This window comes from Vespula vulgaris, chromosome 2 (assembly GCF_905475345.1).
Source record: "Vespula vulgaris chromosome 2, iyVesVulg1.1, whole genome shotgun sequence".
NCBI lineage: Eukaryota > Metazoa > Arthropoda > Insecta > Hymenoptera > Vespidae > Vespula > Vespula vulgaris.
This window is the reverse complement of record NC_066587.1, coordinates 8,083,065-8,203,703: the sequence shown is the minus strand read 5'-3', so window position 1 is coordinate 8,203,703 and position 120,639 is coordinate 8,083,065. Positions and strand designations below refer to the sequence as shown.

Below are 120,639 nucleotides of genomic sequence, written 5' to 3'. Positions count from 1 at the left end.
TAAATCGATTTCACTCCCGCTCTTTAACGAAGAGCTCTTTTCTATTTTTCTGTACGATGTGAGATTTTTCTGCGGATGCGAGAGTGGCGTGGAAAAAGAATAGAAATGATTCCTCCTTTTCTCTTTCTCTTTTTCCTTTTTATTCATTCACATTCGATGAAAGCCTTTAGATGGGCGATTCGCTTGTTTCGAGAATCACAAGCATTGTGTTAGGAAGAAGCATTGATGTAACAATGCATTATGTGTATTGTTCGAATATTTTCACGCATTTATATGCGTATGTGTGTATTTTTATTTATATTTGTTTTCCTAGACGTGCGTATGTACACTTGGAGAAGAGAATGTTATTTTCGGGATTAAATCAAAAAGTTACAACTGTGAAGGCTGCGTCTGCGTTTGAAATCACGTTGGAAAGCTTTGACCAGTGAGAGCTTTCGAGCTTTTCGCGATGCCTGCTTATTGTGGCTTCAACTCTTACTCTTTCACCGATGTATGTACGATTCAAGAGCTTCCTTTGTCATTTTAATACCTTTCAATGTTATTCGTTACGACAATGAAAAGTCAATGGTTTATTTTCCGAGGAATTCATGATTTCAAATTTACGCGAGAATATTTTATCGATTGTAGATAAAAAATGTAGATTATTCCGCGTTTGATTTTAAACTTGTGAATATTAAATTCCAAAGATTGTTAGGAACTTTTGAAAAGAAAATCAGATTTGCTTTTGTTAATTGTTGCAATGAAAGCGTAATTTATCTGTTACGTTTTGTTGAGATATTTCTCAAAAACAGGATAGGATCATATTCCCAGACTTACGTCTTTTTCGCCTACCGAAACAGCCTGGAAGAAGATTTTGAATTTCTCGGCACGCTCTCGGAATTAAGCGCCTTGTGGTCTCCTCGTTCCATGTCTTGTACACTATGTTCTCTCGTAAACTCAACCCTTCTTCCTTCTTTAGTCGTCGACCTTGCGTTTCCTTACAATTACCTTTCGCATCATCCTCTTATAGAGAGGTAGGAGAAAACCGCTTAATACTCTCTCTACATATTTCTTCTTTCCCCATTTTCTCTCTCTTTCTCACTCGTTGTTTCCTATCCTTTACTCACCTTCTTTACTACTTTGCGTTCGTATTCGACGATAGGGAGCATGGCAATGCATATTTCATAACCTACAGAGTTCATTGTTCCGCCAGTGGTAGCTCCTATTTCTTTGCTTCATCCTTTTCCACCCTTGATACTCCATCGACTTACCACCTCTATCGTCAATGTCGCCTTTTATACGAGCAACTCCTTCGACAAGAATATGATCGTCTAACTTGCCGGAAAGCGACAACCCAATCTTCATCCTTCGACCTCATTTCACTCTACACTTTGTGCCTAATATTTTCTTTTGAAAATACCACTCTCGATTTTCTCCAACGATTTGAATTCGATGAATTCTCGCGAGATCTCTCTTTCCCGATTTTCCTTAAAGCAGCAGCTGCTGGTTTTTTCATTTTTAAGAGATTTTCCTTTTATATTTGTTCATATTAACACTTTCCGTACCGGACCGATATTTGATATTTTTCCGTTCAGGTATTGTACTTTGCATGCATCCCATATTATCACAATTAAACTTTTTGCTACTGAGTATGATTTATGGTATTTATAACAGTGCAAAAAATGATCTTGCCGTTTGAGGCGAGATGTCTGAAGATATGATAAATATACTATAGATGTTATTCAGTTGTCGATATATGATTTTAAAAAAATTTTCATTCTCGACGAAAATATCAAACGACTTGAACGAAAGATTGTTAATCATGTTGTATAAAAGACGAGACAGAGCTTTTATGTAAAATCATACGCTATGGAATTAATCCGGAAAGATAAATTGCAAAGAGAAAGAAGAAAAGAGAGAGAGAGAGAGAGAGAGAGAGAGGGAGAGAGAGAGAGAGAGAGAGAGAGAGAGAGAATATTCAGTATCAATACAAGTATACAATTTAGAATTCGTCAAAGAATTACGACGGTTTTTGCGCGTTCAAGCTAATTATAATGTTCGTTTATGTAAAAGATTGTCAGCAGTTTGTTTTCTACCTTAATTAACCCGTAATAATTACCGTGATGGAAAGCAGCTAATGGGAACAAATTTCATGTTATTCAAATATGCTTGCTTTATACAAATCATAGTCGTTAACTTGCGATGCTCAGTTTCCCATTATTACAGAACACGAATCAGATTGTCGTGTATTTTAATAGCTAAATCTTCGATGGCTTCCGCTCATAGGTCGTTGCTCTTTACACTGTTCAAAGAATAATATCGAGACGAGTCTTTTTTCCTTCGTCGTATAAATATCGTCTATAACACAGCGGTGTTTAATTATTAACTTACCCAAGTGTCTAGAATTTTCAATAGTTTCTATAACAATTCTGTTGTAGATCTAAGTGAGATGAAATCGAGTAAAAATTTAATGTGAATTTTATCTAATATTTTGAAATATAAATTGAATATTTACCTGTAAGGTTTTCATTTAATTAAATATTATGTATGTGTAAATTTAAAAGAATCAAGTTTTTTTAATCATGTTAAATTATCGTCATGAAAAATACGGAACAAGGAAAATTGCTTGTTGTTTGTCGGATTCGACACGATGCTTTCGTGGATTTGGTTCGTACCACGACGGTAGGAGTTAATTGCAAGGAAATACGATAAAGCGGACGGAAAGCATTTCGTCGAGACGCTGGAAAATTTATGCGAAATTCAGCGATCCGTTCAAGAGTGGGTACCTAAAAGGTTACTCCGGGAACAGGGGAAGCTACGAGTGTTTCGAAATAAACGACAGCGTGCCGCATATTTTACGAATTCCGATTACCACTGCGCGCTGGCACGAACTGCTGCTATATCCTCTTATTCCTGGAATTCTTCTAAGGTTACTCAACTTGAAAAGAATATAAACGTAGCTATGTTCCATCCACTATTCTTTATGCTCAGGTACTACGATGTCATCACTTTCTTATTTCTTTTATCGATTTTGAGTAACTGATATACGTCTAAAAAAATCATTTTTTTTTTCTAATCATTCTACGTACTACGATGAAGAATTAGATTCTCAGAACTTTTTAATATTTGTAAAAGATCTATGAAAAATTATCCTTGTACGAAAATTAATATGTTTATCGTGATGACGAAAGTATAACAGACAGGTGGAATTCGGATTGTGGTAGGATTGAGGAATGATTAGAAAAAAAATTGCATTTTTATTACAGTCGCGTACGTATATGATACAACACAGGATGTGACGATGACAGGCTCGAATGTATAGATCCTTTAACGATTTGACCTAGTGACAATGTCGTAAGCCTCGTTGCTTTTTTTCTTTTTTTTTTGTTTACTTTTTACTTCTGTCTTTTTTTTCTCTCCTCGGTAAATGGTACAAAGGAGTTCCTCCCTCTTTCTCTCACTCTCTCTCTCTCTCCCTCTCTCTCTCTTTCTCTTTCTTTCTCTCGTTTTGCCAGACTATTCGCCAGCGGTAATAACAAATGTCGTTTGCACGACGTCCCTTCTCTTTTTCCGATCTCTCTTTATAACTTCGGACTTGCGCGCGTGCACACACGCGATAGGGCTACAGAGCGTTTCGCGTTCACTTCAATTTTGTAGCTCCATTTTTCGCGACGATACGCTCAGGCCTTGTCGATGTTACTGGTTTACGAAAAACGAGAACACAACGTTTTTATCTAATGGTATATCGAGCGTTTGTCCTGGCAAAATCGAGATTGTTACCGATAATCGCAATATGTTTCGGAAAAAGAAATGTTCGCATGCTCGAGCCTGTATTTTTGGACGTTTACAGAACTGCTCGGTACTCTTTCTATATATTTTTTTCTTTTTATCCACATACGACGAAAGCTTTGAAATTTCGTTTTAAACGATCGACTCACAAACGATTTCAACATGTAATAAAATGATCGTTTGTTTAATGATTTGTTCTATCCATTACATCATCGTACGCGATCGTTCTCCTCTCGAGTCTTTCGAATTGTTATTTACAGTAGATACATCGGTATAATAATATTCTAGAGATCCCTCAATGAAATTCGTAGCTTTTTCTTTTTTTTTTTTTTTAGAATTCTAACAACATCTTACAGTTCTCAATTTGCTCGACGATATCAAAGAACTTCCAACTAGCATGACGGAGTGGCTCAGAAGAGATTTACACGGAATAGAAGGACTGTAGTAATATCAGTCGAATGCGACTGTAAACGCGGTCTTAAATCTGCGGTTTGTCGAGCCATTAAGAAATTCAATGCGTCCCCATTCCATCCTTCGTTCTTTGCGCGTCCTCCAAATGGAGTCTGGAAATATAATGGCGGTCCTTAGTCGAGAATTACCGACGAATGCGTTCTAATAGAAACGATTAATTCCTTCCTTTTAAATCGGAGCTGCCGTTCTTTGAATTATTATCATTTTCATGGTATATAACTGATACAACTATTACGATATTTGCACTGCTTGGCACGCTTATATCTACGTAAGTCCGATAAGATTAAGACTCGTAGAAAATCACTTATAAAATGTCCGATCGTCCTTCGCACGCTGTTAACGCAGAGTGAAAAAAAAAAGAATAGTTTCGTTCGATTGTTTACACTCACGCACACATGCCTGAAGGATTTTTCGTTGCGACAAGTCGATTGGTAGGAGAACTTTATCGGTTTCTATCGAACGCTCGTACGTATGTAGCAACATGATCTCAAGTGCATATAATAGGCCCGAGTTTTTTCAAGAGTTCCTGAGCTATCGTATAGTTTTATTAAAGTACTCAAATGATCAGAGATGTACGCGAAACTTCCACGAGTCGAGAATGTTTCGATCGGTCGATACGATCCTCTCAGACGTTCGAAACTTCCACGAGTCGGGAGTTCCTTCGCTTTTCTCATACGTTCAACGTAGTGTTGCCGACATTGCTGATGAAACTCGGATGCTGCCCTTCTTGACTGGCCTGCCTGGCTGCATGGCCGGCCTCGCCACTTTGTATGCTGAAGTGTCTGTAAGATATATATTCGGGTGGTATCGGCTGTTGATCTCTTTTCACGGCCTCTCGTTGCTTTTTGACCTTGAGGTAGCCCAAGATCGAGACGAGCAGGAGAAAGACGACGAATCCCATACAGCAGCCTACTATGAGACCGAGTCTTCTCGTGAGAAAACTGCTGACACCACCCATGTCTCCCATCGAAGAACCATCGCTGCTTATCACTGCGTTCGGTGTCTCCAAAGTCTTTACTTCGGTGCAACGGCTCGTAGGTGAATCCGCCATTTGCGTTACTGGCGTTGATTCGATCAGCTCGTCCTTCGAAATATTCAAATGGCTCACGATCATCTCCTCGTTGAGATTCGTCAACCAGTTGCCTAGCCCAAACACGCAGATCAGATAGCGAGTGTTGGACATCAATTTGGAGAGTTTTATTGAACGGGCATTCGGCTCCAGAAATCTTGCGCGGACCTAAAAAGAAAAGAGATCATTTCGATGTCAGAAAAAACGATCGTCGAGAGGTCGTGTAAATTGGGTTCTATTATTTAATCAAAACACAGTGTCGTTATTTTCCATTATCGTCCTTTTCTAAATTTGATCTTTACGATTTATAAAGTTTCTATATATGTATACGCATACACAGGTGCGCGTGTGCACACACACATAGAGGGTTAATGGAGTAAATGGGACCGGACGTGTGATGTTACCGCGTCGTCGCGAAAATTCTAACGTTTTGTACGGCGATCGCGTCCAACTTTTATTAGTCATCCGCAGAAAGCGGCTATCTTTCGTGGGTTAAACACGCAGGGGACACTGTTTGGTCGGTGCTTCTTTTTACCGGTGGTAACACCAGTCAGTGTGGACCAAAGTAATATTGCGGTAGAGTAAAACTAGGGAGAAATACAGAAGAGGGAGAGAGAGAGAGAGAGAGAGAGAGAGAGAGAGAAAGGATAAAACGCAAGCTTTTACTACCTCGTCGACGTTGTCCAGAGCATGATAAGCAACCTGGTATCCTCGTAGCCCGGAGTGATTTCTACTCTGCCAGGACACCAATACTGAGAACGGCTGTATATCCTGGATCGCGAGTTTTAGGACCAATGGCGCGGAGCAGAAAGCATGCGGATCGAGGTCGAGGAAAACCAGGCCACGCAATTCTGGCGGTTGTTCGCACTTTAGCAATCCGCTTTCCACGTCGTTCATTCGCATACCACCACCGCCACGATTCCGACTCACGCCACCTCCTACCAGCTTTTGATGGTCCCGTAACCATTCCCAAAGCTCCTGGGATTCGCAGTCGCAGTGTAGAGGATTTTCTGTAGAAATTGCGATTGCCCACGATTAAAGTATCGATTGTACCAAAGGTTAATGAAAAATTCAACGTACGAATTAAACGTATTTACCTTCAGCCCTTAAGCTCCGTATCTGTGTTTCCAGTGGACGAAAGGCGTTTAGTGGTAAATTGGCTAAGGAATTTCTGCTGAGATCCAAGATCCGTAGTTTCTTTAAACGTTTGAACGCGTCCGGCGATATCGAGGATATCCAGTTACCGTAAAGATGTAGTTCCGCGAGATTCTCCAGATGTTGGAACGTGCTCTTTCCTACGTTGCTGATCTGATTGTAGGAGAGGTCGAGTATTTGTAGTGCCTTTAAATCCGGTGGGAAATCTTCGAGATCCTTTAAACGGTTGTGCGTCAGATTGAGTAGTCTCAGATGTTCTAAGCCCTTCAATCTCTCCTGAGGTAGGAGTTCCAGTTCGTTGATACTGAGATCCAAAGTGAGGAGATTTGGTAGACTGCGAAAAGCGCTTGGCGACACTCTAGAGATCATGTTACTGCCCATGAAGAGATGCATCAGAGCGGGAAAGGCCTCGAAATCTTGGCTGGTAACAATGGTAAGATTCGTCCCAGAAATGTGGATCTCTTGAAGGGCCGGGTATCTTGCCTCGGAACTTATTTCGTGTATTCTGACGAGAGGATTGGCAGTGACGTTGAGCCAGGCAAGATTCGGTATATTTTGAGCAGAGAGTGCGACCGCTGGTATCTGTCGAAACTTGTTCGCGGCTAATTCAACTTTACGTAAGAGATTCGATCGAGCGAAGAAGTTAGCCGGAAGGGCGGTCAAATGATTGTGACTAAGATCTACGGATATCAAACGGGACAAGTTTACTGCCGCGAAACCAGAGAGGGTCGTGATGTAATTACTACGTAGATCGAGTTCCCGTAAACTGGTCAATCCGTTTAAACGCGACATGTCCACGTGGTCTATCTCATTGTTTGCAAGCGAGAGAAACTCGATGGTACTGGCGTTTGCGAGAACTTCGTACGGAATCTCTATGAATCTATTTCCGTCTAGTTTGACCTCCTTCAGCGAATCCAATTCAAGGAAGAGGACCGGCGATAAAATTTTAAGGAAATTGTTACTTAGTAACAACTTGGCCAAATTTTTATTTTTCGAAAATAATTCGGCCGGCATTCGATGGATTTGCGCAGAGTCCATGGCAAGATGTTGAAGGGACGGTAAACCGTCCAACGAGTTTCCATTGATTTGACTAAAATTATTGTAGGATATCCTGAGGATTCTCAATCCCGGTATGTCCAGTCTGTCTAGAGCCGTGGCAGTGAGGTGATTATGTTCGAGATTAAGTTCGAAAAGATTATTTAATCCTCTGAAGGCACCGTTCTCGATTAAACTAACCGTACAATTCTTCAGATTCAAAGTTCTAATGGGTAGACCTTCCTGGAAAATCTTATCGTGCAATACGTTCAGATTATTGTTAGCAAGATCCAGTATACGCAGTCGTTTTAAAGCTGTCAACGCGTAGGGATCCAATCGTCGAAGACCGTTGTCCTGCAAATAGAGTTCTTCGAGTTCGTGCAATTCGGAAAAAGTTCTCACGGTGACGTGACTCAATCGATTCATGCTAAGCTCGAGGAATTTTAAAGCTTGCATTGGCTGAAAGGCGGTGTCTTCTATTCGTGAAATCGAGTTGTTTGTGAGATAAAGTCGTTCGACCAAAAGAAGATCTCTGAAGAGTGGAGCCTGGAGGCGCGTCAATCTATTGTGTCCCAACCACATGATTCTGACAGAGGCTTGGCCTCTTAAAGAATCATTATGCAATACACCGAGTCCGTTGTTGTCCAGTTGTATGGATACCAAAGAACTACCGGTATTTCCGTTTTGTCCGATTTCGTTCGACACTTGAAATACGTCTCCCAGGACTGCTAATAAATTTCCTTGGAGATTAACGTGCTGAAGGCTGTGTAAAGATCGTAAAGCACCGGTCTCCATGTCTGTTATCGCGTTATTTTGAAGATGAAGCTCTAGAAGGGACGGTAGAGGAGCAAAGACTCCTCTCTTAACTTCCGTAATTTGATTGTCTTGCAGCCGAAGTTCTCTCAATTGCTTCGCCTTCGCGAACGTTCCTACTTCTAATTCCCGTATGTTGTTACCGTCCAGAGAGAGAGTCGATAGATTCTCGCAATGCTCGAGAAAGTCCCTCGGTACTTTCTCGATGTAATTACCGCTTAGATGAAGTTGGGCCAACTGACCGAGGGTTACCAAGCCTCTAGCGTCGATCCTTCTGATAGCGTTCTGTTGAAGATACACGACCGAGAGACTCGTACTACCGGCGAATGTTTCCGCTGGTATCTCCAATATATTATTTTCCGCTAGAAAGAGTTCTTTTAATTCTGGCAATCTTGAGAATACACCGCGTATATAGTGTATGTGATTATGGCTGAGGTCAATGGACCTGAGCTTCTGATTGGCACGAAATGTAGCAACTTCTAAGAATACGATCTTGTTGTGACTAAGATCGATAGATTCGAGATCTATCAAGGATATAAAGGCGTCTTTGTCGACCGACTCAACGGCGTTGTAGTAGAGCGAAAGAGTCCTTAAAGAAGGACAACAACGGAAACAGTTCAGAGGTATGTTCTTGAAATTGTTGCTGCTGAGGTCGAGAAAATTTAATGCGTCAAGTCGCGAGTATCCGTCTTCGGGCAACTGCGCGACCTCGTTCCACGCGAGTTTCAATGATGTTAAGTGTTCCAACCTTCTAAGTGATGTCATAGGAAACATCCTGATCTTGTTTTCTGCCATATCAAGATCTTTCAACGTATACTCCAAGCCGGCGAACGCGTACTCAGAGATTTTGACTATTTGATTTCCCTTTAAATTCAGTTTTATCAATGGTAAGTTGTAAAAGCTGAAACTCGGTAGTTCATGAATAAGATTAGCTTCGAGGTCGAGGACTTTCAAGCGTTTCAACGTGGACATTGCTTTCTGAGGTACTCGCGGCAGTCGACCGGACACGAGAGCCAACGATTCCAAGCTCTTGTCTAATCGTACGAAAGCCTCCTCGCTGATTTCACGAATCGCCGAGTGTGAGATTTGTAAGTGTCTGATTTGCGAGCCCGATGGAAAAGCTTGGGGTCGGAGTTCCTCCACCTTCCGATCCAGCTCGTAGACATTTAACGATTGGACGAACATTCCTAAATCAGAGTAGTCGATGTGATATTAAAAATCATCAATTAAAAGTATTTCGATTAATCTCGACGATCCTCGATCCTTCCAAACCAAAGTTAGAGAAGCAAAAGTTCGACTTAAATTTGACGCTTGAAACACATAGAAAAGAAAGCAGACTTAGTTACCTTCTGGTCCAGCAGCTTGTATGACACTGGACAAGGCATTCCTAAGGGACTCTTCGGTGGCACCAGCACACTCGAGGAAGAGGCCGTCTTCGAAATTATAACACGGACATCTCGGTATTGTTTCCGGCGGTGGACACCTGGCGCTTCTCGCTTCCTGGGTCGCCATGCAGGCCGCCAGGACCACCGAATAAAGGATTCGGAAACCGTCTCTTCGACGATCACTTCGTTGTTGTTGTTGTTGTTTCTCGGACGATTCTTTGCCGATCGACGTACTCGTTTTAGTCGCTGGCGAATCCCAGCGCTTTCGTTTCGTACGCGGCCTCGTCGTCCACATATTATTATTATCGAGCCGCTTCGGTCCCTTCTCGTTCCGATTCGTTCATTGTTCCTCGATCCGCCCGCCTCTGGAACATACGGTTGAAATATTATAAATTAATAAGCTTCACGAAGAGCAGATAATAAATATACTTAGATTGTTCGCAATTTCGAAACGTTTTCGTATATTGACAATTAATAGGATTATCCGAGTGCTCTAACGACCATATTAAACATTGATTGTTTGCGCTGACTAAGATAGACGGATTCAGATGGAAAGTAGTTGGCTAATTAAAATTCTATCGATTGACTTTCTACTATTCTAATGTTCATTGAGTCGGACAGTGACGTTGAATTTAATTTAAGATGAATTTGTCAATTCGACTCGAACGAGCTAATATTGGAAAATATTCCACCTTGGGTTTTTTTATCTCACGACCAGTCTAGAGATACTATACCGCGACAAAGGTGAAAAGAGAAACATATGGCGAGTAAGTATTTTTTTCTAGCAGTATGTCACGTGCACGGCCATGGAGAGAATAAAAAGTAGCCCGATAGGTGCGTAGTTGCGCTTTAGATTACAAGCGACCGAACGTTTGCGGGGATAACTTACTTTGTTAGGGGTTGCACTTGATACGAGGTAATGGTAGGTCGTGCACCGTCCGTCGCGTAGAAAAATCAATATTCGCGTTACTTCTAGTTCCTCGTCCTCTCGTAATAAATTTCACTTCTTTACGGAAGTTCGTCGACGTCCCACGACTCGTACGGAAACGAAGAATCTTAAAAATAGTACACTGATCCATTTTTTTCCTTTATCGAAGAAAAGAATTAATTTAAAAGGAGCTCTTAAACGAATACGTCGATCGATCGAACGTAACGGAGAAAGAAAAAGGTTTCAACGGAAAAATTGTATCGATTAGAACGAGCCACACCTTCTTCATAGCTTTAATATTCCCATTGTCGGTCGTTCTTTGTTTGCGTTTGCATGTTGATTCGATAACTGTGTCCGCGTGGGAATTTTCAAATTGGATGAAATATAAAAATATTTCGAATAAGTCAATGTGATATCGATGGAATGCTCCCGAAGCATCTCGACATCATGGACGAACGTGCGATGCGAGAGGATTTCCCAAAGGGTACGCTGTCGAACACACTGCGAGAAAAATAAGTAAAAACGAATGACGAATGGAAAATCATTCGCTTTAGAAATTCAAAAACGATAGAGTGTAGGTGAGTGTGTTGTGTTTTCCGTTCGGCGCGATGTACAAAGTATGATGGCGGAGAATAAAATATCCAACGGAAAAGCTTTATCCGAGTGAACCCGTTTTGAAGATACGAGGAGAAGGAACTTAAAAGCTACGTCACATTTTATGCACAATGGCGAAGGAAGTCGAACGCATCGATGGATACTTGACGGGGTTCCCTTTTATCGAACTGAACCACCGAGGCTCGTAATTTGGCTTTCCTCTCGTAGACTGTAAACGAGATCGATAGATAAAGAAAGGAAATATCCTAGTGTGCGTTTATGTGAGAGCGCTAGAAGGAATTCTTGATAAGAAGGAATCATTGATAAGCAGTAGAATCTTTCAAAGGAAACTTTGCGTTCCAAGTCAAAAGTGAACAATTTCTTTTCTTCTTTCTTTTGGTTTTACTTTAAAACGAGAAACCTTCCTCTTGTAGAGATTATATACCAGAGTATTTTTCGGTTCGTGGCTTATACGAATAGGCATTTTCTCTCGTCATCGTCGTCGTCGTTGTCGGGAAATGGCCACTTATGTTCGTTCTAGATATCGCATGCGTGAGGCGTGCGAGTATTGTACACTTCTCAGTATGAATACCTTGTTACATCGAGGAACGCAATAACGACGATGCGGTTATGGCGATGGAGTCGTGCTTGCAAGCACTGCACACAATGCGTTGGAGCACTTCAAGTTTTCTGAACATCTCATAGGATAACGCCTGGCGAAAGCTGCGATGTGAAATGAGTGTGGAAACTATACGACGTGTATGCGGAAAATTTTCTGTTCGTCAATACGGTACATTACGAAAAGACCGAGAGATTTCCTTGCTCGAGCGATTTTCCATCTCTGTTGTGGGAGTTAATAGATCTTTTTAATTATTTTTAATTAACATCAGACTCGACAATTAAGGAACTTGGTACAAAGAAGTCTTTCATTTGATATTCTTCTAAAATCTGTGATTACTTAAAGTACGTATCTAATATTAAACAAGTAATATTATTCATTAAACTGGATTCTCAGCAGACGATATCAATGCTTCTCGCTAAACTGTACTCCCAATTCGATAGCCAATTTGGATCGAGTCAATTTAGAGACGAAATGTAGGAGACTCGCGAACGTACATACGTATGTAGAGACGTATCAATCGCGTCGCTTAAGCGGAATCGACGCGGATCCGTATGGATCGGTCGGATAACCATCGATAGGTATTTCCTGTGCGGCCGAGGACCGGCCTAACTCTCTCCGGCCAGAATGTTCTGCTCCATTACATAGTCGCAACGAAATTGAATTTCCTCGGCGTGGCGTGGCCGATGTCGTGCTGCTCGCGCAACACCGATTGGAGCCTCGAATCAAAACGATGGAAGTTCGTTCGCAAGAAAACGTAGTATTCGCAAGGTAGCTAGGTATGCAAAGAAAGGAAAAATAAAATGAAAAGGGAGAGAAGAAGAAAGGTATCGAGCGTATACTTTCGTAAAGAAAAAGCTGCACTTCGTCGATGTAGGAATATAATAGAACGAGTGAAATTAAACGAGAAAGATTTTATATGTTTTCCCCGTGGGTATTCTGGATTCATATGAAAGATAAAAAGAAATATATTTATCCACTTACATTGGATATGCAGAAATTAATTATCAGAGTGCGTGTTAAATAATTAATTCTCTATTGATCTTGTAAAAGGGGGAAGAACTATTTTGAAACAGGATAGAAAGAAAAAGAAATGAAATTCATGTATACATAGTTTTGCGCGTTACAGAGATAGAGAGAAAAAAACGAGCACAACAGCTCCGAGTGCCTCGCAGTCGTTCGCTTATTTAAATAAGAACGAGAAGATGGTAATGAGAATGCAAATGGTACGGCGTACGTTCACGCGAGCTTTGTTGCACATGCTACGAAACAATAAAAAGTCACCGTCCGTGAGGACCGCGGTTTAATATCGTGTAAAGTGAAGTTCGAATGATGCTTTTAAAGTGGCACGTGTCGATGAGGAGACGGTAAGAAACAAAGAAAAGCTCCCACGAGGTTTACTTTCGAGGTTTTTATTCTCTTTGAGAATAGTAGGTATATATTTATAGTACTCTTAACGAGTCTATAACAAAGCGATCGGTTATCCGAATGAGAGCTTAAAAAAATTTAAACATTACATTCATGGATATGTACCCACACAACGTCTACCTTTTACAAGAGAGACACGTAATGCCCGTATATCTATATACATACCTATATCCTCCCACGAATATTTCTAGACGATATCGAAAATCAATATGTCAATTATTTATCGTACGATTCGGTGTCGAATACCAATAGGAAGTGCTATAAATATTGTTTGGACATTTTCCTTACGAATATTGTGCCGGGTTTCTAGGTCGTTTGATATAATTATACTATCTTTCCTTTTTACAAGAATTAATGAATTCTTATAACATCCACAAAGACTACTTCTCGATGAGACATCAGGAGCGGCACCTTATAACTCCGTAATAGCCGTACGGTTATTAAAAAGCGCACTGTTATCAGGTCGCCTACTTAACCTACTTACATAAAATTCATGTTAATTTATTAACATCGTTGTACGCAACATTATGCATACGAACTCGCTCATTGAGATCCATCTTCTTATTTTCTCCCATTTTTCTTCTTGTTTCCTTTATTATTTTTAACTTGAGAATGGTAAAATACGATGATAATTTTGTTTGAATATGAAGAAATCGATTCTTCGTTTGAAATAAGAGTACGTGCATATATGCACATTCTTTAGAAATTTAAGTGGATCGATCTAAACGGATGTAGATAGAACGATAATATTTTTTCATTGGGTGTTTTATCTAATCAAATTACAGTGGATTAATTCCAACAAGACATTAATTAAATATTTATCGATTATTTATGTGTAAATTCTTTCTTATCTTTTTCTAGCATTTCTTTGGATTTTTATCAAATTGCGAAGTGTTGATAAATTTTTTAACGTATCCACTTGATGTATCTGATATCAAGAAAGAAATTCATTATCGCTGAGTATTATTTTTTTAAAGAAAACAATAGTTGTTTGATTCCCATAGGAAAATTGCATTGAAAATTCTAGTATCCGATAAACATGATATCTCTATCGATAATGCGAAATCGTTACTTTTGCTGTTAGTATTTACAAAGATGCTTATCGAGCGGCACTTTTTTAATCCAGTCCAAGGCCGTGGCACACGTTGGATCGATTGTTTCCTAGAGTCATCGCGTTTAACTGCGCCGTTCTGTGAACGTCTCGAATTCTTCTTTGAGCCGTAGTATACTATGGGACATGGAATTTTTATAGCGTATTACATAAAATATAATAGCGAATCTTTTTTATATCATTGCTATCCAGAAAATGATAAACGAGGTTACAGATCGATTTGTGCGAGATTGACTTGACGGTCGATCTTTTAAGGGGTATCAATTGGATATGTAAGACGCTTCAGAAAACTGATACTCTCATCCTTATTCGAGGATGTGGTTTCTTTCGAGCGTGAAGTTCTTCCAAGAGGATCCAATCTGCTTGTAAAAGCAGAAACGCTCAGTTTGATGCTTGACCGTCTCCCTTTCCCCATTTCCATCTTTTATCTCTGTCTTTTGCTCTTCTTCTCTCATGTAAATCCAAGAAGGTCCCGCAATCTCGCTGGATTACGCACGACCACGAACGATTTTATAGCGCAACACACGAAAAGACGTCTTTCTTGAGTATTCCCGGAAAAACCTTTCAAGTTCAAGTCAAGTCTTAAAACGATCGAGGAAACCTTCTTGCGTTGGTTTTTCTTCTTGGCGATAAATTTTCCTGCATCTTATAGCTTCCCAAGATGGTTCCTGTCCTTCGAGATTCGAAACAGAGCATGTCGATCCTTTTCATCGAATTTTCAAAGTAACTTCTTGCGTTATTTTTTTTCCCGTTGACGTATATTTCGGATATATTAACGTTTCTATCGTATGGTGTAAACGCATTTGGTGTATCACACAAGAAATTATTTTAACAGGCAAAATTAATCGAGTTATGAAAGAAAGAGAGAGAAAGAGAAAGAACTCTATTTCTTGGTGTGAAAGAAATGAAGAAAAATCTAATAAAAGAATCTAATAAATAAAGTTTTCAAGAGTAACGAAGGCGTTCGAAAGGCGTTATGAAATGATTACGCTATTGTTTATCAGCCACCTTTGAGTCACGTTGTTCACGGAACTTTCCAATGCAATAAAAAACTTTTCTGATAGCATCTCGTTTCATCGAGGGAGATGGGCTATAGATATTTCACCTTGGAGATTGAAATCGTTTCTTCGTACTCCGTGTATATCAAAATCGAATATCTTTTCTCGATTTGCTTGACACATTCACTTACAGTGTTCCTTTTAACGGATTCTTGTTTCAATATTTTTTCTGAAAGATCATGATAAGATTTTTTCATTTCTGTATTCATGGAAGAAAACAACTGTTGTATGTACGCACGAGTACAGCGTATCGTGAACAAACACTTTATTATACTTATGTCATCAAGTCCGATTTCAGAAAATTATATAGATTAGTGATGCTCGTATTTGAAATCGTACAAAATCGAACGAGTGCGATAACGAAAGAAGAAGCTTTTTGTCGCAACCTCGAGCCATGTCAAGTTCTTTTTAGGAATTAAATGTAGGTCAGCGTGTCAGTATGTCAATATAATATCTACGTAATGATCGTTCGAATTATTTTCTAATTGTTCTAAATTACAATATATTAATGCGTAATCTAGTTTAATGTACAATGTAATATATATGCAATAATTTATTGTTTCATTAAATTTTGTACAAATAATTAGGATAATGTAATTATTCTACTATTAACATTATTATTTCCAATATTATTATCTTTCCCATTTAATATTTATTAAATAGCTAGTATAATATTCTTTCCTTACAAATTTCTGAAAAAAGAAATTATGTATCATGATGACGTTATTTTATTGTCGTTAAAATTAATCAAAATATGCAATAACAATACAACTATTGTAATATTAACTCCTTAATTAATCGATTTATATGTTCTAACTAAACGTATTCTCATTTTGTATTCTTTAAAACTCATATACGTACGTTTTTTACGACGAAGTCTCGCATTTTCGCGGAGAATAGCGATTTACGTTTTCGTGAAGACGATGATAAGGATGAGTACAATAGCGATGGAGAATAGCGATGGAGAAGCTAGCAGCGCGACGAAACCCCTCGATGAAGACACGTTATCGCGAAGAAAATCGGACAGTTTCCGCGGATGAGCTTGCAGTTGACGGGCACAAAAGAGACGACCGGGTGTTTCTCCTTCGATGTTTTTGTGAAAAGTCTCGAGGTTAAAAAGATGACGGAGAGTCAAGATATGTGTGTATATATACGTAAGTATGAAAGAGAGAGAGAGAGAGAGAGAGAGAGAGAGAGAGAGAGAGAGAGAGAGAGAGAGAGAGAGAGAGAGAGAGAGAGAGAAAGAGAGAATGGACGAGTTGGGTTAGACGAGCAGAGCATCTAGAAGGGAGCGACGTGGGAACTTTTTTGAAAGAGCTTTCGCGGGGGGTCCTTTGGGGTAGTCGTTTGCTATGAAGATAACCACCACGATGTAACAACCGACGTACATTAGCTCCGAGAGGAAAGAGAGAGAGAGAGAGAGAGAGAGAAAATAGAGATAAAGAAAGAGAGAGAGAGAGAGAGAGAGAGAGAGAGAGAGAGAGAGAGAGAAAGAGAAAATAGAGATAAAGAGAGAGAGAGAGAAAATAGAGATAAAGAAAGACAGAGAGAAAGAGAGAGAGAGAGAGAGAGAGGAAAAGAGAAGGGAGAAGAGTACGGTCGCGCCCGTATTTATCGCAACCCAAATCTGAAATGGAACGAATTCTTCCCCCTTCACGCGGTCTACTAGTTCGTGCCATTTTTTTTCATCAATATCCTAATGCTCTCGAGAAAGGTAAAGGAGAATGTGTAGAAGAAAAGAAAAAAGAAGGGTTGCTTCGAAGCGATGCAATGAACAAGATGCTTTTTCTTCAGATTTAAGCCACTCGTCGCTCTTAGCAGTGTTAACTCATTAGCTGAAAAATACGCGAGCTAAAAATATAACAGACTTTATCTCCAATCGATTTAGGCTGCCTTTGAATTAGCCCAAGCTTTGCAAGAATCTGTGCGAGAGAGTGTGATATATAATATATGTATAGTAGTACTACTGTTTCTAGCACCATCTTTTGAATGATGATTTCTTTGGGATAAGTAAATCATTATTATACGGTACGATATCTTTTAGATAATTTTTTTTTAATTTTAATTTATACATATCAACTTTATTTTACAATATGTACGAATGAAAATGATTCTTACAAAAGCTTTTCGACGATTGAATCTTTTGTGTCCAAGCCCTTTATATCCATACACAGCAACCATACGCATGCATGTATGCACGCATGTATAGGATATCCTTTCCTCGTTTATTATACCAACAAAATTCTCAAATAGCCATGAAATTCTTCCTTGATCATCGAAGCAAGCATGTGGTTGTCTCCTTGTGCGACAATTTTAAGCTTCATTTGACGCGACGTATAGGGAAGTCATCGTCGTATGTGTATGCGTCACTCACTAGAATAAACTTGCTGTCAGCGACGATTTTAAATTATGTACTAGGAAATATATTCCTGTGCTGTTATCTCTGCTGTTCTTTTGTCTTTTTTTATTTTTCTCTGTGATCTTTGCTTTTGAAAATTGTTTCATTGCAGAGATGTCAGGATGAAGAAAAGAATGACGGAAGAAATGTGTATGCATATCGGAACGAGTCAGGATATCAGAAACGAATAAGAATTAAATTTATCAAATCAAAGTAATAAAATTTTTTTGTTATTATACTCGTATTATTAGTAATTATTATCTTTATATCTTTTTGTTAAAAGGTTAGTATAAAAACAATGAAAGAAACTTATGTATAATTTTTCTCGAGAAAATCTTAAGAAGATAGTCGATAAGTCTTGCAATAAGTCTTTCACTTTGTCAGCAATTAATGTTCTTTCAGATACCAAAACCGATAACTATTTGTCCTTTTTCCATTATTATCGCGAATCTCTCTTTTTCTCTCTTTTTCTTTCAACTTTCTGCATTGCAGATTAGAATCATTGTTTTAAGGAAATAGTAATGTGAAAAGTTTTGTTCGTTCTTGGAGCGTGCTTTCACAATAATGGTATTTTGAGGTTATAAAATCTGAAGTCCTCCGCGCAAAGAAATAAAGGGAAGAAGGAAAATGAAATGAAGAGTCAAAGGCTTGGTATCTTTGGCGTCTCTCGCGTTAATTAATTTGTATTCAAGCCTTTACCACCCGCTGGCTAACGACGATGCTCGAGTAGCTTCACGTACCTATATATGTACATATATATATATATATATGTATATATATATGTATATATATGTATATATATATGTATATAAATGTATCAGACGAAGTCGACGTGGTTCTATGTAAGGATTAATGTCGCTGATAACGACAGTATCGTTGATAACAAGAAGGGATATACATGTACTTTACAACGTTGTTCACTTACCGCTAGCTTATTCGTAATAATTAGCGTTAGCACTGTCGAGTTTAATCGTTAATTACTTGAATCGTAATAAAAAAAAAACTCAAATACATTTCAGAATGAAAAATAAATCTGCACGTAGTGGAAGATCTTCGCAAAAAGGAGAATATTCGTAATAACGAATAATCATTAGGTTTATCTACAATTAGAAAATAGAGATTGGTAGCGATCGTATTTCGGAATTCTTATCAGAAAGTGTCATGAGCAGGAAAACGAGGGATAATACGATGATATTTCAGCTTTGTTGGGAATTGGAATTTTGTGTATAGAACTTGACTTTCTTTCCCTTACATCTTCTTCTCCTTTATGCCTTCCTTCTCCTATGTTGTAATTCAGTTTAGAAATTCTCCTAATTCAGTAATCTCTACCGTGAGATCGGATTGTTCGGTTTCAGGCTACATCGCAATGGTCGTTCTATAGCGAGAAACTCTGTATTGCTCCCTCGTAACAGGATGACGTGCCAATTCGAGTAGGTAGGTACATACGCGAGTTCGTGTTTTGGGAGAAGTTTCTCTAGGAGAACTTTCGCCATCGTTTCTTCTTGCTTTTAAAAAAGTGGAACGAGATCTTATCAAACTTACTATACTACCATCGTATACGTGTATATCTACTTACATACGTTCTCGAAGAAAAAGTATAATGTTACGAAGAAGTAATAATTGTTCGTACTTTCCAATATTTATAAGATAAAGAAAGAAAATACTTTTGAAAAAAATCAACGGACAGATTAATAAATCGTAAATATTTTTTGCAATGTCCATCGATCAATACATAATATTTATCATCGTTCGGTAAAATTCCTGGTAACACTTGGCCAGTTTACTTTTTTTCTCTTTTTCTTCATATATATTAAATAAAAAATCAAATCTAACGCATTCTTTTCTTCGTAATAGCGTCACGTTGTCGGTATGAGTTCGTGGTAATCGAGGAGGAGATAAGAGAATAAGTTGCACTCTATGGCGAGATGTAAACAACGTGAATACTAGTAAAAGTAGAAAAATAAAAGTACTATCAGTGCAGAGGCACTCGTGTTTTTCCTCTCCTTCTCTCTCAGGGAAATGCAAATTTCGCGGAACCACAGTGTAGCCAACGCCTCATGGCAACCCTAACGCAAAGGTACGCGCGTAGAATCCGCGTCGAGACTGCGGTTCCGCGGCTAGCTTTTGATTTATATTCGAGTCACGCCAAAGGTGTGTGATTTATACGTACGAACAACGACAGAGGCATTGCTGCCTAAAGTGGCGGTTGCTCGACATGTAAAAAAAAAAGAAAATAGGAAAAGAAAATTTCCCCGTTGAACGTAACCACGATTAATTAAATATAATACTTTATCCGATGTTTGAGGTTGAGCTACGGTTTTTTACAGCGCACGTTTTTATCGAGAAAAATTCTCCATCTCGGAGATCCTGACTAGGATCGATCGATTCTCACGAAAGACAGGAGATCCCTCTTCTATACTTCATTACCGTGTAAATGGGACAATTACTTGAAGCTAAATCGAGCTCTTTACGTCTGACGATGGGCCCTCATCTCACTTCATTTTCTTGAACATTACCGTAGCCCGTTTTGCGGTACGCCAGGAAGTATCTACAGTTTATCGTTAACTTGATCGAACGCGATGAACGATAGTTCTCTTGTTAACGAGATTTTTCTCTATTAACTCCTACAGTATGAATCTGTCCTAATTTTATTAAAGAAGATCGCTCGAAGATATCAGAAAGGGAAAATACATTTTCCTGAAACTTGTTCGCAATATCTTTTTCTTTGATAAAAATAACTTACATAGTTGTTCGATCGTCAGAGAGTTAACTTCTGCTTCTCCCTTCACCGGAAATTAGGCCGATCTGATCGCAAAGGTAGGGAGATGAGTTTCGACTTTCAAATGGACCAGATGTCGCCTTCCATTACTAGCTTTTTCGAACGCTAACTAGATTTTCTGATATTGCTCTTATTATTCTTATCGATCTCGCGAAATTTGTTCGTTTCATTTACCTCGTAAATGAAAGCTTTTGTTGGGTAAAAAGGGCTTATGTTACAGGTAAATTTTAACGAAGCGATTTTCTTCAATTCAAGCCAGAACTCGAATTAGTGTCGTTCATTTAACGATCTACGTTTATTATTGCGGTTTGAAACGAATCGGATTATATAAAATGTCGTGATTGTAATATAAAATTCGAAAGACAAGATGAATGGTTATAGTATAACGTACAATCGGTGAACATGATTGCGATTCGGATTAATATTGGAGGCAATGGAAGTGAGAGAGAAGAATAGAGATAAAGTAGAATGTCTTCTCTTAATGTTTCGTTGGAATTAAAGCAAGCGTTGTAAACTACGTAATATAGTTTGCGTACGCTATTACCTTCCTCCTGGCCACTTTACAGCCTGCTTCTATACTATCCGGAATATTACAATTATATTTTACCTCTGTCTGTTTATCTGTTTGTCTGTTTGTCTGTTCGTCTCTCTCCCTCTCTCCCTTTCTCATTGTCTTCCATTAAATTAATAACAGTTCCTTTACTACTCCCAAGGTTTGTTTTCTGAAGGAAAACGGACTCAAAGGCGAGTAAGCAACGACGTTCCTTGGATACACTCGTGAAGCGTTAGATTCCATAAATTCTAACCTTTGGCATTCTGATTCACAGTAACGGTTGATAGAGCTCGACCCTTTGTACAAACATTGAGATTCGTTTGGTCAAGTTAATTTGTCGAGTAGGAGGTTGATTAGACGCTAAAGAATAAGTAAAGAAATGTTCTTGGCTTGACATCGATAACATATTGTAAAATACGAATAGTAAAAAAGTTCTAAACTAGCGAGAGAGAAATATAGGAAAATGTTAAAACGAGAGACAGATAAAAATTGATACGATGCGAACTAACTCCTACTGTTTTGTATTACGAGTGCACTCTGATATTGGTCGAACGAGAACGCTTAATTACACGGACTAATTAAAAAGAGGTAGTGAATTTCAATGGATGTGTGTATGTATGTACATGTATGTGCACGTATGCATGTATTACATTCGACAATGTTCGACCGAACAAAATTCGTTTCAATCGTCGCTAGAGAAAAGATTCTCGTTTGTATGCGTTTCAACAGTTGGAAAAGTGCGATGGAATTCGCAATAGCGATACAATGAGACGTGAAAAATTCAATCGAGTTTTCTTTTGTGTTAAAGAAAAAAGAAAGGAAGAGAGAAAGAAAGAAGAAGGGAGATATACGTACGATGGTGGTAATTTCGAAGGATACTTTGGAATTTTATTAATTTCGTTCAATGTCAAGACGATGTACAAGAACAGAGATTCTTGGTGAGAAGTCGTAAAGTCCTTTCCTATCTCTCTTTCTTCTTCTATTTCTCTTTCTTCCTTTACGTTTCTTATTATGAACGTCAGTTCTCGAAAAGTCCAAACCTTCAGTTCTCATTGTTTCTCGTTACTGGAATTACTCCGAGCTTTGAATATCGCGAGTACACTTTGACGCATCGTTTTCGTTTCTACGAGTCAGAAGGAAAAAAAGAGAAAGAAAAAGAGAAAAGAAGAAGAGTCATTACACCTGATGGTACTGTCTTTCTTTTACTATCATTTTCCATTGTTTCTTGTCTTGTATTACGTATCGAAATCCACGACCGTTTCACTCTTCAGGCATTGTAACATTTCAAGATTCTCTATTCCGTTATTTGTTACCTACATAAAATCTATCCTTCTCAAGTTTCTTCTTCATTTTTTCTTTTCTTCCTCCTTCGCGCTACGCTGTTATTCGACTTTATACGTCGTTCGCATTTTGATCAAAAGGGGAAAGGATTCCTTTCGGAATTTCACATCGATTTCTCTGATTCGTGCGATCTTCGTTGAAAAGCTTGCTGAGAGTCCTTGTTAGAAGAGTTGAACGCGCTCATTCTCCGAGACGAATGAAGTAGCAGGAAGAGGATGTGCTTTCGAACAGATAGTCGTCGTTCTCGAATGTGAGATTCAAATTAGGTAATTGCAGGATTTGAAAAAAGTTCGTCGTTAATTACGTTCTTCCATCGAGGATACTATTTTTATTCGCGTAATCCGAGAGAACGAGATCGATGTGATTCTGGTCTGTTAGTTTCCTTCAAAGACATTACTGAATATTCCTGTTCTTTTTTTTTATATCCTTTAAAACACGTTTATTTTTATTTGTAGTTAGTAAATCCTTGCAAGTGTTACGTGAGTAGTGGGAAGTAAATGGTAGCAGATAACTCTAATCTTGCTATTAATCCACCTTTTTATCTTTTTTATTATTGCCTTTATCTTAGCGCTGTTTATCGTGTAGGAAACAACGCCGACATCGTCTATCAAAGATAAGAGAGTTGAATCGGAAAAAATATAAAAATATTTATGTAATAAAAGTGTTCATTTTCGCAAACAAATTAGAATTCGTTCGTTATCTTATTCTTTGTTTATACAAGATCGAATGCATATTTCGATTTTAACTCGTAACGACAAACGCAAATATTCGGCCAATGTATATTATCCAGATATTCTTTGGTAGACTACCATCGGATGACAGAAGGTCGCTACGTGACGTACGCTATGCACTCAATATATTTGGTTTCGATCGTATCACGAGCCACATTTCGTTCTCGTCTTCCTATTGCAGAGAAATAGAAGTTGACGTTTTGTCGATATATCGATCGGTAATTTCTTAAAAAGAAAGAAAGGAAGAGACTTCAAGGTCCAGATGTCATCAGAAGCTTGTATGTGCGGCCCACATGAAAACGTCATGTCGAACGAACGTATCACTAATTGCTCGCTCCATTAAGGATTCTCCAATTTGTACAATGAATAGTCGTTACGATTACTACTACTACTATTATGAAACAAACGAATGCACACGGGCTCGCTTAAGAAGAAAGCGACGTTATTTAACGCCGGCAGCGTTATTTAAAGTGTGTCCTATATCACAGGAGAAGCCTGGCTTTCCTCTTTTATCGCGATTTAATTAATCAGTAAGTGCTCCCTGTTGAACTCAATGTGGCTTTCGAGATCGTCCGCGGAAGGAACCCTCGAAAATTAATGGTAACGAGTAACGAGTCTTCCACTGTGTGAGAGTATGGATGTGTGTCTGCACGTCCGTGTATCAATATACATAAAGAAATTCGAACTCGAGTATATAGAGTGAACGACGCAGAAGGTAGGGTTACAATTAACGTGAGTCAATCCGCGATCAAACTGAGGAACATTTAAATAAACTCGACCGATTCGTCAAGTGGACGAGCCTACTCGAAAGTGTGGTTTTTTCAAATTAATTAATACCTCGCGAACGTAGGTAAAATTTGTCGTCTCTAGGTGACCCACGTTGGAATGTGAGCACGGTAAAATAGAAAGAGCGAGAGTGGAAGAAAAAGAGAAGATGGAAAAATTTTGAAATATGTATTTAAAACGTTAAAGGAAGGAAACGTTTAGATGCTTTTTTGAACGATACCGAGTGCGTGGGTACGTCCTAGAAAGTTACTCTTGCGGATAGGATTAGAGTACCATTGGTATGTCGGCTCAGTTAACATTGGTGCATTTTAATTATGGTCACCCTTACCTTATCCACCTTGTACTCCCTAGCACTAGAACTCCTAACTTAATCCCAGTCGACTTCCTTCTTCCAGCGTACTCTTCCTCCAGTGTTACACGCTATTACGACCCTGAGATTATTCCTACTAATTATTTTAATTACGCGTGCCTACGAAATGTTCGTCGCAAGGTGGAGACTCGAAAGTGAAGAGGCAATGCCGCGAGCGTACGCGCCATCGTCGCTAAGAATCTTCCCTTTTGCTTGTTTCCGAGCAAATCGAAGTGAGAGATTACGTAATTTCCCGACTTTTCGACAAATTAGTCGACAAATTAGTATTTCGTTCTTTGATTCGTTCTTCTAAGATTCCTATGAAATAAATCCGTTAGAAGGTTAAAGGCCTTCGATAACGATGATAAGAAATATTTTCTATTACTTTTAGAGCTTAAAAATATTGTTCTTCGGATGTAAATGTTAGAAAAATGATCATTTCATAGCAGTCAACGATGCGTGATTTTGTTAACATGGTATTTCTTCGCTTTCATCTCATAAGAACGTTAGAGAACGGAAAGGTATTTTATACTATGAAAAGAAGGAGATACACCGAAAGAGAAAGAGAAAGATCACACGATGTTTCATAAAGTCATAATGCGTGAAAAATAAGTATGTATGTTCATTATCATTTTCTTTTTTAAAATTCATTTTGGCAAGTAGCAAGTTTTGCCACAAAAAATGGCAAAAAATGATGTAATAGTGATAGTAGATTGAAGTTTGAGAGAATCTCGAGAGTCTCATGAAACATTTTTCACCGGGTAGCTTATAAATAACGAATGTTGTCCTTTATTTTCCAAGAGCTCCCTTCGTTCTGCTCTGCTACTCGGGCTTGTATTTCCTCTCTGATTCTTCTTTTTGTTTCTACTTTCTCAGTTTTTTTTTTTTTTGATGGAGATATAGCTATCCTTAAGTTTTCCCTTGATTTACTTGCAAATGTTACGCAAGCGCGTGCTCGTGCCTCAGTAATATCAATGCATCGCTAATGTATTTCGTGTTTTCTGTGTATAAAGCGTGCGTAAAATGTGAAGATATAAACGAGAGAGTTATTTTTGGATTTATCGTGACATTTATCGCATCATTCATTTGGTTATCCGATATTTACGACATGTAACCCATACGTTTTATTTTGCGTGTATTGATTTATTTTAGTTTCTACACACGTATGTTTTTTATATTATTGCTTAAATGTAATTATATTTTACCTTTGATAAGTTCCCTTGAACCCGATAAAATACTTTGATCCTAGAGTATTGACATGCATTTTAAATAAATATTTAAAGGGCACTCTATATCGAAAGCCTATTGATCACAATAATTCACTCGAGAACGTTTATCGTTCGAGAATTAATTAGCGATCGAACCGTGGCGACTCGAATAAACTTGTTAGGCTAATTAATTTGCAGTATCAGGAGCACTTTGCATTTGACATCGCTGATGTCTCTCTCGTTTGTGGTGACTCCAAAATTTGCAGTCTCGAAATTGTTCTCTCTCTCTCTTTCTCTCTATATCTCTATCTCTATCTCCATCTATCTCCCTTTCCTGCGTTAATATCGTCAAACTATTTCCAATAATTTTCAAAGACTACATATAGTTTGCGAAATAATTGTTATTAAGGCGATGCGTACATACGATAGCTTCTTTGAAGGTCTTTTGGATAATTTACGTAAAATTTGTTGGTAAATGATCAAAGATAGAAACAGAGAAAGACAGAGGACGAGTAAGGGAATGAGGTAAAGAGAGAGAAGTAAAGAGAAACGTTGGATAGTAGCGCGTTACTTCCGTGAACGAGGGCTAATAACCTGGGAAGTTAATTACGGCCGTAAACTGCGAGGGGTTTGTTTGACTACCCCATCGCGCCAAGGGTGGCTGACATAAGGTGGCCTTGTTACATCGGCTATGCCGACACCCTGCTAGACACCCCTGTCGTCTCTAACTCCTCTTTCTCCCTCTTATTCTGCTGCTCTTTCGAAGCTATCACCCATCGTGAAAAGCTTTCTCATTCTCTTGAATATCAAGGGAACGCCGTGAATGTTGACTTAAAGCTTCGACTTTAGCTGTCGGTATCGTGCGAACAAATCGATATTCCTTTAGAAAATCAAGTTCGATAACAAAAAAAAAAAAGAAAAAAAGACAGAAAATAAGAGAATATCTTTTCTGTTCACTCTCTTCAATTTTTTATGTACATACCTATTAACAAATAAAATTGCTTGAAACGTTACACGGCTAGAACAAATCTAGATATGTTCTAAGAACAAGTTGAACAAATTTTTAATATTAAAAATAACACCTTAGTTCAAAAGAAGAACTTCAGTAAGATCTTAGTTTGATATTATTCGCGATAAGTTATGAGCGAGCGCAAAATAACTCTAAGATTTACTCTTTTGCCAACCGTCGGCTTCGTGAAAGAACAATGTTCATTTCCTTCCACGCACTTTCGAAAGTAAGTAAGGAAGTGAGCACTGCAGAGCAAGTCGAGGTCGATCCTACCCTACGTATAATTAGTTATAACCACGATAGCGGTTATGAGAGGCCAACGCTCGTAAACGCTTTGAACACGCGAGAAGTTGCGCAAGCTCGATGTTTACAGTCTTTCGAATGGCGTGGGAGGCCCAAGGTATTTTATCGTTCGTATGGAATATCGTACGTACCTACACAATCATTTTACGACTACATTGTATTTGTAAAGTTTTGTTTGTTCTCTTCACTTTCATGGACTTTTTTTTATTTTAACTGAAGAAAAAGAACTTTGCTGATGTTAGGTTTGCTTTATCGCTTTGCACGATCTCTTCTCGTAACGATCGTTGTAAAGACAATCTATAAACTAACGAGAAAATTTATAACTAGAGTATTCCCACGAATCGTAAAAAAATCAGAATAACGTACCGAACCTAAACTGCAATATTGATGGATTACAAAGTAAAACGGTAAAAGTAGATAAGAGAGACGTTGTTAGTGAAATGTTGATAGTCTTCGCTATGCATAGATTTATCACGATAGATAAGGAATCATAATTTTTTGTTTGTAATCCGCCAAGAACGTTCAATGAGGTTTCGCAAAGAATTTATCACGATCAAATATTTCACTTGATTTATCGATATCTATTTTTCATTATAAGTGATACCACTTCGATGTGCTTACCTACTTGATATATTTTTCTGGCGAGTCGTACACTATAAATGATCGATCAATCCTAGAGTTTAATCAGTAATCGACAATGTGGCGAGCAGTAACAAATATCGTGATATTGGGGCTTTGCCTCACCTCGTTAGCTTCGGCTGCGAACTCCTGGTACAAGAATAGTTTGATCTATCAGATCTATCCTAGAAGCTTTAAAGATAGCAATGGCGACGGTATTGGTGATTTGAATGGTATTACCAGCAAATTGGAGCATATCGCGGAGATTGGCGCGGATGCTCTTTGGTTATCGCCGATTTATACCAGCCCTCAAGCTGATTTCGGTTACGATATTGCCAATTTCACAGACGTCAATCCAGAATACGGTACTCTGGATGACTTTGACAAACTTGTGGCAAAAGCAAAGTCACTCGGTCTTAAGGTAATTCTTGATTACGTGCCAAATCACAGCTCACACGAGCACGAGTGGTTTAAGAAGAGCGTACAAAAAATCAAGCCTTACGATGACTATTATATTTGGCGGAATGCAACATACGTTAATGGTACGAGGCAACCACCCAACAATTGGCTCTCCGTTTTTGGAGGTTCAGCATGGGAATGGAATGACCAACGTGAACAATATTACTTCCATCAATTCGTTGCTGGTCAGCCAGATTTGAACTACCGTAACAAGGATTTGGATCAAGAGATGAAGGATGTTTACTCTTTCTGGATGGACCGTGGAGTCGAGGGATTCCGTATCGATGCGATTAACCATATGTTCGAGGATCCGAGATTCCTGGATGAACCATCAGCTAATCGTCCTGACTTGCCGCCAGATGACTACGATACTCTCGATCATATCTACACCAAAAATCTTAACGAGACCTATGACGTACTTGCAAGCTGGAGAAAGTTACTCGATCAACACTCTAATAAAACCAAAGGCGATTATAAGATGTTCCTTACCGAAGCTTACACAGACTTTGATCTTACAGTGAGATACTACAAATCTGGTTCTACTGTACCATTCAACTTTATGTTCTTAGGAGATCTTAATAATGCATCTTCAGCCCCTGATTTCAAGCGTTTTATCGATCGTTGGATGAATAATATTCCTTCAAAAGACTACGTTGCCAACTGGGTGGTCGGCAATCATGACAACCACCGAGCTGCTAGTAGATTCGGAAAGGAACGAGCCGATGAGTTGAATATCCTGTCCATAATTCTACCTGGTGTATCTGTCGTTTATAACGGCGACGAAATTGGTATGCTGGATAGAGATTTCACTTATGAAGAAACAGTCGATCCAGCTGGTTGTCAAGCAGGTCCAGATAGATACTATCTTAAATCGAGAGATCCAGAAAGGACACCGTTCCAATGGGACAACAGTACGAGTGCTGGTTTCTCTACGAGTAACAAAACATGGTTACCGGTTCATAGCAACTACAAGACCTTGAACTTGGCAGTACAAAAAAGTAGTCTTAGATCCCATTATAAGGTATTCAAGGCTTTGGCTGCTTTGAAGAAAAAGCCTATTATCGCGCATGGATCCCTCGAAGTTATCCTTGTTACCGAGAAAGTTTTGGGCATTGTACGCAGACTTCCAGGATCAACGGTAGTCGTATTAGTTAATTTCTCAAAGTCTGCTGTTCAGGTCGATGCCAGAACATGGTTGAACGTACCCGAACAACTGGTTGTTTATACTGCCAGTGTTGGATCTAACATCAATAGTGGTACCAGAATCAAAACATCTTCTTATGTTTTACCTGGAACTGCTTCCGTTGTTCTCGTATCTCCAAATTTATTGTAATATTAGTTAAAGAAAATTTAAATGTGAGAAGTAATTTTATCGATTGTTAAACAAGAATAAAAAGTATTGAATTATCTAATATTACTTTTTAATTTCATTGTATTGATGAATCTTTCTCATTTGTTTTAATTTATAAATAAATAAATACAATAATCTACGGTTTACATAATCGTTTTAATCTTCCAATGCCTATTCCTTGTCACAAAGTCGTCTTAGGAGAAACACTTTTCGATTCAACGAATTCGCATAATACAAGTGTTTCCAGCTTCCTACAGGAGATTCCGCGGTTCGTAAATATTTATAATGAAGGTATCCACGGAGAGTAGTAGTTTCTCTTATCAGAAGTAACTATAGCCCTGTTAACCGTATACCGCCGTCACTCTCGATTAACTCTACGATTCTGCAAAATCCGAGTACGCACACTTTCGTATCTTCAAGACATTTTCATATTTTAGTATAAAATTACCAGAGTTTTAATCTTCACTCGTAAATCCATGTACTCGTAGAAATCCATTTTCATTCATAGATCAGAAGCTGTGTAAGAGCAAAAATTCATCCAAATAATTCATCCAATTTCATGTGAGATTATTCAACATCTATTCTAGACATTTTCGCTCGTCGTCTTGTTTTAATTGTCCTTGAGAGTGTTGTGGGAAAAAACGCGAGTTGTGCGCGAGTTCGTCGACCTTAAATGGGGCATTTTTCTAAAGAAAAAGAGTCGAAATAAAAGGTAAGGTGAAGAAGTTGCGCTGTAAGTTATATATGAATTCAGCGGTGGGAAGGAAGAGAAAGAGAAAGAGAGAGAGAAAGAGAGAGAGAGAGAGAGAGAGAGAGAGAGAGAGAGAGAGAGAGAGAGAGAGAGAGAGGAAGAGGAAAAATGCATGCGTGTTGAAGAATATACGCGTGTGCGTTGGTGGAAAATTTCAAGTTTTCATACCGTCATCCATGACTATCCAGCGGACGCGCAGCACCAATCACGCTGAGTGCACATTCTTCAAGCTCTTTCTTTATGCCTGACTCCCTCTTCCTCTCGTTCTACAAGGAGACAGTCGAGAGAAGAGACCTCCTCTCTTCCATGCCATTCTCTTTCTTTCTTTTTCTCTCTACGACGATACAATGTGCATGCATTTGGACGAATGTCTTTACATATGTATACGCGAGAACACAGCCAAGATCGGTCTCTCGCATATTCAATTTTTCCATTTCTTTTCAGCTTTCTTTTTCGTTCTGTTTTTTGTTTTTGTTTTTGTTTTTTTTTACGAAAACGTAGACTGCTTCCTGTAACAACGTCGCATCTTGTTCGTCGCGAGATAACTCCGCGCGTCTTAATTAACACTCTGCTTCACCACCTCGCCAACCCGATTTCTCTCTCGCTATCTCTGGGCTTGTCCTTCCATGTTACCCTTTCCTCTAGCTACCTACATAGAGCCTGAGTTTTCGGGTATATTTGCCTACTCCGAACTGTGCTAGCACATATATCTATAGAGATACGAACGTATATACGTTTTATCGATTAAGGCTCGTGACGCCCGTGAGAACGTTTTCGATCTTAATCAACGGTGCGCTGTTGAGCGTGGGATTATATTAATTGAGTCTCTCTCTTTCTCTTTCTCTCTTTCTCTTTCTAACCGGATACTTTTAAAATATTTTCTTCCTTCCGCTTAGTCGTCCATTTCCGCACTATCTTTTTTTGCTGAAATATACATATAGTTTTTTACATATACTGTTTCTACATACAGAGTCTCGTATTTAAGGAAAAACTGATTTTCACAAGATGAACATGCAAGTATATCTATGTATATATGGATAATGTATATCTTCGTAAAATTAACAATTTCGCTTTGGTTTATAATCAGATTGTATAGACATCGCAATAGCATTTCGTTTTAATTATTCTCTATTGCCTGGTGATTTATTTATTTTATTGCAAGCTCGTTTTATTTCGCTCGAACGAGCTTTCTAGATGATATAACTCGTGACACTTGCTCGAAAGAGATTTCAAAACTTTGACTTCGTCACTTCGTATTCCGAGTAAAGTTTGACGGCATATTCTCTATTCGTCCTTCGCTCTTTCCATTTCTCCTTTTCTCTCTCTCTCTCTCTCTCTTTCTCTTTCTCTCTCTCTTTCTCTCTTTCTCTATTCTCATTCTATCTAGGAGTGACGTCGTGCGGAGTACACTTTAAGAAGAACTCGGACACTTTGAAATTCAGCGTGAAATTGTAGATTTTCTTTGTTATATCTGATAAACATGTTTCTCTTTCTATCTCTCTCTTTGTCTTTCTATTTCCATGCTTTAAAGATGAAAGCAAACGACGAAATCGAGCATACAAATTCCCCACCCACTATCCTATGACTTCGTCAAAAGCGTAGACTCGGTCATTCTTATTTCTCAGAGGTAAGCAATGTTCGGATTCTGACACCACCGGAAAACTCTTCCTCGTTTCTCGTGGTTTACTTATTCGAACTATGTATATGGGTGTGCAGGAGAGGAAGAGAGATAACTCGCAGCGTCTTAATTAACGCTGGGCCCATCTCATTCGCCTTTTCATCCTTTCCCTACTTCGACGCTATTTCTTTATCTTCTTTCCTCTTCTCACTTTGGAGACCGGCCACTAGGGAATATACTTTCAAAGGGAATACGGACTGCCTAACGGTCTTCGCTAGATTTCGTTTTTCCCTTTCTTCCGTCCTTTATTCCTTCTTCTTCTCTCGTGCATTACACTCGTTCCTTTTCAATACCACCCCGTCACCCATCGAAAACCTTAGTAAGGGTTGTAACCGCATCAAAGGGCTTTCTTAAATAGTACCGAGGACTTTGAATCAAACGTATGGTAATACATATACAGCAACTTCATTCGAGTCATTTTTAGCTTTTCTTTAATTGGCACGAAGAATCATCTTTGTCATTTAACTAGGTTGGTTTGATGACGTGCAAAGGCACGACGAAATTTCAGTGGACAGAAAGAAATACTTTTTGACTCGTTCGATGATCCTGTTCGCAGTATTTGTTTCGAAGTCATAAAAGTAAATAACGGAGATTTTGTTATCCTTATATCTTCACTATGCACAGATTTATCACGGTAGATAAACAATCATAATTTTTTGTTTGTAATCGCTCAATGAGGTATTCCCCTTTGCAAAGAATTTATCGTGATTAAACACTTCACTTGATTTATCGATATCTATTTTTTATTACAAGCGATAGCACTTCGATGTGCTTTGATGTATACTTGATGCTACTTGATGTATTTTTCTAGCGAGTCATTTACTATAAATGATCGATCGATCACCGAGTTTGATCAGTAATCGACAATGTGGCAAACAATAACGAAAATCGTGTTATTGGGGCTTTGCCTCTCCTCGTTAGCTTCGGCTGCGAACTCCGACTGGTACAAGAATAGTTTGATCTATCAGATCTATCCTAGAAGCTTTAAAGATAGCAATGGCGACGGTATCGGCGATTTGAACGGTATTACCAGCAAATTGGAGCATATTGCGGATATTGGCGTGGATGCTTTTTGGTTATCGCCGATTTATACCAGCCCTCAAGCTGATTTCGGTTACGATATTGCCAATTTCACAGACGTCAATCCAGAATACGGTACTCTGGATGACTTTGACAAACTTGTGGCAAAAGCAAAGTCACTCGGTCTTAAGGTAATTCTTGATTATGTGCCAAATCACAGTTCACCCGAGCACGAGTGGTTTAAAAAGAGCATACAAAAGATCAAGCCGTACGATGAATATTATATTTGGCGGAATGCAACATACGTTAACGGTACGAGACAACCACCCAACAATTGGCTCTCCGTTTTTGGAGGTTCAGCATGGGAATGGAATGAGCAACGTGAACAATATTACTTCCATCAATTCGTTGCTGGTCAGCCAGATTTGAACTACCGTAACAAGGATTTGGATCAAGAGATGAAGGATGTTTACTCTTTCTGGATGGATCGTGGAGTCGAGGGATTCCGTATCGATGCGATTAACTTTATGTTCGAGGATCCGAGATTCTTAGACGAGCCATCAGCTAATCGTCCTGACTTGCCATCGGATGACTATGACTCTCTTAAACATATTTACACCAAGGATCTGGATGAGACCTACGATGTACTTGCAAGCTGGAGAAAGTTACTCGATGACCACTCTAATAAAACTAAAGGCGATTATAAGATGTTCCTTACCGAAGCTTACGCAGAATTTAATTCTACAGTGAGATATTACGACGCCGGTTCTACTGTACCATTTAACTTCATGTTTATATCAGATCTTAATAACGCATCCTCAGCCCCTGATTTCAAGCGTTATATCGATCGTTGGATGAGTAATGTCCCTTCAAAAGACTACGTTGCCAACTGGGTGGTCGGCAATCATGACAATCACCGAGCTCCGAGTAGATTCGGAAAGGAACGAGCCGATCAGTTGAACATGTTGTCTATAATTCTACCTGGTGTATCCGTCGTTTATAACGGCGACGAAATTGGTATGCTGGATAGGGATTTCACTTATGAAGAAACAATCGATCCAGCTGGTTGTCAAGCGGGTCCAGATAGATACTATCTTAAATCAAGAGATCCAGAAAGGACACCGTTCCAATGGGACAACAGTACGAGTGCTGGTTTCTCTACGAGTAACAAAACATGGTTACCGGTTCATAGCAACTACAAGACTTTGAACTTGGCGGTACAAAAAAATAGTCCTATCTCCCATTATAAGGTATTCAAGGCTCTGGTTGCTTTGAAGAAAAAGCCTATTATCGCGGATGGATCCCTCGAAGTTATCCTTGTTACCGAGAAAGTTTTGGGCGTTGTACGCAGACTTTCAGGATCAACCGTAGTTTTGCTAGTCAATTTCTCAAACTCTGCTGTTCAAGTTGATGCCAGAACGTGGTTGAACATACCCGAACAACTGGTTGTTTATACTGCCAGTGTTGGATCTAACATCAACAATGGTAGCAAAATCAAAACATCTTCTTATGTTTTACCTGGAGCTGCTTCCGTTGTTCTCGTATCCCCAAATGTTTTTTAATAAAATTACTTTTTAATTTCATTATATTAATCAATTCTTGTCAATTGTCTTATTTTACAAATAAATAGAATAATCTACTGTTTATATAATCGTTTTAATCTTTGAATTCCTATCCTTTGTCACAAAGTCGTCCTAAGAGAAACACTTTTCGATTCAACGAATCCGCATAATATGCGCGTTTCCAGCTTCGAACAGGAGAATCCTCGGTTCGTAAATATTTATAATGAAGGTATCCACGGAGAGTGGTAGTTTCTCTCGTCAAAAGTAGCTATGGATACCCTTTTAACTGTATACCGCCGTCACTCTCGAATAACTCTACGATTTCACGAAATCCGACTACGCATACTTTCGTAACTCCATGGCGTTTCCATATCTTAGCACGAAATTACTAGAGTTTTAATCTTCGCTCGTATATCCATGCGAACAATCCGTAGATCCGAAGCCGTGTTAAAGCAAAAGATTCATGTCTACCGAATTTCTAATGGTCTTCGCTAGATTTCGTTTTCTTCTTACTTTCGTTTTTTATTCCTCTTCCTTCTCTCTTTACACTCGTTCCTTTTCAATACCATTTCGTCACCCTTCGAAAACCTTAGTAAGAGTTGTAATCGTATCAAAGTGCTTTCTTAAATCGTACCGAGAACTTTGAATAAAACATATGGTTAAATATAGCAACTTCATTCGAGTCATTTGTAGCTTTTCCTTTCATTAATTGACACGACAGTCATCTTTGTCATTTCATTAGTTTTGATGGCGAGCAAAGACGTGACGAAATTCGAAAAGAAACAATGTAATATTTTTTGTTTCGTTCGATGATCCTGTTTTTGTTCCTACCCTTTTATTAAATTTCAGTAGTACGCTGGACTAAAAAAATTTTTTTTCTTTATTCGACGCGTAAAACGTATAGCAACGAAACGTAGTCGAGGCGCACAATGCTGTAGAGTAAAATGCTGGCATCGTTTTGCTCGAAAGAACATACCGCTGCGAGTCAGGTTGTTCGTTGTTACGTTCACTAAAAAATATTTAACTGCAAAACTTATTCTTTCTTTTCTTTTTCTTTCTTTCTTTTTCTTTTTTTCTTTCTAACTTATCGATTTTAGGATATCCAAGAGATATACTTTTTCAACGAGTCAAATAATACACTTAATACATTTCTTCATTTATTTGGTTAATGTTATACGCTCTTTCCGAATAACCTACAATCGATTTTCATTTTCTAACGAACTAACTCTCACGAGTATATCTAATTCCTTCAGCTCCGTCGAGTTATAGTTTGGAACAGTAAGCTTCATTAAGACACGAATCATTGGAAATACTGCATTCAGAGAAGCAAGATTCGCTCAAGCGAGCAGATCGTGCGTTTGATTCGACTGGACAATCTCCGATTGTGCCGAACATACGACCGAGGATTGTTATCGCGTGTTACAGCAGCAATAGTAGAGGCAATAGTATGGCATTGCTAGCTTTGGTATGGAGAAGGAGTTGACGGAAGAGAAGAGGGTTAACGGGGACGCTAAGCTATCGCCATATTGGCAAATAGTAAATATTGCCGTACCTAATTGTGCAGCCAGTGGTAGTAGCGATTTACATTGTACTTCGACGCACGGCATAAGCCACACTTCCTGAGAGAAAGAGGGAGAAAAACGGGGAGACGGAGTGATAGATAGGGATGGAGAGAAAAACGATATAAGAGGGAGAGACGCATGAAGAAACAGAGACAAAAAGAGAATGAGAAAGAGAAAGATAGAGAAAACATGATCAATCCTCTTTGCTCTGGTCTCGCTTGCTGCGTATGCTCGTTCTCTTTCGCGTACTACGGAGAACATGAGGAAGAGAGGAAGCGAGAGATCGTTGTTCTCTGTCACGGATAGGAACGATATTGCCTGGTAGATTTTATGCGTAGCCCGAATCCAATTACCCTGAATAATTTATAGCTGAATCACGGACATTAATGACATCGGCTCGAATTAGGCAGGGCTTTTCAAAAGTGCTATCGGCACCGATCGAAATACTAGAGGGAAAATGGTCCGAGAGTTCGGCGTACCGATTGTCAACGGTTAATTGGTACGCTGCTCGTGGATATTGAGAGAGGTAGCGATAGATAAGAGGCGGAAGAAGATCTTGACTTTCTAATTGCAGATTTCATATCTACGATTAATCTTTTAAATGTGACAATCGCTTTTATTCAACCTTTTTTAAGTCAACGTATATAAATTCGTCTTTAAATGTAAAAACGAAGTAATACACAGAAATTATTTAATCGATAGTATGAATCGGAAATAGTATATGAATCGGAAAGTTACACACGGAAGTCAGATCTTTGATGAATCAGTATAAGTAAAGATCAAAGAAATTGGGGTTTATTCGACAATTAATAGAAAAACGCTATTTCTGCAAATAGGGAAAGTTGAAAGAGAGAGAAAGAGAAAGAGAAAATAGAGGAGAATAAATCGAGCGTTTTGCTTCTTCTCTTCTTCGTTTTTCGAAGAAAACATTCGTTTGCTAGAAAGTACAAACTATTTTGGCAAACTTCCAAAAATTCGTATTAATAGGTAACCAAACGGTTTATTCGTCCGATCCAGTTTACACGAAGAAATGGAAATCGCCTTGCTAATGAGAAGTAGACTCTAGCGTGTCGTCTCTTACAACAGTTTTCCATGTTAGATATACTTTTTTATGACGTTCATTACCTCAGATTAGCTTAATACCGACTTTTTGTATGCTTTACAAATAGGTGAGAATATAATGATCTTCCTCTAGGAATTTTCTATTTCTATATCCAGGATTAATTTTCGTTTCTAGTTTTTTATCTTTTTAACAAGGAAATCGTAAATCAACTTGGAATATTATTTGATTTCGTTCGTTTTGTACAACTTCATGGAACAACAAATGTCATTTCCCCTCTCTATTCTTCTTTTTCATATTTTAACACTCTTTATTCGTTAAATCGTTTTCTTTGTATCTCTCGCCCTCTCTCTACCTTTCTTCCTTTCTTTTCCTTCCAAGAATTTCGACTAGAACTGCCAGTAATATTGTCAAATTCTACGATAACTCTTCTCTCTCAAAGAATGGAATAAGTGGGTCTAAAATTGTTGCGAAGATAGGTATGCGAAAGGAATATCGCAATGGCGGTAGTAACGGAAGGAAAGACCGGTTCTTGTGAAGTATTAGCCACTATTTATCTGCTAACTTTCCATTCTCCGCCCAACTCTTACCAACGGAAATACTGCCTAGCGATGGTAGCTAGCCACGAAGGTAAAAGGAAGGAAGGAAAGAGCCGAGGGAAAATGCGGCAAAACGTGGAGGCTAAGGTATAAAGAAAGTCGTACTTCTCTTTCTCTCTTACTCTCCAACCTAACCCTCTATCCTCGGTCTCCTTGCCATCCTGAAAAGAAAGTCTCCGCGAACTTCCTCGTTGATGTAATTTATATGACGTCGCTTGTGGAATAAATCGACGATAGCACCCCGTACGACTATGTTTTCTAAATAATTACAGTTTATCCTATAGATTTCTCTATATCTGAAATTTAATAAGAAATATAATTCATTCTCCGTACATAAGGTAAATCGTTAATTAAACGTAAAGTAGATACTATGTATATCTACATACCAGCAGGCACACTGATTCAAATATGTGAACTTGCTCATTCAGAGCAAGTACGTGGAGCGAAGTACAAGAGCAGACGAAGGGAATGGTGGTTAGACCGTCAGGATCGTATAGAGTTCGCGATGCAGACATGGCTAACTGCATTAGCTCCCTTCGGCCTTGTTGAGCCTAGCCGCCATTGCGAGGGAGAGAGAGTAGGAGAAGGGAGACAGGCTGGTGGTCCTTTGAGGCTTGTGTGGGTGCCGAATACCAATCAGTTATGTCAATTGGCCCCAACAAAGTAATGAATGGTAATTGCAAGGCCACCGGCTAGCACGTCCGTCCATCGCACCCTCTAACACGCGATTTCCAGGTCCCTTCTCTTCGAATTCCCCGCCCTTTACTCCCGATATACGGACTATCTCCTACCCCTAACTCCCAACCCCCATACGGCTCCCCTTCCGACTATCTCCCGTGTCACGTTCCGAATTTGCAACGAACCTTTCCCATCGCTTTTAAATTCGCCTAATCGGATTCTCACGCGAGCCACGCGTTCAAATCACGCCACTTAATCATCGCCGTAGCCGAGCAAATCAATTTATAATACCCACTGGCAGGTTGGGAGTTTCAGTTGAGTTTCGAGCGTCGTACGAATGATTCGTCGTTTGAGAGATCGTTAGTTCGGGATCGTTAGTTCGAGATGGAAAATGTTCGGTCGCTATATAACCTTCAATTACATTGAATTTATTTATTAAGACTATTGTGACGAATATTCTGATTAAGATATTTTCACAATTATTTCGATGTTATCTGTAAGATTTGTAGTTATTGAAAAAAAATGATAAACGTGCTGAAGTCATAGAGGTTGCGCTGTTCATATAATTCTATCGAAATCCCGTTTCCGATTAATTTCGATAGGAACGATTGTTGGCTCGAATAATCATCGCATCGCATCGTTCGGAGGGAACCGGTTTTCCGTTTGACGCGTTTCGCGTTAAAATAATTAAATTCCCTGTTTGCTGACATTTTCTTTCAACACACACACATACACACACTCATATACATACAGGTATGCATATATAGGTATGTATATAGTTCGATTACTGTTTATGATCGAAATTGGTTTATGTGGACATTATCGTACATCCGTAGGCTAGCGGCAAACAGAGAAGAGAGTACTAATGAAATTCGTGATATCGATGTGAACCATGAGATACCGGTAAACATCGGAAGATCGCCGCGCGAAATTGAAATTTGTCACTTCGACGCTGTTTGCACGCATTGCCATTTCAGAATCATTGGAGAACTCTCTCTCTCTCTCTCTCTCTCTCTCTCTCTCTCTCTCTCTCTCTCTCTCTATATATATATATATATATATATATATATATATATATATATATGTTACTCTTCTGATTTTGATTTCTGACATATCTTCTCTCTCACTGCTCGATCAATAGTCTTTAAGAAGCTTTGATTGTCAATAATGTTATTCTATTTATTATCCTATATACTTCAATCGTTTTCTTAAGTAATAAACAATTGCAATAGCTCGAAATGGAGATCGTTTGCAATCAACGTTTTGATTTCACGAAGCTAGGAAAAAATTCGAATAAAATTCTTTGGTTTCTTTTTCATGATATATCACTAAATCACAATGCGAAATAAATTAAAATATTTTTTGAGAATGATAGAAGCGTTCGGTCAAGTAATTTTCTATATAACTTCCTTCTGGTTTTTTCTCTTTTTGTCGATATTTTAAAATATAAAAAGTCGTCGAGAATTTCGTATATTTTTTTATTTAAAATCTATGATTTTATGGTTTCTATCGAATGAGCGAATAAACGAACGGGCGAATCCAGATGGATAGAAACGATTTACAAAGCTGCACTCGAATGATTTTTACTGTATTAAATGATAAGCATTAACGAGTTTCCTACGTTCTTTGTACTCGAACGACAAGTTTTATACATTTTTTTCTTGTTACGAGTTCGGGGTAACGAGGACACGTATTACGAAGGCGAGTTGAAGGGGTGGGTTTATCGCGTGTCGCGATAACCATACGTTTGTTATCTCCCATCACCATCAGCAGTAAATATACATATCGTGGGCGATATTAATGGTCCGTACATTCTCCGGATTCGTTTGTAAAGATTTTAAGCTGAATCGATCGTTCCTATACGCGTAGCGAATAATTTTAATAACATAGCAATACTTTTTTCTTTTATTATTAATTTCGTCGGATTCATCGAAATTCACGAGGAAAAGAAAAAAAGAAGAGAAAAGGAAGGGAAAAGGATCTCTTTGTTTGGGGAGAAAAGTATCGTCTTCTAAGTGAGGCTTCGTGTAAATTGCTCGCAAATCAGACTCGATAAAATGGTAATCGCATCCTTTACAGGAGCCCACTCGAACAAGTACGGAAAGAAGGGAAAAGCTATATTGTCTCCTTTACCAGCTTCGTTTCTTACCGACGTTGTTTTCAGTTGGTTCTTTGTGCGAGAGGAAGGAAGAAAAAGGGAAAAGAAGGAAGTAATAATTCGGCGAACCGTGACGTAACGTGCTTGAAGAAATCAAAGATAACCGCGAAGATGATTAATGGAAATCGAAATCGTCTCTTCTTCTTTCTTTCTTTCTTTCTTATTTCTCTTGTCGTGATACCATTGTTAGAATTTACAAAAAGGATATCGATTCGAGAGAAAAAACTTTTATATTTTTTTTCGAACTGTGAATTTTATATTCCTTCTATTTTATGACAATGTGTAAAAAGTTTTATTGGATATATTAATACCGTTAGAATTAAATGAAATCTTCGATTAGAATCGGTTGATAGGTGAATGTAAATCGGAGTGTGAACTACGAGCAACGTCATTTAAGAGGATAACATAAATCTACTATCCTTCCCTTCGAATCCGAATGACCTAGAACAGTAGATAGCAATGCACGGTATTATCATTAAATTGAACGGAACGTTTAATAGCCGTAGTTTCGGCCAGCTATAATTGCTAATTCGTAGATAATTGGAAGCTCTGATCATGGGTAAAGCTCGGGAGACGTCGGCTGTGCGTTAATATGAGTTTTGAATTTACCTGCTAGCATTTGTGCTTGCTGTTACATGTGAAATACGCAACCTCGATACTCTATAATCTATATTATTTCGTGCGAACATAGGATACTCGATGAAATGGTTTATAAAATTTATGTTCTGTGGGATAATACGGGAAATATCGGTCTATCAAATCTTCCCTACGTAATAAAAATATATCTCTTACAACTTTCTAAGGTCTTAGAATATGTAGTAGTCTATGAACGCCTTGACCCACTTATTCGATTCGAACTTAACGCGATATCGACTAACACTATTCTAGAATTTATTGCCCGTTTCTCTTTTCCCTCTTTCTTGCTCCTTTAGAGTGGACATGTTAGATATCGCCGGAAAGTTCTCGCCGTTTTCGCAGGGATTTTCCGTAAATGCGGGTACGAAGAATGGTCGTTGCTTGTACCCTGAAAGCGAGGAAAAGTACAAAGTGCTATAGATTATGAACGTAAGAGTGATAAAAAGAGAGTACGGTTATCGAGATCTTTTTCAGAAGCGATGCTATCCTTTATGTTAGCGACGAATTCATGGCAAGTGTGGTCGACGGATAATATTTTGGACGAACGCTATTATCGTCGCCGTAAAGCAAAGGGGCGTTTCGTTTTGTGCATTAAGAACCACCCCAAGAGAATGTCCGCGTGCCACAGCTTGGAAGGGTTCCAATAATCGCGATAATTTATCGTGGCCAAGAGGGTTAATTCTCGATTAGAGAAAATGGAGAGCCTTTTGCGAGATCGAGCCAAGAAGCTTGTGCCAAAGTTGAATCGTTTTTTGAAAGGGAGCTGTCTCTCTTTCAGTGAAATCAAATGTTTTCTCCTTTCATTCTCTCTTTTTTCTTTCTTTACTTTGAAAGACGTTCGAAAACCCATTCGATTTCCTTTCTGTTGAAGAATCCTATTTCGTTGTTTGACGTACCTTAAAAAGTCTATTAAGAGATTACCGTTATCTTTTTCCAACTTCTTATAACGTTTCGTTGTTATTTTAAATTAATTACATAGAAAGCACGTTCTTACGAAAAAGAGATTTTAAGAAAAGCACATTTGATACTGTATTGTCAATGAATAAAAAATTTTCAAAAATTTCACTTTTATATTATTTTTTTCCCATGTTAACATATGTGTTACGTTCGAAAAAAGAAAGAAGAGACGAATCTATTTATTTCTTAATTCTTACTGAAGATTTTGTGTTTATTTCTTATACTCCTATTGTCGTTTATTGTTAAATCGCTCTACGCACTAAAGCAGAACTAATTTCGGGAGAGAGACCAGACGAGCGGACGGACGTGGATAGTTTAGCCGGATGTAACTCGTGGACTTGGTAACTCGTGGTAAGAGGAAGTGTCCATCGTTGAAACGAGGCTAATGCAATTGGCGCGTATTTACCAACGAATATTCATATATACATGTGTGTATATATATATATATATACATATATGTATATATATATGTACATATATATATATATATATATTCACACGTTCAATGCATATATGTATATACACGTTTATAAGTGTGACCTGCGAGCATTATGTGGATTTACGCACTTTGCTATACCATGAATGCGTATTGCAACGTGTTTCAAGGCGAACACTAATTAGTTATTAAGCCTGTTAATAAACATTTGATACCATTCATTGAATTTCCTATCAGTGAAAATGTTACGTATCTCATAAGATGTGCTATGCCAATTTGGAATTCTTTTTATCATCGTATCTTTGTTTTACAAAGGATTCTTTCTTTTTCATTACTTTTCTTATCGTATCTCTCTCCTTTTTAATAGACGGAATAATCACTAATGATAAACGAATACTCGACACTGTGAATTCTTTTTTACACGTTAGTTTCGCGATTTATTTACGGAATTAGGACATACACGTTGTATGAAAATAGAGGAAGGGAAAGAGAAAAAAATTACAGATGGTTAAAGAGTAGGAGAAAGGTCGCCTCAGTTCAAACAGTATAATTCAATCAAAAACTAATTTCACGGTCGCCGACTCGTTCATTATTGTTATTACTTCGTGAAACTTAAGCGACACCACGTAACTCCTCGATTACTTTATTCTACGAGCTTCCAGCTTTCTCTCTCTCTCTCTCTCTTCTTGTGTCTCTCTCCCTCTCTCTCTTGTTCTTTTTTTACTTCTCCAACCTCATTTCCAAGCGACGAAAAGCTTCCACGAAAACGAAGAAGAGGTTGAATCAAATTTTTAAGCGTTCAACGTGAATATATATATATATGCACATATATATATACATATACTTTTGTGTGTATAGAAAGAAACTATTTTTTTTTAGATTTACATATTCCAAATTTAAGAATATTTAAGTAGATCTTTAGAATAATCCACGCTGTTTGCAATTAGTCCGTAGAATTTTAAGGTTTCTCAGTCATTGCAATGTGAGAAAAGGAAAGAGATTGAAAGAAAGAGGATCTTTTTCGTTTTTTTCGAAACATTTTATATAGATAAAACGACGCCTTTACGTTGCCTCTTGACGAAAGGAGATTTTTCAGTTTGACGACAAAGTTCGTACAATGATTTTTGAGCTTGGTTCGTTGCTACGTCTTTTTTAATCGATAGTTCGCTTCTTTCTTTCAGTTTTCTTTTTAGAAACGGACTTTCGTCTTAATTAAGCTTTCATGGTCCTTTTTTGAGCAAAGAAAAAGAAATCGCTCAACGCATATATTTTCACAAGTAGTAGGTACAAGAAATATTTTTCTTTTAAATTTTTGGAAAGAGGCTCTAATAAATATGAGAACATACCTACGGGAGATATTAATTTATATAGAAATTTTCTTCTCGATGAAATTTATAAGAAAATACAATTAAAACGATCGTTTATTAGAAAAAAACTCACTTCGATCGCTTCATCGAAGCATCTTCATTAATCTTTCAGCCGTGCGATCGTCATTCGTAGCTAATAATGGCGCTCGATATCCGATGGGACGACGTTGCTTCTCTCGAGATCACGCCAATTTCTTCTTGAACACTGGAACAAAAGAGAGAAAACAGATATTTTCTTTTTCGTTCGACGCGTATACCAAACGAGCGATTAATTAACGAATGAAAGGTATCGGACCGAGGCGGAACGGTGAATTTCACGCTCGAACGTTGTAATACCGCTTGTAATTGATTTTCAACGGCGATTGTTACCGATCGTAATTCAGTATCGGCATGGATGGCCACGTGCGAACGCGATATTATCGCGTATATCGTCGCGTTACAAGTGTACTGCCGCGTCCTTGTTCTATCCTCTTCCTCTATTCCACTTCGTACCGTCAAGCCCGTAATTTGCGCGTATCGTAAAACATTATATCGCGTATAATTAGTGTTCGATCGTTAACGCGAAACACGATCGAAGCTTAGCTTTTATCCATCCTGATTTTCGTGTTATCCTCGAATCGACTATCGAAAGATCGCTGTAATTCAAAGCCGAATAGATATGTAAAGTTTAATCGTTCAGAATAAACAATAAATTTTACACGTATTTACTACAAATATTTGATTTAATGTATAAAATTTTAAAATATATTTCTAACGAACCGGTGCTTTTAACGCATGATTTTTTCGCTTTTTTCTTTTTTCGGACTTTAATTTTTTTTTTCGTTTAAATGCCTCCAATAAAAACGATCCATTTTATTTAAATAAACCATTCGACCGCGAAACTGGTAATTATCAACGGCAAGGTGAGGAAGTGCGAGCCGAAGAGAACATGACTACGGTCTGACATTGATTTAGGAAGCACCAAAACCAGTTTACCACAGCAAACGGTACGATTTGTGCCTTCGGTGACATGAATATGCAGAGTGTCTCTGTGGACAGCTCATGGTAGTTTTCGGAAGAGAGAGAAAGAGAGAGAGAGAGAGAGAGAGAGAGAGAGAGAGAGAGAGAGCCTAGAGAAACTACTTTGACATGAGAACAACCTCTCCCTTTGGCTACCTCTTTTCTCCACCTACTCTCGGAAACTCCGAGTGGAACTATGTTTAGACGAATCTCGACTACTGGAGAAGAGGAGGCTATTGAGAGAAAGAGATAGAGGGGAGAGAAAGAGAGAGAGAGAGAACGTTAGAAAGGATCAAATCTTCAAGACGCAACGACGGAAGTTTCTTAATTATCGGCCGAACCTTCCAGATGAGAGAACGAGTGGTACTACAGTGAACTTGATTTCCCAAAACGATGATTGCCTCGGAACCTCGAAAAGTTCGTTCTAATGTCAACTGGAAAACTGCTCCTACTTCGCGATTATAATCAGGGAATTAAGAATGGAACGAAGAGAAAAATGGAGTGGAGAAGGGTGACTCACGAAATGGTGTTCGATATTCTACTTCGACCTGATTTATGGTGATTATTCTCTGTAGCTGGATACCTGATCACGATTTTACGAATAATTGCCCTCGTTGTGGGCAAAATCATCCAAGCGGATATTTATAGATTTTTCAATTAACTGAGAAAGTTCAGCTAAGGGGTCGGAGTCGAAACTCGATTCATCATAATTATTCGACGATTCGATTAACCTTCTCTCGGTGTTCTTCGTAAACTCACGTGATCTCGATGGCACATTTTTTCTGTACCTGGGAAAAAAAGGAATGGTTAAAGAAAGGTCCGAAGGAAAAGAAAAGACGTGGAATCTCGAGCAAGTCAGCATCCCGTGGAAAGCGCGAATGAATCGGAGAGGAGGACAGCTCGGTATAATGAAATCGGTTTTCGCTTAGCACGCTTTCAAGGAGCCTTTATTAAATCTGCGATTCTTCCGTTCCCTTTTTTATTATTCGCCGTCTACCACTAGATACCTCTATCCCCCACTACTCCTGCCAAACTTTATTCCATCTTCAATCCCCGTAGATAACCGAGATATATGGAAGGGGTAGTTTTCTCTCTTTCTCTAACTTCCTTTCTCGTTCTACCTTGGATCTGTCTCTTCTTTTACCGACATCATCCTTTTCTACCTCTCGTCAACTTTTCTTTTTTTTTTCATCGTCTTTATTTCACACGTTTCCTTGAACCACCGAATTCCTTCTCTCCACGGATTTACAATGGGAGCTCGCATTATGCCACCACTCCGCCATTCGACCGTTTCTCCCTCTTCCATGGATTTTCTCGTCAAAATCGTTCACACAGGCGCAAACGACGATCGCTCCTTCTCCGAGAAACTTTCGTCATCGAGCTTTCAACTTTTTTTTTTTCTGAGAGGGTGTTTTCGTAGTCAGGAATTTACCTTTCGCATGCGATTGCTATTCGTGTGTTTTAGTCTGGATATCAACCGATTTCAGTAGTACATCGTACATTAATATTATCCCAGAGATGGATCGTCCCAGTGGAGGAGTATTAATCGTTTCCTTCACTCAATTAATTTCGTTTATTGGCTAATAGATTAAACGTTCGCACATTTCAACGACATTCCACCGGCGTTTACGGCGTTAATTAGTTTTGCCTATGCGTTAAGGCTTTATGCACCATTTTCCTCGTTTCTCGTTGCCAATAAATTACTATCCTATTTCCCATCCGATTATTAATGTAATTGAAAATTTTACTTGAAGGAATCGTATTTAACATTTGGATATATTTTTCTTGAAGCAATCAAAGTAAAGTGAGTATTCTTAATAACTCTCTACCAAAGAATTTTCCTATAACGTGTTGCTATTTCTCTCCTCCTCCTTTCTCTCTCTCTCTCTCTCTTTCTCGTAGTGAATCTCTATGAAATCATTTCAAAGAGAAAATTCCGTAAAAATTGCATAATTCATTTCAAACTTTTAAAGATTATGTCATAAGACTGTTCTTTCAGTGTTAATTACCTTCGTAACGCTCTTTTCCTTCTACGTAAGCAACATCGAGATATTTTTAGCATTTTGTTTTTTTCGCTTAGGAAGAAGATGAAAGAAAGAAAGAGAGCATAAAATGTAACGTAAAAAGTGGAGGAACGAAACATTATGCGTTCACGATTTACCCATCGCCGTTTCTCCATAAATATTCAAAAAGTCGCTGATCCTTGCAAGTGGCAGATAGCGTGGAGGATGTTGCGATTTTTGTGCCGGACAAAATAAAGATAAAAAAAAGAAGAGAAAGAAAATAACATGTTCAATCGATTTTATTTATTTTTAGCAAACTCTGTTTTCCCATTTTGCAACGTTCGCAATCGAGATTAATAAATTAAATGTGAATTAATGAAGTCATATTTTCGGAAAGAACATTATTGATCGTATATGATATGTATCCTAACAAAAAGTAAAATTCTGAACTGTATAATTGGAATGGAATATTCCAATGCAAAAACTGAATCAGGTACTATTATTTGGAAATCTCTTAGAAAGGAATGTTATAATCATCTAATATATTGAAGTGTCTCGAATCGATATTCGCCAATGCAAATACCTATTACGTTTCTTTTATTATTTTTGTTTCTTTTTTTTTCTCTCTCGCTTAATCTCGAATTATCCAATTATTTATACTTCCCCGACTTTGCATTTAATATCCTCTGATGAATCTCCTCGATAAATGTGAGTAATGACAAGCAAAAATAAAGTTTCAACGTGTTACTGATGCTGCTGCTGGCGTTCTTTCTATGCGAGTAATATCGAGAGTAAAAGAAAAAGAATGAGAAAAAGAGAGAGAGAGAGAGAGAGAGAGAGAGAGAGAGAGAGAGAGAGAGGGAGAAAGAGAAAAAGAGAGAAATAGAAAAAGAGGGAGAGAGAAAGAGAAATAAAAAGAGAGAGAGAAAGAGAAATAGGGAGAGAGAGAGAGAGAGAAAAAGAAATATGAAACCGTAGTTCGATATTAAACGTCGGCTTAACGAACTTTTATTGAAATCGAATGAAATCCAAACGTTCCAGACTCGGTCCAGCGATGAAGATAGAAGAAACGAGAAAAAAAGAAAAAGAGAGAATAATTCTCTTTATGTAGCTTGATACATATGTACGTATATACATTCGCCACTGTGTATTCAGCGTGACTGCGAAAACGTACGTGAACATGAAACCAAATTACTTCCAGTGAGAGCCCAAAGACTTCGTAGGAAAGAAGAACGGCGTCAAGGGTGACGGCGGTTCGGTTAAGTAAAAATCAACAAGACGCGGGCGTGAACGATCATTTGAAATTACATTTTATCGAGAAAGGGAGATTCGCGTTAAAAACTTGCTACTCTTTCGCTTCTTTTAATTTTTTTTTTTTTTTTGTTAATTTTTTCACCTATTACGTTTCTCTCGTGAGAGAACCTTTCTCGAAACGCGCAGATATAATTGTTTCACTGGCCAAAGTTTTGTAACACCTTCGACGAATTTTCTCTACTGGAAGAGGTGGATTCCGTTTCTTCTTGAATTTCCCTGAGGATTTCTTCCTCCTTTTTCATTTTTTTTTTTCTTTCAACGATTCCGTAGCAGTGGTAATATGGAAGCATTTTATACCGACTGCGCGTCGAGGTTAATCGAGCACGAAGGTTCTACCACGTTGAGTTAGCTCCAAGTGCGCGTACCAAGTTTCACGACTGTACACGCTTATAGTGTATCTGCTCTCTATGTATATATTATGTCACCCTTTCCTCCTCTGCTCACACCTACCGAAGATAGTAGCGTCGTCTTAGATGTTATTCTCATTTTGGATTTTAAATCAGTTAATAGCAAAAGGTTCTGCTATCTCTAAATGCATTTACGTTCATGAATATCCGGTGAAGCGAACCGGAAAGCAAAACTATAACAAAGATTATTTTGAAATAAACGATACAATTATCTTACTCTCCTGATGTTGCTTTCCACAAATTTAGGAAGGATGAATTTCCCGCGTGTTTTCATTCAACTTAAGCGCATCCAAACGTCATTCAGTATAAGTGGTAACACGTACATGTAGACAAATGCGTGTATGTTGACGCACAAGGATGATTTAATAGAAAGCGAAGCAATCTCAAATGTTTGTTGTAGTTATTATCATTAGAAAGCTTTGCTTCTCTGCTCTCGAGGGAGCGAACGAGTTGTAGTTTAGTATAGCTTTTATCAGGAATAAATAGTTGCGAGAAGGGTGTCGGCGTGATGACGATAGTAGTGGCGGTGGTGGGGATGGCGTGGAGAGTGACGAGGGTGAGGTATAGCACAGGGAAAGCCCAGACTTCGAATGCCTACGAGTTTGTTAGATTAGTTCCGAATATAGTTGGTCAACGTACGGCCCGTACTTTAGATTGGTTTGAATAATTGATACCGTGTGACGTACGTTACCTTGTCGTGTTATATATTTCCACTTGGAATTTATACTATAGTATTTGCACAGAGACTGCCGTAAAACAACATCAGCATCCATTCCTTTTCGTTCCTTTCTGCCTCATTTCGCTCAAAGTTTCCTCTGCCAATAATGTGGGACTATGTTTCCCTGATAAGCTCTTTGTATCAACGTTGGAAGCATATATGTAGCTAAAGTTTCTGGGACGGTACTTTTATGGACTTTCTAATAGCACCTATCATCCAGTGTAATTAACCGAACGCGACAAATTATGAAAGCGTGATAGCTTTCAGGCTATAGAAGGTTGATCGTCTTAGGAAATTTATTTGAGTTAACTTTGATATTATCAAGAGTTGAAATTGCAACGAACTTAAGCAAATCAATTCTACATAGAATAATTAAAATTGCAATTCGATATTTATAGCATGATCTAATCGATTTGTATCTACGCGACATTCATCTAAATCGAAGTTGGAATTTAATCTAAATTCGATACACAATCGTTTCATAAGCGATTCATGGTATTTTCGAGAAACGCCGTAAAATATAAAATCGTGATAGCTTTGATACATTTTAAAGTAAGATTTGCCAAAGGGAGATTTTTAATTACTAACGATCCAAATGGGTGCTTTCACGAGAGAGCGGGTATTCGTGCGAGGGCACGATAATGTTTCAAAGGCTAGGCCGAGGCCAAGAAAATATTTAGGCATGTTTCAAGTAAATTTCCGCGAGACTTATGAGCACGCTAATAGTCGGCTCGAGCTTGCTTTTTCGTTGGTTACCGAGGTCACCTCTACTATTCGAAGAGTATAAAGCAGCTTAAAGTGGAGCTTTCAAGGAGGAACGGTTTATGCATACGTACATAGGCAAGTGTAAAGGCGTACAAGCATCGTACCCAATTTTTATAAATAAAGCTATCACTTTAAAAGACGAATTACTTTTCCTCTATGATCCTTCATTTTATTTTAGTAAATTTACATAAATCTACGGAGAAACGCGCGATTCGTAACAAATCGCTTTTCGCAAACTGCGCCATAACAAAGTTACAAGCGGCTTCCCGTATCTGTAACAACTTTGTCGGGAAACCAGCTAGGTCTCCTCGAAAATTCGATGAACTTTCGAGGCTATGTGGACATTGAGATATTATCTAAAAGATTCAAGAACGATTCAATTACGATTTTCAAATAGATTAATATAACGATTGATGTTTCGTTCTTCTATTATCTCATCGAAATTTAATGTCGATCGTAATTAATTTTTATCTATATTCGTAACATGTACCACAATCCTTTCGTTCATTGTTTATTGCATCAGATTAAAAACTGCTGTACTTGCCGGAAATAAAAATTGATTGCCATGAAATTGATCGTTTGTGGAATTGATTATTTTCGAAATTAGAAAAATAAATCCTTTTACGCCGTATCTTAACTACTATTCAAGCCCTAGATTTCAAACTGAACAAATTGTCCTTTTACAGAATCGCGATATACGCACGATTAATTATTCTAAACGATTGTTCTTTTATCGTTCGATGTTCTTTTATATTTTTAGGAAAAAGAAAAATTTTCACGCGATAGTTTAGTTAATTACTCTATTATTTTTATACTCGAATGTTATTGATTTTTCAAAAGATAACCAACGATGAAAACAAACGTTTCATTTATTATCTAATATTCATCCATAATTTTGATTAAAAGGAGTTTACATAATGGTTAACCTAGTTCCTAGCCTAAGCGTTGATATTGACGATTAATATGATTGAAGAAGAGAGACCGAGAGAAACGTCTCACTTTGCTAGCCTCTTATTAGCTATAATTGCCTTTCGTGGTCAAGGACATATCCTACTTGAAACTTTCCTTTGACTGCTGACGGAGCAAGTAGTAGACATTCAGTCACTCTCTCGTATCTACGTTTTAACGTCTTTGCCAACTTATTACGACAGCGGATACGACTATTCCTTTCCCGATTTACATTATTTCCAAAAGTTCTAACTTCATCTTGGAACTCTTAATCCTAAAGAATTAATGGAAAGCATAAAGATGCACGTTAAAATTAATTGAAGGTTTCATTAGCTTTTTCCTTTGCTTCTTAAATACCTTAATCAAAATTACTATGATAATAAATCTATGCCACGTAATTAGGAAAAAAAGGAACAGGGATAAAAGAAAAACTTTTTAAAACAGGTCATTCGTTCTAAAAGAAGTTTCACTATTTCTATGCATGCTTTCCTCTATTTTACTTTCACGCCTCGAGAGAATACGTTGAAATATCCATATAGTGCTGACAACTATCGTGACCATAGTTAAAATGATATAAAGTTGGCCGGCATTGCATGTACGTGGAGCCGGAATACATATTAAAGGTCAGGTAGAAGGTTATAAGATTTTATGGTTTTTGAAATCGTATGGAAACTAGTTTGATATTGGCATGTCAATTTTAATGTGAAATAACGTCGTCAAACGCCTTTGTTCTTTCTAGGTCGACGTTAATGTAGTAAGATTTAAATTAACCGCTTTCTCTCTTTCTCAATATTATGAGACAAAATTCGAAAAGCAACGATAGTTTATACGAAAAGAAAATTTTAATGAATAGATCGATGGAAATAAGTAATATATATATCTCTTCAGATTAGTTTTTTCAGTACTTTATTTTTTTTGTTTCGAATTCGTATTCGACACTGAACGTCGAACGCGTTAAAATAATCGATAAAGTTTCCTATCCTGTGGGGTTACATACCGATAAACTATACCATAACTTACGAATGATTTCATATCTTGACTTTTTCAATACATCTACCGAGCGCATTGATTAAAATAAATGAGCGACTCACTTATAAATCGAAATGATTTCCATTATTCGATGCTTTCGTTTAAAGTCTCTCATTTTTAATCGAATTGGTTCATAGTTAACTTATCGAGAAAGAGTTAACGAGAGATAATGAAAAATGAAAAAACGGAGAGGATGAAAGAAACGAATCTGAAAAAAAAGAAGAAAAAATCTTTTTTCACGATATAATAGATAGAAGAGTATTTAATCGACACTCTTTCGTATCGAACGAGAATAGTTCTATAATAATTGCTGTCGTTGAGTACTTGCGTGCAAAATGTAGTTCGCGAACGATCGTAGCAAATATTTTACAAACGCCGTAGGACGAAGAGCGTCAGGTGCGAGCGATATCGCGCGAGAGTGGAAAAAAATTAGTGCTCCCTCCCCTTGAAATTGAGTTTTTTCCGACGTGGAGACATTGAATAAATGGTGATCGTCACAATGACGTGAGCTTAATGGAACATCCGCGGAAAACGTACGCGCGGTTATCGAATATTTTGTCCACTTTACAATGATCGAAGTCGATTTTGTCAAAAAAAGAAAAAAAGAAAAAAAGAAAAAAAGAAAAAAACAATACGACGGAACACCGAATCTACGCCGGACAAATTACTACAAAAATAAAAAGATAAAATATTGATTCTCCTAAAAATAACAACTGTCGTTTATAGTTAAAAACTTTCACGTCGAAACGCGAGCATGTAGATATACGCAATAATTTGTACAAAATGTGTAATATCGATTGTGAGATATTTGAGATCCGGTGGGTAGGTCGGTTACATTTGTTATTTTTCCCTAGCATTCAAGGAAATAGTACTTCGGTAACCTAGTTGGCCAAACGATTTAGTAGAAATAATGCCCTACGTCGTATATACGACGTAGACAAGCAAATTATCCTATGAATTACGAATACAGAAGAGCTTAGAAAGCTGTCCCGTTGAAAGCTGTCGCGTCTACCGAAACGAGGAGGAGTGCTATAATTTCCGTTTTTCGCCCCGTAATCCTTTATTACCTCGAACTCGCGCGATCGTGGAACATGGATCGATTCCTCGTGTTTGTGCTGAGAACAGAATTACAACGTCACCGTCTCTCTTAAGTAACACCACTACTGAAACAACTCACAAAGTTTTATTAACTCGATAATTCTCCCTTCGCGAACACTATGATAGAACGGGAGAAAGTTAATTCGTGAAAAAAATATCGCACGATCACTGTGAATTGAGGTCGTTGAGAAATATAGAAGTCATCGAGTCGATTAGGAAAAAGAATAAAGGGCGATAATAAGCGGACTAGAACGGAGAGATACACGAGCAGAGAAATACACGTGGTGTCGCGACGTGCGCCCACGGTAGACTGGCGTTCGTTCGTCCGTCTGACTCGTTCCTGACTCTCCCTACTTGCTGGAAGGCCGACTGGGTGGTTGGCCGGGTGGCTGGTTGCTGGCGTTGCCTTGCTTGTTCGCCTTGCTTGCTTTACTTACCTCGCTTGTTGCCTGCCTACCTTGCCTGTCTGACCGGCGGACGGTCCTTGCACTATGCTTTGTCCTTCGTGCCTGTCCTTGTTGCCTTTTCTTATCCTGTCACTTTAGTGCACGTACATTCGCTCATTTTCTCCTTCGTATATTTCGTGCGAACTTATCAGACTTCTATTTCTATAACTCGATCTGTGCGTGATACTTCTACGTTTTAGAAATATTTTTGTAATTAGTATATGTATATACGCGTGTCTGTGTGTCTTCATGTAACTGTTCTTTTTTTCTCAAAATTTGCATACATTATTTTACAAAAAATACTACCTACAATATTATTTTGATCGAAGTAATTTCTTTCTTTTTTTTTTTTTTTCTTAACAAATGTCTACGTAACTCTGATTTTCAATATCTTGCATGTCTTCATTTCACTCCTTTTTTCAAAATGCCTTCTGGCTGTATATCTACGCGTATACCTTACTGCTATGATTTTTCTGCGTCGTTTTGTTTCTCATATCCATCAGTTGTTCTTTCAAAGATGGCATCTTTGTTTTCAGGTTGTTGTTACAACATACAATATAACTACGCACGTTTAACGCGCTGCAGTTAAATGCATTCTTTGTTTTTTTACTGTTTCTTTCTCTTTTTCTCTTTTTCTCTCTCTTGATTTTCTAGTCTCGAATTTTCGTTTGCGCGCGATGTATGTATTTTCGATATTGCCGATCCGTACAAATTCCGTGAAAATATTACTCCGAATTTTCGCGTAATACTCGCGCGCGCACGCCCATCGACGATTATTATTCGCACACCGGCCAGTAATAAAATTTTGTTGGAATTCGATCTGGTTTTCAGGGACCAAATAAAAGATGATTTGTGTGCATACATAGTTACGCGTTCGTTACGAATTAAATAAACAAAGAAATGATAAAAAGTGTTCATTTGAAAAATTTTTTGTAAGGTACGTCAAAACGGGTCGATTCTTCTATCGAACGATTAACGTCGATGATTCTTTTACGTCGAATCTGTTTTATTTTAGTTTAGGGAATTCGAAGCAGATTAAACTCTTGACAATTGATTTTGACACATGGTACAAGCGGAAATCTGATTTTACCGCTTTAAGAGCTCGTAGGAAATAATTAAATATGAAATCAAACGACATAAAAAGAAAAAATAATTTTTGCTCGATTGAAAAAGTTGTAAAATTACATGTTATATATGTATTTCAAAAGATTTCTTATTATTCTTATACCTATATCTTCTTGTATTTCGATATAGTTTTGCAAGAGATAAGATCGAACACAGAGAATCTCAATGTTCTATGCTCGTCGTTGTCAGTGAAGTAAGTTTAAAACGAGAAGATCGAACTTGTCCCGAGGCTGGCTAAAGCTCGTATAAGCGATAGAAGAATGGTCGCTTTCGACGCAGGGCAGCCCTCTTAAAGTCGGCCCATGGCTATCCCGATAAAATATTACGAGCTAAATCTTCCATGATATGTGGGAAATAGTGTGTATGTGTGTGTGTGTGTGTGTATATATTTGAGTAGCGGCGTGTGCTATGTTTCGAGTTCGAAAAAGAATTATGACTTCGTGTTCTGCAAACAAATATAAATATTTTTGCGAAACAATATTTTGTAAGGTGCTATCATTCTTTAATGAATTTGTATCTGTTAAGATTACTTTAATTTTTTTTTGATTTTTATGAATGACACTAATTTATCACTTCAGGATATATATCAAAATATTTATCTACTATTAAACGGCAACGATTGTTTTTAAATGTTATATATTTCTGTGTTTGAATGAAGACCATGAAAAAATCTACCGCTACATTGGATGGATGACATTAAACGACATGGAAACAGAGATTAGATATAGAGGGCTCGAGATTATCAGAAATGGAAAATATTGGAGAAGGCCTATGTTCAACAACATATTTCGTAAAGATCAAAAACGATGATTTATTAGTCGATCGTAAAATACGGATTAACGAAAATCTCGATCAAAAAGCTCCAATCCATTCGATCGGTCAAAGTAATCCTGAATATGTATTATAGCACAAATGAGTCTCGTACTTGTTGCAGTATGACTGATGGATGACAACTGACCCTATGAAAGCAAATTAATGTGGGAGTGAACACCTCCATTTCGTATAAGTTGGTATTCGTCGAGAGGTTGATTGAAGGGACTCTTAATGGTTAGAGCAGCAGCCTGGAAAGAGGAAGATTCGGGTTCGAAACCCCGATTCAGATTACCCAACTTTTTTCACGAATCCTACATTAAGAAGTTGACTTTCATGGTATTTTTTTTAAACGAAAATGGTTGCCGCTCTACAACACTATGCATGAAGGCCATATATTAACTTTCATATTCAAAGAAATAAGTGATAAATTGAATTAGTTTTGAACGAGTTAAGGAACGAGGAACAATCTTTCCTAACAAGGCTCAAATGGTGATAAATTCATTCGTCGGAAGTTAACGAAGAAAATGAGTAAGTAAAAACGTTGATTTTAAAATTAAAGTAAAATTTTGTTAAGTTGAGCACTTTGATACTTTAAAGAGCTTTCAAAAGATCGTTTCTTGAACGGAGAGACAAATCGGATCGGCTAAATCGATTTATGTCAATGAACGATCGAGCGAAGAAAACTAATTTGAAGGTGAAGTTTTCTAGTGAAATCGATTATTCCGAGACGTGAAATTATCGTTAAAAAGTATAAGGTTTATTCATAAATAAGTACCAATTTAAATAAGTAATTTATTGCAATAAAATTATATAGATTGTATATTATACATTATTACAATTAATATTATACACACACACACACACACACACACATATATATATAAATTATATCAATAAAATGAATATTATTAGAATAATATTATTTATAGATTAATTCAATATTTGTTACTTTCAATAAAGATTATACAAAATTAACATATACACTTATGTATATTTTATTGAATTGATTCATAAATAAGTTTGATGCTATTGCAATAAACCTTTTATTTATGAATTAATATACATATCTAAATCCTTCCTACACGTTAGTAGTAGCTATAAATTTTCCTCACGTCAAAAGTCTGATAGTGTTTTGTTAATGAACGCAATCAACTCCCTCTCGATAAGACTGTTCGAGAGTGGTCGATGCGATATTACTCGCGTATTTCCGTCAAACACTTTATCTTAACGCATTAATGCGATATATATATTAGTCTGGCTTGACACGATATATATTCAAAATGTAAAGTTCTCGCGATTAGACGGTTGTCGCCGAACCGATACGTGGTTAAGGTGTGAGTACGTATTTCCGTCGCTGATAGCTGCGCGAGAACGAGTAAGTATGAGAGCTGAGAGAATGAGAGACAGACAGGGAATCCCTGCGAGTGGTGACGGCGTCGTACAAATGTTCTACACTTTGATAATTAGCGAATGTTACAATAACGTATAGCGCGTCTCTCGTCCGGTGAAACTAATATGTCACTTTCATGCACTCCGCATAATCCGAATCGCGAAAACTGACATTCCACATACGATAATAATGAGAGACTCACTTAAATTGTAAGCAAATATACGCTTTATCTTTCTAACAACGTCAGAGAGTTCATTTTTATCTGGAAAAATGCGTAGAAAAAATACGTGAACGTAGAAACGAACAATATATTGAACGTGATACGTCGAAATATATTTTTTTTATACTTTCATATCTATCCATAAATCGATAGGAGAAGCAAGCATATAATTTAAATAAGAATATTTCATTCGAATTAAAACTTTTGTTCTCCGAATTCAAAATTATTTTGATTCGTATCTTTAGGTCGAGCAACAACATTCAACTTCAAAGATATTCTAACGAGTTCATCCAATTCGGAATATCTCATCAGCGAATTTCCTCAAACTCTCTTGGTTGATTCTGCGTAGTTCTATATTACTACGTGATATGTGTGAATTACCGTTTCACATCCACATGAATTATATTTATTACGAAAAAATATCTGTTACAAAGCTTAAGATACACTACCCATATTGAACGATATAGCCTCGTTAATGGAACGTAGAAGCACGTACAATTTATTAAATAATGACGATACCGTGGCTCATCAGAGAATATAACTTCGTGTAAAGATAAAGTAGTATTGGTACGCTTGCTCGACGTACACACACACACATATATATATGCATGGATATGTATACACACCCATAAATGCACACACAAATACATATATATGCTTTTGGAAATACTCGAAAAAGAATTTCCAGTTTGGTTGACATACGAGACGAGTGACGACGCGAGAAGTTTCGGTAGAAGCAAGTAGTAATGGACGATCGTTTGGAAGTTCGCTAATGACTATCGCTACTTGGTGCCGAACTACCAGTTTACGTGTTTCCTGATTTACACGGTGTGACACACGGAGGAAAGTTTATCTACCTCGAACCGTCTGCTACCCAGGCTCAAACCCTCTTTCACATTCACACCCTTCGTTGCGCAGACTGCTCCTTGCATAAACCGTAAATGAACGAGCGTAGTTGTGAGTGAAACTGGGTTACTACTTGACGCCTTTCCAATAAGATTTTTTCTTTTTCCTTTTTTTCTTTCTTTCTCCCTTAGCTTTTTATCCAAAGAAATGTATAACTCTTGTGCTTTCGTGTAGAAACTTTTTCTCGATCGCAAAAAATGTGTGATTATTTGCGAAAACGCGACTCCTTTATTTTCAACTCCTCCAAAGTCGATAATCTCGAGAGTGCGAGTTTCGACTTTCTTCTCGTTCGTAAACCTGACAACTGAAAGTTCCTATCTACTCATGGCTAACCTAACCGTCTTTAAAGCGTCCTTCGTGAGGTCCTCGTGGGAGCCGTCAGTGTTGTCGTAGTGAAACTCGAAACATCAGGTGGTATTCACGGTTGGATTTTCCTTTCTCTCTATTCTCTAGATCGTATATCATTTCACGGTACTCGACGTCTTTTATTCACCCCTCTTTTCTCCCTCGCTTTTTCTTTACTTCACGTCACGCTAGTTTTTTTCATACATTGCGTTCGTCTTTCCCTTTTACTTTTATCTTTGAACGAAGATAGTTTAATACGAAAAACCGAATTCGATTGCGCCGCTTGCAGACTGCATAAATCATTTTGGATATTAGACAATTATGTTTTGAGAAAATCAAATTTATGAATAGTAAATGGATAATGATCTTGCAATGATATTCGATCGTATGTAGAAACACATGTTTGTTTCATACGACAGTAATCTTCTTTTCCTCTCTTTTGAATCAATTGAATTTGCTAACACAAATGGTTTGAACAATTGAATTTCCGATAAATTAATTTCCCACGTTTTTCGTGGCTTTCCAACTTTTCATTTGACATTTCTTTAAAGAGATATTCATGAATCGCTATTCCTATATTCAATATTTTCATCCTATCGTTCTGTTTGCAAAAGTCTATAAATCGCTATTGCTCTCGATAATGCAAACCATTTATGCATTATATAGATTTAAAACGATGTGATAGTTTTAGTTACATATTTGCGTGAAATTATGCGAATTGTTTGAATCTCATTATTATCTGTTTTCTTAATCATTACGCTAATTTTATCTTTGTTTGTTCCAAACTAATCAAACGCTATAAGCGATTTAATTAATATATTCGATTTATAGCACTGTAAAATAATTATCCAGTATGATTTCGGTTTAAAAAGCATTTAAAAATATTAATGATACAAACTTCATTGTAATATATCGATAAAAATATAGAAACGGGATCATGGTTGCAGTTTATTTTGTTTTTTCCTTTGTTCACTTTTTAATCACGAAAAAATGAAAAAAAAAACCAGTATTTATACTGTACGAGAAAAAAAGGAGGTCACATATTTTGATTTCATTTCCATTTGCGAATTATCGATCGTTGCTCTGACGATTCTAAACATCAAGTTCTATCACTTTTTGTTCAATGCCCTCGGTACGAAAAAGCATGGAGAAAGAACGAATAAGTATTGAAATTGTGTCGCACTGTTTTCAAAAGATCGGTGAAATTTGTATCCGACTACGTGCAAGTTCGATTTGAAAAAGTTTAAAAACATACGCTCTGCTGACCGAAATTCAGTATGAACGTTGACGGTCTCTGAAAAAGTTCTAATAAAAAGGACGAATGATGCGAAGCTTGCATATAGTAGAAAATGTGAATAAATGCGCGAAATAAAGTGCAAACTACGAAGAAATTCTTCTAGCTACAAGTATTTCACGATGGTACTTTATATAATCTTCTTTCGCGATGAACTTACAAGGAAAAAGTTTCATGTGATTTAAACAAATCTACGTTGTACGCAACGACTCAACGAACTCGCAGCGACTTTAATAAGCCCTCAAGCGCTACTTGAAAATGTGGCGATTGCGTTTCCCGTTATGACTGCTGTCGCATTAATAGGACTTCTTGTGACGTTATTTCTAAAATGATTAATTTTTTTCTGTCTCGAACGAGTTCGGGAAAGATAAAGATATTTTAAGAAAAAAAATTTTTTTTTGTAAACATTTTAAAATAGACGTTAATATCATTAGATCGTGTAATCATAAAATAGACATCAATATCAGATAAAATATCTTAATATAATGCACAATAGCCTAGATTAAGAAATAGCATGCTTGCAGTGAGATAGCAATGAGACGTCAAAGTCAGTGGCTGTCAGTCTCGACGGATATACGTCATTGGGACGATCCTCGCGTGAATTCAGTCTAAGGGATCGTATATAACGCGTCACGGCGGCTCGCGTATGTGGAACAACGTCCGTAAACGGTCGAAATCTCGGAACACCGATAAGACATATACGTACATACACACGCGTGTTCAGAGCCAGAAAGCGAGAGAGAGGAACACGCAAGCGTAGAACCCAGCAGAGGGTACTATAGGGGTCTATATAGAGGAGCTAGGCATATCTACGACGCCGTACGCATTTGCATACGGCATTCGAGTCGTCCTCGGGTTTCTGGATATGCATGAGGGAGACTGAGCCGATGGAAGGCAAAATTTTGGGTAGAAACTTAAGCACTCACTATACCGGGATCGTCGTATACTCTCGAGTATCGTCATATCCGTCTCTTCTTTATCTCTCTAATTCTCTCTTAACATTAAGTGCTAATTGCCTTCTTCCGAGAGTACCCTATGCTTCATAGTTTTAATTTATTCATATAATATCTGCCTTACTATAGTCTGCGAACGTAGATTAAAAAAGAAAAAATGGTATAATTTTAGTCACGTTCATGTTCTCCTGCTTATTTCATACTCAATGAGATACCGTTCTTGTGCAATAAAAATTCGTCTCTCTTTCCTTGTCCCTTTTCTTCTGTATTCCTCGTGTTCTTTTCGCGACATTGGTTTTTTGGTCAGACCACTTTCGGAACACTCTTTCTCCTTACTTCTTGAGAAACAATGCGTGCCAAATGTATGCATACATGGCGAGCCGCGAGTTGGGCACCACTTCATTTGCATTCTCTCCATGAAATATGCATTTCCTGTTACACGACGATCCAACCTCGCTCGAGGTTCTCTTGGAGCAACCGAATGTGTACACGTGCACGCGTGAGCAGACACACGTGTTACCTGCGACTGCGTGCGTAGCCGCCATCGGCCGGCGTATAAGTAATTGCGAAAACGCTTGCGAGTAAAGACCTTCGTGATTATTTCTGTAAGTTCCCTCCTTCAAACAGATTCGACTCTCTCCTCGTAATTTTTATCGGGCACGCGGTTTCTCTTTCGCTGCGATACGAAACGTTCCTTCAAATAAACTGCATATATTTATAATAAACTGAAGAAATCAATGCAAGAAGTAGCTATTTTCCATGCTCGACAAACTCCTGAAGATATTGAGAGCGGAATGAATAATATTTTTATCCCTTGAACAAAGTTTTCTCTCTTGGGTATCGAGAAACAGCTTTTTTCTCCCATTTCTTTTTTTTTGTTTTCCTTCGAGAGAATCGAAGGTTTGCTTCGCAATAAATATCGTTCAAATTTTCAATTTGACTTTTATTTATCATCCTTTCCAACACGGCCTCCATCGTGTTTTATAATATTATCGTTATAACGCATGTACGATTGTCGTTGGCTCCCGCGAAACGTTTGAAGAATTATCCCGCTTAACCATTTATTCCGACAATTTCGATACGTTTTATGACTAATTATTTATGAACGGGTATTGAATTTCGTATAGCTGTGCTCTCGTTATAAATTACCTGTATCGGTATGTTCGCAAGTGAATTGCATAACATATAGGATCGTATTTAGATACATACTCTACATCCAACAAACGAGAATATATATGATAACGAGCGAATCGAAGGATTTAAATTAACAGTTTCTTTTACATCCTTTCGTGTTTTACGTTTACAAGCAGCTCGCGATAAGAACATTAGAGAGTTCGCGTGAAGCTAATCCATATTTTATTTTTTCTATTTTCGAAATATTCCATGCGGAACGTGACCGAATCAAATTGCAAATTAACTCGACGGCGAATGCGAGCTTTAATCGGCATAACTCGTCATATATGTACCTATGTATAGTCGGGATGCATGTATATACATATGTATATAGGTACATCAGGGCTTCGTTACGATGCTAATTTTGATATCCATCTCTGTTGAATTTGGCCAACAGGGTGAAACTTTTCAAAGTGTATTTCGATTTCTCTCTCTCTCCTTCTCTGTGTCTCTTCTTCTTTAAAAAAGTCAAAAAAAAAGAAAGCAATAAGAAAAGATACTCGACGGGATGGCAAGTATATTCGCATCGACGAAGTTCGAGCGGCTCCTTTACAGGAAACGAAAGTTTTCCCTCTCTTTCTCTTGGATTTGCAAGAGTACCGGTATACTTGGAAAGATGATTCTGTGAAAGGCGAGAGAAGAGAGAGAGAGAGAGAGAGAAAGAGAGAGAGAGAGAGAGAGAGAGAGAGAGAGAGAGAGAGAGAGGAAAAAGGTTCCGCGACGGCGCTTTTCTCCGAGATCTGATTTTCCGAGGCGCGCTTCTCGTTCGCGATCCGTTCGTAGACGGCATTTTCAAAGAGACCGCCGGCTCTCCTCTACATCCCCGCTTCTTCCCTTACCCCTTTCCTTCTCGTTGGCGTTCCACTTTCTCCCTTTGCCGTGACGAAGCTTCCTCCTTTACAACCCTTCGTCACTCGCGGCCAAGAACGTCATTCCTCTTCCACAACCCACTCATACGTACATACACGAAGACACGTATACATACGCGCCCGCGCATACGCACACACATATATGGACGCGCCCATACACAGACACGCACGCGCTAAACATATACATCCATAAAAACACATTCATTTCTTTTCGTTCTTTCACTGGCGCGACAGCTCGATGATGGTGATTTCACGTCGCGGTTTCAACCGCAAAAGGAATGCTCCGAAATACGTGTCAAAACTCAGTTTTGATGTCTGGAAGATACTCACGCTCGACCGTTTGTCGTCTCGCGAGAAATCCTCGTGTAAAAGAGGACGGATCGATCGGGTTATACATCTACCTATGTAGGTATACGGTGAGACAGCAATTTCTATCGAGCTTCGTTCGCAATCCGAATCGTCACACCGAACGAGATTTCGTTCGAAAACTTTTTGTCGCTTTATCCACATATAATACTCGTATATGTACACACGCATACACGTAGAGAGAAAAGCCGATAAAAATCGAAGTCTCTGCAAAACGGTTCGCCTTCTCGCTTTTCGCTATTTTCCCGTGAATACTGCAACGATTTGCGTGTAAGCTCGACATCGGACGTTGTAATATCATGATTTTCTTCCTTGGAATCCTCCAGAAACGTGCTCTTTGCTCATCAAGATTCTCAAGAATTCGTGAGAGACCGGATTGGATCATGGAATTCCTTTGATGGGAATTTAGAAAATAGATAAGTAGTGAATGTTATTTCGGCATATATACGAATACATTCTTTTGGAATACCATTAATCTCTTTCTATGTATAGACATATTTATTTCTTTGAATAACAATACTCGAATCATTGGTTTAAATGTTTGCTCATTTATTTTTATTTTACGGGAATCTGTTTTTAGAATCGCGTCTGTCTTGATACTTTAGCTTTAAGGTAGACGTGTGGACGGAAGCCGCGCGTTTTCCTCCCGGATACTTTACTTTTTGTCGACGAGGACGCACTTTGATGTACTACGAGAAAAGGCAAAGGGTGGTGGAAAAAAGGAGAGAGAGAGAGAGAGAGAGAGAGAGAGAGAGAAAGCGTACAGTGGTAGCGTGGAAGCAGTAACCAATGGAAGCCTAGTCAATGAAAGGCGAACGTACTTGGTAGCTCACAATGGACGGTGCAGCTGAAGAGAGCAGAAAAGACGACGACGTTTCTACTGGAGCAACCTTCTCGCATTCCTCCATCCTTCGTTTCAAAGATTCATCGACGACGTTGACGTCTTTTAGACGTCGAAAAAAAAGGAGAGATAGGGAGAAAGTGCTTATTTTCGCAAAGGTTGTTTCGAAAGAAGAGACGAGCTTGACGAGCGAGCAATAAAGAAGGATAGTAGACAGGAAGATAGAGACAGACAGAGGTAGACAGAGAGAAAAAGAGATAGAGGGATAAATAGAGAGAGAGAGAGAGAGAGAGAGAGAGAGAGAGAGAGAGAGAAATGCCCCTTACTATCCTGTACTTCGCTAGAAAATAAAACCTGTTCGTGATCCGCTTTCCTGCCAGATCAAAGACGAATTGTACAGAAGAGTTCATTAATGCCCGTACTTAAATACCTTAAACGCGACTGGCATGAAATACCTTTTTTCCATTCAATCTCAGACAAGAAAGAGAATCGGACAGATGGAGAAGGTCATTTGGAGCGTTAAATCTCTTGGAAATCGAGTGACTAAGGCAAACGAATTTTATATATAATTTTCCTTCGGCTAGAGACAACGGCTGTAAAATATATCGTTAACGAGTTTGTTCATAGCGATGCTTTTTCATTGTTCCAGGAAGGGTAGTAGATCGGAAAGAATTCTCCTATTTGCTAGATGGAAATTAGAGAAAAGAGAATCAAGAGAACTCTATTTTCGAATAATTCACGAAGTTAGTCTATCGAAACTTCAAGACAAAACGTAAATTCTACTCTTTGGTTCGAATTGTTCCATACGTTAGAGAATCAAAGATTGTCGAGAGATTCGATGAAATTTGCAGTGCAGGCTCGCGTGTCTACGCCGTAGGCTCCTCGAGACGTGCGTCTAAGACGTGAGGTAGGACGATCTGACTTTCAGATCTCTCCGCGGGCCAAACGCATAGAGGGTTAACCGCATTGCCATAAATTACCGGACTTGATGTATTACCGCGTGGTTGCTCCACTGAGCTCCAACATCCACTCCTGCTCTTTGCTATATAGCTCTATGTACTTGTACGTATATACATATACCCATTTAAATACATGTACGTAGGTATGTACAAGCGTATCCGCGAGCATGACACAGTTTATCTTCTATTTGTCGCGCGTGCTCGTATCTCTGACGTGTCCGTGCAAGTACGTTTTTACTTGTAAAATGCATACGTCCGTTTTCCATAATGTACCTACATAACGCTCGTTATCGTTCTAAACGTACCCTCGTTGTTGACAGTTGCCACGAGATTCTTTAGATATTTCTTTTTTAGGAAAGAATTTGGAAAATCAGGGAATGGTTCTCTTTTCTTGTAGTACGTATCAACTACACGTAGAAATCTAATCTACGTGTTTGTTTTCAAAGTCATTTTTTCCAGTCATTGTAGAATAAACCTCATTGTTTCTTTTTTCGATTATTAGCAGAATTTTTTTATTAAGTCGTTCATGAATATAACCAAGAAATTTTAAAGATATTTATCATTCGAAAAATTTATTGAAAAATTCTTCTTTGTCGGAGTTAACGTCGTATTAACGGTTCGTTTTTATCTGAAGTAGATTCAACTCGTGATCTTCTTTGGAAATAAAACTAAAAATAATCGCAGAGCACTGGAATTCGCTATACTCTTTTTATACGTTCATGTCTTCTTTCGCTTTTAAAACGCTCCTTTCGAATTTATACGATCCGATCGATACGAAATGGAATTTTATATAGGGATTCCTTTGTTTATTTTTTTTTCTTCTCCCCTTCGCGCGTATATCTTTCGAATATCGAGGAATATAAAATCTCGTTGTGCAGGTATTTCGAGTTTTTCGAGATGTTGCGCATAAAGATGTCCTCTATGGTTGGTAGTTAATAAAGTATGCATTATGCACATTATATATTTGACAAATTCCCTAGGGGTGGAAGATTAAAATGGAAGTGCCGAGTTCAAAGTCTTTCTCTGCACGTAAGAAAAGAAATTAAAGAGATAATGTATTGCGCGAATTACGAGACGTCTGCAACGAGATAAGAGGAAGATGAGTAGAAAGAAAGAAAGCAAACTACGCGTGTTTACCCAACTTTTCGAGCTTTTTCATAGTAGACATCTTGAGGTATTAATCTTTCAAGTCAAAAGACGGAGATATAAGAGCCCTATATACATCTTTTTGTTCTCATATTCTTCTTGTAATAATGCAATTCTCGTACGGTCGCGAATAACGTTTGATTAAGTCTCGTAAGGATCATAATCAAATTCGAATACGGCTACGTTAAAAATTCATGATGCGCAATAAATTTGTTTCGTCGTATCTCATGAAACTAGGCGGTAGTTTTATTCAGTCTTATGTACGTGTAATCGAAGAATTAAATAATTGCTCATGGTCGACAAGATATTTTCCATATCGACGTATTCATTAGGAAATACTATTAGCAAACTTCATCTCATTGATTATTTTCCATTATATAAATAAAAATAAAATCTTATGTCTATATTACTATATAAAATTAGGCATATAGCTACATAAGATTAGGGGCGTATCTATATATCTGTAGCTAATGTTAATTATAAATTTTAAACAATGCTTATGAATGTTACAAGTATAACTTTCACGGATTTTAACGTCATTGTTTGGTCGATATTACGTAAATTTAATTTACAATAAAAAATCAAATCTAAGAAACACGGAAGAAGAGGCAATCCTTTTAACTACAAAATGGCTCACAATTATAATATATGAATTCGTACGAGAATATAAGCTATGCGGATGCATGCACTGTCGCGAAGTGAGATAATAAAATTTTCTGATAAACGTGCGAAACGACTCAGCATACGTACATATACACAAACGCATAAAGTCCCTGCGTTTAAATCCACGTTTGTTTCTTTTTTATTTTTTTTTTCTTGCATTACATCGTTGGCTGCATTTCATGGTCCGAACACGTAACTTCACGTTCTTTTGTCTGTTTTATGCGTTCTACCGTCGACGTTATGCCATATACTACGCGTAGAAAACAATATTTTACGTTCCGGATAACTAGAGTGGAGTACTACCTCTACCCCTATTCATTCCTAGCAATCTCGGAAGCTCCAAACTGGCCAGAATGAAGAGAAAGGGAAAAGTGAATAAAAAAAAGACTTCCAAGTTCGATGCATTTGAATTCCAGCACTCCTGAAAACAACCGATCCAAATCAATTTCTGTTCCAAACTGCAATATGGGGAATGTTCGTGGCAATTGAAAAGCGTTCAATATCACACGAAAAACTAGTGTTCGAGAGATAGTATAGAAGATAGATGCTTTAATCTATTTCTCTGTCTTTTTTACCCAAATTGTACTTTCAATTACAAATAAATATCCTTTCGGATTTGCGGATTAAAATCGACGAAGCGGAGGAATTTTCGCGGGCCATTACCATTCTTTCAACATCAGCCTGTGCCTGACTTCATAATTCATAAGACCCTCTTCCTCTCTATTTCGCTCCGTTTTGCTCTGCTCTGCTTTCCTCTGCTCTGCTCTCTTACCCTTCTCTCGAGCGTCCTCGCAGTCGCCGGAGTTTTTACGGCAAACTGCCTCGCGCGACAGTTCTTTACACGCCGGTAAAGGGAAGTTATTTGAAATTACGCTAGGTTCCCTATTATGCTGGATATACTAAATAATTGTCAAGAGAATAACGGTAAACGCACAGAGGCATTATGCCTTCAAGAGTATAACGTTCTAAGAATTTTTTGTGTGATAGTATAATACAAAAAAATCTTTGTATTTAACATTTAATATTTAACGTGAAATACATAGTAATCCTTTATTTAAGATTATTAAACTTTCCAATTAAGGGAAAATGAATCATCAGGATTACCTTCGAAAGTTATTGATCAGTCTTGCATTTATGCGTATGAACGCATCAACTCGGCTTATGAAAAATGAGATATACACTTTTAAAGGATTGAAAATATAATCAATGGTATTATACGAGAAATGATACACATGTAATACACGTGACATGGAGATATATCCACGTTTTTTACATGCATTCATTCACATACACACGTACATATATACGTACACCTGAATTTACATACACATTTCCGAAGCTATGCGAATGCGAGTGAAAATTTCCATCTCGGCGATTCAATTTCTCGGCGATAGCGTCGCCCTCGTCTCCAACCATCGACGGTTTCGCCGTGAGCTAAAAAATGAATCTTTATTCGTATTAAGCTTTCGTCGCACTTGCCCGCGTAAGCACACGTGCATGCTTCACGTTTTTTACTTGGTAAAAAAATTTCATTAAAGCCGTGTTCGTTGTCGTCATCATCGTCGTTCTCCTTCTTCTCTAGCATTTCCTTTGGGTAAAAGAAATTTTTTGAGAGTTCGAAATGCATTCTGAAATAATTGCCGAAGGCTACAAACCCAGGGAAAAGAAATCCGAGCGTTCGTAATTCGATAATGTTATCGCGATTTATAAAAGAATAACTTTATGTTATAAAAAAGGTACGTATTTTCTCTTAAAATACTCTAACGGTTCATCTCTTTTGATAATTATTACGTAATGATCTTCTAGTATATGTACTCTTCGTATCCGATTTATAATAAGAAGAACTTTATATATTATGAAAAAGATACGTATTTTCTCTCAAAATACTCTATCGGTTCATCTAGCTGATAATTATTACGTAATGATCTTATAATATATATGGATGCTCCTCGTATTCGATTTATAATAAGAATGACTTCGCATATATTATAAAAACGGTACGTATATTTCTCTAACGGTTCATCTCTTTTGATAATTATTACGTAATGATACTATAATACACATGAATACTCTTCGTATATATGTACTCTTCGCTATATAAAGAAATACAAGAAAAGCTTTTAGACTGAAGTGCAGCTCTCTGAAGTGAATTAAAAATCATTTATATTTTCTCTCTCTTTTTTTTCTCTTTTAATAGATCCAAACGATTTTCGAAATCTATCTAAAGTAGACCATTGGCATATCGATCAATCGCAAGTACGTCGGGACTGCTCGATCGATTTGCATATTGCGTCGATCCATAAGGAGGAAAGATCGAGGATGTGATGTTAATTAAATTGAGCCATCTGGGAGACTCTCTTCAATTATGAACTTTGCGGATAGCTCCGGCTTACAACGACCTGGATGAAGTAGAGAAATTATAAAAAGGAGGAGAGTTCTGGCCTAGATTTTTAGCATCATCCGCCACACTCGAATTATACCGGCATGAGTACAGCTATTTAAAGTGAGACTTTGCATGATATATATATATATATATATATATATATATACATACTTGCGTAAGATAGGTATGAGTTTCTGATTATTGGGAAAACGTCGAGAGAAAAATTGTCGATCGTTAACCGCCCACTTCGCCATTCTACGATGTAATGCGAGATGTATCGGATAATGTCTATCCATCTGTCTATGAAAATGTCCTGGTTCGTGTTTCGATATAGAAGCAGGATAAAAAATGTATGTGGAAAAATGGACAAATCGCGACGAGAAGTTATTGATTCTCTGAAATCGATTGTACGCCATCAGTTTTGCGTGAGCTTTACACGGAAATCGTTTTGTCCGCGGATATTAATTACTTGCCCGTCCCTGTGGTGTATTTAACAGAAAGAAAGAAAGAAAGAAAGAGAGAGTGAGAGAGAGAGAGAGAGAGAGAGAGAGAGAGAGAGAGAGACGGCATTGATTATTAGTACGTTCGCGAAAGTATTCTATCATAAATGAAGAACATGATCGCTGTAATTAAAATCGATAATTTTCAACTTTGATTAATGCATATATAAATATTCGTTGAATTTTATTGGTTATAAATCGAGAAAAATCTGTTTCTCATAATGGAAAATCCGTCTTTTTCGTTGACATCTTTAATGGATTAGCAATGATCTCAAGATCCTTAGTATCCAATTTATGCGTCAACGATGAGTGCATAAACGTGAAAGGAAAGGTTAAGTAGAATACTTCCTTGGAGATATATCCTACAAGATCGTACAAAGTCTCCGGCTTCTTTATGGCTTCCCGCAGTAGTGTCTTGGGAATTAAACTAGTGATAGTAGGATAGAAACATGTACTAAGAAAAACGTTATGTAGAACTCTTTACGTCCACATTGTATAAAATTTATTTTCTGGATCTTTTTACATTGATTAAAGATATATCTAAGTGTGTAAATACAGATATGAAAATTCAAGAGTTAGTACTAAGAGTAGTACTAAGTTTATTATCGATTAGTTTCTAAAATTAAATATTAGATCGTTTAACGAAATAACTGAAAACGATTGAGATTTATGTAAGTGACGATACGAGGGTCTAAGAAACTCTGGTCGATCGTGGTATTTTGAAAGGACTATTAATTATACATTCGATTCGCTCCTCGGCTCTTTCCTGGTTCGCTCGAGAGATGGAGAGAGAGAGAGAGAGAGAGAGAGAGAGAGAGAGAGAGAGAGAAAGAGGGAGAGAGAGAGATAGAAAGGGAGAGAAAAACAGAGACAATCTCTTTCCCTTTTTCTCTTCTATAGACTGAGTCCGCGTGCAACTTCGATGATTAACAATCTGGTAATATAGCGTATAATAAAAAGGGAGGAAGGTCAGGGGAGGATTCTTATTACGTCGTATTGCGCGTTTACGATGCAGAAAATACAATGCAAGCATCGCTCTATAGAAAGGAGGAGCTACTTTTCCATGCAACATTCATGAGAGGAGTTTAATATTTAGTTTGGTTTCGCAGAAAACTCGGAAGCGCTTGATTAGGCAATGCCATCGAAACGACGGTTAAACGATCCAAGCGATACCTTTTGCCACGTAAAATCGTGCCACCAGTACCATCACCATCGTCACCATCACTATCATCGCTATAGTTATTTTCGATGCCTGTTGTCTACTCGGCGAGTATGACGCTTTTGTTGAAATTAAGTGTGCCTGGTGGTTTAGCCGGAATGCTACTCTTGGAAAAGAAGGAAAAAAAGAAATAAGAGAAAACGATACCACCCTCATTATCTTTTATCGTGTACTTACATCGTAGAATAAGATAGAAGGAAGACTACGAGAAGAGAATAAAGGAGTAAAAGAGATTCTAGAGTCTTTCTTTGCTATACAATTTCCTCGAAGGGAGCTCCTTTGTGCCTGCGATCGACCGTGAATGACATTAACACGGAATTTCAGGAGACTCTAGCAAGCTTCTCTCTCCTTTTCTCTCTCCCTTTCTCTCTCTCTCTCTCTCTCTTCCTCACCCTCTTTACCTTCTCCATCCCTACCACTTTGTCTACGCGACAGCAATTTCAGTGTTCAGTGTTGAATCGACCAAAGGTATTCCTAGTCCTTTATATCCTTTTAAAAAGATTTTCTACGCTTTAATGAAAACAACTTTACAGAGACACTAGTACTAATCCATCTTTTTGAACTCGTTTTCCTTTCTGCAGTCATAGAGACATCTCTCTATTTCTTTCTTTTTTTTTCTTTCTCTTCTCCTTTCCGTCTTCTTCTTCTTTTCTTCTCCTTACCTACTCACCAATCGGTATAACGAAACGAAGGCAGCTTCTGCCCGTTGCTCTTATCCTCGATCGAGCTTTTATACGAACTCGTTTGAAGTCGTTTCGTCTATCTCTCAAGTACCATTTCGTACAAAGCTGTGCTGCCGTTAATAAAAACGTTTATAACGTTAGCCCCATTTACCATTCTATTTCAATCTTTGGAATTCTTCTTTTTTTTTTTTTTTTAGAGTGATCGGATGATTTATTGCGAGTACCGATTTTATATTTTCAGGACAAGAGATATCGGCTTGAAGTCGATTGTGATTTTTTTTTAGCTGCCATCGTTATAAGTTTCCTATATAATAATTCATCGATTATGTATCAAATTATTATCGAGTAATAAAGTTATCGATAAGATTGGATTCGGATTACACAAATTAGTATAATTAATCTGCGATCTCAAAATTTTTCTCGACAAAAAAATTCTTTATCATTATTTTCTCTAAGATGCCTGTCATTTCAGAAACGAGAGAGGGAATATTCCCTGTACGTATATCTATATGTTGGAAAGGAAGCTTGCTTTCAGAGGTGATTCATGAATGGGAAAATCTGCGGACGAACGTCCATGGCTCGTGGATAAACCGTGTCTCGTATAGCGAACACGATTCAGGACGAGGTGGGTGGTAGTAATTCGTAGAAGGGAACCGTTTTGGTCGAAGGAAGACGTACGATATCGAGCTTTCATGGCTGCATGACTCTGATACATCCTATTGGAGTAACGGAGAGCAAGAAAGAGAGAGAGAGAGAGAGAGAGAGAGAGAGAGAGAGAGAGAGAGAGAGAGAGAGAGACAGAGACAGACAGGAAGACAGACAGATAGAAAGAGAAAGAGTTAGATGACAACGAACGTGCTAGGGTCATAAATATTTCAGCCAGTCGATCCTTCGAGTATCGTGTTTTGGTTTGTTGCGAAAATAGAAACAAAGACGGAAAAGCGATTTAAAAGCGAACCAGTATCTTTTCTCGAAAGAACCCCTGGCCGAATGACCTTATTTCGAAGTAGTATCCTTTTGGTATACCTATCTTAAAGCATGTAGTATGAGCTTTGACGAATCAACTCTTGTTGCGTTTAGAGTGGGATTTCCAACGATGAGAGATTCAAAGGTCATAAAGTAGGGAGCACGAGGTATCTGAAAGGATATGAGAGAGTTGCTGGTACTACCTCGCACGTTGGTCCATCTAATTCAGGATAAATTTCGCGAGATACCAGTTGGTCCAGGGCAGCAGATACGTTATCGCTCGTGGCTTCCCTTCGTGGACTCGCTAGCGCGAGTAACATTAGCAGGAGATACTGCACGTCGCCGTAGCAGCAACTGCACCGAGAGGTTACATTATTCCGTGTGCTAAGCAAAGACGAGCTTGGTACCATCGTGAGAGTGAAACAGAAGGAGAGGGAGAGGATCGAGGATCTGGCTCGGTTGTCACAAGCCGCGCCGAGTGATCTATGGCTCTAATTAATGGCAATCTCCGGAGGGTCCCAGCTTTCCACGTGGATTTCAATTATCTCGCATCGGTCTGCTCGGACCGTCCAGTAAACCGATTAAAGTTTTTGCGATAGGGTTGTGAGAGCGTAGTCCGCTCCCTTCTATCTGTCCTTCTGCTTCCGGCACATTCCATCCCTTTCTCTCTTTTCCATTCTCTTGCACCTTCTATATCTACCTCATCGACCTATTTCTATCTCTTTCTACGTCGAGGACAAATAAATCGATTTTCCTTCCTCTAGTCGGCCCACCTTCTTCCGCCCACTTCGTGCTTGCAATTTGCCTCATTTATAGGAGTAATACCGATGGAATAATAATCGTCTCATCCTTCCGAGTCCTCGATGGCGTAAACACTGTGCGATAATTTGAACGGATGTATGTATGTAATGTATATACGTAGATACAAGAGTACATATGGCTTAGGTATATCTCGTAAATGAGATGTGTAAATGTCGGCGAATAGGATCTAAGCCAAATTTCGAAGTTCATCCGTTATCTTTTTGTTATCACATAAATAGATTAAAATATAAAGTCGAATGATTCTATAATAAACATTTCATTCTTTATTTCATCGTAAGTATTATTACGAAATCGAGGATGGTATAGAAAGAAAAGGTAACTAAAAATTACTTTCAGCTTTTTTCGTTTTCTTTTTTTTGCAACTATATCCGTTGGTCTTGCAGTCGAAAAGAGGTAGAGAGAAAAACTCGGCAGTCGGCAGTCGGCAGTTTGAGCGGATTAGTGCGAGCACTCGTGCTTTAGCTTGAGCCCAAGTTGATCCCTTGTTCGAATCATAGTCTTATACAATCTGACCCTTCAGCTCGATGATCTTTTTTCTTTTGAATTCTCATTTGTCTATGCTCGCTCTCGTAAATGTCTAAAAAATTCTTTTTTTCAAAAATATACTTTCTTTCGAGTGATTTTTTTGCAAAGATCTGATGATTTAAATTAATTCTTACAAGGACAAGGAGCGAAATTGTCGTCTATTCTCCTTTAAGTTCTAATTTGATTTTGTTAATTTGCTCTCGTTTTACTTGGATACGTTCAAAGCTTTGACCATCGAATCGTTCGCGAGAATTCGGTAAAAGCGGTTTCATTATCAGTGATCCTAATTTCGATGGAACACGTTAACTCGGTTAGCCGTTATCAGTAATACTATTCGAGAGGAATATAATTTCCCGAGACGACAGTATTGGGGAGAGTCTCGAGGCGCCTCATAACAATAATCGTGAGTAGATGCGTGCGACGTGTAAACTCGTCGATCGAGCACTCGGGAAATTCCCATTGATCAGACTCTCTCTCCCTCTCTCTCTTAAACATTTCACTTGCCTTACCTGAATGTAAATGCATGTATTGCAATATATGCGAATCGAAATTTACATGAAATACATAACAAATAAAATATTTAATTGCAATTACAAGTTTCAATATTTGGTATACGTAATACCGTCTGGTATGCGTAATTAATGGCAACTATTCATTTACTTCGTTTATTAGTATGATGTTGAATATTATAGCGAAAAATCGATATTTTACGTTATCCTCGAAAATAAATTTTCGATTTCCTGCCTTCCAATTTCGTATGTTAATCTTCATTGTTTCCGAAGGGACATTGGAACTAGATCGAATAATACGTGGTTCTTAGAGTTTTTTAATAATTCGAAAATGTACGATTGACACGAATCGATTGATCGAAATATCGCGAAATCATATACTTCTCCTTTGGTTTATCATTATTATTCATTCCTTTCACACGCGAACGCATTCAATGCGATGTTTGACGATCGAGACGTCGAATTGTTTGATCGTCGTATAATTTCCTGAGATGATGGGTTTTCGAGAGACGGTGCCAGTGTCTCTCTCACCTCTTCTCCGTAATAATAACAGAGAGTGTGAATATTCAAGTTGTGGCATCGATCGAATTCCCAGAGAACTATCGCTAATCAACGCGATGTACACGTATTGTTTTAACACTTATCGGCACTTTTTAAATCGTCGCAGACAATCTCTTGTAGAAAAGAGAAAAAAAGCAATTTTCGAACAAGCGTAAAATTTGACCCAAATTTCGTATCGTTGGAACGAAGCAAACTCTTCGAATAATAACGCCGAAATAGAAATTTTGATGATCGCAAAATTATTATATTTTAAAACAGCTATTTCTTTCAAAGTATAATATTCAATGAAATTTCAATTGATCGAATTTTGTCTTGGATAATATCAATGTAGAACGGTTCAGTTATTGATAGGCTGAAATTATAATCGGTGGATAATTTGACACGACAACGGTGTGTTTATGATAGATTCCTGAACGTGTCGTAATAACGATAGCAAGTGGACGCGCACGCGTTGCATCACCGATCGAGTACCTCCAACAGCCCGTCATCAATCATGCAACCAGGCAGCGATGTTTCGTAAAAGTACCGACAGGGCAGACAGTACACGCATATGTGTGTTGGTTCGTATATACCAACGACCTCCGCCATTTCGAATTCTCTGTTCGTATGTAGATGTATAAATATATGTATACATATAACATGAACGTATGTACATATAGACAGCGTATAGGAGGCTTATTTTGATCGAGAACGTTGATCGTTATCGATTATTATTACACACTCGTTTAACGCGTTTTGGTGAAACCAATTTTTCTCTTTCATCGTCGATATCACGATGTGTACGTAAGGTTTCATTCATCCCTTCTATTGTGTAGATCAAAAACAAAATAAAACTTGTGAAAAATAAAAGGAAAAAAATGAACGATCGGATTACTGCCCTTACGTAGCGATATTTCGAGGAAGTTTTTATTTCGCGAATGATTATCTCGCACTTTTGTCGCGTTTCGATTCGACGAGAGCTTGAACGGGCTTGATAAATTGCTCGTGGAGAGTGGAGAAGTGTGAAATCGCTCGTGGCACCCTCTCAAGCGACCTTGCCAGCCAAGATACGTATCTACATACTTAGGTGCCATAAGAGGGAAGTGAAACTTACTAATCATTTGCACTTCTGCCGTTCGATATAGCAACCAGGAATAGAGGGACCATAGACGCTTATCGATAGATTCGTGTAGAAGTAATTTAACTCGGATAGCTTGCACGCTCTGAAAGCTTCTTAGTAATTTATAAGGAATGAAACCGATAATAAAATTCAATGAATTTTGAAATAAATCGGATAAACTAATGTTCGGCGTTTCCAAAAATTTTGTCGTCAAAGATTCTTACGAAAATTCATAGAACGTTCGGAGAAACTCTTTCACTTGCTCGAAAACTAATATTCACATTGACAGCGAAAAGTAAAGAGAAAAGAGGAAGGAAGAAAAAGTAGAAAAGAGAGAAAGGAGAAGAAAGGATAGATATATGGATATTGAAGAAGCTTTTCGTGGCTTTTCCATCGCCGTCGACCTTGGCACGAGACTCCAACAGGCTTTACTACGAAGGCAACCTCCACAGTATCCGCAACGTTCCAGACGCGAGCTGAAGGGGAGAGTTAAAACACCTCGATCGAATCCGGCGAGCCGGCAGGCATGGGAGCCTTTTTCAATTCAAAGGGTAAATCGCGTCGGGAGAGGTCCGCGGAATGAAGCGTCGAGATCTGGAGCAATGAGAGGGAGAGAGAGAGAGAGAGAGAGAGAGAGAGAGAGAGAGGAGAATAAAAAAGAGAAAAATAAAGAGAAAGAAAGAGAAAAAGAGACAGAGAGAGAGAGAGAGAGAGAGAGAGAGAGAGAGAGAGAGAGAGAGAACGGTACTGAGGATAAAAATAGAAAGGCAAAAATAGCGCGTTGATGCGATGCAGCTGCCGCTCTGTTGCGCCAACTTTCTCTCTCTCTCTTTCTCTCTGTCTCTTTCTCTCTCTCTCTCTTTCTCTCTGTCTCTTTCTCTCTCTCTCTCTCTCTCTCTCTCTCTCTCTCCTTCTCCCTCGCACACTTACCAACGCCTATATACCGGCTACACGAACAATTTTTCTTCCTGCATGTTTCCCGCCCGTTTTGTTTGATCCTATTCTCTTTTTTCTCTCTCCCCCGCCATCTCCAGTTCCACCTGCCGGTCTCGCAAAATCGCTTTTTCGAATACTCGCATCTATAAAACCAAAAACATGTTGCTTCGTGTCTCTCACCTACCCGTGGAGGGCTCTGCAAAGGGTGGTTGGGTAAGGGAGAGACAGAAACGCAGGTTTGCACGGTCGTTTTGATCGCGCCAATTGTGTAAATTCCTGACCATTGTTTCGCGATGCTTTGTATTGTTGTGCGTTCGCCACCCCTCGACAATAGTGCCACCCTCGTCAATTTGTCGTTCTATCTCTTCTTCTATCACGATTTTGTTGTATATTTTGTTGTGATTGTCGAACTACGACAAGTGCCATCGGGCGAAGCGGGGGATGTGGGTGAAGTGTCTCATAGAACGAAGAGGAGGGTTTGCTTGGTGGATGGAAGGGATGGAGAAAAGCGAAGGGAAGAAGAGAGGACGAAAGATGGCTAGGAAGTGACATTCAGGACAATTTCGCGGTCGAATAATCGCGCTTTCGGTATCCCTTGTTACCAAGTGGAAACCCGGCGACGCTTGCCTCGTCTATTCCTCCTATTTCATCCCTTCTCTCTTGCCATTCTTCTCGTGCTTCTCCTTCCGCGAATACTGTAACTCTCCGGAACCACCTTTGCACCATTAAAGGATGAATTAGCATGTATCCGCTAGAAGCCACAATAGTTCGCTTGCAAGATACCATCGATCTCTACGTCGTATATGTCTATGTACGTCTTCGTGTAGGTATGTATATGTATGCGTGAAATAGCATACTCGTGACCTTTATTTTGCTTCGAGATAAGCCAGGATTTAAAGAAAATCGTTTATATCATCTAGGATAACTATGTTTTTATAACATGATCTTATCCTTCCATTAAATGTAAATAATAAATAGACGTCTTAATTAATAGACATCATAATCAATAAACCTCTTAATTAATAGACGATTAATAGATATCTTATGATCATTCTTTTTTTGAAATAGTATTCTAATCATATTCCGGATATAGATAAATGTTTCCAAAGCGACGTGACACCGTTTGTCTAGATTTAAGTCAAAATGAATCTCATAATGAGATTAACAAGCAATAATATGGACATATGTCTGTTGTACATAATATAAGTTTATCATGTCTAGTTGAACATGCTGAAAATAAATTCGGATATTTTAAATTTATCTTCTCTCCTTTCGTTAGAGAAATAAAACCGTCTTGAAGGTTAAATAATTTCGAAAGCACCGCAGGTATATACTACCAGCACCTAGACCGGATATTAACTCGTGGCGAATCGAAAAGGAAGTCAGGAGAGCGATCGTGCGAAGAAAATACGAGGAGAATTCGTAGACAGCTTTCTTTCTTTTCTTCTCGCAAGCTTTCGCTCTCTCGAATCGAAGAAAAATCCTCTTTAGAGAGATTACAAGTCACGTTTTCTGATGTAATAAAAGTTCCATAGAAAATTTTCTTTTCATGATACTGGTATCACGGCAAAATGTCCGATAAAATGTAGAAATAATCGTAGAAAAATCTCTTTCATGTATGATTTAGCTCTTAACTTTGCTCCCTATCATTCTCATGTCGGATATCTCGTTGGCATAAAGTGACAAGAGATTACGTGGTCCGTACCAAATTTGCGCAGTGATCTCTCGTCCTCTCGTAAAGGACGATTTTCTTCGAAACCGTAAAAGCAGAGGAGCTTGTCCAGACGGTCCTGACCACGTGCAGGGATTAATCTTCCGTCTTACTATCCTTCTCTCACCATCTGCCTGTTCTTTCCTCTTCCCTTCGTTGTCCTTACCCAAGTAAATTTACGTAAGCGGCCAAGAATATTCTCTAGAGAGCAACTTACGAGAACAAGTACCGACAAACGAGATTAATGTAATTAATCAATCTTTCATAGCCATCTCTGTCTTTTTTACTCTTTTTCGAGTTCACCTTTTCGATTTTACAATTTTCTCATTAGAATTTTCGACGATCTCGTCTACATCGTATTTGTTCAAAGGATAAAATTATCCCGGTGGTCCCTCTAACTACAAATGCTATAAAAAGCGAGTTTAGAATAACGAAGGTCTTAGCTATTCGTCTTTCTCTCTCTCTCTCTCTCTCTCTCTCTCTCTTCTCTGTTTTTACGACTCTCTTTCCAAGCGTTTTTTATATTTTACGTTGCTCTCACGCTTTGTAATTTTTTGTTTATTTCTCTTATTACTACTCTCACACAGATCGGGTAACCATCGAAATTCAATAATTTATAATGCGTTCCTTTTCGCTCTCGCCCCTTCTCGATTCGGATCGTTGCAGAAGCAAATAGTCCGAACACCGAACGTAGAAGGCACGTAGTCGCTATAAATACGATATAAACAGGTAGGAGAGGGTGGAACGCGAAATCATTAGAAGCCCGTTCAATTTTCTGCAGTATTCTGTGAAAAAGGGAGGGTAAACTCAATTTTCGCTTTTGCTCTTGGCAAACCGACGACCGAGAATGCCGAGAGGAGAAAAGTCGAGGTAATAATCTAAACTCGGTTGGAGTTAACGAAAACTAGACGGGACCAGGAATGGGCGAGGAAAGAATGGGAGGGTAACTTCGAAGAGGAACTCGGAAATTACGACTCTTTTCCCGTTTGGGATAGCTACCGAAAAGTACGAGAACGACACTAGTATTTGAAACAGTATAATAAATATCGTTAATTAACAAATATCGCGACCCACCCCTTACGTTCCTAACACGATGAGAATAGATAGAATTAGGGTGAGTTCTTGGGAATAAAGTGGCAATTAAATTTAACTGAAATCATCCCGGGGTTCGTGGCATTAGCCTTAGAATGTTAAACCCGCTCGAAATTTATGGAGCGGGAGTTACCTTTACGAGTTCGCCGTGTTTCCACCTCGAATGTCGAGGCCATGCGAGTTCTCTGACCTTATATACCACCTACCGGAATGACGTAGAAATTTTGGAAATCCGCGTTGAATCGACTACCCCTTTTTAATGTGAAACTTAAACTCAAATCCTTCGAATTATGTAAGTATCACTCGCATTACGTTCGTCGAAGATTATTTATCGTAATTGCTCATTTATGGGTGTTACTCGTTGAGCGTGTATTTATTTTTCCAAGAATTGTATGATATTAAAACATCATTACAAATACGGCAACATGTTGTCGAAGACATTGAAAAATCAAAGCTTAACTTAATCCGAAGTAGTATTTCCGAGATCGTTTTCTATTCTTTTCTCTCTTGCGTATCGCATATATGTCGTATCATGTCTTCTTTATATTTACGTATTTCATATGTACGAAGATGTAAGCAACGTGCGCCGAGAATGGAAAAAGGTGCCGATGTTCCTGCATCGAACGTCTTTTCGATTCGCGTGGAATTGAATTTTCATATTGGCGAAGACGAAAGAAAGTGACGGAAGAATGAAAGAGAGAGAAAGAGGGGGGGAGAGAGAGAGAGAGAGAGAGAGAGAGAGAGAAAGAAAGAAAGTAAGAAAGAAGATATGACGTTCGTGGATACGCTTGAAACGAGTCATCGTCGTACGCGACCACGATCGACATCTTCAATTTTCTCAATCGCTTTTCTCAACCTGTATGAATAGAATATCGTGCGCCATTTAATCCTTCATATTATCCTTATCGCGTTCGCAATATCTAAATCTTCAGAACGTTAATACTTCCAAGTTTCTTTCATATCCATCGTCAAAGATTTATTACGTCTTTTTTCTATTCCCAAAAAAAGAGTAAAAATAGACTTCGTTTATTTTATAGCCTAGTAAATCGTAGTCTTCGTTACCATCTCTCATACGATCGATAACCTAAGCTGTTATAATTCATAATCAATTCCACGTAAATCCATTTACAAACACTTACAAGAAGTTACTAGCAACACACTCGCATGTATTCGCATGTATTCGCTCTTACTTGTTAGCCAAGGGATTAACATCGCCGTTCCCTTTTGCCTTCTCCTCCAGGGAAATTGAGTTCGACAACGTTAGGCGAGATATACGGCGACCTTCTTTCGCCTTTAAATCGTTGACAGTTTTTTATATAGAATCTCATAAAATAGGAAACCAATACTACGATGGAAATAAATTTTCACTCAAAATTCTATATAAAAGGTGTACCTTATATTTTTATGAAATTTGATATGCAGATGACAGCTTCATTTATTAAATCTTGAGATTATCATCACGATCTTAAAATACTTCATTTTTCTTCTCCGGACGATTAATACGAGCCTGACTAGCAGTAATAATAGGAAGCGACGATAGCAGCATCGCGACACAAGGGACTGCTATAATGAGCGCCACGACCTCGACATGTAGGCCAAGCACTGACGCATACCTGCAACGTAGGTTATATTGCCTACAGTTTTTAGAGTACTACGGCTAGCCGGTACTCGTTAAAGTGCGAACGCTCAGGTAAATTCATTCTAATGCATACGTGTTAATTGTTTCCTCGAGAGATTTCCTTTAGTGTCTATCTCGTAAAAATTGAAACACGCGGCTTGATCAACCGAAAATTAAGCTGTTAATATTTATAATCAAAAGCAAGCTGAAAATAGATTTTCTTTTCTTTTTTTTCTTTTAATTTATAGAATTTTAAAATAAGTAACACGTCCGACAGCGAAGGAATTGCCATTCTCTTTGGTCCCATCAAATTCCTTGGAGAAAATAAAATAAAATTCAAAAATCGAAGATTCCTAGATCAAAGAAGCTTTCACCGAAATTTCGTAAGAGTATGAAATCGAAACGTGAAGGAAAGATAGATAGATAGATAGATAGATAGATAGATAGATAGATAGATAGATAAAAAGAAAAAGAGAGAGAAAAAGAGAAAGAGAAAAAAGATGAAGAGGAGTGTGTAGCATCCGTGCTGCATGCGAAGCAGACTTCCAGTTTTGCTTCTCAAAGTGTGAAGCGTGTCATACGAGATCGCTTTGAAAGTTTTCTGATTGTGAGAGGGAACGTTCTAGCTATCGAATGAGAAACGAGTCTTCTTCCATCACTTCTTAAGAGCAACTTTCCTTTTTCTTCTCTCTAATAGAGGTGAATTTTACAACGATCGTATAACGAGAGTTTGAGTCATCGAGCAATTAAACGCGACCGTAAGTTAGACCGACGAGATTCCCTCTCACTCTTTTTACACAAAACTTGTGCAACTTTTGCTCGCTCTTACGGATTAGGATAGATGAATGATGCATATCGAGCCAGATTTTCTGGGACGACTCACGTTCGTTAAAGTGCGAACGCTTCGAAGACTTTCTTGAAAAGATGGCCTGACGTGAGTATGAGTGAGGTATATGAGGGAGCGAGAGAGACAGAAAGAGAGAGAAGGAGAGAGTGAGAGAGAAAACGAACCTTAGCGGAGAGTGCTTCATTGAAACTAAGACCTCTAGAGAAGATGAGGTTCGAGTTTAACTCCCAGTGAATTCAAAAGCATCGGCCGTTATCGAGTGAACGCCCTCGTCGCGTTATAACTTTCTTCTTCATCTTTTTCTTTTCCTTTGCCTACTTCTTCGTGGAAACGATAACGAACGCTCGTTAATATTCTACAATGCAATGTGTCCTCTAAAAAGATAGAAATAGGGAGAAAAAAGAGAATTTACGAACAATAGAAAATGAGACGTATCGCATTATTATATATTATCGGTGTGGTTACAGCGACCGATATTCGCTTGAAACGTTAATGGGCAGAGTGGAAATCGATAGATTTCGATACCTCGTTAATTAATTGGGTGGTATAGGATTATTGGTTCCTCAGAAGTACAGAATAATCTAACGATACGACAGACACATTTTTTTATGAGAGTTAGAAAATTAAATATATTATATTATGTAATATTGTATATTATATTTTTAGACGTAGGAATTTTCGTCGAATTATGTTTCCAGTGAAACTTACTTTGCATAGAGGAAAAGGAAGGATAAGAGAGAAAGAGAGAGAGAGAGAGAAAGAGAGAGAGAGAGAGAGAGAGAGAGAGAGAGAAAAGTTAAACGTGTGAGAGCATATTGTTCCGAACTCCCAGCATTATTTCATTTTCACCTTTTCCGACTTGAAAAGTGAATTTTCCACATCGTCACGGCCTTCGGGCAAGTCGATGTATGACGCCTACTCCCCGACGTATTATTATTTCACTTTTTTATTTATCGCCGTCATATGCAAAACAGGAGAAAAAAAAATCTCACACCGTTTTAATACGAATTATGCGAACAATTATTAGTATTCGTGAAGCTATCTTAAAGCGCTCTCTAGCTTGGAAAATTTTCGACTAATCGTATTCGAGCATTCCAGTATTTGAATATTTGAATATTCCATTATGAGTGTTGCAACTCGGTAAGCTAGCAAACTTGTATGCTACTCCTGTTATTCTTGGTCTACTTTTAAAATTTTCCTTTGGAATTTTGATCGTTCACGATCGAAGAAAAAGAAAATTCTTTGTATTTCTTTTTTATTCATTTTTATTATTTGGAACAATTTTTTTTTCTTTTTTTAATAAAAAAATCTAATGTATTACGAGCGATTATTTCGAGTACAAGTTGAATGTTTACAGACTAGAACGTACATACGTATAAGTTCATTTTAAACATCTTGTAAGAAAAAAAAATTTAATGACATTAATTAATAGTATTCTATTCAACTAAGTTCCATAATATCGGTCCCGAAGTATTAAAGTTTTCTAATACGATAACGTCGGGTGTTGAAATCTTCAGATAAATAATTTCTGAATAGTATGGATCCATCTTATGTTGAACGTCGTACAATTCTGCCTCTATATCCGCTAGTGGATTAATTTCTGTACTCGGAGTATCTCTATCGACATAATTTCATGCTTAATTAACTATTCTAATAATCAAGAGAAATGATATATGAATTTTGAACGGTTACTTGTGTTTCTCCCTCATTATTATTGGTGTTACAAGATTATTTTTTTTCTTCTTTACTTCGTTCAGGATATTCCTGACTCCGATGTCTTTTAAGAAAAATGAAAATTTTGTTCTATCAAAGGGATTTTTACTATTTTTTGACGCTACCGTCTCTGTTTTGAAATTTCGAAGGAGATTGACATTTTTGATTTTTTTGACACTACTATTAAATATTTCACTGCCTTGAAGGGTATTTAAAGGTTGAAATTTCAGGTCGGAGGTGACGGAAGTATTACAATTTCTTGAAATTTGTTCCGTAATGTATTTCGAAAATTGATTTACTGGCAGCAGCCTTAGTCGAGACAACATCTTTGATTCTTTCCTGGGGTTTTCTTTTTCATTAATAAAAATCCAAGAAATAGAAGTATTACCTCGACTATCGCTGCCAAGTATCGGGGAAATAACGATTTTTTCTTTTACATTCTGTTTACTCGAAAGTACTTTTTAACAGAACTCGTAATACATAATTAGTATTAGAAATAGAAATTAAATGACATTTCGTGCATTTTTTTGTTTTTCGTTTTTGTTTCCTCTTCTGGGATATCTCTTCTTCTGTTTCCTATGAAGAGCATTAATCGATTACGAGCGATTCTCGATAAAGAGCAAATTTAAGGGTATTTTTCATCGTGAAATTTCTTACCAATTTTTCTATTCATTTTTTCGTCGTCATTTTCAAAGCATAGGGAGATCAAATGTTTCACGGTTAATATTTAACATGAGGAATTAACAAATGATGAGGATCGGTGAAATCGGAGCACGTTTATGCCTGTGCCGAGTGCATCAAAGAGACCTTGTGAATGGATCGATATATATACCGCATGGATAAAAAATATTGCAAACAAGTAATCGTACATATCTATGTATCTACGTATAAACGCTTTACGTTTTGTGGCAAATAACGATGATATTTGATCCAAGAGTAAAATTGTAGCGGGTAACTCGAGCGTAGACGAGAGCCATCCGGTAAGCGGCGCGCGGTTTAGCCGCGGTAATGTCGACATTATGTTTCGCAATATGGAAGCAGGCTAAATGACGCGGAACTCGGGCATTGCCAGGACGACGCCAGAATCAATTCGAACGGCGTTTCATCTATTCTCTTTGTAACATAGGTAGGTATACGCGTTCTACGTAGAACACGTTTCACGTTTATCCGCATCGCGGAAAGTACGAACGATGTGCGGCCTGCGGCGGACAAAACGTTTCGTTTCTCTGCATCCAAAATAATTGCTTTGCAGCGCTTGATGAGGTACTTCTGTGGAAACGTTGGATCGCCGATTTGCCCGCGTTGCGATTTCGTGCATTGAATTTCAATCGGAAAGTCGAATTATTCCGGCTCGATATTTCGTTATTTTATTGGGAACGAGCGTGTGTGTCGTGTGTGATAGAAAATAGTTGCTACTTTTGATAGTTAGCGCTATTTTGACTTTTAATGTCGTCACGTAGGATATCCTATATAAAATTCAACATCTAGATATTTCTTTTAGATTCAGTATTATAAAGAAAAGAAAAGAAAAAAGTTATATCGTCAACACGAGACAAAATTGTTTCATTGGACGAATAATATTTTAAGATTTGTCATTACAATGTTTGTACTCTGAACGGAATAAATTACGTGTGAACGGAAAGAGATGTAAGAGTTGTAAGTTCACGAGAATTTTAGCCCGCATGACGTATTTTGAATTCATGGTCGACATTAATTGTTTATAATAAATCATGATAAATTAAATGAAAAACAAAGAGGAGATATTTAAGCGTTCGGTTTTAAATCGGATATTCTGTATTCCTTTTATTTTGTCATTATCGAGGTACTTTATAAATTTTCTCGACAGTGATAGGAGGGAATCGAAGAACCTGGACGATAAAGTGCGAAAATTGAATGGAAGAACGCAGATCCTTCAAACATTTGTCGAGGATTTATAGGGGAGCAGATTGTCCAGGATGCGAACGGGTTACTTTCTTTTGGACAACGGTTAGAAACAAAAGATTCCAGTCAAAGCGAATTTGTCGAATAATCGAGTGGCGCGGACAGTGACGAACGGCTCGCTTTTGCCTCCACAGCCCAGCTGTCCCTTTTTCTCTCTTAAGAAATAAAACGATCGCAATGTCCTTTCATCTTTCCACCGTAAAATTCCCATTTCCGAGGATCGCTTATGCGTAATATCTACTCTACTTCGTTCTGCGTTCTCTTTTGTCTACGATATTCCGTTACAATTCTTTTGTAACGTTGACGTTTTCCACTAATCCATCTAGTTTTTAATCCTTCTTTTAAAAATAACGAGAAACAGTCGGATTATTTATTGTTACAACGAAATTGATTAATATAATGACCTTTACAAAAATATTCTGCGAATCGATATATATTTTCTCGTCGTCGAATGGAATATTTCATTCCGAGTAAAAACAATTTCAAAGCTATCTAAAATACAATATAAAGAAAGAAATATGGACGCGTTTTCGTAATATTGTTTAAAAAGTCGTTATTCTCAGTTTCATACCTCTCAGACGGTATCGAGCCTTTTCTCTTTTCTCTCCGAGTTCTCCCTCGGTGATGCGGATTTAATTAATCGATCAATTTACGAGCAGCACAGATAGAGACGGCGATTACATCGAAAGCTTTTCCCCCTCGTTGTTTATTCGAAGAGTCGATGCGCATAATGGAAACGCACGCTTCCCGATATTCGATTCGTCCCACGTATTCATCTCTCTCTCTTTCTCTCTCTCTCTCTGTTTCTCTCTTTCTCTCTTTCTCACTGATTTTCTAATTGACGGGGAATTTCATTCCTAATGGAACGGAACACCTTTCTTGTTCGAGCTTACCGTCGTCATCACCATCACTGGTATACTCTGTATACCCTAGTATTCTCACAATCAGTAGCACCGACTCGATTCACGTTTTTCCACAGACGACTCAGATTCCTGTTACTATCGCAGTAACGGCAACCGTTGGAGCCCCCTTTTGTATATTGCTGAAGGCAAAAGTCAAATAAATCAAGCGCGAAAAGCCAGCGAACGAGCGATCACGCGGAGAGGGGTACGACAATTAACGTGTCGAGTCTGCACGTGGCTTTGTTATGTTAAACAAATTGCACGCCAAGTTGCCTGCCTTACGACGGCGACAGCCATAACAGAAAGAAAGAGAGAGGGGGAGAGAGAGAGAGAAACAGAATAAAAGGCAGAAAGAGAAGGTAGTGGGGTGGTGGAATAGAAAGGGGTAGATGTTTCTTCGACGAACAAAAAGGTTTAAACGTAGACGGTCTTTCTCTCTCTTTCTCTTTCTCTCACCCCTTTTTTTCTTTTTTTATTTTTCTTTTGCATTCTCTTTCTCTTTTTCTTTCTTCTTCCTCTGAAAGCAAAATGCTAAGGGAGAAGTCGAGAGTGGAAGAAAGCATATTCCATTACGAGCAGGGTCTGGAAGAAAATCTTGGCTCGAAATGATTCGCAGAAAATGGAGAGAGAATGATTCGGTTCGAAATAAGCAGGAGGCACGATTTGTCGGTGAGTTTGGCCGTTTTATATGATTTCGTGCCACCATGTACCTGCGTTCCGTGCCATTCAGCGTCGAGAATTCCAAGTCAAGGAACAAGGAGAGGAAGGGAGAAAGGAGGGTGTAAATTGTTCCATCTTCTATGATGAAGCACTAAAACATTTAATACATATACGTATACCCGCATAACGTTTCTGTGACTTCGTTTAATTATTTTATTATAAAAACAAATATATTATAAGGTTGGACAGTCTGTATTTGTATGATATCGTCCCAAATGATCTATTTTACTTCTCTCTAGACGGCCAAAAAATCTCGACTCGTATGAAACGACAAATTTTGTTGGTTTTATTATACGAGAGTTCAACGCTTCGTTGCTTTTTATTTCTCGCATTTATGCGTGCCTTGTAGGCAACAACAACGGGCCGACTAAACGAATAAATCAAAAAGAGGAAAAAGAGGGAGAGAGAGAAAGAGAGAGAGAGAGAGAGAATGTAGAGATTTTGCGATCGTTACATCGACTCGTATTAACGACTCGGTATATATTTTCGTTTACTGTGTTTTTTTACTTTTTTCTTTCCATCTCGTCGTTACGTGCCGTTCGAATGCCGTTCGAATGCCGTCGCAAAGTTAACTCACAGCCCTATTTTCGCGCCATTTTCGTTCGCGAACGAGAAACAATGAGAAAGGAAATGGATATCCAATGTAAGTGTCGAACGTGTGCTGGAGGGTAGCTACCCTCTTCTCTCTCTCTCTCTTTCTCTCTGTACACACACACACACACACACATATTTATATATTTCTCTTTTTCTACCTCTGCACCTTTCTCTTTCTCTTCCTCTCTATATACTTTTCATGTTGCTCTTTCGGATATCGTTGCAGTCACCGACAACAACTAGATTATGTTAATAATTTGTTTAATTAACGAGTTATTGGTCGGAGCTTCTGGCGAGTAGAAGAGCGAAAGGTAATTAACGATCGAAAATTAACGTCGTTTATCGTCATTCAACAAGCACATATCGTGCCACGCCCCACTCCATTTTCCGTAATAATTACCTCTAGCTGAATATCGGACCGAATATCGTTCAATTGCGTGACGCCTCTCGGAATCATCTGTATCATCTATGAAAGAATGACGTGAGGTTTCAATAAATTATCTATTCTGTTGTTCGAACGACCAATTTTCCGTATTTTTCACCGGATGAACGTAAAGTTTGCATTTTACATAAGTCCATAATCATGCGATGGATACTTGTTGATTGGATGGTAATAAATTATTTTCCTTTAAAAATGCACAGCTGGATAATTGGTAAAAAAAGCTTTGTTATTACGTACAGATAATCATTATTATTTGATGATCCAATTTGAACATGGTAATAAAAAACTAAACTTCTTTGTATATCTGTATTCAAAGAAGTAACCGTTAAATTGGAAGCAAATATACTTAAACCTCTCGACATCATTAATAAATTGATAGCAAGTTGTAAGAGATAAGAGGCTGGTGAATGATGTACTTGAGTAATATCAAAGAAGTGAATATATTTGAATAACATAGAGTTTACATACCTTTACATGCTACTCGATGCAACTTTACACAATTGTATATGACACTGTACGATATTATGTGACTTTATAACACAAGTGGTCGCTTGACATTTTTTTTCAAAATGGTTCACTCACACATGATTCTACTCTACCTTCTCTCACATACATACTACTACTATCACGATAATCATAATTATCATTATATAAAATATTATTTAGTACCGTATATAAAAAGTTTAGTACATATAAGAAATACGAGTTAGACTTCATTCAATAAAAAAATCTACGAAAACTAAAAGAAAGTTACTTTCAAGAATCGATTTGCCCGTTCATGGGACTCATATATGTACATTTACATCGATATTAATATTTTAGCTGATTCAAAAAAGTACTTATGATATAAAATGTATAAAGACTGATCTATGCATGATACGTTTTATCACTTATTCCATATAACGTTTTCAGAATCAACGTCTAAACACATTGTTAGTTGTTCAATGTTATACTTGTGTTTCTTGTTTTATATAATTAAAGGCAAGTAATTAGAACGAAATATAAAAGATAGCGTTAAAATTTAAATTTTATACTATACGTTAAAAAAGAATGAGAGCGAGCATGCGAACGAGATAGGTCTTCCGGAGTTCTACGGTCGTCGAGCTATTTTCCACGGTCCGGCGAATTGAGAGCAAAGCGAAGTGACCTCTCTTGCTCGAACGCTTCGATCGGAATGGCAAGGGACGCGCTGGGTGCGTCTGGTCGTCGAGGAGGTGAGATAACGAGCTCCGAAGAACATTTCATTGAATTTTTCGGACCAAAGAGTACTCACATTCTCGAAAAAGTCGAATGCCCGAATCTCCCTTCTAATAATTTCTTTCCCGAATTTACGTGACGAAAGCTTAGTAAAAGGATAGAGTGTCGCAATGCGGTGTTCTCATCCTTAAAATTAGAACTTGTATGTTATCCATGGATAAGCTAATTAGATTTTAAATAAGAAACGCATCGTGAACGTTAAACCGAGGCATCATCGTATTATTCGGCATGAAAATCCGACATGGCTTCCTCTAATCGTGGCAGATAGCTCGGTAAGTGGGCCAACAATTACTGGATCTTCCTCTTTCTACCAAGCTTGTTTTAATATTTCGAATAAAACCATTGCGAGCAAGACGTTTATTTATAGACGAAAACGTTTTGAAATGGGGAGGAATATAATCGATTTAAAGTTCACGAAGAAAGAGATAGCATTTTCTAAGAGAACAACAAACAGACATTAATAGAGAGATCGACGAATGTTTCGGATAAACCGAGTTATAAAAATAAATAAAGATGAAATAGATAAAATGATAAAAATAAAAAGAGAAGAAAAGATAACAAAGATAAGAATCGAAATACACACTGTAACGAAGTTATCGATTAATTCTTTGAAGGGATACCTTGAAGGGAAGAGTTGTATCAATGAAAGTAAAGAGGAAGAAGGTAAGAGTTTCGATCGGTTGGATATTCAAAGAATAGTCGTGCGATGGTACTTGGCACACAGAAGCATCGATAAAAAGAAAAAGATGCAATATCGTTCAAAGTTGTATTTTTGTGTAAAGAAGGAAAGGTGGTGAAAGTGGTTGCCTTCAATGACGATATCTTGCTGTCCTTTCGCAGCTTATCTTCGTCGGCTGAAGTTGCAAGATGTTGCTTCGACCATTTTCTATGGCCGCAAGAGAAGCTGTTTTATATGTTTACGGCCTATTCGTGCTGCTTAATGGATCCTAAAACGTTCGAGTGCCTTTTATCGGGTCACGACGTGGTGCGTCGAGGCGCACGTGCCTTTCCGTGATCGGCGCGTGCACCGAAATAGCGTGACTTCTTTCGCGTCTTCACCCAGGCTTCTCCCTTCGTTTCTTTTTCTTTCCTTGCTGCCATGAAAGCTATTGTGCACTTTGAGTTGGTGGTTCGCATTACCAATTTAAAATTGAGTTTCCAATTGAAAGCCGTGCGAAAGCGAAGTACGAAGATATGATGATCGTGGCTGGAGACTTTGTAAAATATGATGGAAGTAGATGTCCTAAATGGAAAAAAACTGTAATTAAAAGAAAACATTCGACGGTATCATCGATATTATTCTTAGGAGAATCGACGCTCACCAATATTGCAACAGATCAATATCTATAGATAGATTTTCAATCTTTACTTAACAGTAACATGGCTCTTATTTTCGAAAACAGAAAGATTATTTTCTGTTGGTGGTACGAATATAAATATCATCCCCGTTAAACGTATCGTCCTTCTCCATCCTCAGTGGAGAAGGCCTGATCGAAACTGCTACCATGGGACTGATAATCGTAAAGCAACGTCGAACGTGACCTAGCCGATCGTAAAATAAATCATTATTATTACTACTATATATATATATATATATATATATATATATATACATATATATACATAAATATATATATATATACATATATACATGTTTATGTGATGTACTGACAAAATGGACGACTAATACTACTTCGCTAGTTCTCCCTCCTTCTTTCGTTTATATGGACAGTACTGTTCCAACTAACGGCACCCTCTCATCGAACAATTTGAACGGATATTTTATAGCACGATAAATCAGCAGATCGGAATCCGATTGTTTCACGGAGCTTTTATTATAGAAAGAAATCTATTTTCAATTCGCCGTCGAATTCTCTTCTTTCTTCACTATTTCTATCTCTTTCTATTATTCTTATTTTTCCTCTTTTTTATACTCTTAGCTTTCGTAATCTTCAAGGTCGCGCACTCTTTCGAGTTTCCTGTTCGTATCGCTGCTTCTTTCCCTCCCCTTCTTGTGTTAACGAGTTTCCTCGTGAAAACGATGCCCGAGGGTAAGAATCAGGAAAAGGGAAAGAAAGAGAGAGAGGGAGAGAAAGAGAGAAAGAGGAAGAAAGAGAGGAAGAGAAAGAAAGATCGAAAGAGAAAGAGAGAGAGAGAAAGAGAGAAAGAGAGAGAGGGTAGCTTCGTCACGAAAGGCTCGAGTACTCGTGTGTTTCTTCGAGGGAAACAGAAAGGGAGTGAGAGTCACTGGAATAGGGTCGTTCGATCTTAGCTAGCCGACTAAAGGGTTTTACGTTGCTTGATTTATTCAATCCCAATACATATATGTATGTATGTTTATATGTATATCTATATTGAATACCATACATACATATAAGTACGTATGAGTGTATGCACGTGCGTTGACTGCGAAAATTGTTTAGTTTTTTGAATTATAGTTTTATATAAGATAGAATATTTAAAAACACTTTTCTCATTGATTCATTGTCGAATATAATAAAATAATTAACACGAAATTATACAGAAGTAATTCCATAGAATTGGATTATACTTATCGCGAATAAGAATTTCCTATATTTTCCATAGAAAAGAGATAAGGGTTGAACAATGCGTGAGTTTATATTCGGACATATAGACCGTTTGAAAAGTAGAAAAGGACTGGTACTAATAGGACTGTACTCTTGATCCTGCGAGCGAACGGGTAATCATTACTTGGAACTCGTAGTTGCACGAAAGTCACGCCAACCGGCGACACGAACCAACCTTCTTCCTTCTTTCTCTTCGTGTGACTTTGTACCTATTTACTTGGATAAATGTGTGTGAGTGTACGTATGTGTGTTACCCATTCTCTTTCCTTCTATTTGTCAGAATGTTTGCTCGTCCATAATGTCCGTCCTGTTCAAGTAGCTCCTGCAATTCTCCTTCCCTCTTCGTTGAATTTCGAAGCACTGATTCAAGATACACTTGAGAGAGGGAAGGAGGAAGTGTGTGAGAGAGGGAGAGAGAGAGAGAGAGAGAGAGAGAGAGAGAGAGAGAAAGCGTTTGCGACTTTCGAAACGTCTTTTCAAGGAGTCGATTGTGTATACAATGCGTTCCTCCGTGTTTAACGTTCAACGAATGTCGAGCAAAAGTAAGCATCAAACTGATCGTTCCACATTTGGAGTTTCATTTTTACCATTGCTTTCCCAATGTTGTTCGTTTGTATGTTAACATTCTTTTAAAATACTGTATTTAAAGGAAATTTATGATCTTATTTAAATTATACGTTTGGTTAATCGAATAGAATTTTTTTGTAATGTTATTTCAAATAAGAAAAGATTATTTCAAAAAGAAACAATAATGAGAAAATAAAAAGAGAAAATAAAAAATATAAAAGAGAAATATATATATCATATATATACATATATATATATACATATACACAGATAGATACGCCTAAATCTCTTTTTTCTGCCGGAACAATTTTCCATTTCCATTATTTGCTTTTCTCATTGACTGAGAAAATCCTTTTAATTATCTTCGACGAAGAGAAAAATGTTCCTTTTCACGTAGGTCACGAAATTTTTGTATTCTCAATCAAGAAGAAGATAAAGATAGATAAAAGGAATGAGAGAAAAACATTCCTTGACTGATAACGTTAACCTGGTTCATTCTTGTTCTTTTCATCACTGTGTCAGAATATAAATTGTTAAAGAATCGTGCGGCTAATATTATGCGGAAGCAGGCACCGTGAGATGATAATGGTAGCTTCATAGTTTACCACTTTTGGCGTTATCGCTACGCTGTTGGTATTCGTTATAGGATATTTTGAAAATAGTAAAGTACTCGAGCTACCATAGTTTGTTGCCATAGTTCTTCGCCTCTAGCATAAGCCTTCGACGCTTCTTACTCTGTTATCGTTTGATTATTTTTCTCTCTTTCTCTCTCTTTCTTTCTTTCTCTCTATTTCTGTATATGATTTTTTGAGATAAAAATCATCTATCATCGATTCTTTGATACATTTTTTGATTTTCTTCTGTCTAATTTTGATTAACATAAAAAATGCATGTTTAAATAAAAGTTCGAACTTATATTTGAACTATATGGATCAGATAGAATTTATAAATGATGATAAGGATAAGACAGCGATATTGGATATATGGGTAAATGAAAGTAAATTTTGCTTAAAAAACGATAAAAATGGTATGTTATTTTCCAAGAACGACGAGAGAGAACTGAAGATGAGACTCGTAGTTAGTTCGTTCACCTCGCTGCGCCTACTGTTCTCGAGAGTAGCAGAGGACGATAACTACGATCCTCCTCCAGCTTGGGTAACTTCCAACTTTCCTTAAAGTACGATTTAAGCGCTGAATTACAACAAATAACGAACCTTTGAAAGAATCAGCATTTAAATTGTGTATTAAGTCCAAGAAATGGGAGGGTTAGGAGAGAGGAGTAAGGTCATGATATTTCGTGAATATAATGGAAAAAAAATTCATGGAGCGATCGGATTTTGAAAAGGTTTCGGTCGTTTCGTTATTGAAATTTCAAAAAGAAATAGATCGAATAAACAGATCGAATGTGAGCGATAAATGTGATTCAGGTTAAATAAATAGTAATAATAACACCAGATTTATATGAAATATATGTTAGTATTGGTTATTCCAAATACTTCTTGGTTTCCTCTCAAAGCTCATATCTGAAAAGCCCTTTTGTTGAGATTTCAAAATAGATTTTCGAGCCACGACTAACGTTTGGTTAATCAGCAAATTTGTAAATCGCGTGCTGAAAATCTCCTGTCCCAAATTAAAGTTCCGCCAACGACTGTAACACGATATATATGTAGGTATTCGTGCATATATATATATATATATATATATATATATATATATATATATATAGGTTATAATCGAATTCGAAAATTTGATCGACGGTAGAATTATCGCGATACGACAAAACGATAATGTCCCGGGGCTCACGTTTGTTCCGATTACGTAATCACATAGTAGCCTCCAGAGATTAATTAGGAGATTAAAAATGGGAAACTCGTATTGCGTTGCGTTCGTTAAGCACACCGCGATGCGTTATTCTTCTACCGATAAGAATGGAAGTTAAAATATGAGAGTGTATTTATATCCATTATGTGTTTGAACATTATTATTCTCGCGTTAACAATCTGTATTCATCGATTGAAATAGTTCGAGTGAGTTTCATCTGTGAAATAAAATTGTCCCATTATTATGCAACGTTTATTTATTTTCAACATATCTCTGTTTTAACAAGGATATGTGTGACAGCTATTCTACAATATTTACTTCTCGCGTTCACCCTTTGTACCCAAACGACGAGTACACGTCGTGCTTTGTCGGTGACAACGAGCGCGTGACAATACGCGCGAAACTTGCTATTTTTGTGTCTCCGTGGAATTTACGATGTTACTGGCCCTTCTCGCGTTCTACGAGGTCACTATTTTATTCGCATTACCGGTCGAATAAAATTCCTCGAGGGAGTTATTCGATGGTTCGGAACTTCTCCACAACTTTCTCATAGATGGAGAGAACGTGATGTGTCGCTCAGGGAACTTGAAAATTAATTAAGTTGAATTAAAAGTCACTTGTTTTTGGCGAGTTCTCTTGATTAACTTACTTTATCTATAGTCAAGCGTATGCGTATGCGTTTCTATTTCTTTCTGTGTAAATGTATGCAAGCAGACAGTTAACTTTAATTAGCTTACGAATAAACGTCCGACGTAAAATTTTCCCATAAAGTCGCTCCAAAAAAGTTAACACCCTAGTCAAGTGACATAGGTGATGATAGCCTCGACCTAACCACAATTTACAGTTACGTACCATCCACGAATTTGTCAACCAGTTTTCAAGATGATCTCTCGAAAATTTACAAAGCAGAAGAGAACAAGTGCTATCACGAATAAAAATTGCTGGATCTGATTTCGAAAAGAATAGCTTGCGAAAGAGTATAAAAAAAGTAGAAAACCTTTTGGTATAGTCCAAGATCGATACGTCGACCGATAGGACGATATCAATAATTTACCAGCCAATTTGGCCGTATTGATAGCGCGAGATTAAATGTTCTGTCTATCGTGCTGCGCTCGACGTTGTCCAAACGGAATTGGAATTCGACCGGTTTTCTCCTCTCCTACTCCCCCCCTTCTCTCTCTCTCTCTCTCTCCCTCTTTTTGACTTGTTGTTCTTTTTTTAGTTTTTATTTATTTATATTCCCGATGAAAAAGCGGTACCTATAAAGCACAGAAGATTAAACGGCAAAAGCGTATTTAAGATGTAAGCCGTTCGAAATATGAAGCGTTTCGAGTCGAGAGAAAAAAGGGAAAATAATCTCTTCTCCAGTGGTACTTCGTGATTGTAGGTACAAAAAAAAAAGATAAAAAACGAAAAAAGAAAAAGGAAATAAAAAGAAAAAAGAGAGGAAAAGAGAAGTGACGATAAAGAGTGGAACTCGTTCATTCTCAAAAGAGAGAAAAAGAGTGGGCTAAAGACAGAGAGAAACAAAGATGGAGACAAAGAGAAAGAGAGAGAAACGAGAATCATTCGACGAGAGAGCAGATAGAAAGAATTTAATCAGTGAAATCGTTCGGATAGTTGCGTCGTCTACGGTAGGAAATATAAAATACATGGCGTTCTCATTGCCCGACGGCCAATGGAATAATCGATCATTGCCTTTTTTCTCGCTATAAATAATAAACGTGTAAATTTGACGTTTTTATTAAATCGTTAATTATTAATTCGTGCGTATTCTACATATCACACCGACGAGAGATACGAGAAATATCGCGAGCAAAAAGACAGGAATTCGTAACACAGGGGAATATATTTTACGATATAATACGAATCTACGCGAGGGAAATACGTGATGTCTCGTGATGCATAAATTATAATATTTATCGTACCATCACTTCCCTTTCTATCTCTTTTTCTCTTACTCTTTTTTTCTATATTTCTCTCTTTCATTGACGTGCCTTTAAGCGCGAACTCTTTGTTGATCTATGCGAGAATCGACCACCGGTGTATTTGTTTAACGCTCAGTAACCACAAAATCGCTCGCTTGGAACTTGATCGTTGCGTTTCATTAAAATGACCTTTTACAATGGCCAGTTATATAAGCGAAAGTCCGGGCCATTGATATTCGCTAAATATTTAGTAATCATAACTACGAGGTGTTTCGTTCCTGTCGCTTTCATTATGGATTAACGTTAACAGGATTTTGTAATTATCAAATCATATTTCCAAACGTTTTAATGTTCCTTCCTCTTTTCTTTTATATTTTCCCATAATTTCATTCGCAACTATTTACGTAGAACAAGTTATTTTGCAGCTGATTAACTCTTGATACGCAATGAGGAGAAAATGGTAAGAAGGGAAGAAAAGAAAAAAAAAGAGATAAAAATAGAAATAAAAAGAAAAAAGACAAATAAGTTAATAATCGTCACTTGGTGAGAAAATATGTTCGACCGCCGTCCTTTCGCACGTAGCACGTTCGAAATAATTGAATTTCTGCTTGGCACCATGCCCCGCGACCATTCATCAAGCCCCTATCGGAGAGCAGTTAATTGCTATCCGTAAATAACAGTCGTGCGACTTACCACGCAAATGACCGAACTCGTGCACTCCACCCTCTTCGACACCCTTTATTTTCCTGCTATTATAGTCGGTCTTGAATGGTCAGTAGGCAGCCGATAACATCGAATCCTCGAACGAACACACGTAGCAGCTTCGCGAAAGGGTATCCAAACTCTCTATCGAAAGAGAGAGAGAGAGAGAGAGAGAGAGAGAGAGAGAGAGAGAGAGAGAGAGAGGGAGAGGGAGGCTTCGCTACGACCTGCACGTACCAAACTCTGGAATTTCTCTTGGTATTTCTAGCCGTGGGAATTTCGCGTGACCTTGTCTTTAGACAACTTCTCAGCGCGGAAAACTTTATCCGTGTTGAGCACGCTACTACCTTCCCTACATTCTTTCTTCGACGTACGAGATATTCATTATGCTGCGAACATGATTAATGCATTCCCTTCTTATCCGTTCTGCCAGAGGAACCGTATTAGTTAATTAATTTGGTTGGTACCCTATAGATTGACTACTTTCAGCAATGCATCGAGAAGTGCTTAGCAATTAATTTCTGTCATCTAGTCCTTATCATAAAATGTGATATTACAACTACTTGTAGTATTCTATCTTATAAGAATTGGCATTCTGTGTCGTAAAATACGTACGTATATGTATTTGTAATGTGACGATAAAGTGGGAACAACATAACACTGAAAACAAGAATGATTGTATCTGGACATGAATTATAAAATTAGTTTTCGAGAAACTGTTTAATAAAATTTCTTGTAACAAGTTGATTATAAAAATTGCTAAATGATTATGCATCTTGTATTATACATATGTATACAAGATTAAAAAAATCAATTATCGCAAACAATAGATTAAATTAACTTTTATAGGAAATTATGAAAAATATAGCGAGAAAATAAGCAAAAATTTTCTCTATAATACAGTTTTTCTTCGAAGTCTTTATGACTTTTAATTTCGGAGATATTTTCATAAAATAAATCGATAAAAGTAAATAGAAGACTGGTGTAGTGAAACGCCGACCTATATAATTTCTTTAAAGACTCATTGACTTTGTGGTTTACACAAATTCCTGGATTTTACGCAAGCTTTTCAGCTGGGAAACGTAAACAGTCTCTTCTCTACTACTACGCGTATACTACAGATGCATATGTATATATGAATTATGAATATCGTTATTTCGAAAGCAATATCTTCGCAAACAAAGATCGTAGAAACTTCAAACCAAGACCATTGTAAAGGGTAGATTATTCTCTTTTTATCTACATAATCGAATATTATCGATAGCATCGATTCTATAGATATTTTCTAAAGGTTTCTCTTGTAAGTATGTGCATATTCAATAGATTTGTAAAATCTCTTTTGTTATTTTTTTAATTTAATTTTTCCCTGACAAGAATAAAGATATTATATAGGATTACAGGTCGATGATCGATAACAAAAAAGGGGATAAAATTGATGTCGAATATCGATAAATTTTTCTTTAATTTCTTTTGTGAAACTTACCAAGAACTTCAAAGATAGGGAATGTTATTGAGAGTTCCATGACAATTTCTTCTCGCGGAACACTTCGTTCTCGGTGAAATCGAAGAAAGAAGAAAAAGGACGTTTTACGAGAGCTTTGTGCGAGCTTGGATTTTACGTTGCAGACCTCGTCACAGATACGCGCGAAAACCTTCGGAAACTTTATAAAGGTGTAAGCTTAGGGTATTATCCTGCGAATTGGATTCGACCGGTGAGCTTTATCGAACTTTTATACCGAGCTCTACCTTCTCGTCGGCAAGCGTGCTAATGGTGAAAGAGAAAGAGAAAGATAGAGACAAGGTGATTGAACAATTATGATTCGAATTACTTCGAATCTTACTCCTTCGTAAATGGCTTAGACACACCTGAAACTCGTTAATGTTTTTCTCTACTAGTTAAAACGTTTTGAATTATCTTCGTTATCGTATCTATTCGTAAAATCTTGTTGAAGAAGGTCGTAGAGTAGAAAGAAAATGATTTTCGAGTATCTTGTATAAAAATTTATTCCCTCTTAAAAATAGTGAAAGAAGTACGTACATAGGTGTCTCGTGGAACTATGCGAAAGTGTTGCTTTTTCAAGAGTCGCTCGCTTCAGTACCACCTTTCAGACCGCTCGAGTGCCTCTTAAGTGACACAACGATACTATTCTTAAGAATGGTATTCGCTATCTTCTAGAAATATGACGTGTACCTTAATTTACAGGGAAAATACACGAAGGAGCTTTTATCGACGAACTACGATCCAGAAATATTTGTTTCTCTTCGTTTAAATATAGCGGCTCGATTAATATCGCAAAATAGTTTTAAAACGTCGTTAGAAGAATTACTTAAAAAGTCCTTAAAGTGATTTAATAAATAATCGATGCGTTCAATTAGTCGAGTTCTTGAATTTTTTATACGACCATGAATCTTTAAAAGGATTATATAAGAATGTAACGTAAATAAAAACAAATAAGAGGAAGAAAAGAAGAACAAAAAGAAGATACATAAAAAATGGAACTTGCTTCACCACAGTTTTTATCGACGCTATACCGACATAGATGACTCTCAGACTTTTTTAGGTTTTCACCAAATTAAGATTTTCTTATTTAAACTATGTTACGTCATTTCGAGCATCCTTTTAAACGAGGAGGTCCTCGCAAAGTTCCTAACACAATTTAACGGGAGTAACGAAGTAAAACGAACCGCCTGTCTGAATACACTTTTCTCGACGTAGAAAACTCGAAGTCGCGGGAGGACCAGCTCAAGAGAAACGTCAGTTTAAATTCCCGCATCTTAATTCCGGACTCGATTCGATTTTCAAGAAGCCGAAATTAAGTGTAATTTGTTCGTACGACGATAAGGTGCGATGAGTCGCGTGGACATAAAATAATCCGATTTACCACGAAACTAACGGTTTTAAACAAAATTATGTTAACAATAAAATTATTTGTTACCAAAATAAGACATTTTAAAAGAAGATATTCTCATAGGATACTGTAAACAAGATGTAAACTTCAATACCTACTTTTTATTTTATAATTATTCAATCAAATTATCCAATATGTTTCTCACATAGCCGCCAGTCTATTATAAGTGATGATTTTCAATTTGTAATGAGAACAGTTTCCAAAAGATTCATTTATTTTTGATTTTCACTTGTGGAAAAATGGGGATCTAATGGCGTTGTTAAAGTGGTATCATCGATTAATAAAGGAGCAGCGTTGTTTAAAACGTCAAAATTAAGAGGCATACATAAATCCAGTTCCTCCAGTTTCTTTAAAAGCATCATTCAGTATAGATGCAAGAAATAGGTGTCGTCGAGCGTATAAATTTTCGTAAAATTCTGCTTTTAGATCGACTATTACAGGCGATTACTTCAATTTCTATTCCCGATGGCTTAACGTTATGACGCTGCGTTAAAACTTTATTTTTATACGCGTTATTAGAAGATACAAGGTTTAACGTCTCAAAAGATACACTAACGACGACCTTTCGTGCTTTATTACATTTTAAAGGATAATTCACAAACGCGTCTCCTCGTCATTATTAGGATATCAAAGCGATGCCGCTAATGAAATGTAACTTGCATGTTACGTATAAAGCGAATGACTTTCTTTGCCTTCTTCTAAATTACACTGACCGACGATTATTTACTTTGTAACTTTTTGTACTCAAAAGATGATGTCGAAAGAGGAAGTAATCTCCTTGACGATATGATATTATAACGTTATAATTATTAGAATTGATTTCATGTTTGAAGACTTCCTCTCAACAACTTTCTAAAGTTCTTTTTTCAATGGGATAGTCGACGTGATATATTTGATAGCTATATTTCTTTAAATGATACGGACGTCGTTTATTAATCTCTCGGGTTCGATGATCCGTCTCGTCTACTAATAAAATGGGTTCTACAAGATCGAGTCGAAGTTCTTCCTTAGAAGGTAGAAGCATCGAGGTGAACGCCTTCGAGTTATCTTGAGCGGTTCTCGATCAAAGTCTCCTAGTAAGTTCGGTTTTCCCAGCGCGAAAATCGATTCGAGCATTCGTCATCGGCTGTTAGAGAAACGAGTGGTCGTCATTACTTTTTCCTTAGACCCCTTTTACCTCCTTAAATTCACTCGAAAACGTAGAAAAATTCGTTGTCGTTCTTGTCCTCGAAGCGACTGGATCGCTAATGTCCCGGCTGCGTATATCGAAACGATTCTTTTCCATCTCTTTCTCTCCCTATCTTTCCCCTTCCCTCTCTCTCTCTCTCTCTCTCTCTTTCTCTCTCGTAAGAGCTCGTAATTAATTTGTAACTCCAACGAGACAGACGTATAGACGGATTAGGAAACTCCAAGCGAGCTACACGTCGCGGGAGAGCTCATTGATCATCCAAAGCATCTCGACTCTTCCGATCCGTCTTCGTAGAACCTACCCTTGTCGATGCTTACTACCCTCCTCCATTTCCTTCTTGCTTTCTCTTTCTCGCTTTTTTTTCTTTCCTTCTCTCTCCCTCTCTCCCTATCCCTCTCTCTTTCTCTTTCTCTTGTTTTCTTCATCTTTATTTACTACTGTATTATTTACGTAAAAAATCAAGAATCGACGAGAAAATTTAGAAACTAATAGTTAATCAAAATATATATTTAATCTTATAAAAGTGATATAGAAAGAATATAACGTGACGATAAGCGATTCTCTATTATTCTTAAATACGTCGAATCTTGTAGAAGTAGCGTGATAATGCTCTATCCAAACAATTTTGTTTTGAAAGTTTTTGCTTTATGTAACCTTCGATGTTCCGCGAATTCTTATCATAACATTCTAATTTCCCCTTCCTAAACTTTGAATACAACACTTTAATATACTTTGCAAAATTTAATAAGATGTATTGAAAACAGAAATTTTCCAGCGATCGAACAAAAGTTCCTTGCAGGATCAAAGTAGCCCGTTTGAATAGCAGTAAACGTATTATCGATCGTCTGTATTTGGAGCGAGTCCCGTTCTCTTGATGACGAGCCATGGTGGTGACGAAAACGTTTGCCAACACGGATCGTCAAAGTGCTGCCTCAGCGCGTTGACATAATGACGCACGGTCCATTTTAGTCTCACAGCTGTTCTGAATTTTCAGATCGATTCGCAAGAGAGTGTCTGGTATTATATTGGTTGCTATACTAATACCATGTAAAAGTCCCCTTTTAAAGGATAAGCGTATATTTTTTGATTAAGGTGATAAAGAATGTATTCTACGGAGCTTTCCAGTAACGTAAAATTTTTTAAATAAATAGGGAGCTTTGTTTAAAACTGAAGGAAAACTAATTTCAATTGTAAGCAAATGACATTGACGATAAATTAAATGTAGCAACAAAACTTTTCGTATAATTAAAATCATTGAAATATATAATAACGTTCTTAAAAGTAATTAAGCATGAATTTGGACTCAAAAGTTTCCCTTGAATGTTTTCATTCGAGATATAAAGAGCCTCGTACGTTGTTGCTTTATCGAGTATCCTTTTACCCACTTTTTTTCTTCTAAGAATTACAGTAAAGAGCGTTCTGTCGTATTATCCTTTTTAAACGTTTCTCCCTTTCATTAAATCTATAGTGCACCACATGGAACTGGCAACGGAAAAGGATGGTAAGCGAGAAATCCACGACAACTCGAATCTCGTACCTTCTCCTGGATGCCCTTGTGCAAAAATAAATTTTCGTTATATGAAGCAACAGCAGCAGCAACCCGCTTTTTTCTATTTCGTTCGTGGCCCGTTTACGCGATTCGTTCGTTGACATGTACAAATCCTCTTACGGTTTGTTAGCATTCGCATAGAAAGTTGCGAATACGTGTTAGCGCATGAGTGAAAGAGAAAGAGAGAGAGAAGAAGAGAGATTGAGAGAGAGAAAGAGAGAGAGGGAGATAGATAGACAGACAAACAGAAACAGAGAGAGAAAGAGAGAGAGAGAGACAGACAGACAGGCAGACAGACAGAAAAACAGAGACAAAGAGAGAGAAAGAGAGACCGACAGACAGACAGACAGACAGACAGATAGAGGTAGAAAAAGAGAAAGAGAAACAGGTGTCGGGTGAGAAAAGGACTGAAGAGGGAGACAACGGATACGTATGAAATATCCAACGAAAAAGGGATTTAATTTCGTATTTCTCGTCGATGTGGATTAATCCTCTCATCGAACTTTGGCAGGTGCAACACTTTTATATTATCGAAACGTGATTATTTATATTAAACTAAAAACCTTCCACTAGCTATAGATGTCAATAAAAAAAGAATATTTACAAGGTAATTACAATTTATTTATTCGTAATTATTTATAAATATTATCAATTGTTATCTATTTTTTTATATATTTCGTGACAAAAAAGAAAAAAGCATAGCGTGGTTCAACAAACGAAAGAGAATGATAAACGCGAAGCCTAAATCCGCACTCTAAAATTCGCTTTCATTAACTTCATTAAAGTCCACGGAGCGTCAAAAGGTACGTTTCTCTTTCCTCTTTCTTTCTTTCTCTTTTTCTTTCTCTCTTTCTCTCTCTCCCTCTCTCTCTCCCTCTCTCTCTCTCTCTCTGTCCCCTGTTCTCCCTCTATGGCGATTTTTCATTGCGTCCAGCACTCCAGGGTCCGTTCATTAATTCGCACGAACGAAATTATAATTGAAACTTTTTTTTTAGCGCGAAATTCTGCCGAGCGTTCGCACGCTCGCGCCATTATAACCAGCGCGAAAGTGGAAGAATAATGGATTACCTTAAGTGCTATTAATTTCGTCCGGTAGTAATTCGGAATCGAGTCACTATGAGGTCCGTGCTGTAGAGAAGTAACGATTCGAAGTAATTTTGTAGAGAGTTTATCGGAATGATCGATCGATCGACCGAATGATGTTCGAGTGATCGAGTTAAAATCTAAACTAATTTACTTTGGACGCACAGGAAATGTTTCTGCCGATCGATAGCTGTATCCTTAATTAAATGAACGACGATACTATTTTCATACATTAATCCTTTTATTTCTTATAAGTTCAACAATCGAATCTTGCGACGTTAGGGAGCACGCAAGATCAGTTAACGGTCGATTAATTTCTTTCAAAAACAACGTTAATCTTCACGTTCATCATTCAACATCGGCTCTAGCTCGTGTCTCCCGACAACGACCACATTTTTCCTCTTCCGGCTCCACCTCCTCTTCCTCCTGCGCCTTCTTTTTACGCTATACGAAGAGAGGATTCTCAACGGTTCGCTGGAGCTGTTGTGACGCGTGATTTATCTGTTATTCGTGCGTGCTGATACACAAGCAGTCGAGCGTGTATTCCCTTTTCCAGTATTCCCTTCTCCACACTCCTCTTCGGTACCATCTTTCTCCTTTTGTTCTCGCGAGATGAAAGAGAGAGAGAGAGAATCGACAGAAAAAGATTACTCACAAGTATATACATCGAGAGAAAAGCCTGCTGATCGTAGCTTTCTATATAATTTGATACTTCAGAGATCTCCATCTTCGAATTAAAAATCTAAATATCTATTTCTCGTATGGAGCAAAAATAATAAGAATAGAAAAAAAAGAAAGAAAGGGACAGACGAGACATCGAGAATTCTTGAAAGATAAAGTAAATATTTCCTCCAAGACGCAATGCTTCGATTCTTCAAAAGAGACCTCTGTTTATGATCTATTTATAATCGAGCTTTAGTTAAGTATTTTTTTCGATGGACTGTAATTGTTTTTCTCGTTATATCGTTCTTCCTTTTCACGCGATACGAGAGATACAAAATATTATCTAGAAAGAAGATCAAAGAACAAAGAAAGAAAGATCGAACTCGATCCAATTTGTTCTGTTTCCGTCTATCTTGAAGCATCTTCGACTTTCGCTTTTTATTGTCGATTGCACGAAGAACGAAATAGAGAAAGGGAGGAAGAGGAGGATAAAAAGAAAGAAAGAATGAGAAAAGAAGATAGAAGATATAAAGAAGAAAATAAGGAGAAAAAGGGTCAAGATAGGCGAAGAACGAAACTCGCGATGGTGCGATAAAATGGCGATTGGTTTTATTTAATTTCAGCCGATATACACGCACCTAAAACTCCGCATCACGTTTCTTGCTTACAACGATTGTAGCGAAGCTCGATCATGATTCGTTTAAAATAATCGATTTTCGAGCGATTCGTTTCACGAAACATCGCCTCGAGAGAAAAAGGACCCTTAGTCTTTCGTACCTAGTCATTCCGTACTTTTAGTTTTCTCCTTTTCTCTTTCATCAAAGACAGAGAGAAATGCAATATAACAACACGGACGTATTAATCCTCCGCACGTTCTCGTCGTCGTTGCAGCGCGTTATGATCTCCGTGTTCAGCATAAAGTATGTTCTCTTGCAAACTTGATATTTTAATAAAAAGTAACCGGCGAGGAGAGTGATAAGCGAGATTGGTATTTCAAGCAGATGGGACAAAAGTGTGAAAATCGTTTTGAAAAACTCTACTAAAATGATAAGTAGTTAAAATAAAACTGTATTTCCATGTGATTTCTTTCACAATTAATTTAGATTTTTTTTTTATACTTTAGAACGAATACAAAAAATGATTCAGTATTATAACTTTTTTACATAGTCTGTATAGCAAGAGCGTGGACGCGAAACTTGATATCTGTGAAACCGCTCTTGTGATACAGACTGTAATCCTACTCCGGTTTTTAGATAAAAAGCGACCAGCAGATCTCGTAAACCTTTTAAATAAAGTCAACGAAATGGAAGAGTTTGGAATGGATTTAAAAAAATATCTGACATGTTAGAGGAGATAAGTAGAGAAAACATGTTTCGAAGCGAATTCCTTCTTCGAAACCTCTTCGTTGGACTTTGGTTCACATAATACATATAAGCTTTTTTTCCTTCTCTCTATCTCACTCACTTTTGCGGTCGCAATCGTGGTGTTTACGAATCGTGGATAACGAAAGGTATGAAAGAAAATGAGCGGTGGTCATGGCCGCGAGGGTCTTTCATTAAAATCCTGCAACTCGCAACGGAGAATTCTTTTTTTCGACCCGAATTTCTCTCCTTCTCTCTCTCTCTCTCTCTCTCTTTTTTCTTTCCTTATACATACATACACACACACACACGCATAAAACGAAATGTGGGAGGAAAAGCAGCAATGGCAGCGCGATTCAAGCATCCTAAAATGTAATGAAGCAGCCGTGGACTACTCTCGCTCTCGAAAAACTTTGCCGCCGGCCGTTGAGCTTTTCCCTCTTTCCGATATTAAGGCCGTACCGAGGAGCGCATAACAATTTTTTCCGCGCGGTTCCTACGTTTCGAAGGAAAGAGAAAGAGAGAGTAGAGAAGAGGAACGCGGTCACGATGAGAGTAAGTTAAGAGGTCGTGACAAAAAAAAGAGAGAAAAGACGATGACATCGTTCGAGTATCCCTATCGAAAGTTATTTCAACAACTCGAAGAATCGTTGCGGTCCTTTGCACGAACATATTCGTGAACATGATATCGGCTTTGCTTTTTCCCACAACGACAACGGCGAACTTTCACGAACAGCTTTGCACCAGATTTTTTTCAGATGTATAACTTCTATCGTAGAACTCTCTAACGGCATATTAGTACAAGTGTTATTTCTTGACTTTCTATCCTTCAGATAGATGCTTTAGTAGATTCAATAGATATATTGTATATACATACATATACATATATATATATATATATATATATATATATATATATATATAATATTGACGAATTTATAAAATAATTTATAAAATAATAATAAATTTAAAATTGCTAGTCTTATGTATAAATTACAAGTTAGTCTAAAATAACAAGAATGTACTTTCCAAGGTTATCGCACGTATGAACGAAGCGGAAAACTGGAGCAGCTTCTAACCCGCTACCGATCCGGCTCGATATTCCATTAGGAGTTTCGTCGACGTTGCACCGATCCCGATGGAAAGGTGTAGGTAGCAGCTGGAAGAAGGTTACCTGGAAGGATCTGAAGGGCGTTACAGGTAGTACATGAGAGCACTTTGCGTTGAAAGCTGCCTTAAAAGTTTTCCCATTTCCGTGCAACGCCATCGCATTCTGGGTCCAACCGGAAATCCGACCACCATGCAATTCTTTGCGGATCGTTGTATCGTCCTGATTCGTTTTCTTTCTCTTTCTCTCTCTTTCTCTCTCTCTCTCTCTCTTTCTCAGATTGACTGCTCGCTCTCTTTCTCTCTTACTCTCTCTCTCTCTCTCTTTTCTAATATCTTCACTCTTTCTACTTTATCCTAATCGGGTTCACACGTTTCGTTTTAAAGAAATCGCATGAAACTTTCTGTACGCTTACCAAACTCGTAACGCGTCAACAATACGAGCGAATGTGTGGCAATATGACCATGAGGGCACCGAAAACACGAAATAATTATTTTTCAAGTAAAGTATTTGTCAGTAATACAAACAATTCTTAATAATATTGTACTCTAAACTGCGTAAATAGATCGCATAGCTACGTTCCTACAATAATTATGTTATTTAGAAATATAATTAAATTCATACTTTTGCGTAAGTAGTTTTTAAATAAATGTACTCTATTAAGTAAAAATATGATCTTGTAGATAAATAATTCCTATCTCAATTAATATTTAATATAGAGAGAAAGAGAGAGAAAAGAAGAAAGAGAGGAAGAGAGAAAAAGAAAGAGAGAGAGAGAGAGAGAGAAGAAGAAAGAAGGAGAGAGGATACGACAAATGAAAGAGAAAAGTCGAAAGGATTTGCTTAACCCTTCTAAACTTTATTTCACTAGGCAAGATTGATTGATCCTCGGCACCACCCATCTTTTCTTTCTCAATTTTTTTTTTCTTTTCTTTTTACCGACGATATTTTTCATTCATCCGCTATAAGGTTCCTAGACCAAGCACATTTTCAGACTTCCTAAGAAAGACGCCGGAGTTGCTCGCCGTCTTAATTCTTCCCACGCTCGGCTTGCAGAACATAATTATGTAAAAGTCTTCCACAAACTTCCTTCTGAAACATCCGACTTCGTTTACGTAGTGACCGTGACTAGCTGGCACAGAGGCTGAACAAAATTTCAATCTTGCTAACCATGTACAGCTAGTGAAGAAGAAAAAAAACGTTCTCTCTTGTATTTCATATAGCTGGTTACTCATATAACATATTTTGTTATTGGATTGCCAATCAACGAATTGAAATGTTTCTCGTTTTATATTACATTCGATACGTTTGTGAATTCTATTGAACAATTTGTTTTTAACGACACTATATCATAAAGAACGGACTATATACTGCATATTCAACGTAACGATCGTCATTATTTTTCAGGCATTTTTAGTACTCTGATAAAAAATTTGTAAACAAAAAGTCATTAGTGCTCGATCGTGAAGAAATTGGAAAGAAAAAACTTGCAAAAATATTATTTTGTTGGTAGATTAACTTTATTTTTTTAAATGACATCATATAACTTTTTTTTATGCGTTATTATAGATGATATTGAGATAAACTCAATAACGGTTAATATCATAGCGTTGATGCACGTAAAACAAAGATACATTCGTTCAATAATTTCTTGAGAAAATTATTTTTAATTTATAATTGGCAACAAAGTATTGTTGAATAATATTAGTGACTTAAATATACGATAAGGAATCTTATTACATTAAAAAAGATTTTCTTAACAAGTTATTGAACAAATATATCTTTGTTCTATATCATTCAATTTAGATGATATGAAAATATAGTACGATTAAAAAAAAGTAAAGTGCCATTGATATTAATAAAAACAATGTTTTGTTGAAAAAGTAGTTCTTAAAAATCTTTATTTTTGTAATTTGTAGACGATTGAACATTGATGACTTTTCGTGTAAAGTATTTTTTGTCACATTACCAGAAATGTCTTAAAAAAAAATCGTCGCGACTGTTAAACTGAACATCCAGTATATTGAATTAAAAAAGTCAAAGTCACTTTTAGAAAAACTGCACATATATTGAGTTAATAGGATTTATTAGCGCATAATTTACTTAACTTCTTACAAAAGAATCAGATAAAACTGATATTGTCGGCAAGAGAGATATCAAAACATCCCTCGCGAAAAGTCCAGATTTTTTTTATTGGAAAAATTGATTCTATTAAACGATCCTAATATCGACTGTCTTCTTGTTCGAGTATTGGAAGTAAATAATTGGATTAATTTTTCGATGAAAAATAGTTTGAGTGAGTATCTTCTTGGTTAAATCACATTAAGGCCGATGTCATGGTCGAGTGGAAGCTTCGGAAATATACTCTATCTGTTCCTCTCTCTTTTTCTCACTTTCTCTCTCTCTCTCTCTCTCTCTCTCTCTCTCTCTCTCTCTCTCTCTCTCTCTCTTCTTTTGCAAAACTTCAGAAAGAGAAAGACATAGAAAAAAAGAGAAAAGTGTTTTGTGATCGATGATACCGACAGTATTATATTATAGTAACACTTTAGCGAGTTGAGTTAGTTCGCGAACGCGTGACAATAATCGACAGGATTGAAAAAGAAACGTGACAATCGCAACGAATGATTTTATCCTGCAAATTCGTCGCTTCCCGTTTTTCCATTATAGTCCAATTATAGGCGCGAGAGCTAGCGTAAAATATGCGTTCGTTTTTATTTATCTCGCATTTCGTAAATACAACGAGGAAACAAACACGATTGAAAAAGGAGAAATTCGAAACCTTGTTCGAAGAATAATTTTGCATTAAAGTTTGTGTAGCTGCTGTTTGTATTTTCATAGAAAGGAACTAGAATTCATGGATCCTCTTTTCGATTCCAGCGTTTGATTCCCGCGAGGCGTGCCCCGGAAATGTCTCAAAAGTTAATTGAAAAGACATCGAGTCGTATCACGTGTCATGAAAAGACTATTCTTCTCTTTTTCTTTTTCGCTCGTTTTCACTTGAAATATCCGTAATGCGCTCAATGCCTTCTCGTGCTGTTCTACTTTACGAGATACTTTTTTATATTCATCTACTTAAATTATCCATTGGGCTTTATACTGCTCACATTTGCGTGTCGTAACATTTCCATTTAATATTACAATGTCGTGCACCATCGTATGCATTTACACAGACATAGATAGATATACGTATACTAGAATATAGGTATATTATTACGTGTAGATATAGGAGCAGCGTACGTTTGAGAAATTATACAAATTTATATCCTCGTGGTTGCATATCTCAACAGTTCCATTTAACGTAATTGCCAACGAGGTAGAAATGAGAGAGAAAGGGAGAGAATACATGCGTACGGATAATTTCGTTTCGAAAGCGTCTACCGTCAACGATTTTTTACTGTGTATTATTTATCCTCCCTGCCAGATGCAGAATTTTGGCGGCAACGCTGTTAATGCTAGAATGAGAAGTATAAAAAGAGAGAAAGAGGGAGAGAAGAAGAGAGGCAAAGAGAGAGATAACGTTCGTTACGAGATTATACGACAGCACAACGAACGACCACTGCAACTTCCGCCTACGCTTTCATCGCCGAATTCAATAAATATATGCTATGTTGGTACGCTATATAACGGACTAGCACCCTCATCGAGAGCCACTATCCCACTCTCCTCTTCTCTTCTCCCTCATTAGTTCGATATACGTATATTTCGACGCGTCCATTTATCCGAGAATGCGCAGCGAGTCGTGCTATGCGTCCATCGCTTCGTTTAGAAATTGCGGCAGGAAATATCGCCGAGTGATTTTGCGCACGTGGATGCAAGCGTTGTACACTACGTGCTGTCGCCGGTGACCGACAATTATTAACACCGATGACACTTAACGAGACGGAAATGTCCACGGTAATATTGAAATATGTTTCAACACGATCGATTAACGTAACCGAGTTGATAAGAAGTCCAGATTAGCTGAAATATTCAACTATACTTTTATCATGCAAACGAGTTAAGAAAAAGAATCGTTCCATTTTTCCATTATTTTCGTTTGTCTTCTTTCGTATTTCTATATTTCCTTATGTTACCAGCTCGAGTATCAAATATCAAAGATTGAAATTTACTTTACAGACAAATCGTAATTTATTTCTATTCGAGTACTTGATTTATCAACTATACGAACTTTAAATATACAATCCATCTTCGCTCATTTCCGCTTATTTACAGTCAGCATTTCAATTTATATTTAATCAAATAAAACTTTATCGGACATATTCCTCTTTCTTTTCGTTAACTTAGAAACGCTATGAAACGTTTCGTTTCCGACGATAGTAGTATCGGTAGTAATAATAGTAGTAGAATTAGTTATAATAGTTTCTGTTCTTTGAGAGATTTAATCCAGTGCACGTTTGAGGAAACACATCGTGTGCAAGAAATAAAATGAAATTCACGATTATTTCTGCACCGACGTAAGGACTCTAGAAACGACGAGAGAACCAATGAGAATGTAGGCTAATAGAGATTAAGTTCTTGCGAAGAAACGCTATGAAAAAGAGAGGTATAAAATAGTAAAACGAGAGACCGAATACATTGATAAAACATGTATGTATGGACGCTTAGTATGCAACGTGTTTAAATTCAAAGAGCTCTTTCATTGTTATTATGAAAATTTTATTCTAAAGAAAGTTATACTCGTTTATCATAAAAAAATCGAATCGATTTATCGCAGTTAAACTTTTATTTCATCATTCATCGATCATTTCCCTAAATAATTGTTTTTCCATTCCTCTATTTCCTCATCCGTCGCTTCGTTACTTTACTTCTTTATTTTTTTACGATGACACGATGATAAATAAAAGAACGAAAGTGAAACGATTTAGTTCGACAACGACTTTACCAAGCGCTTTCTCTTATTGGCTTTACCGAAGTCCACGAGACGCTTCGAGCTTGCAATTTTGTTCCTCAAACAACAGAAAGACTCGGAGTTAATATTTTATCCCTCGCGGTCTTTAAATAAGGAAATCGATTTCGTTGATTCCGAAAGCTCGCGATTCCATTATATTCGAAGCTGGAATCAATTCAACTATGAGACGGGACAGAGAAAGATTACAGGAGAGTAAAAGACAAAAGAGAGAGAGAGAGAGAGAGAGAGAGAGAGAGAGCGAGAAAGCGACTTGTTCCTGGTACCTCGTTTCACGACAGATGGTGATGAATACAATAGTTACGATTCATTATTCAACACATCCTTTAATTTCGAGCTTTCAACTTTTGTCCTATCGATTTGATCTACCATCCTTTCTTTCTATTTCTCTTCAAATATTAATGATAACAATTTTCGAGCAATTAATAATAACGACGAATATCGAGAAATGAAAAGTCCCATTTTATTTGCGAACAATCGTTTGAATAAGAATGCCCTGTCGATTTTGTTATAACAAAAATCGAATAATCGAAGGAAGTAAGGCAGTTTCGCAGAGCAATGGGAACAAGTTACGCCAATATCCTCGTACACGTTGCTTATCGAATTCCCATTGATGTGGGTGCATTGTCGATGTAAGGGGACGTTCTCTCCTTTCTCTCTCTCTCTCTCTCTCTCTCTCTCTCTCTCTCTCTTCGAGAAGTTAACACAAGTCGATGAGCGGAACGAGAGCTGCATGGAACACGGTAGAGGTTCGTGTCAAAGGCATACCAGCTGGAACGTTGGCCTTCGAAGTGGCCGGATTTCGAAAGCCCATTACCTTCGTATTTATCTCTCTCTCTCTCTCGCTCTCTCTCTCTCTCGCTCTCTCTCTCTCTCTCTCTCTCGCTCTTTCTCTCTCTCGCTCTCTCTCTCTCTCGCTCTCTCTCTCTCTCTCTCTCTCTCTCTCTCTCTTTCTCTACACCTCTCTCTCTCCTTCTCTTTCTCTCTGTCTCAACATTCAACCCGAATTTAGCCACTCACATCGTTCGAAGGCTACGCTCGCAATGTGCACACTGGAATTTCATGTCTCCGAGTTAAATTGCAACGAACTCTCGAGACAAAAGTTACTCCTTCTCAAACTCGGAATACGAGAGAATATAGAAGAAAAAGAGAGAGAGAGATATAGATAGAGATAGAGAGAAGAAGAGGAAGAAAGGGAGAAAGAGAGAGAGAGAAAGGGAGAAAGAGAGAAAGAGAGAGAGAGAGAGAGAGAGAGAGAGAGAAAGAGAAGTAATAGAAAAGACCGGAAGAGGAAACGAGAAATAGAAAGGGTGTGAGAGTTGCTTTAAGAGAGAAAGAGAAAGAAACAGAGGGAACTTCTTTTTTCACTCCAACGTCGAGTCGGGATTGCGTTTCAATTTAATTCCATTTCGGCTGCCTCGTTAGACGATTCTTTTGTACCATAAATTGGATTTCCTCGTGCCCAGGCACTACGGTGAGAGAGAGCTTTCCCTGTCCCTTATACCTTATACCTTTGATCCTACCACTACGCATGATAAGAAAAAACTTTGTCTCTCCCATTCTATCTCGGTCATAGTCTCTCATATTCTTTGTCTATTTTTCTCTCTTTTACTTTGTTGCAAAATAACTATACTTGCAACTTACCCAACCAAAAGAAGATCGACGAGACTTTGACGTCGAAAAGATGAAAGATCCGACGATCGGAGGAGGTGGAGGCGCGACGATCGAATAGAGTGTCCTCTCAAAGCCACCGGATATGGCGCTCAGTTTGCTTACAAAACATTTCCGGTTAGCGGGAGACGCTCTGTTTCTTTCATTTCCGTTTGACTCCTTTCTCGAATATCTTTCTTCTTCTTCTTTTCCTTCTTCCTTTTTTCTACTTTTTCTTCTCCCTTTGCTTTTCCTTTTTCCTTTTTCTTTTCCGGTTCCTTTTCTTCTTCTTCTCCTTCTTCTTCTTTTTTCTTTTCCTTTTCTTCTTTTTCTTCTTTTCCTTCTTCTTCTTCTTCTTCTTTTTTATTCTTTGTCTAACTCACATACTTGTCACAACTCACATAGAAAGGAGATATCGTTAATATATCGTACAAGTGTAAAAAGAGAAATTGTGTATATTTCTGTATATAGAGCGAAATATCAGGAACGACTCGCGATACGTGTTGCCGTAACAGCGACTAACTCTTCAGGCGCAACCACGCGACTCGAGCTTTCATTGCGCAATTGCTTTGCGCATTGGATACAGACGATAAGAAGTATGGCCGTGGTACTTGCCTGAAAGTCACGAACTTTGTTTGAAAATATATAAAGTGTCTCACGAAGTGAGATAAAATATTGACTAAATTATTATACCCATAGAAAAACTGTTTGTATCAATAACGAGAAAAAAATTAATGAGGGAAGACTTCATGCGTGCTATTCCATTCTATCGTTTTGTTTATTTACACGCGTTCGCGGAATACCTAAACAAAAAATGTCTTCTCTACGAGATACTATAAGTTTTAATTTATTATTCGGTTAGTTAGAAATGTTTCGAATCGTACTAATCTACGATTCGTTAAATTTACGATAGCGATTGCTATTGGGATTCATTATCCAATCAATTTGACGCGTATTTAATTAATAATTAAATTACAATTAACGATAAGTAAGAATCTAAAACAAAGTTCACCTAGTACGCTTCAATATGGTTCGATTACGTATTAAGTTATTCATCGTACGATCGAATTATGTTAAAGTATCGATGTTAACCAAAGATCAAGTAGATTCTCGACACTCTCCCGTTGTTCTACTCGAGGACACTTAATGCCGTTGTAAGCCCCTGGACAAACTAATTTGTCCTCTTGCGAAGCTACCGTATCTTCGAACGATCTCGTTCATCTAATCGATACACGCATCAAAATCGATGAACACAGGGTATTACGTCGCGTACCAGCTTCGAGAACTCGGCACGCGTTGTAACTACTTCGCGTGCCGCGTTTTTTTCGTGACGGGGACGTTCTATGAAGTTTGCAGAGGATTTTGCTGGAGGAAGACGAGACGAGACGAGACGAGAAACATGGAGCACCGAAGGGAATTCGGAGAGGGGAAAGAAAAGAACACGAGGAACTGTCAGCGCCGGCGGAAAAGTTAGTCGACGTCCTTCCCGCTCGTTTGGCTTCCCTTCCGCACGACAGGATATCTGAAATGTAAATTTAAGCCAGTGTCTTCGAGTCGGTGCAAATTCCGCCACTCTTCCGCATATCCACGTCCAAGTGTATGAGTGAAAGAGAATTCGTCTTTCGTTTCGTCTAACGGAAAGCTACATCTCCTAGTTTAATCTTCTAAAAACGATTGAGCCTCGAGAACATCAGGCTTTCTCTAGACAGCCTTGATTATCTCTAGCTCATCGTGGTGTGCGTAGGAGAATCAACTCGACGCAACCCGAGCAATTTCACGTGTATTCCTTTCGTTAGCTCCACATTCTCTTTTAGTTCTTATCGTTACTAGTTTTCTTCTTGAGAGTAGCTTCTAACGGAGACTACGCACATAGCTGGGTGTATATATATATCTTTCTTTTTCTCTCTTTCCCTCTCTCTCTCTCTCTCTCTCTTTCTCTCTTTTTCTCGCACATTACGCTCAGGTCTGTTTCCTCGAAAGTCGAATCTCGAAAGAACATTACGTTACGTTCGTGAGAATATTTACTTTTCATCCGTGCTGAAGTGTCTGTCTGTTGGGATCGAACGTGACGAGTTAAAAAATTTCACTCGGCACCTCGATACTCTCGGACTACTCCTCGGTTTCTTCCATCGAATTCGAGATACGATTTCAGAGTGAAAGCCATTGGTTTTTCTTTCTCGCGTGACGAAAATGCAATTCGGGTTTTCGCACTGAAAGCATGTTCGACCTCTTTCTCTCAGCGAATAAAATGGATTCGTCTCTGAGCGTGGCTAAGTTCAGACGATTCTCTTGCTATTGCGTAGGCACAGGAAGCACGAGTGTTGTAGCTAGAAGTTGGAAAGGATGGGAAAACAGAAAAGGAATCGAGGAAAGAAAGCAATAAACGAAGAGACGAAGGGGAGAAAAAGAGAGAGAGAGAGAGAGAGGAAGAGTGAGAGAGGAGGTGGTTGCAAACATGGTTCGTTTCTTTCGTTTTCTTTTCCTTTCTCGTTACTTCTCTTGCTGCACTCCCTCGTGCGTTTTCCGCTCGGTTCCGTCGTATAAATTCGTGTTGCTTTACGCTCTTTCAGCAATAAGAGGGAAGGAGACATATATATATATATACATATACACACACAAACAGAATATTTTAAATGTTGCCAGTTACTGCGAATAATCTGAAAGAAAATTAAATACGTTAGGACGAAAATTTATTAAATAGAAAACAATGAAAAATACATACGTATCTATGAATATAGAAACGAAGAAAAAAGGGTACGAAAGAAAGAGACAGAGAAACGGGTTTATTTCTTAACACGTCGTAGGGAAGGCAAGAAGAAAGTACGCGCTAAAATTCGAGGTTCGGGAGATATATCTCCTTTAATAGGACACTCGCTTGCCCTTTCAGCGGTTTTCCTCCAAATTGGCGGTTTTTCTTTCTACGAGATGCTTGCTAGCGCTCGGTAGCTCCGCTCTAGATTAGATTTTCGTGGGACCTTTCCTCGGTTGTAGTCGTCTAATTGCAGAGCTCTGGTCACTCCGTTTTTTCTTACCCCTTACCCGTATCGTTTGAAAAAAAGTCTGCTTTCCACGTCAAAGATCCTCTTCTCTTTCCTTCAACTCGCATTTTTACTTCACTTTTTCTTTTAATCCAAGACAATACGAGAATAAGTAATCGAGAAGAATCCGAATTATAAATGGATTATTTAAAAAGGAATATCATCGTAACTTATAGATGGATGATTCCAAATTCTTGAGACAAACCAAAAGATTAACAGAGAGAAAGAGAGAGGGAGATTTTCTCTTTATTTACTTATTCGTCTATTCTTGATGATGTTAATTTGATTTATACTCGTTAGTAAGTACGATACTTAAGTTTCTATTTGATAGACTCGATAAAAAATACTTTCACGAGAAGAAATATCAAACTCATAATTTTTAAGAAAGAATTTAGGTTCGATAGATTTAATAATACTCGGATCGATATTACTATTATGAAGCAACATTAGCAGTAGCAGCAGCAAGCAATCTCGGATTTACTCATCGTCGACCTAACGAAAATAAGGAACTATATCTTACGGTAGCAGCAGCCAAGGAATAACATACTTGAGGCCTCAAATAATCCATCGCTGATCAGGAAGCTTCAACTTACCCCTTTGGATTATCTCGAATAGCGCAATAGAGAGGATAAGGAAGAGAGAGAGAGAGAGAGAGAGAGAGATAAAATAGGGAATAGCTTACTCGGAGAGGAGAGGAACCTTTGAGTTCGATCGAGACTCAATGCCGGAAGTCCCACGACATGGATTCCTCGAGACAGATTGTGTAAGATGAAGGGACAAAGCTTCATATGGATTCCAGTGATGAGAGAGAAGAGGAGAGAGATAGAGACAGATGAGCAAGTGGATGAAGGATAAAGCTAAGGTATTGTGTAGCTCTTGGAGAGTATAACGAAAGGGGCGACGAGGAATAGGAGGAAGAGAATGAGTAGAGCGAAAGGAGAAGGGGTTGGCCAGCAAACACGTGCTATTAATCTCACGTAACCGTTGTGCGTTGCCGCGGGTATGTGCAGCTCAGATATCGCAGGATGAAGGTACGAACCAACCTCCCAAATCAGCCCTTCCATATTCGGAAGTGCAGCCATCAGTGCGGTAGAGTAGCTCGATCGAAGATAGAAGCCACATGCTCTTGTTATATAACCGATCGGACGTTCCTCGTTTTGTAGTACCCTCCTCTTCCTCCTCCATTCTCCCTCGTTCTCTCCACCCTCTCCTGATCCTCCACCTCCTTCTGTCACCGATGATTTGCTGCCGGTTAACCGGCTGACGTGTTCGCGAAATACTTTTGTGTACCCTCTTGTGGTATAGAATGAAATTGAAAAAGGGCGAAGAAGTAACGGGAGTCACAGATGGACGAACGAGTGTGATTTGGAGGAATTCCTTTTTATTTGCCTCGTCATCGATGTTCTCTTTGTATTTTCAAAGAATGGAATCTATCTTTCTTCTGTCGCAAAACTATCGCCGATTGAAACAGTCGACCGATGATATACGAATAGTTTTCTGACTGACTATATGTTTGTTTTTCAAGAAAAATGTTGTCTTTTGATTTATCCACGATAGAATCCTGCTATCTATAAAATAAAAAAGATAGAAGAATGAAAGACATAAGAATCGTGGTCACGTAAGCGGGATATTTTCAGAATAAATCGATAAATCATTCAATTTTGGGTTTAACTCTTGAGACAGTGTACCATAGATCTGAAGTTACGAGTTATCTGAAGAAAATAATAAAAAATAAAAGTTTGAAAAAGGAAAAGTGAGTGAGTGAGAAAAGCAGAAAAAACATATGGTCCGATCGAATCTCGCGGGGCATTGTAGGATAACGGATGAAGTTAAACGACGAAAAAGGCATGAAGAAATAAAAGAATGAAAGTGTGCGTTTATGGTACGGCAAAGTAGAAAGGCTGGATAAAAGGGGGAGAGAGAGAAAGAGAGAGGGACAAGAGAAGAAAGAGAAAAAGGGAGAAAAGAGAGAGATGGAAAGAGAAAGAGACTATGTAATTCTTCGATACCCATCGCACACGTACTCGATCGTGCCTCGCTTTGCGAGAGTATTTGCGCCTAGGATGGATGAGTATGGCGCTGCTCTTTGCAATTCAATTTCAAGCGACGATTTTGTGAAACCGTCGGTAGTCACGATCGTTCAGTGAGGAGAGCCGATCATGATGGCGGTGTCACTCTAAGCGAGTCGCAGTAAAGCCAAAGACGCCTTTAAAAAGAAAGAGTCTCATCTTCTCTTCCTTCGAAAGGAAGTATATGCATTCGCGTCGGGTGTGAGCGTGAGAGAAAGAGAAGGGAGAGAAAGAAAGAGAAAGAGAGAAAAAAGAAGAAAGAGAGAGAGAGAAAGAGAAAGAGAGAGAGAGAGAGAGAGAGAGAAGGAAGAGTACGACCTTTAAATGAAAAATGTTTCTTTCATGCAATTGCCGAGAGTGTAGTAGTTTTTCTAACCCGATTACCCGGTTCCAGGAATATAGTCCAACGTCGAATCAAATCGTCTTGCGAATAGTGATTTTTCCCTTTCTTTGCTGATCTTGCACTTTTCTTAGTTAGAAGCCAAATTTGTTTTCTTTTTCTTCTTGTCTTTCTTCTTCTTCTCTTCTTCTTCTTCTTCTTCTTCTTCTTCTTCTTCTTCTCTTTTTCTCCTTCTCCTCTTCTTCTTTTTCTTCTATTCTTCTCTTCTTCTTCTTCTTCTCTTTTTCTTTTTCTTCTCATCTTTTTCTTCTTCTCCCTTTTCTCCTTTTATTTTATTCATATTCACAAGAAAAAAGAAAAACGGAAGAAATATTGTAATTTTGCCAGATTGTCGATAGTATCGAATTTCAGTGAATTATTTTTTCGATTCTGTCTTGCGACATGAGCGAAATCGAATCTCCCGTCTCAGAAAAATAATTCTCTCCGTGACGCGAGCCGAGATATGCGGGGATATTTGCTCGAGAAGATTGAATATATAAAACGTAAGTGCTACCGGAGAGATCGAGCTTTATCTTACGAGTTGTACGCGCGATACACGCTGTCTACTCGTTCTGACTCGTTCTCGTTGAAACGAAGAAGACAAACAGATTTGAAAGCTCGCGTGCGTCGCAGGAATCTTCGAACAGAAGTTGAGGTATATATGACGGTGTACTACGACGATGTGCGAATAGAAAGAGAAAGAGAGACAGAGAGAACGAACGAGACAGGGAATGAGAAACGGTGAAGAGAATGACATCCTTTGAACTTGGCTCCGACGAATGTGTACCCATTACAACACGACTAGGCTCGTTAGTAAGAGGCTTTTAAAGCTAAGCTCGTCGTCAGTAGTGTGTAGTCACGGAACACGTCGTTCTCTCTTATCGATGCAGCATCGTTGCCTCTTCAACCTTTCGACCCTTCTCTTTCTCTCTCTCTCTCTTCTTTATGTCTCTTTCTCTCTCTCCCTCTCTCTCTCTCTCTCTCTCTTTCTTTCTCTCTCTTACTTTGTCTCTTTATTCTAACGAATAGTGGAGAAGCAAAGAGATAAGGACGGATATGGCAGCGCATAAAATGTCGCTCAACTATGCAAGAAGACACGTCGAGTGTATGCTGAAGAGATAATTTTATCGCGGATAGTCTCCGACGAATATAATTCTGCGATTGAATATTTTCGATCCCGTCAAAATGAAATTGATAAAGTATCTTAAATTTATATATATAAGTTTATTCATACATACACATACACACACACATATATATATAAATAAATAAACATTTCATTTCATTGGGATCGGAAATATTCGATCACAAAATTTTATATATATATATGTGTAGTTTTTAAAATAAATAAAATTGTTTAATAATAATATATATATATATATATATATATATATATATATATGGAGATCGATGCAGAAAAATATAATAAAAGAAAAGTTAACAAAACGAACAACTAATTGGTATCGTGTGCGATTCTACTTCTCTCTCGTATGTCTTATCGTAAGCGTAGCTTGTC

At 37.8% G+C, this 120,639-nt stretch overlaps 4 protein-coding genes across 7 annotated transcripts; 2 read left to right on the top strand and 2 right to left on the bottom strand.

Moving 5' to 3' along the window:
* Nucleotides 1-3,216: 3,216 nt before the first annotated feature.
* On the bottom strand, nucleotides 3,217-114,140 carry LOC127072597 (protein artichoke-like). 4 transcript variants are annotated; one of them, XM_051013111.1, is made up of 7 exons: nucleotides 53,034-53,394; nucleotides 43,857-43,988; nucleotides 10,586-10,751; nucleotides 9,658-10,061; nucleotides 6,406-9,498; nucleotides 5,978-6,318; nucleotides 3,217-5,476 (listed from the first exon to the last, which is right to left on the bottom strand). In XM_051013111.1, the coding sequence occupies exons 4-7, from the start codon at nucleotides 9,989-9,991 to the stop codon at nucleotides 4,910-4,912; spliced, it is 4,335 nt and encodes a 1,444-aa protein (XP_050869068.1). In that variant the 5' UTR covers nucleotides 9,992-10,061; nucleotides 10,586-10,751; nucleotides 43,857-43,988; nucleotides 53,034-53,394; the 3' UTR covers nucleotides 3,217-4,909. The 4 variants fall into 4 exon arrangements, with proteins under 4 accessions (XP_050869068.1, XP_050869069.1, XP_050869070.1 ...); XM_051013112.1 differs by lacking the exon at nucleotides 10,586-10,751 and having other exon boundaries at nucleotides 53,034-53,081; nucleotides 53,144-53,394; XM_051013113.1 differs by lacking the exons at nucleotides 10,586-10,751; nucleotides 53,034-53,394 and adding an exon at nucleotides 113,632-114,140.
* On the top strand, nucleotides 27,568-29,470 carry LOC127072611 (maltase 1-like). Its single transcript, XM_051013143.1, has one exon. The coding sequence runs from the start codon at nucleotides 27,589-27,591 to the stop codon at nucleotides 29,299-29,301; it is 1,713 nt and encodes a 570-aa protein (XP_050869100.1). The 5' UTR covers nucleotides 27,568-27,588; the 3' UTR covers nucleotides 29,302-29,470.
* LOC127072610 (maltase 1-like) lies at nucleotides 32,594-34,356 on the top strand. The gene has a single exon (XM_051013141.1). It carries the CDS (start codon nucleotides 32,615-32,617, stop codon nucleotides 34,328-34,330), a length of 1,716 nt encoding a protein of 571 aa, XP_050869098.1. The 5' UTR covers nucleotides 32,594-32,614; the 3' UTR covers nucleotides 34,331-34,356.
* On the bottom strand, nucleotides 83,434-84,229 carry LOC127072623 (uncharacterized). The gene is made up of 2 exons (XM_051013162.1): nucleotides 83,737-84,229; nucleotides 83,434-83,661 (listed from the first exon to the last, which is right to left on the bottom strand). Exons 1-2 carry the CDS (start codon nucleotides 84,081-84,083, stop codon nucleotides 83,481-83,483), a joined length of 528 nt encoding a protein of 175 aa, XP_050869119.1. The 5' UTR covers nucleotides 84,084-84,229; the 3' UTR covers nucleotides 83,434-83,480.
* Nucleotides 114,141-120,639: the final 6,499 nt, after the last annotated feature.

Excerpts from the sequence above, each read along its gene's own strand:
- LOC127072597 (XM_051013113.1), bottom strand. The coding sequence starts at position 9,991 with ATGTGGACGACGAGGCCGCGTACGAAACGAAAGCGCTGGGATTCGCCA. Across the intron at positions 9,499-9,657 it reads ACAAGCTGCTGGACCAGAAG|GAATGTTCGTCCAATCGTTA; the intron begins GTAACTAAGTCT and ends ACTCTGATTTAG. Across the intron at positions 6,319-6,405 it reads ACGGAGCTTAAGGGCTGAAG|AAAATCCTCTACACTGCGAC; the intron begins GTAAATACGTTT and ends CAATTTCTACAG.
- LOC127072611 (XM_051013143.1), top strand. The coding sequence starts at position 27,589 with ATGTGGCGAGCAGTAACAAATATCGTGATATTGGGGCTTTGCCTCACC.
- LOC127072610 (XM_051013141.1), top strand. The coding sequence starts at position 32,615 with ATGTGGCAAACAATAACGAAAATCGTGTTATTGGGGCTTTGCCTCTCC.
- LOC127072623 (XM_051013162.1), bottom strand. The coding sequence starts at position 84,083 with ATGTTGTCTCGACTAAGGCTGCTGCCAGTAAATCAATTTTCGAAATAC. Across the intron at positions 83,662-83,736 it reads ATAATGAGGGAGAAACACAA|AGATACTCCGAGTACAGAAA; the intron begins GTAACCGTTCAA and ends TTATGTCGATAG.